Consider the following 144,179-nt stretch of genomic DNA (forward strand, 5'->3'; position numbering starts at 1 on the left):
CAATGTGTTTCACTATTCCCAAGCACTTTCAGATTGCATTTTTCTATTTCTGCAGCAATTTGGAAAACTCTCCCGGTCTCCCACATTGTAAGGTCATTCCATGTACCTGAATTAATAGTTGCTCTGGTTGTCAGAAGGGGCATCAGACTCGTGACTTCCGAAGGAACTCGGCTTTGAGCATGAGGCCTCACAACTCATTTAAATGAACTAATTTTTCCGGTTAGCGTTTGTTTAACGATTTGGTTTTCTACGGGATAGGGTCGCTAACCGCATACCCAACCCTTCGCTTTTATTTGAGCTTCAGGTCGACGGTAATCCCAGAGGAGCTCCAGGCGGGGTGAAAGATCTCTCCCTTCATCAATAATTATCCTCAGTCTCAGCGCCTTCTTGATCGACCCTTCCATTCACTCCCTAAATAACCAACCTACCCATCGAATCCACTCTTTTTCACTTGCCACTGTCGGACATGGTTCTTCTTTCCCCACCCCACCATCTCTCAACTGCTCTCCTATTAGTCCCATTGATAAAAAATCAAATGAACAACATTATTAAGAGGCCTGTCATGACTATTGTTTTGTCAAATATCACATGACAAGATCAGTCTAGAAGTGACTGTAAATATTAGAAGCCATAGCCAATAAACTAGCAATATCTTAAGTATAGTAAGTCGTATGACAGTATTCTACAGGTCAAGTTGAAACTATTAATAAAAAGAATATGAATATACATATTGTATAGTCATGTGGTGGCATTGGGCCCTAACCACACAATCCTTAAAGCTGAACACTAGACAAACGGGAAACTAGATACCGATCGTCGTCAGGGTTAAGGATAACCAATGGGTATTAATCGGTTGCACGTCATGGATTGGCCTATGAGACAGTGACTGCACTCTATTTCTTGTACCTTCTCTTGCTAATATATTTCTGCAATCACGTTTTTCGTGTTGTACAGTCATCAAAGTAACCACAGCACCTGGATACGACGAAAAGTTAATTCACATTGAGAATTAGCCGTAGGGTGTGACTTTTATGCAAGCTTGTTAGTCTCAACATTCCGGGCCAACTGGAGTGGTCCTCCAATCATCGATATGGATCACCTACGTTGGTGATTTAAGGACGTGTAACGACTCAAGCTGATTGGCCGAAAGGTGACCACAATCATCTACGCAAATGTCAGAACATTATAGCTCAAGTATTCATTCATTTCCTTATTTTGTATAGACATCATATTTCCTGTTATTTTGTGTTGAATGTTGAAAAGTTTTGTATCTAAAAACATAACCCCGTGCTCCACTACATATTGCCCCATGGTCTAAGTAGGGACTTATTCACTACGAGTCTGTATTCTTTTATCAATGAAACGAGGTATATCCACCGGCTTGAAAGAGTCATGCCACCAATTTTATGTTGGATTCGCTACATCGCTCAAGTGACCCGTTGCGTGCCAATTCTCACACTATGAATGAAGAGCTGAAAGTGGATAGAAATTATGATGGACAAAAGTAAAAAATAATAAAGGCATTGAAGGTACTAGCGTTTCAGAACACTTTAAACTCCCTTTTGTGATTTTGAGATTGAATGGACAGCCTTCCTGTTTCCTACTTCAGCTTTCATTTCATTATTCAAACCCATTCCATCTTAATACACTACACAACGGATTGTTCTTTGTTTCTGCAATTCCTTTGCGGATCTTTTAGCTGCAATTAGGTCTATTGATAGTACCTAACATAAAGCTTACATGCTAATTAAACATAAATTTGTTTGTTAAACTGCAAACATTCGAGCCTTGCTGAGGATGTACATCCACCTATCATTCTGCTAGTCTTTTTTGTTGTTTTCAGCATCACAATAGCATGCACCTATGAAGCTTTTATACTAAACTGATACCAAACCTATACGTTTGTCGAGGTTCTAGGTTATACCTTCTCGTAGTTACTCCAATACATTTATAAAATTACTAAACATTTATATATATTATGATATGATAGTTTAAACCACTTAATGTATAGTAGTTTAATCCTCGGTTTTCTATGACTAGGCAACAATGATCTGAACTCCCGGGGCTGACTTGCGTACGCTTTATGCCTCAGTATCGTAACTACTCTTCTGAGTATCGCGAGACTTTCTCTAAATAGTTATGTTCTGTTTTTAAGAAGGAACCCTAAATGACTGTGTTTATCAAATTTAGCCAGCAAGCACGATTTACAAAGAGGCAATAATAGGTCATAAGTAATCACACATCATTGTAAATGGAGGAAATAAAGTGTAGCGTAGGCTTTTTCAGCATCCGATTTGTAGTTGAATCAAATGTCAAGTGATGGTCTCAGACCACGATCTCTGTAAGGTTTTACTTCAGTCACTTCGGAGAAATTTGTAGATCACTAATGTAGGTGACCTATGCGGTTTATCGAGGTCTAATTGAGTTGGACAGTAGTGGTGTGATCTCTTAGCTTACGTCGAAGTCATGCTTTGCAGTTTGATAATGCTGTTTCTGCAACACCTTTTCACTCGGAGATTCCAAACTCGGTACGCCCGGAAGTCGAGAATGAAGGAGCTTGCAGGTATATTTCGTAGGTGGTCTATGTGTCGAGAAGTATATAAACTATTCTGGCTAGTTGTTGCAGGGGTGCTTAAAACGACGTACCCAATGGTGATCTTATCCGGATCCTTGACCAGTCTCTTTCAGCTACAAGGTGCCAAGCAAAAGCAAAAAGGTCGAAATCAATGCTAGGAATTACAGAAAAACTGGTGAGAAGTTATGAATGAACCAATCAGATATAAGATGACAAATCTTGGATATGACGCTAAATCCATTCATCCATTTAGCCTAATGCCGTTTTGGAATTTCAGATGATGTCAGTCCGTGGTGAAGACCCTTATTCTAGTTTTCAACTTTAACTATCAATTTTAAATCATAATTATAATTTCTTACATTGGTTTATAATTATCGTTTAGCCCTAGTAGGTAGATGGACATTCTCAAGGTCACTTTGGCGTCGCTCAAAGGTCGTCCGTAAATTATAGTCTCGCCGAAATATTTCTTTTGGGGACCTACTTTTCATTACAGTTTGCACCTTGGTATCTAAGTTTGAGTGGTGGCAGAGGATTCTTGGTTTTCACATAAACTAAACCTATGGAGGACAATGCATAAGTGAAAACAGAACCATAACATCTTTAGTAAATAAGAATATTATCTATTCATATTAGCAAACGTAGGACGAAGTGCCAATTTTTTGTTCTGTTGTCTCAACTTGTAGGTTGCACTGAAAAGGCGCCTGGTTCGACGTTCATGCTACTAGCGGGTGTGATAATGATATGAAGGCCCCCGAAGGTTTCCGGCTGCCTAACCCAATTGATTTCGAGACTCATCCTCCACCAGAGTTGCCAAAATACTTAAAGCATCAGGTTTACGATAAACCTGAGGTGTTTGCGAAAGTAGACAGTCATGCAACCCAGGTATATTTCCTTCTTACTACGCAGCCCAAATCGTATCCTAAGCTTCATATACTAGTCTGATATATTTTCTTTTTTTATTTTCTAGGTTGCAGAGTATCAACATCCCACATTCAGGGACCTGATGTGGGATTTGCTATATCGGTACAAATTAGATGAATTAGAAAGGGCTCGTGTAATATTCCGATGGATGACTGCGAAGGATATGCAGAATATCCACTTCGAAAATGTCCCTCCCAATTCTCCGGAAGACGTTCTCATGTCCTTCAGCACCAACCGCGGCACGTTTTCCAGGATGTACGAAGTAATGTGCAAGTAGGTCTTTCAATTTTCCATATTTTGTCAGTTATTCTGAAATTCACTGTGTCACCGTTAGTGGATATGCCAAAGGCGTTGATTACCTTCCTGGTGACAAATTTTGTGGTCTTCCTCCCAATCATTCATGGAATGTCATTTATATTCGAGGATCTTGGCAGCTTGTTGATGTTCATTGGGCGGCTCGTTACCTAAGTTCGGGAAAAAATGTACCTGAGAATGTTGTCTATGAGTATGACGATTTTTACTTCATGATGGAGCCTCAGCAGGTTTGTTTGATATGTTTCTATTAAGCTTTTCTGTGTTTGTTTTTTGGATACTGGTCATTTCTTTCATCGTTCTGATCTGTAGCACCCAATGACACCCGATTTGACTTTATTTCCTCGAATTTTTTTTTCTTTCAAACAAATACGCTGTTCTAGCTAGTTAGTTTTGTAGCACATCTAAGCTCAGTATTCATATCTCCGAGTCATTACTTTTTATGCAGTATTTTGTTAATGTTAAGCACCTGCCAATTCTGGTCGATAATGTGGATGACAGGTTTCATGTCCTTCATTTTGGGTTAAGCTGTCAGTTGAAACATTTAAATGTTTTCATCTATATCACTGATATCCAACATATGTTACGGAGTGTCATTTACCTTCACTCTAATTCCTCATTTATCGTTCCGAATACCCAAAATGACAATCAAACCATATAATAGATTGTATAACATAATGTTATTTAATAATATACTGAATCAAATTGTGGGGAAAAATGCAGTCGTAGAAAGCAAATATGAAGCTCATAAAATATTGAGATTAACCAGCTTAGATATTGTACTCGATTCACTCGGAAATCTCCCTGTTTATGTGTGGGTTAAGTACAATATTTCAACTAGCGATCACATTTTTTCGACAAATTTAAGCTATGCCCTCGAATGACCTCAACATCTAAAACCGTTTCAGTCAATTATAAAACAGCTACGGAAAATAAATGGTTTATTATAAAAGGGAATTTACTTAGCATATATCAATTTTACGTCTCTAATAAACTTGTCTTCCAAAAGATTTTCTGTGGTGAAATCGGCTGAGATTTAGTAACAATAGTGTGTATCCAGATTTAGTGTTATCTAAAAACCGTAATTAATAATAAGATTAGTATAAACTCGATCTAACCGATCAGTTATTAAAACTAATTATGTAAGTATAATGATAAAAATGAAAAATATAATTGTTATTTTGGCCTAAGCAGATGGCCAAAGCAAAAAATGGTGATACAGTCAGTTTAGTCTCAAAAATTTGATTCGTTGATGCTAATTTTTGGTTTTCGCTGTTAGGAGAATAGGTTCAATAGAGCTCGATAGACATCTTTAAAACCTACCTTTGCATGAACGCTGTGTTAGAATAAAACTTCGCTCCATTACTGTGTACCATGATATTTGGATTGTGGTTTAGTGCAGTTCAGTTCATTTTGTCCCAAATTACCCTCACAATTGTATATAATACACAATGAGGAATATCTTAATATACGTAAGGCTTTGGAATATACCATTGCTATTATTTTTTATTTATTTTAACACATAGTGGTACAAGGAGGCACCAAATACATATGCGCCATATAAATTTCATTTGATACCACTGCTATGTAAAAAAGGCATTACTTCTGCCTGCATTAAGCCTATACTTCTGTGACTGAGTCAGCCTAGTTTGCAGATATCAAGGTTAAATTTAAATAATGTGGTATGATTCATTATCTTCTTTTCATTGGTGAGCTTTATTTCAAAAGCTTATCATTTTTATTACATTATTTTGCTGGTACTATTGATAGCTGTTTCGTATCCTAAACCCCATTTAACCTTTCTCCAGGCTGTTTACAGCCATTTTCCAGAGGATCAGAGATGGCAGTTGTTACCTGTGCCCCTCACACTTTCTCAGTTCGAAAATTTACCACTTACAAAGTCTCAGTTTTTCAAATGTGCAATTGATTTCTTACAACAACATCACGGTGTTGTTCGAACCCAGGATGGTTGTCTGAGAATGACACTAGGGTTTTGGCGTCCTGGAGGTTTCACTTATAAATTACAGTATTTGGTTACCAGCTACAACAATCCTGACCTTGACTCACTTACTGCATATCCAAGCGAACTGACAGACCAAGTTCCTAATTTGAATGTTGATTTGAAGTGTTTCGTTTTACAAGAAACAACGAAAGATCGTTTAAACTTTTTCTTTCGACTCCCAGCTTCTGGAATCTACTACCTCACCATATATGCTCAGGTAAGTTCTAAATAGTCGTCTATGAACTGTCCGTATATATATATATATATATATATATATATTACAGATAAACTAAAAATGTAACTTTGAAGCATCTTTTTACCTCCTGTATAGTCAAATTTCTATTTTGTGAACCACTGCGAAACAGTTCTTTATCCCTTTGGATAAGGGATTAATAAGTACTTTAGTATCATCTTTTTGTATAGTTGTGGTTTAAAAATAATGGATCATTTCTGAAACCAGTGTAACGTCATGCCTTTACTTAGAATCGGATTTTTTCCCACTAGGTTCGTTAGCTGTTATGCTTGATTTGACAGTTTAAACAGAGCAGATTCTCTGCCGATGTTTTCGCATTAAAAGTTATCTGTATTAATTAACATTTTGACTCAAGAGTACCTCTATTTTTATACCATCCAGTTGATTACAAGGTGCTCTCTCGTTCACTACGAGTACCTATACTATTTAATCTTTTTCAATACTCATATCTCTTTCGACGTTCAGGACTTTCCTAGCAGTGGCTTTATACACGTGGCCATATGATAGCGTTTCGAGAGGAAGAACCGACTTTCCCCACTCTCAGCCATACCAGGGCATATATATACATATATATATATATATATATATATATATATATATATGGCACTAGGATAATTTACTGGGATTCTACTAGTAATTAATTCAATGTCATTTTTTTCTCGAAAATTATTACTAACCGTGTTTATTATCATCTGATGGTATTTCATAATATTGTAATCTGAAAACGAGTCTAAAATATAAATGCCACTTGTGAGTACATTTAAATGTATGTAACTTTGGTTAGTTGTGTTTCAAAATTTAAGGTTATACTAACCACTATAATTGGCAATCTGAATGAAAATAAATTTTGTGCTAACGAATAAAAACTAATTATTACACTTTAACAGTTAATTGTATGTGCTTTTTTTCACCATCTATTCTGAAATAAGTGAAGTATAGTACAAGTTGTTTCGTCCAATGCCTATAAAGGTTAAATGGTTGTAGTAGGCAAATCTCGATTAAAAGTAGAATAAAGTTTCTGGAATTAGAGTTAGATAAAACTTAATGCTAATAACTACTCATACATGATATACACAACTCACCAAAATCAGATAACACAAATGTTTAGACTTTTAGTTCATTTTTATAGTGAAATATTTTATTAGTAGTGCCATTGCTGGGTGGCGAATAAACTTAATTACTAACCAAAGTTAAGCATAATAAACAACGACAAATTATAGATGCATATAGTGAACCTTAGATCACATTTTCTGTTTAAGCTCTGGACGTATGTTCGACTATTTAAATTATGAAGCTGAGAGAATAAAATTGAAATATGAAACTTAGCGACTGTAAGCAAAGCGTCTAAATCATTTAACTGTGACTCTAATATGATATAACTCGTTATTTTTTTCAATGCGTTGTGTGAGCTTGTTTTCTTAGTCATTTGATTTGATGGTCAAAATCTTAATATACTGAAGACTAAGTAACCTTCAAAATCTACACTGCGTAATCGCTCATTTTAATATATTTCATTTATAAGAATGTTTTCTTATTAGGTTAAGAAATGCACTTTGTTGGGTAGTGATTTTGTCCTGACATCAGCTGATTTCGAAGCTTACATTTGTAAATCGGTCTCGTCAGTAGCCATCATTCGGCCACTTTGTATCATCGTATATCATATATCGGTCAGTATTAAATCAATCGACTTAATAACTTAAAAGCACTCATATACAATTCTCCTCCGTAATATCCCTACTTGTTCAGGGATTTATCTTCTGGTGGTTTCTTGCTTATTGTTATGTTCATCTTTTCCACACTAGTCGTTCAGTTCTTTGCTATGTTATCCCAATTACCGCTACATATGGGACTTCATGCATTAGTTCATTAGATACTTTTTCCTAAAAAATTAGGTGTATTTTCTGCTATAATTAACCAATTTATTGATATGTTCACTTCATATCTGGATATTATACATGCTTTTTGTGAATGCTTTTGTTCTAAAACAATCGACATTTGTGAAGTTTATTTTTCCATAACTTCAAAGGAACTATCAAGTCTGGCTGTTGGTCGCGAAAGTACTTTTCGAGCCGCTTGCGAATATAAAATTATATGTAGCTCACCAGCACGAGATGCCCAACCGTACCCAATTTGTCATGATGCTAATTGGGGACCAGCTTGGTCTCACGTACATCACTATGCTCTTGAACCAAGCCATACAGAGGGTGTAATCAGTATACCTAACGAATTAGATTCCTCAGTTAACTCCAACGGACATCATACACCACTACCAAAAACGGTTGATATACGGTTTCAAAAACACCGACCTGAGGTTAATTTACTAGCAAAACTTCATCGAAATGGAGTGTCGGACGACTTTCTTGATCAGTATCAACGTGTCACTGAGACAGTGCGTGAAACTTTATTTCATGTCACTCTACCTGAACCTGGTAAGTTTTATTAGCTACTTATGTAATTTGTTTATTATTTGAATTATTCATAAACCTCGCTAAACTAAAACTCGATTGCTCGCTTATATTGAAAATGAAGGTTCCGTATGTTCCAAATTTCAAGATGGTCGACTCATTGCATGTTAAAAATTGTCGGATACAATCGAAAAGTATGAACACAATTTTTGGTAAATTTTATTTCATTCTTGACCATAATATCAATCTATCTTGTTTTAAGTGAGTAGAAGAGAATTTACTGAAATTCACATTTATCGACAATCTTATTTTGACACTATCTCGGTTGTTAATAATCATGTATATTCCATTTGGCTTCTAGCTAATTTCCACTTGAACTGCTTAGCTCTTGTGACCAAGTTTACTTTATTTCGCAACTTACATGATGTTGATGTTTTCATACAAATTTAAGACTGAAACCATATTGCTACCTATCTTGGTTAGTGCTTAATTAGTTAACTTAATACAAGTTAGTAGACATTTGTGGTTTAGACCACTTGGTAATATGATATTGTTCATATACTAATGCTGTCAGTTACAATGTAGAAGAATAAACTCCGTACGTACCAAACAACTGTTTCAGTTTGGTTTGGGACTCTTCCTTAGAAGAAATCATGATCCCAAACAGGAACCGAAATTCCAACATTTCATGCTTCACCGACAGCATAGTACCTTCTCATAGCAATAAGTCAAAATTCAATATAAATTATAAATTATAAATTTGTGATATGGTTTGATCCTGATCTAATTATCACCAACGAGTTAATATTTTACTGTCGACTTAGTTGACTCTATGGATTATGGCAATTTAACTTACAAACTTACAGAAATCCATTTTGAAACTAGCCATTAGTGAGCCCACGATTGTGATGAGTAAACATTTTCTCGGTGTGCTCATTTGTTCTGAGTAGTTCCTCAGAGGTGGTCAAATCAAGACATGGCATTAATCCATAGTCATTGACTGTTGGACTGAGTCATATAGGTAGGTGTATAATTTACTTTGTCGAAGTCTGGGGAACTATCGTAATCCGTGTTTAAAGATTTTAGTTGATATAACTCGGAATTGGTTACAATGGAGCAGTTGCATTTATTATTCACCTTCCTTCAGATCTTAAGTTTTTAAACGGATTATAAAGCTTCGTTTTTATTAATTTACATTTCCTCGAAACGTATCTTAAATCCTCAGTCTTTTCTACCACACCAGTACAATCACTAAATTCACTACTCTTAGATTTCTCCTGACAGTTTCATCTCGTTGTACCAGTGGGGTTTAACAACCTGAATCGTTGTAAACAACTTAGGTGTTACGTTACATTTGACTTGCTGATTGACTGACTAACTGACTGAGCAAATGAATATGTTCACAATTACTAAATGTCACAATAATAATCATTAATTCTTAAGTTTCAAATTCACAACATTTGTCCGACTCTTAAACCGTTTTCAATGCCTTCCGATTGTATCCGTAATGTATACAGGTCTTTTAGATATTCTTGGTATGATTTTTACTGTAGGAGCTTGTGAAATCTTATTTTTCATATTGTACTGACTTCACTGTGTTCATAATTCCATGTCATATTTTGTCGAATGTTAACCTATCAGATAAATATCGTCCAAGTTATGTCTCTTTTTAATTGACTTGGGAAATGATCAGAAGTAAAAATAATGAACTTACCTGAAAATGTGATTTTTTCGAAAAATATAATCATAATATTATTTGAAATAGCTCAATACAAAATTGTTTTTGGGAAAGGATTATGTTTTATAGATACAGTGTCTGTATGTGTGTGGTCTTATCACTATATGAACTTTCGTTTATTCGTCACCGGTTGACTTTGTGTTTCTCGTCACATGCATCATGTATGGACGTTGGTAAGTATAATCACTAGAGTGAACATTCTGGATACACGTATTCATGCTCAATTCTAAATTATTATTTTAATACAGGTGAGTTTATGATGACAAGAATCATTCTATTACTTATTCTGTATCAGGTGCCTAAGTAAATTTCCTACAACAACCAATTAGTAATTTTTCTGTGACCTATTTCCCACTGATCGTTAATTGATAAGCTTTACATTTACAACTAGAGTAACTTTTCGTTGATCTGTTTAATGATTTAATTTCTTAATTTGTTGAGTTTGTAGAGGTTAATTCCTCTGTATCTGACTCCAATAAATATTGTCCCTCTTGACTAAGTATTTTACGCAGGCCAAATATCCTAATAGTATTATGAATCTACTCGAGATTATTCAAAAACCAGAACACCAGTTGTAGGGATAGTGTATTGTTAACAATTGGTAAAATCCTCAAGCAACGCAGAAAGCAAGCACAGAGCAAAGTGAGTGAGAGAACGTAGAGAACAAAGCGAGACGAACTAGAGAAGGCGTATAAGCCAACTCAATTTAATCAAGCGTTAATCGATATTCATAGTCAGACAAAAATAAGTTACATTAATGTGATGAGTAAGATAAGAAATGCACACACATACGCTTACATAAAACAGTCAATGTTGATAAGCGCATAATTAATCAAGAAGAATGAATAAGTCAGCCTATCTGGAAGCTAGAATAATCTATGCGTGCTCGACTTAGGGCCATCCACTACAACTGTGCATTTACAACCCCGAAGGTTCTAAGTTCTACAGATTCATAAATAAAAGTAGATTTTACATTTTCACTGTTTCTCTTTATTATCGTCATGTTAATTATGCTCATTTCAAGTCTAGTAAAGTATATGATTAAAATATAATCTGCAAATAAAACAAAACATCTACTTATATGGTAATCTGTCATTTTCCAATAAATACCTTAAGTCTTTTCATACTTCGCCCTTCATTTTCCTCTAACCAGTCACTGAGGCCTAAAGTGGTCACGTCAATAATGATGAGTACACATTCTCAGTGTATTTAATGTGAAAACTTAGTATGTACACTTGAGTAACTCTACATCTAATCCATTTCTAATTAGATACATTAGTTGACCATGTGACTTGTAGATGTGAATGCTTAGATCAATGACTTCATTGAGTTAATTATTCTATAACTGCACATGGATAGTTGTTTGTGCTTTTTTCTATTCATAGTTTATTCGGAATTGTTTATTCTAATTGTGAATATTGTGTTATCGTGATTAGAATTTGTGATTATTCGTTTGTTATATGTCGAAAGAAACAAGCGGGACAGCAACACTCAATCGTCATTTGCATATAGCAGGACAATTGTAGAAAAAAAAGAGAGAGTACTTTTAGTTGTGTACTGATTTTTTGGACACTGAATCGGAGTGAAGGGATGCTTTTATATATATATATATATATATATATATATATAAGTGTTTACGGTATATACAAATCCAACTATATTTTTCTTACTGTTTTCCTTCGAAAAACGATATTATTATATTGAAAAATACTATTCATAAGGATTTTGTCAAAAATTTGATATGTGAACCTAATCACTACCTTCTTCGACGGAGACAATGTTTATTGGGAAAAGAATAGGTTTGAATAAAGCTTTAGGTAGGCCAAACTGAGACATGGCATCAGTTCATAAAGTTATTGACTGTTCGATTGAGCCATGTTAGTGGTTGCAAGCTATCAGGTTAGCGTCTTTGTGATTATTTAAACTAGTGGTTGGAGACATTGGGTGACACGCCTCAAAAACATCGACAGTAGCGCAGACACATTCACTTCCTATCCTCCTCGCGATCTTGATTTCCACTATTCTTCCACATATGACTTTCCACTCTGTCTTTTTAAAGCCTCTTCTCAATAATTGGTCTTTCTCATTATTATTTTTATCACATTTCGCTACATACCTTGTTAATTTAGTTCACCGTGCTAATGTGGTATGACAACTTAGGGCAATACACATCTACTTAAGGCTGCGTATTGATGACGACCGACCGACTGACTGATTAAGAGCTTATCTCAGAGGACATGATATATCAGTGTAAAGTTGGCCTCAATACTTCTAAAACTAATTTCATAAACTCATTTTTTTATTGGTTGTTTAGATCTTCCCACTGACGTTTAAGACTGCAAGTGATCAGTCTCTTATTGGCATATTTACGTCCTGTACGAATTCCCTCGGTTTCGCCTTAAGTCATAAACATTATAAGCAGAGATGGATGGTGGCTAGCAGTGAAATCCAGGAGGCGCGTTTCGTCCTGTTTGGGACTCGTCAGCTGGATGTACGTGCATCCCAACCAATATAAAAAACGAATTAAACTTTACCTATTGCACAAACTAGCGGTTATATGGACTCAGTAGCTAAGTGAATAATGTGATGGCGTTTGAAGCGAACGGTACTGGGTCCCGGTGTGAATACTGACTCTGGTATGTGGATACACCAAACTGATGAGTCCTGGGTAGGACAAAATGCGCGTCTTGGATGCCGCGTCTAGCCACCATCTATTTCTGCTTATGATTTGATCAATATCCAAAAACTTTCGAAGCAATGAATCAATAATTAAGGTGTTCTACTTTTAGCCACTTAATCACAGGTTTGAATCACACTCCATCTACTTCTGTCTACGCAGCCTGATTGGTAGTATATGTCTTAGAGTATGGCTCGAATTCAATTAAGTGAATCTGTGCCTGTTAAAATTCAGTTACATTTAAATAGATAGTAAACTTGTTGATTTCTTGTTCAATCCAATCCTGAAACTACTAACAATGAAAAATCTGAAATCATACTTTCGTTAAATAAAATGTTTTCATCATAATTCTACTGATGTCTAGTGGATTGTACTTATATCTTTAAAAATGTTGAAGGTTCAGTTTAATTCTAAATATGAACAATAACGATATCATTCAATTGAATGTAGGTACATTCGATTCGATTCACGCTTCCTAATTCCAAGATGAAATATACATCCTGGGTTTCTTCGCACATTCTTCATCAAATCACAGCTGGTTTTATTTCACTTCCAAATAAACTAAGATATTCCAAGTAGAAGTATTTTATTTTTCTCTTCCTACCAAGTTCTACATTCACTTACTCATATGTACATATTAAACTATTGAAGTTTTCATTCTCTTTACACTTTCTATCATCTATATGACAACAACAAAGAATTAAATTTTTATGCGTCTATCTTCCCTAATCTGTATACTTTCTCTTACTAGCACTTGTTTTTTTTCTTTTCTGCTTCTGACACGATCTATGTATATCTTCTAATTTCACTTCTAGCATTCTATCCATGACTCATCGATTAACCAGTCTACTGTAAGCAGTCAATTAACTGTTGTAAAAAATTCCGGGTGGGGTTAACCCCTATTGGTAGAATAGTTAATTTTCTTTCAACTATACTTCAGATATTGGGATTCACCACTTACTGGCTTTTACCATAATAATAATAATAATAATAATAATAATAATAATAATAATAATAATAATAATAATAGTCTGTACCAATCAATTTCATTGTTACATAATAATAACCATTTGTCCTCTTCTTTTCTTTCCCTAAAAAAAAACTCACATTTCTTTCTTCGGTTTTCAAATTCTTTCTTTTTTATTGCTTCCATCCTACTACTATGTGTACAAGGTGACTGTTGTTTGCACTCCAAGCTATGTCGAACTTTACATAATTCGATCAATAATAATAACGGTAAAAACAATCCATCTGCTGTTTTACCATCTACGACATCGATCTTATTTATTTTTCATTTTTATCTCTCACTGTGGATTGTATAGTTTGTGTATAAAATGTGTGTAGTTCACTTGTCTCATATGTTGTATTTTTTCAGTAACTATGTGTTCGTCGCTTAGTCATATGAGGGAGTGACTAATTTCAGTTCGTCTAGTTGTGAATTTTCTCATTAATTTAATATTACATATATTTGAAATTTTTTTTCTAAAAAAAAGGTTGTGTATGAATTGAAAATGTGTACACAATTCATTCTATTATGACCTTAGGTTATTTAGATTGTGACCTTCAACAACACAAAATCAACCAATCAATCACTGGAATAAGTTCACTGATATTGTTATTATTAAATTGTAATCAACAAGTTTCGATAATGCTTAGTGTGACCTCAATTTGATATAGAAAAAAAAAGATGGATTTTTTTTAACAGTATTTTGTTATTTAATTTCAGCTGATACACGATAGCTTTGCATTATATTATTGTTTTGTATCTAAGCTTAGAACCTTTCAGGAACACTCAATTTTCAACTATCCGTTTGTAGTTCCAAACTCCGCTTCTCTTAGTTTGGTTTAAACAGTTGTTCAGTATCACATAAATAGTGTGACATGAAGCCCCAAATTCATGGATTTGTACTTGACAAATAAGATACTTTCAGTAGATGTACGCAACTCCTTAAATCAGATATTAAATTTCGCATTCTTGTGGTATGACATTGATGGCTGCCTGTGATATAATGAATGATTTAAAGTTTTTTTCCACTTTGCTGTATACTACGCCAGTACAATAATATGATACTAAGACTGGTCTGGGTGACCGAGTTTATAGTATCGTTAGGTTGAATACTCAAACGATATACTATGCACTTTATATCAGACACACGATACTGTATAGCATTAACTGATTCAGGGGGTAAATCTTTAGATTTTTTAGAGCGACCAAAAAAAATTGCGCTAAGTAGACAGATATTGAATATGCTTCTTTAGTTTAAGTTGCTAAATGACCACCACTGAAAACCAGGAATCAATTAAATTCTCTTTCCCCTTATTATGAAATTGTTCATCGGTGCGCATCCATAACCCCATCGGGATCGAACCCAGGAACTTCATTTCTTGCAGCGAGAGCTTCATACTCAGACCGTTATGCCGACGTCCATTGATTTTCATTACTAACTTCAGTCGATTTACAATGTTGTAAAACTATCATCCAACTCCATCGCCGAGTAACTCCCTCACTCCCGACATGGTTGAACTCTATTGGTCATGGTTACTCATTCGAATTCCTGGTATTATATCTTGAAAGTATTCACTAGAGACGGAGTTGCAGAGAATGTTTAATTTCTTAGTTTTCATCACAGATTAACCTTGAAGAGTGGAGCAGGATTACCAAATTATTAAAAATGTAACAAACCAATAAGAAATTTTTTTGTCACTACGAAAATAAAGTGCTCTTTGTGTGTGCAATTTCCGCATGTGCAAGTGGAAACTAAATTACTACAAAGAAATATCATGTGATAAAGACGTTTTTCTTTTGCATTTAGTCATCTTAAACAATTTATTAATTTCAAAGACTCTACCATCTAATCGATTCTGTGATACGAAATACACAATTTTTTTGTTATAGTATACTGATATATCGGTTTACTAGGAGTTTAATTAAATTACACTTTGATTATTTCTCTTCGTTTGTACTTTTATGATTACTTACTACATCCACTACATTGTAATAATTTTTATATATAATTTAGGTGAATATGGACTTGAAGTATATGCAAATGAACCATCTGAAGGTGATACGTATACACATATGTGCCAATATTTAATACATTATGAATATCCATCAAACTGGAGTAATAATTGTATACCACGATTAACAACTGCTGGTGCAGATGCCGGTCCATCCCCTGTTGCTCATCAATTTTGGCATTCTAATGAAAGAACTAATAATAACACACGTAACGGAAATTTACCGAAATACTTATCTGCAACTTTTAATGAACCATCATTGAATAGTAGTGGTTCATTAAGAGAAATGTACAATTATGAATTAGATGCACCGCCAATCGGAAATTTGCCTAAATTATATGCACACTCACAATACGAAAATGCAAATCAGGTAATCAAAGAAATACCTATTATATATATAACCCTAAATTCTACTGAGTAACCAATACAAAGATTAGACATAGGGTACCAGGTAAAGATGATAAATCGATTGACGGGGCAGTAGCTCTTCATCAACTGATATGATTAGGACGTATGCTCAACAACCACTTATCGTGACTGGCAACTTCGTCTAGTATAGGAGTAATATTGTAATAAAGCTAAGGACAGCCAAACCAAAACATGACACCAACCTTTGAAGTCATTGATGTGCTAAGAAATGAATACAAAACAGCTATCTAATGTCATCTAGAGTTCAACAGTTCTCTAGAAGATATCAATCTATGATATGTAACGGACAACCCCTATTGACTCTATGTCCTTACATTACCATTTATCATAAAATTCAAATGCCATTTGTACAAGAATGGTTATTCTGTCGATCTTTCATAAAACTACTAAGAAGTATCTCAGTTTTGGCTAGAATCTTTATTTTATGTATTTTTCGAAAAAAATCCTACTTAGCACTTGATATGAATAGCGCGTAAAAAAATGAATGGTCCATGAACATGTAAAAGTACATGGTACATGCATTTTTTTATCCGAAATTATTGTTATTATTAGTAGTATCAGTATTAGTATTGGGAATAATAATTTATTTCTTAGTATTCTGAATGTAAATTGCGTTTTCTAGTTTGACTGACCTGACATTTTATGCATCAAGTTATTTAATATTACTGTGATAATATTATTTATTGAACATTTCATATTTTTGTATGAATTAGTAAATGACAATATCTAATCTCCATAAAATCAATATATTTTATGAAGAATGTTGAACGATTTAAATGCTCTAAGGAACTTGAAGGTAATGAATTTTAAGCGGTGGTATGGTTGGCTTTCCCACTATTTAACTAATACCTTCATATCAACCTTAATGAACAATACTTTCTAGTATATCTAGTATCTCTAGGCCTTTCTGCTGACCACATCTTATCGATAAAGCTTGTGATATGGCCACTCACCCAAGTTATTCGATGTTTCGCTACATTTTACTTGGTATTAAATTGTCCAAAGCATTTGGTTGAACGCGATCAGAACTACTAACTTTAACATTTAACCTCACTTACTTCCTACTATCTGATTATTACATTCAGATTAGTCTTATGCGAGACCAGTTTTAATCTGAATATTTCAGGCGTAGCTATGTTAATGACTGATGCGCGTTTGAAAATCCGACGGAGCGTCATTTGCCCGAATCTTCGTAAATATGCCTTGCTGGTAAGTGCTAACTAGTAAAAAAGAAGACAAATTTACAGCTTCCTACTATTCAGTACAACGTAGTGTAATTTGGCAACATCTGCTTTAGCTATAAACCACTATGGTAATTACATTGTGATTTAAGGAACATGTAACATATATTTTGGTGAGTCTTTAATGTGATCTATTGTGTAATGTTCCATTATCCATTGAAAACCAGGCAGTGCTGGAAAGCCGTTTAGTTCCAGTATAGAACGCCTCAACAGAGCGCATCCATAAACCCCACTAGGGGATCGAATCCAAAAACTCTGTATCTTGTATCTTTTTATAGTTATCCATAAATAAGTAATCCACACTCTAAGTTTGATTGTTAACGATATATCTCGGTTGCCCAAATCAAAGTAGTTGGAGCGGGGTTTGATCCTGAAACGTAGTGGTCGAAAGTCAAATGCCTTAATCACTAAGCTACCGCTCCACTTGGTGATTGTCTGATTAAGATTAGATTATGTTATAAACTATAAAGTTCAACAATCTCCATAAACCTTTATACGCATTTCAACTTTAACAATATTTTACAACTTAATATTTTTCTGGTTTCCACTTCTCTTACTTCATTCCATAAATTTATATAATACTATGTAGTACAGGTTTGTTGTTGCTGTAAGACAATAGTTTTGACCTTTCCTTCTTTTTTTATTTTCTATATTTCTTACTAATCTAGTTCGATTTAATTATTGGTTTCGTGTACCATAATGCTTTATTTATGTTCTGTTATACGGATTACCTTAACATTTTTTTCAAATGTGATTCGGTTAACTTTGTTATTTTGACTGAAACAAGAAGTTGTAATTTTTTTCTATCATTAGTTCACCTCTCCCACTGCTTACTTCATGTATTTCAATATAATAAAATGTGTTGTTTTATGTAGGATAATGAATCAGTGGCTTTTTTGACATTTGTCTATTAATAATCATAAATCCATAAAGGTTTATTCATCCCGTTTCCTAACAATATGGTTTGAAGTGTAGTATATATATATATTAATGAACATCGAATCCTATGTGCATAGATATTAAGTTGTTTCTTAGGAAATATAAGGCAACTGAAGATTCATCAATTAATCAAAAAAAGCATAGATTTAACGTTCTTGGTTCGAGTCTAGTTGTGAACATCAACACTGAAATACTGGCACATCCGTTTGATGAGTTCTAAATAGAACGAAACATAGCTCTTGAATCCCACTGTTAACCTTGATATAAAATACACAATTAAAAATTATAACTACAGCTAATACTGAAATATCTACTCAAATTGTATATTTGTCAACACGGACTGATCGAAATTCCGTCCTGAGTGACAAATATGTGATAACAAAGCACTCATGCTACCGTCTGTAGTTAGTTTAAGTAGTTTAATGTATGTTAGGAAAGGTCATATGAAACACATTCATAGAATGTTCACTCTTCAAATTGCCTACCCACTTATCGTGAACGTCCAAATAATCATCATTATGAAAGCTTCCATGAAACATCAGTAAAGCAATATATTCTTGAGTAATTACGATTACTTACAATTTCATTTCTTTTATTATTATGAAGCATGTTTTGAGATATTCGGTCTACAAGTTAAACTGAAATATTTTTTCACTTCATTTATATGCAAATAGTGACTGCTTTTTGAAAAATTACTTGTTTAACGGTATGTCAAGAAACTTTGTAACCTTATTAACCATCGATATTCTTTTCAGTGTGTTGTTGTATAACGATCATTTGTGTGTCTGTTACTAAATCGTTAACGGTTATTGCTCTCGCATAAATCATCAAGTATACAACTTCAGCTGAGGTTTTTGTGACATCTATTAATAATCCGAAGATTTCATCTGTACTTCACAGATATTCCTTTATATACTACTGCTTGATTGTTGTAAAAACAACAAAACAATTGATGGTTGTAGTGAATCCCTGTCGATCGATGTGGTAAAAACTTGTACTACATGTAACCGACCACCACTTACCTCGACGCGGAATATTTGCTGATATGGTAGTAGGTAAGAAGATAGGTGTTATATCCTAGTGAAGGTTAAATTACAGGTAACTCCGGAGGACTATTAATGGACTAATATTCTATAAATATTCTTATTGTATTCAACAATTACATTATGTATATTTATATTCCTCTTATTATAAGCTTTATTTTGACCTATAATTTATTATTGTACGATTTACGGTTCTTAAGCTATGCTCAGTCTATTAATTACTGTCCCCCTCGTTCACAGCCACTTTTTGGCTTATTTGTGTACACATGTTATTTTCTATTTTTATGGTACGTTGTGATCTGTCTGATTGATATATAAACTGAGTATGTCTGAAATAAACGATTCGATCTTATTCGATTCATATTACGGAAGCTGGTATTGTGTTCTGGACTCAAGTGGAAGGGCTCGGAGGACATAGGACCAATAAGGACGCTAAACTGCCCACACCGGTTGAACGTCATTGGTTGGCCTAGTGTGAAGATTCGTATAAGTCGTATTCGGATTGGTAGATAAATCGTGTGATAGAAAAGTCAGACATCCAAGGTCATAACAATAGGAGCTTCCAGATCAGAACACGGCATCAGTTCATGAAGTTGGCTGTTTGGTTTAACCCAGATCATTAGATGCAGACTTCTGGGTTAGCGTCCTCGCTATTATCCTGATCAGTATTATAGGCATATTCATCTTATCTTCCCTTTGAATCTTGGGTTTTTGAACTATCTTACCCTGTTTTGTTCTACGAATTCACTTTTTCTCAACTCTTATTCTCTATCCCTTGTTGTTACTTCTACTAGTTTGGTATTTATGTTAACTTTTTCATCTGTCTTCTCTGCGATAGTGTGATGACTTGAACTGTTGCATGTACATCCTAGCTATACATTGTTTACGGCTAAATGACTGACTTTACTATGGTTCTCATTAATGTACTAACTTAAATTTGACACTGTAAAAGAATTGTTTCATCATTTAAAAAAGATTATCATATATGTAATTTTTACTTCTTTCTGTATGCTTAAAAAACACTCCAGCCTAATTTAAATCGTATAAACAATTACTCAATGAATAATAATGATAACCTATGCAAACCACCGTATGGATATGTACCTTCGAAAAGTAATCATCTTATGAATAATGATCCTACAGCTTCACCACCCATTGTACCGTCCTCCAATGATCGACTATCAAATTTAAACCAAAATTTCTCTAATATCAAACTTAAACAAGTATGTTATGCTTTATTTTTATGTTTATATATATATATATATATATATATATATATATATATATATATATATATATATATATTCATCATTTGTTACAATACAGTATTTAAGTACTAGTGTACATACTCAGTTTAAAGCTGAAAATCCTTGATTCCTGATTAAGTCTCAAATTCTTTGACAGCTAGGCTATCATTCAATTTCAGAACCATTCAAACTTCAAACACTAAACTATAGGTTTGAACTCTGTTTCTCTACTTAGCACAATTCTGTTAGCCAGGTGGTAGTATTTCCAGTCCTTATACATCATAAGAAGTTTGTCTACCGGCTAACATTAATGATGACAGCAGGGTTGTTTTTAGGTAAGAAGTGTAAATAAATTGAGGAATTTTTTCTCGTCTTAACATGACTGAATATATGTATTCTGTACATAACTGTTTTTACGTGTATATTAAATCTATGTGTTGGATTGGATGACTTTTAGAGTGGTCAAATAAAAATAGTGTATCAATATACCATACCATTACCTGTTAAGCTGAACTGTATAATCAACTGTAAGCTTGTTAATTAGGATCCTTATGATGCCATAAACGTATCCGTCACAAGTGTTTACACCCGCTGTTAATTATTCAGAAAAGTTTTATTGTTCAACTTATTATTTTGCATCTGTCCACTTTCGTTTATCTTTATACTATTCTATACTCTTTTTTCATAATTTTTATTCCCGTTTGCTTGTTATTCTGTATTTCAAAGTGTTAACATTTATTGAATTTCTTCAGTAAACTGATGCAGTCATCACGAAAACTCAAAGAATACTATGCAGTAATATATTTCCAATTAAATTTAAAAGTGTATTGGAAAATGACAAACACTATAATCGTAGAAATCAAACAAAATTTCCTAAGAACTTTACTTCCAGATACATCAATCCATCAATCAGCATGATATTGATACACCTAATCAACACTTTAAGGTCAAAAATTCAAGTTATTTTTATGATTTTCAACCAAAATAATTTAAATTCTATGAAAACATCTGGCTAATTTTAACTAATTAACTCAATAGCTGGGCACTGAGTATTTGGGAAACATTGCAAATTAAATTTTATTTGGACAATATGATATTATTTGTAAAATAGTGTACACCAACGGACTAGGCGACTTGAATTTTCTAGTCTTCATTTCGATCGAATTGGAGAAATCCGAATAGCTTGATATAAATTTACGACTGTGATACTGCGAAGCATGGTTTTGAATTGTTAAGTTAGCATCGATTTCCTCCTGACTTCAGATCTACCTTGCTGAATAGTATGAAGGTTTATCGCTTCCTATCGACCAACCATTTAACCACTCACTTATGAATAGAAAGATTCAAGACAACGTTAAAAAAGTAACTGGGAGATATTTCTCTATCTTATTCATTATTCGAAATTACTTTTCTCATCAGAATTTCTAACACCGTTCTGATATAAAATTTTGTATAACTAAAAGATCAGTTATAAACTAGTCAGAATGTGTATAAAATTATGCTGAGAATATTTTTGTACTGCACCATTTAAATATATATATCCTGCGAAGAATGTTACTATGTAGTTCGTCACTTTGAGATCTGTCGCAGAAGTTATGACCTATCATAATTTTCTTTTGATGTTGCTATCGATGTACAAGTTAAATAAGAAAATATTGATCCATTGGTTTCCTTTTCATGATGTGTTGTTGTTCCCAATCTTTTAAGAAAAAAGGACTGAGTAGTTTTGTTATTCTAAGTAGTAATGTACTGATGTGCCTATGCATGCCGACCACAAATCATACAAATGAATAGGTTTCATTTTATTTGAACCTGTGTTTATGTAGTCGCTTGTTTCGTTGTTGTTGGGTTTTTGGTTTTGAAGCATTTTATTTAAACGAATTTAGTGCCCCAATGTTTTTAATGTTTGAGCGTTCTCCGCGAGGCTTGGTCTTAGATTCGACTGCTGATGGAGCCGTGGGTGCTCACTGTTGAGTAGTCCCACACAGGGACAAAAACTCATCCTGTGCCCCCTAGCTTTTAACGGCATCCCATCTAAGATCAATTTTCTGGTGAATACGTCTTTCAACTAAGCCGAGAGATGCTTGCAACTTATATATCTATTAGGTGCATATTGGCATTCGTGGGATTCGAACATGAACGACTCAATTCCGCAGTCTGAGAATCCCCTTGCTCGCTCGATTCTTACACGTATTTTAATTTTAGTTTCGTAATTTGCTACTTTGAAATCCGAATTTATCTGATAAACAGAATACAGTCATTCCATTCTCTGAACTACAATTATATCTATAAACTACGTATTTAACTTAGATCAATCTGCCTTCTCGATGTACTCATGTTTATTCTTCTTCAAAACTCATCTTCATATAAAATTACAGATAACACTCAAATTCTTTTAGCAGTCTAAATGAACAAGTCTATAGTGCTAAGGAATGAATACAACTGTCCAACGTTCATTCAAGGTTTTGTGTGTCAGTCGATAGTATATATATACTGAAAGATGAAAATAAATTTCACCCTTGTGTGTGTGTGTATGAGTGGAAGGATATTATGTGTTTACTAATGTTTTTATCTACGTTGTTTTACTCAAATTTCTACTACAATGTAACTTTACAGCTGTGTAGCTATGCACAAAGTGATCAACTCTTACTAATTACCATTTTTGATAGTTGATTAGTTTTACTGTATTTCTGATCTATGTCATATCGATTATTTGTTTCGTATTATCATATAAAGTTGTCCATCCCAATTTATTAGTTAAGATAGAACGTTTGTGAAGTTGATCAGAAAGCTGTTGTAGACAATCATTTATCTTTTCTTTTGCACTCGAATTATTAAAAACAATGGCGATCAACATTTCCTCAGTTTAGCTTCTTTAAATCGTTTTCCCCTTGATCATTCTCATCGTTTATTTTCATATTACAATTCTATTATATTGTGTGATTCGTCTCTCCAAGTTAGTGCGAACCATTTATCAAGCACACATGTTCTTATACGCTGTTTTTAAGGCACATTCTTTGTGTAAAACATGATAATGATACTACTATTAGCCAGCCGTCCTAATTTGAATTATTAAAAATATATTTTAAGTCTGCAGTTTAAAATTTAGTCGTCGAGATTTTTAACCACTAGCTTGTTTTTTAAGACTAAAATAAAGCAACGTTCTTAAAGAAAAGAATCGAGAATTCTAATGGTCAGGTAATAATATTCGGATCTATAGTGCCGACTTTATCTTAACTAATATTTCTCAACAGAAACTAGTCTATTAGTATCCTTATTATTAACTAACTTTAGTGATTAAATTCGTCGATTCATGTCTAAATAAATAATTAGATGTTGGTGACAAGGATTGTTCTTTTTAATGCTCAGCTTCTGGTCGACTCAATCACATAGTTATTTGTCTAATAAACAACTTCAACCACAACTTTAATTCCATTGACATTTACAAAGTATTCATCTAACTTGAAGAATTGTATGTACATACGATTATATGAAATAATCCATCTAACTTTGTGTGTACTTTTATCCAAATAAATAAATAAATCACTAATATTATTCGCAATTACATGAATTTTGGCATGATAAGCGTAAAAATAATAATTTTTTATAATTATTTTAGAATCAATGAATTGAGTTTTGATCCGGATTTAAGTGTAGATATGTGAGATATCTACAAGAAAAGGTATTATTTCTTAATCTAAGTATAAATACGATTGTGCTGAGAATTCTATAATAAGTTACTTTCAAAAAGTGTCAATATATTTTGTCCTTTATCACAATATAAATGACAAAAAATTCCCTTTATTTCCCTCTGATATAATTGACGAGTAAAAATTTTAACTCATTTAAAATGATATAATTTCAAAAATAGAAAAATACTTTGTTGGTTTCAATATAAACACATTTATATATTGATTGTTACTTACACCATGAATTATGACAGTCAGTTAGCTATACACAACGTAGAATCTGAAAAATGTATGCGTCGTTAGATAAAAATTATCAAGACAAATCTCAGAACAATAGAAGTGCTAATAGTATCAACATAGACGAATAGCTCGAGTGTAGAAAAAAAGATATAAAAAGTTATAGGAAGATTTCAGCACTCAGAAACTGAGGGAAGATAAAGAATAAATGCAACTGCACTATTGTAACCAATGCTGAGCCATATGAACACAGTGAAGTCTGTACAATATGAAAAATAAGATTTCACAAGCTCCTACAGTAAAAATCATACCAAGAATATCTAAAAGACCTGTATACATTACGGATACAATCGGAAGGCATTGAAAACGGTTTAAGAGTCGGACAAATGTTGTGAATTTGAAACTTAAGAATTAATGATTATTATTGTGACATTTAGTAATTGTGAACATATTCATTTGCTCAGTCAGTTAGTCAGTCAATCAGCAAGTCAAATGTAACGTAACACCTAAGTTGTTTACAACGATTCAGGTTGTTAAACCCCACTGGTACAACGAGATGAAACTGTCAGGAGAAATCTAAGAGTAGTGAATTTAGTGATTGTACTGGTGTGGTAGAAAAGACTGAGGATTTAAGATACGTTTCGAGGAAATGTAAATTAATAAAAACGAAGCTTTATAATCCGTTTAAAAACTTAAGATCTGAAGGAAGGTGAATAATAAATGCAACTGCTCCATTGTAACCAATTCCGAGTTATATCAACTAAAATCTTTAAACACGGATTACGATAGTTCCCCAGACTTCGACAAAGTAAATTATACACCTACCTATATGACTCAGTCCAACAGTCAATGACTATGGATTAATGCCATGTCTTGATTTGACCACCTCTGAGGAACTACTCAGAACAAATGAGCCATAATCCATAGTGTCAACTAAGTCGATAGTAAAGTATTACCTCATTGGTGATAATTAGATCAGGATCAAACCATATCACAAATTTATAAAAGTTGATAGTGTAGTCTATATTGAATTTTGACTTATTGCTATGAGAAGGTACTATGCTGTTGGTGAAGCATGAAATGTTGGAATTTCGGTTCCTGTTTGGGATCATGATTTCTTCTAAGGAAGAGTCCCAAACCTAACTTAAACATTTTTACAGTTTATAGTTAGCTTCAATAGTTATCTAGCCGATTTCAATTTTCAGTGTAAATTTATTTTTCACGTTATTCAAAATCAATCACTCGATTGTTCATGATATCCCTACTATACAAGTCGTGGGAATGTTTGTCAAGAGTTAATTGTTATCTTTGAATTATCAAATGGGTTATTTCTGTATCCCAATCAATATTATGTGAGTTAATTGTTTTCAGTCAATCGATAAAGCACGAAATCAGTACTTCCTACGTTTGATAGTAATATAATGTTTTTGATGGAGTTTTGTTTTCTAAGCTGGATGGTTTAGTCATGGAGCTTTCATCGTTCTTCTGAACAAGATCATGATGATGAAAGCTCCACGATCAAACCATCCAGCTCAGAGAAAAAAACTCCATCAAAATCATCCACCTGAGCTACAAATCTTCCTCACACTCCTAATCTTTATTTGTAGTAGATCAAGACAATCAGATTTTTACTCTTACAGTGCATCCTAAAATGTGCTTAAACCGAAATACAATGTTGATTTCATTGAATATGTAAAGAAAGATTATACGAGTAGTTTTTCATTCATCTCAAGCACCTAGACATTCATTCACATAGATATTGGTACAAGGAGGCACCAAATACATATGCCCCACACAAATCTCATTCGATATGTGTGAGGGCTATGATACTGCCCGGGTGCACGAACCGAAGCAGGTGGTCTTCTTAGAGAGCCACTCCCCGAGCCTTCGACCTAAAGGTCTGATCCACAAGGCAGTGGAGCATCGTAAGGAGATGCAGTCCCATGGAAGCCGGTGACCAACAATTGGTTCATACGCCATTTGTTCCTTTAGGATACCGGAGCCCATGTGCACCATTGGTTTGGAATCCGGTTAAAGCGCCGGACATTCGCTTTTCGTCCTCTCATTTTCGTAAACAACACCCCCGCCACGAGAAGGCAGTGAATAGGGCTTCACTGGTAGAGGCTATATACGCGTGGCCATGTGAGAGCATTTCGAGAGGGAGAGCGGACTCACCCCACTCTTGGCCGTAACAGGGCATTCGGGGGCTACTTTTACTACTTCTGTCTTGTCTCCTCACAAAATTTGGCAAAAGTCAAGATCGTTTGGGCCTTCTTTCCCTCTTATTCTACTATTTTGGAACATCATTCTCCTGCTTATACCGTACATGATAATAATTATCGTGTCTTTTCCTGCGATTTGAGTTTCAGTCTCCTATTGAGCGTGTTTTTAGATGTCGCCAGGGAAGAAACCATTATGAACTGATTAATTCATCTTGGTAATTATGGCACGTGGCTCTGTTCTTTCACCATGACACTCCTTTATCTCATAAGGGATATGGGGGGGGTTCTGAAACGTCACACTGTGTCAAGAAGCAGGCTCATGGCAACCTCAAAGTTTCTAGTTAGCGTGAGGCTCTGTATGTGGCATTCATAACGCTATCGAGTTATCCAAGACTGGAACGATAAGCCTCATTAACCGCTCTGCCTCTTATGAAATGGAGTTTTCGGATATGCTTTAGTAGCTGGGATCTTTTTCTAATTTCAGAGCGTTCTGGGATTATACAAACTATTGAAAAGAACAATCCTACATAATTATTTAGTTGCTACAAATCACATGTATTACTCAATGTATTTGTGGGTTAAATGCAAATTTATTCTGGGCGTTAGGCTTTGTTTCATCGATTAATTTATCATCTACTTGACTTTATTTTCAACACCCACGCCTGTTGAATCATCAGTTAAGATTCATATATTGTCTGATAATATATTACTTATCTGTATTGAATGTGTGGGCTGGCACGCTGTTCAATACTCAAGATTGTTAAATGATGAACCCAGTTGTAGATAATCATAGAAATACGATATTCATTTATCTGCAGTTTCACTAGACAGTCGGATTAGTAAACCATTATCGGAAAATGATACTGAAACGAGTAAGAGAATGTTTTTTTAAGAACAACTCAATTGACGTTCAGTGGTAACATACAACTCGAGTAAAACGTTTTTATTGTAAGTAGTTTTTATTCCTTTTAATATTCTCCTTTCTGTTAATATTGCATAGTTTTCTGTCTTCTATTTCCTTAAAACTTTGTTATCTCTTGTCTTCTGTAACATTTTTAAATAGATTGTATCAAACTTTTTTTAAATAAATAAATGCTAAATGTAGCTCATTTACCACGTACATGTTTATATACTCAGTTTTGTGCCATATGGTTTGTATATAGACTAGCGATTACCATTCAGCTGGCCCAAATTGCGATAAGTGGATCGGTGTTTAAGCTTGAGTCCAGATAGTTATAAGTTGAAGGTTCAACCATTAAGTCACCACCACTCTACATTATGTTGGTAAAGAAATAGAATTTCATTGGACCTGTTTATATAAATCAATCAGCTCCTATAGCGTTTCCACAAAGTCACAAATCCTTGATCTTTTCGTTGCACCACTTTAAAAAATTACGCGTAAAATTTGATTCATATATATTGATGAACATGTATCAGTCTTACCATTAAAAAGTAGTGAACTATATCATCAGTTACGTTCTAACCTCTTTTTTTCTGTGTATTTGTACACACATTTATCACATATCTACAGACAGAAATACGCATATTATAATGTGCGCTGGTTAGTTTTGTCCCATTTTTCAACTTCGTATACAATATAGGGTAACCTAATTTGTAGCCTCTTATGTCTATAATACACACAAATGTGTATTCAACTTTGTTCTCATTTATTTTCGACATTATAACTGGCCTATGTTCATTCCAAAAAACGCATGATCATGTGATTCTTATGTATAAGACCTATACTGTTTAAACGAGTGTTTTTTTTAATCGTATGGACTAACTATTTTCAGTGTCCATCGCGTATCACATTACCTTGAATTCATAATTCATTGGATTTCCAAAAACTCACGGTCAGAAAGAGAAAAAAACAATGATCGAATTTTTCCTAGCTGTTGTTTTTACAATTCTGAGTTTTGTTTTATTCGGCAAGGCATAAAAAAATAACACAGCAGCAACAACAATAACAAAATTTTCCAATAAATTGCCAAGACAACAAATGAAATTAAAAATAATCTCATCGTTAAACCCTGTTTCAGCAAAACCAAAGCCAAAGTGTAGCCAGAAAAAAACTGATTGTGTAGTTAATAGCAAAAAAAAACAACAGTTAATCGTAATTTTGTTTATTTACGTGTGGGTGTACATGGTTTGGAACACGCCTTCATTTACTTGTCTGTTTTTTTTGTATTATAGTCGGTTAACCTGAGTGAAAGAAAAGATGTGCTGTTATATTGCATAAATGTTGCTTAAGAATCGCTTTATTCAGATGGAGTTTTGTTCTCTGAGTTGAATGATTTGCTTAGATTCCACCCGAATTATCCACCTGAGCTACAAACCTTCACCATCTCAGGATAGCTTCATTTTCTGTCTCACCGTTTTTCATATCGTTTCCTTTTTTTTTAATTCAGTAACTTAATTATACTTTCTGATATTCTGTTTCTTTTTTTAAATAGTTTGCATCATTTATTGATATCATGTTGACAACCATTGAATAGTAGGAGGCACTAAATATTTATTTCGTCCTAGTATATGACCTCTTAACAATGCTGAACAACAATCTCACCTAGGAAATACAGGTCTCACAGTGAACACTTAATCTTCAGACCATGGAACCAGTGTCTAATGATTTACATGTTTTACACAAATCAGTTCACGTTACTGTATAACCACCTTTCAATACCATCGGTGTAGGGTCACGGGTGTGCACTTCTGATGGGTGTCATACTGACATAATTTGTTCAATGCTTCTTAGTTTTCAATGTTTTTTACACTAAGATCAGTCTATGATGTAACATATGGAATCCATGGATCTCCATAAACCCTCCAAAGTAACAAAAATATTATATTTTTTAAAAGCCAATAGCAACAGTTTGATTTATCATGTAATATTTAGTTCTGTTGCGTGTACCAAAACCTTAAATAAATACAAAGTATCAAATTCCATTCTCGAAGTTGACATTATCTTACTAATTATATATATATATATATATATATATATATATATATATATAATCCTGTCACATTCCTATGAATAAATATATAATGCGATTTAACGATTTTTATAATATGAATGACTTCATATTGTTAGACATTTTCTCTACATTGGACCAAGTTCTTATGGTATCTGACATTTATTCATTAAAATGACGTCTGGAAAATTTCCAGTTCTGGCTAAAAATTTGTTCGAATAAAAGTTATGTTGTTAATATATAGGTTTATGTATTCATTAGTAGTGAAGATTAGCAAAATTCATCTTAAGCTATAGTGTGAATGTACCATGCATACGGTACGCATGTATTAATTATGAGAAAATGCATTGCAATTAATATTATCGGGTAATCATTTTGAAAAGGAGTTTTGTCATAAACTGACATTAGTTGGGGTAACTTTGAACGCGAGGAGGCAGTGAACTAGACAGATAATATGTCTCACTTTAAAACTCTTTCATTGGGTACGCATACATGAGATATAATCCGAAACCTTCAGTAGTTGATAGATACTAGTAGCTATTGCATAGACAGCTAGTGGAACTCAATGCCCAAAGTACAAAAATGTGTGCCTAATAGTTATTAAATTGTTGCAAGAATATTATAATTTATAACAGATTTTTGTAAATTAACATTATCATTTTTTCGTTTCGTTTTTTTTTTGTTTTATTAATCAAATAAAAAGGATTCGTCATTAAAGCATTCTCCTCGTGTTGATGCTACTTCGGGTGGATTATATGGTTACAATCCGATTACTTCAGGTAAAAAAAGTTCTACATTTATAGCTTATTATTATGAAATTATCCTTGTTCCCATACTCCCATACGGGAAATGTATCAGTTTTTATATGATATTCTATTGTGTTCTTTCCCTTTCCTTTTCAAAAGTAACTATATTCTTATATTGTTTTCCTAATACTTGCGTAGAATAACATGGTCTAATAGTTAGAACATCCAACTTTTAACTGTGTTTTTAGATTTCAGGCTTTACGGAACAAAAGATGTCAAGCGTTAAATTGAGTACATCAATCTGCTGTTAATTGGTTTTGTACTTTCGTGATCGAGCTTTGTGTTCGAATATAAGTTTCAAGTGAAACACCAATGCATACTATATCTTGGTTGCATTTGTCAAGCAAGGTAAAGCGCACATCGTAGACTGTATTGCAAAGTAGTGGTACTAAATGTGAAAATTTCTTAAACATCCATCTCGAGTTGATTGGTCATTTCTTAATCATACATTAACCTGGTCTTGAGGTCATTCCATGATTTCATTGAATATTGAGTTCAGCAATGTTGGTGGGCGAAGACTAATTAGTTGAAGCCCACTTAATCGTAACTAATGAGCAGATAATTTGAGTGACGTGCTTTAAAATCATCCGCAATAGCTCAGATGCATTCACCCTCTGTTTCCCTTTAGTTCCTAAATCTCAAGATCTCCTTATCATTTGTGTTTCTTTCGACATCTGGTGTTTTCCACTTCTAGTGACACTTACCGAACTACTATAAGATTTGTCTTGGTAATTTTATCTCATGATGCTAAAGTAGTATGGCGACTTGAACCAACTCACATATTTCTCATTTTCCATGTTACATACAATTGACAGTAACCTAGTTGAGGTTTAGTATTCCCATAACTAAATGAAAACAAGGTAAATTCCATTCAAAGGAGTGATACGAATTTTAGCTCCAAATTTACACTAAATATCGAATGTAATTACGTTAGTTAATTTTTAATTGACTCGTTACTATACGTAGTATTGAGTGAGATTTACATTCAAAGTCCATACAAAGACCTCTGAATTGTTTGTGCACCGAGATTTCACCCAGTACTTTCTTTATAAATGAAATGTTAAAAATGCATTTGATCATGTTTACTGTAAATAAATCTTACAATATGAGTGGTTATATATATACTGGACAATAGATAGTGATATCAGTTTATTCATTTATTGCCGTTAATAAGAGCCCACCACGCATTACAGTAAATGATTAAACTACAATTACAGATACTCCTGCTTCTGTCTTTTGATTTTGTGACTGAATTTCTTCACGTTCGATTGCCGATAGCCGTATACTGTATTAGCTGTAGTCAAGCAGAGGATATAACACTGCATATGAAGGAAAATATCTTGAGTTTTTTGGAAGAATGAAATTTCTGTAAGGTTCGTGTTCGACCGTTTTGTTAGACGTATTGTGACCTTGGTGGCATCAAGTTTAGCGATGTCGACGTTAAGTTAAGCTTCATAGTTCTTGAACAATGTTTTGAATGTGATACCTGCCGAAACGTCGATGGAACATCAACTCTGAGATGCAGGCACATTCAACTGACCTGTTCAGATTAAAACGAAACGCGCGTCTTGGGTTCCACTGCTAACCGCCATCAGTCAGTCAGTCAGCTACAACGTAGGACCAAGCACATATATGCATCGGTTCAAGTTGCCATACCTCATTAACACAACAAGATGAACACCGAATTCATAGAAGTAGTTAATTCAGTGATGGTAATATATAAAAGAAAGATTGCATATGAGGACGTAGTACAGCAAGAAAGAATTAGTTCGTAGAAAGAAAGATATGAAGCGATTTTAATCTCATAGTATAAGGGAAGACAGAGTGTGTATACACCTACGCCATTGTGATCGATTCTGAGCTATGTCACCCAGAGTCTCCAACGATTGGTTACGATAGTCACGCGGACCCCAACCAAGTAGTCTGCACCTACCAATATGGCTAAGACTAGATGTTTGTGACTTCAATGACTTATGCAACGTTTTGGTTTGGCGGCCCCCAACTTTCTTCCAGCCATTTCAACACTAGTCAGCATTGCGCGTCGTGGTAATCGGTGTTCAGGCATACGCAGCACATGGCTCAACCATCTCTTTCGATGGAGATTCAGAACCTCATCAACTGATTTGCCATCATTTCCTAATACCCTGAGTCTAACCTCACTATAACTTACCCGGTGATTCCAGCATATGCGAGCAATATTTCTAAGGCATCTGTGGTCAAATACTTGTAGCTTACGAATATGTTCTACTCTTAATGGCCACGTTTCTCAGCCGTAAAGTAAAACAGAACGAACTGCCGCGCAGTATACTCGTCCCTTAATTGATAGACGGATATCTCGCCTTCGCCATAGGTGACGTAAGTTGGCAAAAACCAAACGAGCTTTTCGAATCCGTGCTGAGATTTCGTCAGGCACCAACCCATTAAGGTTGGTCAGACTTCCAAGATAAGTGAAGTTGTCAACGCTTTCGGCGACTACTTCACTCCCTATCTTTAGTTCAGGTGTTGACGCAGGCTAATCCTGAAACAACAAGTTGCATTTAGAGGGGGAGTAGCGCATCCTAAACTGTCTGGCATTGTTGCTCAGAGCTACCAAAAGACTGCATTTTATCAGCGTCTTCACTAAATAGGACTATATCATCTGCGTATTCCAAGTCGATAAATTGACCTCGTGGTAAGAGATCAACGTCCGGAAATTCAGTCAACGAGAGCGTCATTTCCAGCAGTAGGTCTATGATGTAGTCAAACGAAAATGGAGAAAGTGGACAGCCTTGACGGACACCGCTTGATGTTGCGAAAGCAGATGGCAGTTCGCCATAAGCTCTGATTTGACTAGTAGTGTTCGAGTAAAGAGCCTGCACAAGGTTTATGTCCTTCTGAGGTACGCCTTTCAATGACAGACACTGCCACAGAATCTCGCGGTCTACGGAGTCAAATGCTGCTTTTAAGTCAATCTTTATATGTGTAGCCAGAATTTAACACCAATACAAAGCATATTTACTTTTTAATAAGTAAACTATATCGTCTAACACATTGTAGAGTTTAGACGTATAATATTTTCGAGAGCAACAACTCAGTCATCCCCTACTCATTTACAGTAATGGAATGAAGATTGTTATTTTGTGGAAGATCTTTTATTGAATCCATAAACGTCAATCTATGGTACAACTCATCTCTTTATATAGTTTGTTTTTGATATTAGAGAAAGTGCACCAAAATAAAAATTTGTATTTAGTAATCATGAAACTTATTGTTTATAGTGCTCAAAAAATTCTGCATACTTACTTGTTTTGGATAACTATCATAGAACGTCAGAATGATTGATAAACCCCATAAGATTCGGAAGTAAACAATGTTGCATGTCTCAATAATAATATAACACAAGTGGGATTATCTCATTATTTCATACAAATTTCTTGTATGTGAACCATGTGAGAATCATAATATGTATATACTTTAATAAAGTATTTAATCAATTAACTAATACTGGTATTCCTTTCTTATATTCTCTGACTATAATTTGATGTTTGGTTTCGTAATAGTTTGCCTTTTTCTTTGATAGGCATTTCTATCTAGTCCTATTCGATCGATATTCTTGTTATGTTAGTAGTGTGTTTTTATTATTGAATAGTGATGTCTTGACATACTGTCTGTCTATCAGGTTAACAACATACTAACCGTTCAAATAATATTTTTATGTGTTTTCTTTTCCGAATCATCAATATTTAATGTAAATTAGTTGCTTGGCTGATCTTTCAACATTCCTCTATCACAATAATCTAAATTAACTAGTTTAACCAATGTAATGACCAACGAAAAGAACTATTAAACAATAAATGTAATCATTTTCATTTTAAAACTAATCATCGTGCTATTGTTTTGCGTTCTCTGATTACGACCCAGCTACTCTTATTGTTTATTAGTCTAGGTCACTACTTCAAACGACAAGTCCTTAAATCAGAACACAGGTGAACAGAAACGTGATTATGTTCCAGATAACAAGGTTGAATAGAAGTAAGAATCACAATAAGGAAAACGTTACCATATTTATAATTTTTACATCAAAATATTCTGATAGGTTAAGGAATGGCCAATTAGCGTGCCCCAACATAGTTCTACACAGAACATGCTTTAATCAAATCTATATCCCGCTAACAACTGTTAACAATTCATTTAGGGTAAATGTAGACAAATTAATACAGAAAAATAACACCTCGTTCAATAATGCAGCAGTTCATATTCTTGTACACGTGCAAGAAGCATAAAATAGCGAGATCAACGTTATCATCTTTATTTTCTAATTTATGTTTTATAGATCTTAACCAGGTAGATCATATTTGTAAACAGGACCCAAATCAACTGTCACTTATTTTCTAGTTAGTTGTCATATCTCAATACGGCTTACTGATAAATCTTTTTGAACTTATATAATTATAACTAACAGCACATATCAAGTATAGACCATAACTTTGCATAGCAGAATCGCATAACCGAGTCACCTTAATCAGTTTAAGTGCTTAGAAGTATCATCTATTTGACATCCTCTTTTGATTGTAACAGTAAGACATAAGTTGTCAGTATTTTGCCGATTGGCCAGTTTGTATTTTTTTCCGTTATATAACTATATAACAATGGAATAGTTTATATGCTCAAATTTGTCACGTATGCCTTGTGTAATTGCTATAACTTTTAACTATGTATTTGGTATTTCCTGATTACGAACAATTGAAGGATTCTTTTAATATGAAATGGGATCTATGTTAAATCGATGGATCGGACAATGAATACAAAACGTTTCTAAAAGACTGAAATCTTCTAAGATAAATGTATTAGACAAGACCGGGGAAGAAGCAATTCATACTCCAGTTTATTCAAGTTATATGACGATCATTCACTGACCATTTTGTCAAATTAAATAGTTGTCAGCAAACGCAGATCACAGTGAGTTAACTAATCAACATGGTAAAGACAAATGAAAAAGAACTAACTGCATAATAAATAAATCGATACCGATAAGAATACAATGAACAAAGTCCACTTCAAATCAACATGTGAATGCTAAAATTGATTTCTTCATAAATATAGTATTTGGTGATTTAGCATCACCATCAATCATACTACCCGGAATAGGTAGATTAGAATCGGAATGTGCTACCCGGTCTGTGAATGATAGTTCCTTCAATTATTAAACTATGTTTGTTTTCCACATTATAAACGTATATATTATGGCTTTTAAGTTTTTCTTAGGAGAGGGCACTAACTCGAAACTGTGTGTATATATGATGAATTCGCCGTCTATGATTATTGATCTAGAACTAATAAACTTGTTACCTTTTATATTTGATATTTTATTTGCATTAATTCACAGTGGTTATTATTAACCTATAAAGAAACCACATTCAAAATTTGCTGGGGTTCACATTCTCTTAAATTCGCCGTGATTTTGAATTTCTTCTAATTACTAACTTTGCGGCTCATAAGAGAATTTTTAATTGTAGCCAATTAACGCAAATGCTACAAACTTTGTAATATTTCTTTGGAGGTACACAAAATGCCCCATTTGCTTAAAACCTGTTCTTACCCGATAATTGATTCATTGGAACAGTGCATTACACACGTTTTCCCCCCAGTAATTCGCAGAATCGAACTTTTCTCATACTAATTCATCTAACTGTATAGTATCAAACAATTCATACAAGCAGTATGTCTAGAATCTATGTACTTAAAACTGTGGTTGGGTAGATTAGCAAGTTACACCATTATTTAGATATTCAATGTTGCTAACTTAATTTTGATTAGATATCAATAGTAATCTTAATATTCATATGACTAGTAGTTTTTGTTTGTTTATTTTATAAGCGCTTATCATAAATCAAAACTTCTTTTTAATGATTATATTTATCTTTGACAAAATCACCATTCGTAATCACCAACTATAACACTCAGTTTTTGTAGACAATCTTTAAATTTCCAGATTATCATACTATACTTTTAGTAAATCGTTATTTTGCTTTAAGTGCAGAAAACATGGAATATTTATTTCATATTTTGTACCATCCTACTATCCATCAATTTAAGTAGCACAATTTTGTGTCAAAAAAATAACCTGGTGTCTAATCATCCACACCATCTTCTGTATACCATGAAGTTATTATATGTTAAACTGTATCCATATAAAATTAAAATTATTATTCACTAAAGAAATTAAATCATTCAAAGGATGATATTTCCTTTATCGAATTACATCTCTTTAGTCTCTTTTCCTATTTCGGAATATTCACAGCATCCGAATTCCTTCTTATTAAATAGAGTAATCATCAAAATTCTGCTTTATCCCATAATTCATGTTTATCAAACAAATGTTTGAAGAAAAAACTCTGTCATCATTTAAGCATCCTTCTAAATGGAAAAATGTGATTGAAATATTACATACTGCTCTACAATTGATTGGGTATTTATCTGTCCATACAGAAATCGTTTATTTTCAGTAAAGGTTCGCTTTATATTTCTTTTTCAGTTTGGTTCAGGTAGTCGCAATCTCTAGGTGAAAATGATGAGTTAACTAATCTCGTATAAATCATAGGAATGGAAATTAATTTCGTCCATATTATTTAACTCTGAATCTTGAACATGCTCAGTCATACTTAACGTGTAACCTAGCATTGTGAATATGTCTAAATCTGATTTGCCCCCGGTGTTATATCATACATTTCTTTCGTTCCTTTTAAATGATAATTTTTTTATATGTTGCGCAAGAATTTGATTCATTTGAGTGTGGGTGAATTACAAATGTGACTTTTCCTAATTTTTTATGGCATGTAATTACATGTTAAGGAGTAATTATATAACTTAAGAAATAAGTTATTACTGCCAATTATGGGCATCCATTTTAATTCTTTGATAATAATTATGTTATATTAACCCGACCAAATTATTCCTTAATTAATTTTTACCGTATTTATGCACTTAATCAACTTCTGACTTACAAATAGACATTGTACCTAATGAGTTGCTTATCTGATATTAATCAAATTATTTCAACATTTACCTACATTTTATCCCATTTACCTAGTGCTGATCGTTTATTAAGTGAGTATAAATTTTTTTACACATACCCGAGATTATAGGTATTTTAGCTAACACAGTTATGACCTTTCTGTTCGTAGCAGATCTACTCCCTCATCATCAACTTGGATCACTATTACCTTCTATTTGGATTTCTTCACATAATTCGTTCTTCAGTACACTTTAACTTATAGCATATTTTCTCTATGTCTTGGTCTGCTTAGATTCACACGTTTTTTCAGGCAGATTATATTTTTCTCGTCATTACTACGATCAATTACTCTAATGAATTAAGTTTTAGTGTTCTTGAAGCAACTGACTTGATGATTTCATGTTAAACAGAATAAATTCTGAAGCGCTCAATTGTGCTATGGATCTAGCTGAAAACTTTTAAAAATTACTGCTTCCACTCCTTTTCACCACAACCATTACACAATTCAAATCAGATCACATGCAATACCGAAGTTCATCCATACAATGTGCTTTTATATTGACAGAGGTTGACAGACTTTGTTTCCAATAATTACATTCTTTCATAAATGTGTTCTTGTCTAGGAATTCCTATTTTATTTCTGGTTTTGATTTGGAAAAAGCTTCAATATTTTTGGTAACTTTTTCTTCCCAACTAAGTCCTACCTATTATTTTTACATTGAGTAAAATACAATCCTCGGATTTTTCCCATCTTGTATGATTAGGACAATTTTCTGTTTTAATTAGCAACATTACTACTAAACATGACTTTGTGAAATATAGGCCGTATAACTTTACTACTGTATATCAAAACCGAATAGGTTAATAATAAGAATCTTAGTGATTCTTATTATTCACATCTGTTTGTGCTACCTTATCATTTTTTCAGACTATTTTTCTTCCACAAAAATATATTAAATTAACTGCTATCTATCTTTTCGGTTGACGATATCATTTCATGTAATCACAATGAATTATTGACTAGCTTATCTACAACTAGACACATGTATTCATTGGTCTTATATCAAACTTCAATATACATATTTACAATTGATTGATCACTGAATGGATGATATAACATCGACTTATCTACATTGTTCAGGATTATATATTACAACATTTTCGGTGACCTTTGTGTTGTGTTTTCCGAATTGATTTTACCATACAAATGTCCAATATTAGGTTAAATTCTATGACAGTTGTAGTATTATAAACGTGCATGTTTATTACTTTGATCATATGATGCTGTCTCGTGATTTTGTAAGATCAGCCGCTAAATGGTATCAAAAATTTGTTTCTTTAGGGATTATTGTGTTTAATACCGATATTTAATAACACTAAAGAAAATTTTCACTTGAAAATTTTTTGAATGTACTTCAAAGTTCTTTTAGCTCAGAATCCTAATATTTTTCATTGTAAATAGCCGTGACCCAATATTATAACCATGACGAATACTTTTGTCATGTTTTAGCGACCCTTTAACTTATATGTTTTACGTCTCATAAAATGATTCTCTTTGGGGGTGGGTCCGAGTAGCCTATGATACTTGAAAAATAAGGAACTATCTGGCTATTCTAATATTAACATTTCTTGTGTGAACTCGATAACGGCATCTGACACACAACACTTCAATAATTAGTCGCTAACATAAGAAGACTAAGTGTGAAACAAACTTGATAATCAGGTAGAATAACTTAAAATCGTACTACTCACTAAATATAGTAGTGTAAATATCACCTTCAAACAGACAGGGAACTAAAAGTAGTGGCAACCATTCAAAAAATGCCAAGCGTCATTAGGACAAATTAAATTGCCAAAAAATCATTCTCAGCTACTATTACCGGTAAGACCTTAACATCCTTAACAATACTGGGTAATTCCGTTTTCGCCTTACCAGAAAAATAGACACCTTTACCTTATTTCCGTAGCTATATGAGCGTTACTTCGTTGGTCTACCGTTCTATGTAGTATATAATCTTTCCTCTGTGTTTCATCCATCATATTTGATGCTTATCTTATCAATATCTTTATTCCACTTTAAATAACTGCATACGTACCGTTTTTGAAGGTTCATATCGTGAAACGTTCTAGTGATTAACTAAACTGTGTATCCCCAATATCGTACTCTATTCAAATGTACTTATTTTCTATTGGAATGATACAAATTTCATCGAAGTATTTTGCACCTTTATGGTTGTGGCGTTTGATTTTCGACTACTGAGTCCCATATAGGAACCCCGTTTCACATACTTCGGTTAGGACCAACGGGTAGTACCATTAGACCTTACACTTAGTCTGGCTCATATCCAAGTACCGGGTAAATGACGCTATTATTTTTATTAGCCTAGCTGTACTGAATTATTATCTTTGAAACTCACAATGCTTCAAAGCCGGCTTTTAAATGTATTCTTATTTTGTGCACTAAATCTGTTCACTAGTTTGTTTATGTCAAAGTGTAGTAACATTCTCATCCGTTGTAAGTATTCATTATATTTACATTGCTTACGTCAGTGAATCAAACGATTCTACAGAAGCTTAATCATTAGTTTAAAGAAATAATTATTTTAAGTCTTAGGCTTATTTGGTGGATGTACATTCATCCCACTTCAGTATTCCCGTAATCCTTTTTTGGTGTCATCAATCAAAATACTCAGGAGTCAGGATTGACGACCCGTGTTTTCTTACCATGATGTTTCGATTTCGATTAGATCACTGTACATAATTTAGCCCACTCAGCACAGTAAACAGATGTGAGTGTTGGCTGGAATATCCTGAGTACGTATACGTCCGACAAGCTGGTTTCGTGGATTGTGGCTTAAGTATTTGTATAAGCTTATATTCTCGTCATAACTAAATAATAGTAGCAAATTATTACTTTTTAAACAAGAACTCTAGGTAGTAAGGATAATCATATTTGTAGAATACCTTGAGACTAAGTTAATGTTTCTGTGAACTTTATCTTTTCGGTCTCTACCTACAAACACAAAACCTGAGCAATGATATCAAGAACATTGTATTTTAATGACATACTGCTTTCAATATATGATTTATGAGCCAAAGAGTTATTCAGATGATCTTTATAAGCCAATCAGCATACTAAGCATTTGTAAAGGTTCGTTTTTGTTTTGAATTATTATAATTGACCCGCGTGTCTCACATGAAATAATGTCTCAAAAAAAACTCTCACATTATTTAATTACTAGCTAACAATTTGGGTATTTTGACTTATTTGTTTACTTTCCCTTGATTACCACATCGCGCACCACCTCATCCTTCAACAAATGCCTTTAAATTCATCGGACACATTACTATTGATTAAAGCAAACTGTTTGTTTTACTACTACGTATACGTTTGTAACTGAGTTACTTACATTTATTTTGTAATTCGTTATATTTAATTTTTAACACTAACTCCTAAATAAATATATGAATATCCTAACGCTTTGTGTATGTATAGAGAGGATCATTTGTTCAGTCTCTAGAAATGCATTTGGAAGCAACTTTTAGGGTGAAGACCGTAACTGTAATACATTCAGAAAAATATCCCATCCCCGTCGCCAATTGTTGTAACTCGTGACTGCAGATTAGATGCGCAGCGTATTTATCGATCGGATCAATGACGCGTAAAACACGTAAGAACGACCTAGAGTCCTGATTTGCCCTGCTACCCTGTCTAGCCCAGCCAGTTGAGTCCAGAACGCAAGTCCCAGCCTCTGAGATATGAATCATTATATTTCAGACATAGTCTGTTTATATACCAATCAAACAGACCACATCGTACCATAAAATACAGAACAACATTTGTACAATATTTGACAAGTGAAATAAACATTGACCAATAGGAAATGCCCATTTAAAGTCCAAGGACACCACTAGACTTAACAGGATAATTATTGGTATATTTTTACCGAATATCCCAACACATTCATTTGCTTCATTTTTGTCTCAAAATTAATTCTTCAATAAAACAAGAATATCCATTCAATCGTTGTGTATGATCCTAAATTCAAAAAATCTACTCGTTGTAGGATATTTATAACTGTTACTTGATTGGCCAAAATATATAACCTAACTAAATTCGGCTAACCAATAAAAAATCACACACCAAGGTTATTTTACCAAAATTAGATTTCAAGCGTCTTTGGATTTTCCCATTTTGGTGACTGTGATATTATCAAAAGGAAGGATCACTTTCTTTTACCTAAGTGATATTGTTGTGATCATAAGATGAGCAAGCAATTTAATTTTAATAACATTGAAGAAGCGTTTGGAAATGTACTGTATTTGTCTAATGACAAACCGACTACTATACAAAATCATTCCCAATGTAAGTCCACTATTTCCTTACTTCCCTAGATGTGAACTTTCATTTCCCCGTTATTTTCACTTTTTGATTTATTAATGTTTTTGCAATAACTTAGTTTCTAAAGTTTTAAAACACATGTTACTACATCTAAGTGACTTAATTTATTACCATTCTTGATGAAAAAATTCCTCACGATGGCCTTACAAATGTACAAATTAAGACGAAACATCTCTCTATGATGTATGTTTGTGTTTTTAAGATTTAATATTTTAACTGGAGAATTTCAGATAACCGATTTATTCAGTTAAAATTAAATAAAACTAATTCGCTAAAAAATTGGGATGAATGTAGAGATAACTTAATTCGTTTAGTCTTAACGATTCGTTATAATATTTCTATTAGGACATTAAGAAAACACAAGTTGATCGAAGAAATATTTCTTTTCAATTAATTCTTTATCAAAACTATATTTACACTAATATACAGGATTCATAAAACCAAATGCCCTGGCACAGCTGAGGGTGGGGAGAGTCAGCTCCCCTTCTCGAAACACTCTCACATGGCCATGCGTATACAGCCACTGTCAGGGAAGTCCTACTCACTGATGTTGTTTACGAAACTGAGAGGACGAAAAGCGTATGCCCGGTTCTTTAACCGGGTTGATTGATATGAAGAATGCAACTGGGGAAGTTAGAAATCCCTGATTCCAAACCAATGGTGCACATAGACTCCAGAATCCTGAGGGAACAAAAAGTGTATGAGCCTATTATTGGTCACCAGCTACCATGAGACTGCATCTCTTTATGTTACTGCACTACCTTGGGGATTAGACATTTTGGGCCAAAGGCCTGGGGTGTGTCGCCTTAAGAAAACTACCTACTTCGATCTGGGCACCCGGGTAGTATTGCAGCCCTCATACAAATCAATGATAACTACCACTGGTCTCATTGTTATTATGGGATGCATATGTATTTGGTGCCTCTTTGTACCAAATAAATAAATATAAAATCAGTACCAAATAAATGATATTTATTTACTCAACAATATGTCTCAAATTTCTTAAAAAAATAGCAATCGATTTGATACTCATCAAATGGAAAATTAGATTTAAAAAGGTGATTACATAATTGGTTATTTATAGCAACTATTTACAAAAGAATAAGAATTATGTTAGTTTGGAGTTAAACAGTCGAACATGAATGTGTGGTTTTATTTGTCAAATTAATAAAAAGGATGCAAATACAATTAGGTAACCAGGATTATTAAGATAGATTATCCAGAATGAAGCTATCAATGAAAGTTAAATAGAAGTAAAAATTGTTTTTTTTTGTTGATAAACTTAATAGTATCTAAAAATTAGGCGACGGTGAACTGAGAAGCTGCATAAAATTTTTCTGTACACGGAAATTGGGTTTATTAATGTGTATACGTACGGCTTTTACTTTACGTAAAGATGAAGTCTATAAATAAAAAGCGAGTTCGTTGGAATTTTATAACTTTGAAAGCTAAGATTATATCGATATGATGACCAGTATCTACTAAATCAGCCGAAACAGACGCTCTTATAGTTTCATTTTATCCTCTGATTAATCAAGAGGAATGGTGTTCGAAAATGCAACGGTTTATTTGCTTGATTGTACACCCAATATAAAGGGCTTTACAAGTGTAGCTGAACTGGTAAATACACATACATGGGTTGAAATTTGGCAGTTTTTCTTTATTTCACGAACTCACTCTTGGTTCTCTGAAGAAAGAAAAATATGCAACGGTGACACTCAAAAATCAAATATGAAATGTAGCTCGAAGATTCTATTTCATAAATTGAACTTATACAAACTATGAACAAAAGGAATAGAATAAACTTAGAGATTGGATGTACGCCAAGTTTGAGTACAAATCCTCAAAGTGAACAGATGCAGACATACTAACAAGCACATAAATAAACGGGAAGTGTAATAAAACGAATGATCATAATTAATTATATAAACGAATGTGTACAATAAGATCGATAAGATTATAATGATATATACAAGTGTCATTCATATAAACATTCCCTTTTGTATCAGTTCACACAAGAGCGGGCTTATATCAGTCTGGTGCGTCTATTAATCATATAATATGCAAATATAAATAAGTATTTATTTTAATCCAAGTGTATAACAGAAATTGATATTCCATCTTCATTTATTTTTAACCTTTGTTAGATATTCTCTCTCAATTAAACTATGGATTGATTGACAGACTTTTCAGTATTTAGTATACACAAACTTATAATTGTATTATAACATTCGGACGTATTTTCTGTATTGAGCGTAGGTACACACTACTCTGTTTCAAATGGTTATTTTTAGTGATAAGATTTAAGAAACATTTTCAACTATTGTCGCCTTAACCATTGATCTTTCTTCTATATGTCATTGATGACGATTTCATTTTGAAATATTTAAAAGAACAAAGTTGGAAATTCTCGATCTCTTTTCTTTTTGTCTTTTCCACTAAACTTTCATAGTAGAATTTGTTCACTAGAAAAAATAGTTTTATGTTATTATTAATCTATGACATTCTAGTTTGTCAAATTCAACACATCATTTTTAGTGTATTATAAAGATATGATTATATTTTGGTGTTCTTTACGTTTCTAAGATCGATGATATAACTGAAAAGCTTTCGTTGTTGTTCTGAACGACAACAACAATTACATAATTATATACTTCACGTATAGATGAGCTTCTTGGTTATGTCAAGCGTCCTAAATCATTTTGTCTTTATGACATTGATTGGGACTGGTCATATCCTTAGATTTTGTTCTCATTTATTCAAAATGACAATGAAAGCTACACAATCAAACCACTCAGCTCAAAAACCACTGAAAGATTTTATAAACTACAACAACATGTTATTTAATTGAGGTCATGAACCTATGTAAGCTTGCCGACCATTGGAAACCTAAAAGCTCTTGACGGCCGTTTTGTCCTAGGGTTGGACTTTATGTCAGTTCTCATTTGGGACCACACAACCGGGAATCGAAAACAAGATCTTCGGTCAGTGTTTCTTAGATCGAAGTAATAATAGCTAGTCCTTTGTGCAGTCGGTTGCTGCACTAACCGGAAAATCTTTCTTATTATACTAAATTACTAAACAATATGAGTATACCATACTGCAGTGTCATTGTTTATTTGTTTAAAAAAACTATATATTACTAATAGACAGTAAAGAAAATTAGTTTAATAAAACACTGTTTAATTAATGAAGGATAACAGTGTTCTCTACCTAAATTTTTCAATCTGAAAATGAAATGAAATTCCTTGGTGAAAATTGGCGCAACACTACTTATTATTAACGATGTTGATGATCATAGGCTGTTTTTAAAAGAAAATTTATTTCATTTTTCTGTGTGTGTGCATTTTTTATGATGTGTTAAATATTCTCCGGTTGACAGTTATATTCTAACGATGTGCTAACGTGTGAATGTATTTACTTCAAACTCCTGTCACAAATATAACGCATCGGTATCACTTAGAATACGGTTTGTTAGATAGATACCTTTTTAGAAAGTGTAAACCGCAAATAAATTTTTGCGTTTTACAGTTTATATCATGGACTGACGTACTGATACTAACCACATCATATTAGACTCGGTCCATCAACCTATTTGAAACAAGTTATTTAACAACCTTGTAAACGTTCAGGGGAAAATCTGATCAACTCCCTCAATCACCTACCTCAGTGCGATGTTATTTGGTGTAGGATTAAATTGTTAAAAGGTTAAAGGCAGTCAAACCAAGTCCTGGAATCAGTCCGTGATCTCATTAACTTTTGGACTGAGTCTTGTATGCAGGGGTAGATTACCTAGCCCGACCGTAGCTGCTACCTTGACGCGGTGATCGGGCTTGCCTACCGTGATGAACCAACCGAGCTATATTGACTGGAACTTATGTTCCTGTAGGTTCTACCATGCCAGGCAGTTCGATTGGAGAACGGTAAGACTAAAAGCAGCAACTCGAGTTCTGAGGGCGAAGTCGTACTGCTGACTGTAGAGAGGTGTGACAGCAGTAAGGTGTTTCCCTCGGACAACCAGCATCTGCAGCGATGCTGCCTTCCCACAAGGAGGGGTGGGGTTAGAAAAGGTCGATCCTAAAAATGTCACACCTCACCTTACCTCACGGATTTCCGTCTCCGGCGGTAAGGCCCTTTGAAGAACGGAGCTAACACATTAAAAACCTTCCACGAAAAGGCCGTGAGCGACCGGCCTCAAGCAGTTGTCCATTGGGCTCTTCGGTCACGCTCCCAGGTCGTTAAGACCAACACTAATCCAATTTCCTTTTCAGGTTCCTCAAGAAATACCCTTCCACAGTGTGGGCAGCCGGGAAGTGATATCAGCCCTCATACCCGTAACAGCACATGAGACCAAGCTGGTCACATTCAAATCCTTCCTACACCTCCTAATATCTCTCTTATCTCCACGATTAACCTTCTCACATCCCTTTATCGTCTCGCACCGCTAGGGCAAACGATTCGTGTGCGCGGAACGTTATTCCTGGTCTCCTGAAACCACTCTCTAAACTACACGTAGGAGCTTTTAACGTCCGAACACTGTGCCAAATAGGACAACAGGCTTCCTCAGCTAGGACTTTAGAATCCCGCGCCATCGATGTGTGCTACCTCTCCGAAACGCACATACAGGATCCTAATAGCGTCATTCATCTGACCTCACCATGTCAAAATAACGAACCAACTCGATTTACGCTTCGTGTATCTGGAAGCCTTAATGCTGCTTCCCGTGGCTCCGCTGGCGTAGGTACAGCATTGAGTCTTAGGGCAGAACTAACTGTCTTAAACTGGATCCCTGTAGACAGTCGTTTATGCGCTCTCCGACTAAACAGAACAGTTAGGACTCGGAAAGGTAGGGACACTAGTTGTTGCCTCTTCGTCGTCTCTGCCTGTTCTCCCACTGACTGCAACTCAGATGATGTAAAAGATGAGTTTTACAGAAAAGCTAGGTGCTCTGATCTAGTAATAGTGGCTGGTGACTTTAATGCGCTCAAGTAGGTAAACCAAGCGAAAAGGAAAGACACCTGGGTGGATCTTATGGTGTCGTGGCTCAAAGAACCGTCTGTTACAGCTATGTTCAGATAACCACCTATTTCTTGCAAATACTAACTTTAGGCATAAGCAAAAACATCTTTTGACATGGCGACCCTCGAATTCGTCACAACGTTGAACCCAAATAGATCACATCGTTCTCAGCCAACGATGAAGGGGCTCGATAGAAGACTGTCGCTTAATCTGGAGCACATGCTTAGATTCAGATCATGCTCTAGTGCGAGCGTGTATTTGTCTACGTCTTACTGGATGTGGGAAAGACGCTGCAAGGAAACCTCTTGGGGCCCTACTTAATGATAGTCAAGCTCAAAGTATATTTGAAGAACAACTAGAAAAACAGTTAGGCAGCTATGTAAATGATGCCCACCCCGATGCAGCATGGAATTATATCCGAAAAGCTGTGGAAACAGCAGTGATATCTGCTAGTACGGTAAACCACAAGGTTAGGGAGAAACACTGAATCTCAGCAGCATCTACCGGATAAAGTGATTCAGAATCGTTCGCAATGATATAAATGCGTTTATTTGTAGTGGCTGGTACTATGCCAAGCCGATATAAGTTATTATAGCTTCTGGACATACTGATTTATTCATTCTTTCAAAGTCACATTTTGAGCTTGTTAATTATTCACATATTAACCTTCACTATTTTTGAATGAGCATATGTGTGTGCACTGCTTGTTATCTATTACATCGAACGAAGCTGCACGGAGAGTGTCGTTGGGAAAATAAAAATTGAAGAATCAAAGCGAAGCGGAGAACGCGAGTGAGCCAACTCCACCTTGTTTCCCTGATTTTTTTTCCAGATAAACGAGTGTACGAAATATATGTATTCAAAATTCATTCTCGTATTTGACTTATTTTATTCCGTTATTATCTAACACGAATTATGTCTAGATGTGTATTTTGGTAACAACCGACCTAATTCAAATCAGATAAGGGCCTACAGAATATTTCTCATCTTCTGAATCCCGAAATATCTTTATGCTTTTCTTTGTCTGTTTTTCTATACCTAATCTTTTCTACCGTTAGTGACACTGTTACTAAATTATTCTGGGATTTATCTTGATAATTTTTTCACGGTTCTAATGACATGTGGCAACGTGAACCATCGCACATTTATGTCAGGTCAAACGTTGCATGGCTGACTAATATTTGACTATAATATAAGGATAACTGAAGTCATTGAAACCTATGCGGATAATCAATCGCAATCCAGGCCACAATGACTAACTGATATCAATATCGTAAAATAATCAAGAAGCTCACTTCTACATAAATTAAGACCTGATAATGGTGTCTAGAACGATAATGAAAGCTCTACAGTTTAACTATCTGGCTCGAGGAACCCAATACTGCCAAAAACATCGACCCAAGTTGCAAGTTTTCTCCATTATACGACCATATATTGATTGATATTGAAATCATTATAGTATCATATCAAGTCTCAATGTAATATTTTGTTAGTTTGAATGATGTAAAGCGTAGTAGTTTATTTTATTTTGCATTACTAGCTGAAATCGTTTACCAGGTACAGATTATATATTTTGTTTCAAGTCACTCTTATGTGTAAGGGTTAGTAGCGCTTCACGATTTCATAAACTAAAGTATGTTGAACAAATCTGTAAATGTCTCAAAGTTGAACGCTCTAATAATTCCACTACTTAAAATCATTTATATTCTATCCTAACCTGTAATCTAACATTAAATTGATTAATAAGAGTACTATGCATCGTTTAGACTCTTAGTAACCTAAATAGCACAGCGTCAAACTTTATTATTATTGATGGCTTTATTCAATGTTATATTTTTGATACAATATAGAATTCTCAGCACAAAGTATTTCAACAAGTTTCCTTTTTTATTTCTTGGTCGATACTTACGATAAATATTGAGTGATCGCCAGTTAGAAGTTAGTAGTTCGAGAATAAACATCTGAATAAGGTTCATTCTTTTTAATGTATATTGCCAGCCACTACGATGCTGCTGAATATATTTTTTTATACCTTGCACGGCGAAAGGTTGTAAACTTTTCGTAAACGCTCCTGAATAGGTTATGCAATTATTAGACATAATGATTTGTTAAAGCAAATAAAAACAGATAATTTGTTGAGATATCTAGATGGCAGAGACAGGTAGCCCAGATATCCAGACAGGCCACCAACTACTCATATACCAAATTTTAATCAACAAATATTAAATAAGCTCATGTTGATAAATCTACAATGGTACTTATGTGATAGTGTGATTTTTATAAAATGTAAACGCATTAAATAGCCTATTTAATATAAATGCTAAACTACGATTCCCAGTTTAACTCTGTAATATTCACCATTGTGGCATTGTATGTCTATGTGAGAAGTCGCTTACATTTAATAAAAATCGACATCCTATTTTCATGATGTATTGTGGCCTGGTATATCTGAATAAAAACCACATCTGCTTAAAACAAATTTGGTTAAGACTGTTTACCACTTTTTTAACTCAAGGCTTGCGTATGATGGTTCAATAGGAACTGTTGGCTCGAGGTAAGTAGTGCTGGTCGATCGTTTTGTTGGTCGATTCGGGAACGTTAGGCTATCATGGAAATAGTAGATGCGGTACAGACCTAATTAGAATTAGGATTCTTATTGGTGACTTGGCACGTGACACTGGTCAGCGTGTTTCAAGGCATAACAATATTCAAATTTAAAATCGTTACGTTGATTCTACAAATATTCAGCAATTATTAAGTTGATATGCTTATAGAGATCGTTTTTTTCATTTTGTTAATTTATTAAATTATTTACCAGATGGAACTTAGCGACTGGAAGTCAAACGTCTTAATTACACTCAGTCACCTATGCTTAAAGATTATCTAGTTTTAGGATAGTTTAAAACATAAACTGATCCTTAGTTAGACAACTGCTGAAACACCTGTTTCAATGTATCTTAGCTTCCAATGATTCTCTAGAATAAATCAATTTATGTCTTTGTGTTAGATAATTGGTTCATTGTTTGATTGCATAATCCTAGCCTATCGCATGCTGTAGTTATTATTATTACTACTAAAAAAAACAACAAAATAATTCAACACCTGTCTTGGTAATTTGTATCCATAACCAATAATAATTATTGTTCTGTATATCCTTTATATTTCTCCAAATCCAATCGATTAAATCATAGCTAATTATATATTACAATAGAGCGGCACAAAGTGATATAACTGACTGTGTAATCTGATTACTGGAACCAAATTACAGAACTGCATAGAAATATTTAAAAGATAATGATACAATGTAAATGATCTGATGAATATGAGCCTTATGATAGGACTGCTACCAAAACGCTTATTGCTGACTTCTTAACCGCTCCTCATAACTACAAACTACTAATACACTTTAACTCGAATATTAGAGAAAAGATGCGGAATATGCGTAAGAGCTTTAACTTAAGGCTAATCATTTACAGAAAATTGAGTGTATTTACAGTTTCATGTGACCTCAATCTTCTAGAACCTTTCGGAAATATGCTGAATATAGTGACGACCTAAGTAATTATCCAATCAAAACGTGACATGTAATCTTTCATTTTTCAATATGTCTCTGAAAACTTTCCATTTAATGCTGAGTGAACGAAACATTTCTTGGCGTTTTCTGGTCTTCTCGAGACTTTGAAAATAAGTGTTTATGGACTCTCAAACACGTGGGTCAATCATTTAACGAACCCCAAAATGACTTTTTTTCAGTTTTTTGTTTCAGTTTTATCACTTTTAAGAATAAAACAATAGGGATATTTACAGCCATACATCTCACATATTCTCGACTGTAATCTGTATTAGTTTAGACTATCTATCATGTAATTTATTTGTTGTATGCATATCTCAGAGAGCTCTTCATATCTGTTTCGTCCTAGTTTGGGACTTCTCAACAACAGTCAATTAATGTCAACATTATTTTATCATGACTGTTTTCTTGATCATTGAACTATTGTTTTCATTTCTATGTAGAAATAAAAACATCGCAATAACTTTATCTCTGTTTTAGACTCACCAGCTCTAAATTCAATGAATCATGGTACTAATCAAACTGTCTATTCGCCTTCATCATCTCTTGTTGGACAAAATCATACTGGCAATGGAATACAACAAAAGTATACATCTGTAAGTTTGCAAATAATAACATTTTAGTAAAATGCAGTTTTTTTTTACATTCCTGACTATTTTTGTTTTCATGGATATAAATAGATAAATTTGTATGATGTAGTGGTGTGGTAAAACTACACACAATTTTTTTCCTTCTATATGCACATTTCATCTAGTCAAATGAAAAATAGTTATTTTTATAACTAAACGATCATACTTTCAGTGATGATGATAATGATGATGTCTTATTACTGTGTTACAAAAATACGTGTATTCAAGTGTATGTGTAAATGTCTGCATGTGTGCGCGTTCTTTTCCATTGTTTGTCTGACTGTTTACACTTAAATTTACTACTGGCTATTTTTATTTACTCCAGTGTCACTCTACCATCAACGAATAAGTCTTGCTAAGCTAAACAATGAATACTCTTTTATGAATGATCATAAATGATATAAAGTCAAACGTAATTTGTCGAAATCTTTTATTGTCTGCTTAAACTTTTTTACTATCTATATGATAGGATTACTGGACTGTAGTGTCGCTTTATGCTTAATAAGTTTGATAACATGAGATCAACCAGCTGAATAATCTTTTATTTTCAATCTTCATGATTTGGAAACTCACATGATACTATTAGTCACTTAAGACGACAACGTACCACAGATAGGAAATCATTTGTACATAACCAGGTAGTTTATGATACCGAACTGAGTAATAGGTGTATAATTATTCAACGGTAATCTATAAATCGTTAACTACGTCTATCAACAATTATTAATCTAAATGAAAACTTAGAAACGTGGCAATCTAAAGATACCGTAATCTAAATATGTAATAAATACACACTAAAAATGTACATAGTAACTCCCCTTAGAATAGTTCTATAAGTCCCATCTTTTCCGATTACTTGCCTATATCTAGCAAAGGGGAACTGGGATGAGGGTAAGTATGTTTAAAATGGTAATAGTCAAATAAATATGGGATAACCATAATGTATAATTAATTTGGAGAATAAATTGCTATTATTGAGTTTAATATGATAAAGAATGGATTTATCTACAGAACTGTGATCGATTTCAAACTGAATCATCTAATTTTTCAAACATTACTCAATACTTATTATTGTCTTATAGTTCAAACTAAACGTCAGTGGCTCCGAGGACTACTAATATGTCTTCATTAAGATAGTCTACACGTTTTGTTGTCTTTACTTCATGCGGTAAAGAGTTCCATCTCCATATTTCCATTCCAGCTATATGATTTTTATTTATTTATTGTCGTTTTCTGGACTAAAGTTACCATACAAACAGTCTCTATGCGAATTATTCATAATTAAATTGTTGTTTTTGTTATAAAGAAATAATCTAATCAAATGAACTAGTTCATCGGACTTATTGAAGATGGCTTTTACAAAAGTTCAGAGGAAACTTATGTCATGCCCAGTTATCAACTTGAAAGTACATGATAAACAATTACAGCGTTTATGGTCATTTATTATTGAAATAACTACAAATACAAAATTTGGTAATAAATTAATAGTTATAGCACTAACAAATATTATCATTGTCATTTTAAACTATTATGAAGCTTTCAATAACATAATATACATATTCATCACGTCCATCCTGGCTTTTTTTACATTCAAATCGGTCTTGTTCAATCACGGAGAAATAATTGATACTAAATGAAAGATTCCTGATTGTATTAAACAATCGTTAATGATATTAGTATACCATCTGTATTAACAACTATTTCGTGTCGTGTTTTATTTCGTTTTATGCTAATCTACTATCAAAAATCTTCACTGATTATCATTATGTGTAACGCTTACTTACTAGTGCTATTTAGTAGTATAAAATGTGTTTATCATAAAGTAATATTCAGTTGAATTTAATGTCATTAATATTAAAGATGCAGAAATAAGTTAACTCTTAAGAAATGTTATATAGTTTAAGTCACAAATTGATTTTATTAGGATTGTCACTAAAATCATGAAAGCATTGGGCAGAGCTACCATGAAACTTCGGAGCAATAGAAATCCATGACTCCTCATCCAGAAATCAAACCCAAGACCTTCGGTATCATGCTCGAACGCTTAATCTCTAAACCATTGAGTCGGTATTAAATGGTCTTAATATCTTACATTAATCAATTCACGATATTGCTTAACCCTGGGTTTGGTTCTCGTACCGGTGGTCGTCGAAGTGAACTGTTGAGGAGTCACATTCACTTGAAAAAACGGCCTTCTAATGCTTTTTCAAATGATAGTTTAACTAAAGTGGGTTTTTTTAAATACTATAAAAATTCCATAATCTCTGCAAATCCCCTTTTATCATGTTAGATTTAGAAAGTTTTATGCTAAATATCATAATACCGCAAAATATTGAAGTAGGTATAAATTTTAAAAAATTAAAAAAAAACTGATTTCAGTGTAGTTATGGCCTATTTTTATATTCTCATAGTGTAAACAATCAAAAGTGACATTCATTCTGTTTGAACCTTGAACATTTTTATTAAACTTTTTCCATATATATATATATATATATATATATATATATATCACTTTCATGATCCATAGACTACATGAATCCAATATTTATCTAAAGAGACAATAGCTTTTCTATACATGTTCATCTCGTCTTTTTAAATCTTCAAATGAACAATTATATTTCATACCTAACTGTCTCTCTTTCTTCTATATATGCTTATTGCGTTTTATCGCCCTATTATTATTGTTATTACCCCTCAATCATTATATAACTTATGTTCGACACTGGGAAGATTTGCGATTAATTCTTAGTGATCTTGGTAATGACCCAATAACTTTCGATTTATTACATTGAAATCATAAGTCGATTAATGTTAGACCACGATTTAAAACCTGGAAGCACTCGATGACCATCTCATTCTAGTGTTGGACTCTTGGAGAGTGCCCATCCCTAACACTGCATGCGAAATTCGAATCCAGGACTTTCAATCTTCCGCGCAAACTCCTGATCTTCGTACCACTGAGCCGATATGAAACAGTGTTAATGTCTAACTTCAACCAATCCACGATAACGTGCAACTATCTTTTTATTTGACTGTAGACTACCATATGTTTATTATAATCTATAAATACGATTGTCTACTACTTTAGGAAATAACATCGTAATGAATTATGCTTTGCTTAAATAGTAACATATAAAACACGTGCAATCAAAATGTTAAATAGAAAATATTTCCTTATTATTTATTAGTGTACGAAAGGTTTTAAAAACAGTACTGTTTTCTTAAAGAGGAAGAATATATATTTGTAAAATCTCGCCTGGCAAACGTTGGATTTACTTAAAATTCATTCGCTGAGATTTTACAAATATATATTCTTCCTCTTTAATGACTTACATTAACCCGGCGCCCAAATATTGTGAAACTATTCGTTCAAATTTAGACGAAAGTTCTTATTTAGTACTGTTTTCTCATGTTTAAGATGGTTAATCATAAACAGACTTGCTCATTAAATCATTTTTTTCTAGCCATTTTACTTCATCTAGTGTTTATGTTTCGAGGACCTATTACTCACTTATTAGTTTACTATGCCATTAGTTAGTTATTGTATTACATAACCATTTCCTGCTGTTTTTATTTACTGACCGAATTACGTGATGTATTATTAGAAGGAAATTAATATCGATTAAAATTTCACACTTTGTTTCAATTCACAAATCCGTTTAATAAAATAATTCAAAGCATACAGATAAATGGACCAGTTTATTTATTTATTTTATTGCCACTGTGTATGTATGTTTGAAAATCTTACCCTTTTAATCAGTTGCATGTAGGTCACATGGTAGTAGTGTTCAGTAATTCAATCTGTGTTTAAGCAGTAAAAATATTTTTCAGAAACAAATAATCCTGATAAATGGAAAATCAGTTTTCATGGTAACAACAATAATAATTACCGTTAATCTTACATTTAGAAATAATTAAGGTTGTTTTTTTTAAATTTTTGTGGATGTTTCCTTTTCGTTAATTTATATAAATAGATGGATTATGAACTTTTGTTTTTAAAAAAAAGGAAAACCAGTTACTGAACTATAAGAAATCAACATGTGACTATCTTTAAGAAGTTTTGAGTCGTTGTTATTATTAAACGCACGTCAAGTTATCGATGCACACTGAGCATAACATCAATGACTTCTTACATATTTAAACGTAGATTAAAAATCAGTCACTCTTCATTAGTTTCCATGTTACTATCGGTTTTAAAGCACTGGATTATTATATTCCAAATATGTTTAGATTTTAAAAAAATATTTTCTTTAGTAATAATCGTTAGTTTTAAACTTAAAAATTCTTATTATTACAATGAACATCTGTTCAATTTATCGGTGTTTGTTCATGCTGTATTGTTGTATACTACACGGTGTATCAGTTATTTTCCGGTTAGATAATTGATTGTCAATGAATGAATTTTATTTCTTATCCTGGTATAGATGAGGATGTGGAGAGTCAGCTCTCCCACTCGAAGCGCTCTCACATGGTCATCTAATGACATTATAATCTTGTAATGCTAATTTTCCGATATTTCACTAATAGTTCATGAGAGCGATTTTGTGAGATATGTTAAATTGTTTATGAAGCAATAAACAAACTATATCATATCCACTCCAATGGATAAATTTCTTTTGTTGTATAACGTGAAATTGTCTAGTTACAAATCGTGGAAAATCCTGAAACCATAAGAAGAAAGTACTGTATCCATTAACGTTTCAATAACTTTTTTTAGCAAAAGACCCTATATTTAGCCCGACACTCCTTGTCACGTAATAATGTCAAGCTCATTTCAACGTCCTTCATGGTGGAGCTTTACCGAATATTAAATATTATATATATATATATATATATATATATATATATATATATCAGAAGAGGTTTTATAGAGATTATAGTAATCTCAATAGTTGAAATTATAAGTCAGTTGAAGCTAGACCACCATAGAAAACCTGGAAGCACTGGACGGCCATTTCATCCTATTGTGGGACTGCTTAATTCTTATGTTTTTTGCTCTCATATAGACTAATTAGCTCCATAGTTTATTTCATTTGAAAATGATGTTTTTGTAATTTCTATGATGTGCCTATTTGCTTACTTGTAAATTAGTTGGTTTACTGGGAAAAAAATAACACACGTGATACTCTATGGAAGAGGAGGATGTTAGCTTTTAGTTTGTGAAGTGCAAATAATTTTTTTTTACACGTGACGTGACCCCTTTGTTGTTTATTACCAGTTACCTACCTTTCATTTATCACTTGGTTATGATTTAGTGAATAGTTGTTTACCATCATTGGAAAAAAGTTCCTGTTTTTCTAATTGTTACTATTCTTTTCACAAGGTAAATAATATTTACTGATATCAATATTTCGTATAGATATCAATTTGTTTAATAAATCTATACTTGAAACACAGTCCTTTTTTAATAATCACTATAATATGAACAGCGAAATAGTTTTATCCATTTTAACAAACAATCTCTCAGTCAATTAACAGATAACTAAAATTTAACTCACTCACCAGGTATGAACCATACTACGCGTCTTAGGGCTAATGATACTACCCTGTTGTCTTAACCGAAGTTAGTTAAATAACGTTCGAACCTGGGGTTTTGTGGTTGAGAGTTGAACTCACTAACTACTAAGCCGCTTCACCCCTGTCATTTGTAATATACCATTATGATCATTATTTTTACTATACTTGAAAGCTTTTTCAATACAAAAAATAGTAATTCTGTGGCAACAATGTCTTCGCTTACTTTTTCAATGACTTTGTAGAAAATAAGTAATTTATGCTCATTTACTTTTTGATGCTAATTGAATCCTATGGAGCAAATTCAAGTATGCTCAGTAGTTTTAGTGACTTGATATCTCATGGATTATGTTTTGACCATGGATGTTTGTAATAGATCACAAGGAAGCCCTTATATCTAATTCCTATCGTTGTGGACACTTGCTAGCTAGGTGTATCTGCAATCTTTAAGGAACCGATGCTCCCTATGCGATATAACCCACCATCTTATACCACAGTCAGGGATTGTATGAGTTTAAATCTGATACGAAACACCAGTAGTCATCTAAGGACTATAGATACTCATTTCTGATATGCACTTCCTAGCACATAACACATATTCCAAGCTTAGTAATACTTTCCTCAAACTTCCATACATATTACGTTTGTTTCAAACACACTAATGTTTACGATGTACAGAATACACCTACTTCTTTTCTATACTTACCAACAAAGCAATAAAACTTTAGTTTCATGTCTTTACTTTTGATTACCTAAGAACACCGTTTTTTTTTTTAAAAAAGCACATCAATTTGATTCTGTAATGTGTGATTTTTTTAAAAAAAATATTCTACAATAGATATTTCAATAAAATTGAAGTACTTTATTTTGTTCCCAAATTCATTTTTAACTACAAATTTGAAAAATACCAATGCAATACATGTAAACATAATTGATTATTCTATTGTTTTTATATTTTGTTGTTGATGATGTTTACACCTTGCAGAGAATAGGCTTTATTTCAGCTAGTTTTAATAAGTTTCAAATTAATTTTATTTAGTTTTCGGTCTAATTGATTGCTCATATTACAATATTGTATTGTAAGTTCTGAAAAGCAGTTTATCATCACGTAACTTAACTCAAAACAGTTCATTGTATTTTGGAGCGGTAATATGAGAATGGATCAAACATGACTCGTCATATCTAGAGCAACCAATACATAACAATAACACTTGACTAGTGACAACCGCATGTTAGTAATAATAGAGGAATTTGAAATTTATAAGAGAAAATTTTGTTTCAAGAAAAACTAGTAAAGTGAGTAATTATCTGTATGCAGGTATTGTAATTATTCTTACGATTTCGAGAAAAAAGTAATCAGTAAAATCAAGGTCAATCACATTCGTCGCTTGATGATTATCTCAATTGACGAAAGGATAGAAAAATGATCAAGATAAATAATAACAAATAAATCGTAAATTTAATTTCGTTTTGATATAATCCCCCAACGAATATCAATGGCAATGAATAGTGGTTATGCAATTGATTGATTAAAGTTAAAAATATAAACTATTGAATGTTCACTCATTAATGGTTAGAATGTTGAGCGATCGCTCCGAGGTTTGAAGTTTCTAAGTTTGATCATCCTGGTCTAATTCTTTCTAATTTTCCATGATATTGGACTACAAAACTACATTTTAATCAGTAGATCCGATTAACTTAACTCGTAGGAGACAAATCTGTACGAAATATCTGATTGTAAGTTTCTGTGTACTCTTTTATTCATCCACTCTGTCATTATTATGCTTGTGTATAATTTTCATTATGCTTTTTAGAGTACTAGTCCGCCAATAAAATATCAAAATTCTGTTCGCTTCGAACCTGGATCCTCTAGTTATGTTGGCAGTAATGGAAGTAATAATAGTGAGCAGTTTTAATAAACTTTTTTGTAGTTTTTCTTTTTTTCCCTATTGTTTCTTTTATTCATCATGTACGTCATCGCCAAATGAAGTGTTACTTTTTTACGGAACCTGAACATTCCTATATTCCGAATTGATTTAATTCGGACATAACCATTAGATGCCGCCTCAATGTTCTAAAGGTTAAGGCCTCATCGAGAGGTCTGACGATCCTGTGCTCGATCTTTGGTAAACTGGGTGTGCACTATCGAGAAGTCCCGTAGTAGGACGAAATAACTTTCCATAACTTGTAGTTTTCAATGGCTGTCTAACTAAGATCAGTCAGCGATGTAAACCATCGCATTCGACCATTTCCATAATGCCGTTTGAAGATCTCGTCAATACTTTTCCAATATCCACCCAGATAATTATTACATTTTCTTATAAGTATTTGCTATTATTTTAAGTTTGGCCTCATCCAATTGCTAAATACATCTTAAATGTTAATCAATTGTAGGCATATCTTGTCAGTATCTAAATGAATATTCTCTCCAGCCAACAACTGGTCCCTGTATATACTTTTGATGATGCCTTATTAGTACTTAAGATATGCCTACTTCAAACAAACTCAATTTGGATAGCCATGTTGAGTATCTCAACACAAACAATGTGATCCAGATCTGATTGGATAAACCTGTACTTGACAAATGGGTTATATTATCATTATTGTTATTACTCCAATTACTGCATTCAATTTTATGCTTACCAACTCAGTTTAGGTATAACTACGTATTCAAGCGATTATAGTTACAATAGTAATTCATTGTGTACTACATTTTAAGTATATTGTATTAGTACACCTATATTGTACACGTTCAGTCCAATGAATACTAATAAATACGAATTTATCACTGTAAGGGACAATTACCTTCAATCATCTTTTTAAACGGAGTAATTCTCCTATTGTTTTTATGTTATTGTAATCCATACATTGTTTAATACAATAATAAAATTGCAAGCTTACTAATTGTTATGTCCTTTGGTCTGTCTACCCACTTTTGGTGCTGAGGATACTTATTTAATCCAGATTAAGACCTTGGTGCGATGAGCTGACCGACCTAACCTGACAAGCACGCGAATGAGAGAAGACAAGGCAACTGGAACACTACTCAATCTATTCCCGATATCCTGATTTTCCTGATTTCAGTTCAGTTCGGATTAGTGTAAAAAGGCACATGAATAAATAAGTGAATAACCCGACCACAAGGTACGATAATTAGGAAAAATACAATTATGTCCAAAGCTGGGAATTAGCGTAGAAAATAGGGTGCAAAATATTATGTTTAAATTACAATAGCTTCGGAACAAAAATAAAGGTCAGTGTTTTACAAGCTTTGAATAAAATGGAATAACGTCCCGAAAAATAGCTTTCGTAGTTTGTCAGGGCTTCTCGTTTTCCTGTTCACAAAACCTTCCCCCTTGACAAAAAAAGTTATAACTGCCGTTCAACTGAGTGCATAAATAAGTGAAACTGGTTGACATTGTGATCCTTGTAAAGCGTGACCAATTCGGTAAACTGGAATAAATAAGAAAAAGAAAAAATATTTAGTCACTAGGTACAAGTAATAGCTAAGATATCATCATTGACATCTCCCCTCAGAAACACATGCTCTTATCTTTGGGTCCACTTGCAGAATATCTGGTCTTCCACGTTCGCGTAATGATCTCCTAATAGGATTTTGTTAAGGTTGCATAGTCTTCTGAGTCGCTGAACTTTTTATATCGAAACTGTCCAAAAAGATTTCCCACATTGAGCCCAGTTTCTCGTTTTTCTGTGAAGTTCCAGCATTTTCCAGTATGTGGTTGACATTACATGTCCACTTTTGACCTTCAAATTCCATCACATTACATTACATTTCTTCGTCTCTTAAGTATGCGTCCACTGGTCCATTGCGGAGGTGAGTATCGGAAATCACGGACGTATACTTTTCGATTATTTTGGAAGATTCTACGTCTCGCCCCATGATGGCGATTAAATTGGATTTCCATCTTTCGGTTTCTTCTTCCTATGCCATTTTGCTCTGGTTTTATAGCATCGAGAGTAGTTTTAACTTTTCTACCAAACATAATTTCTTCTGGAGACATTTGATTTGGTGCTGATGGGTTTGGAGTTGTTCTGTAGATCAATAGAAAATCACCAAGAATTTCCTTTATCTTTCCCTCCCCTTTCGCCTCAAAAACGCTCTTTTGAAGGTATCCACAAACCCTTCGGCTTGATCATTCTATTTTGGATGGTATGGAAGCGAACGAATATGTTTGACTCCGAATCTGTTGTAGAAATCTGAGAAGATGGAATAAGTAAACTGAGTGCAGTTGTCCGACACAAGAACATCTGGTACTCCAAAACGGGAGAATAGCTGCCGTAACTTCATAATAATCTCTTGCTAAATGACTTGATGCATAGGGAGAATCTCCGGCCACTTTGAGTAAGCATCGACACAAACGAGGAAATATGTACCTTGGAATGGGTCGGCAAAATCAATATGTACACGTGACCAAGGTTCTTTTGGAGATGTCGTCGGCGTTTGGAAAGAAACAGAAGACTTTGGTGTAGACATAACACTAGAACAAAATACGTGAGATTCTGAAGTCTTACGAGAGCATACTTTGTTTGAGGCATTTGATTGAAAATCATTGTGAAGACATGTTACATCGGAGGAATTTGATTTGGGAATCTTATGAGAACATATTAAATCGGAGGTATTCGATTTAACATTATCATGAGAACACATTACATTGGAAGTATTTGATTCAGAAAGATTACGAGAACATGTTGCATCAGAAGCATTTATTTCATGAATATCAAGAGAACATGATGCATTTGAGGCATTCGATTCCGAATGAGGTATGTTCTCACAATGCTTCCTCTGAGTCTATCCAAATTCTGAAATATCATCCAGTTGCCTTAACTTCTCTCATTCGCGTGCTTGTCAGTCAATCAGGTGATAGGATAGTTTTCTTCTATCTATCCCATTTCGAACTCACGCGCACTAGCCTCAAGGTTAGGTCGGTCAGTCTATCGCACCAAGGTCTTAATCTGGATTAAATAAGTATCCTCAGCACCAAAAGTGGGTAGACAGACCAAGGACATAACAGGTATATATATATTTCATGGTTTATATATGTAATGAAAGTTACTCCGTAATTTTAACTGAAGACAAATTAACACAAGATTTGCTTTGTTTTCAGTATTGTTAATTCGTTGTATAATTTTCGACATCCCTTTTTTTCATTTTGTTATATTGTTCAAAGTGCAGTCTTCGCACTTACTGTCCTTTATCTGATCACTGTAACACAAAAATTAGTGTTTGTGCATTGATGATGTGTCATGTTTTTTTGCTTTTCAATTTTATATTGGTTTCGTTATACATATATATTTACGGACGAATGAATGAATTTATTATATTTCTTAATATTTTCATTTGTTACGTAAATATTGTGTATTACAATTGAAAAACCTCAGTTTACATATGCATGTCTTCCTATTATATATGATAGCTATGTAGTGAATTACTGAACAATCCAAGCCACAGTCCATGGCTGCGTGGATTAGGGATAGTCAAATGGATATTTTCTTCAATTAGGTATAAAGCCATGAGTTCCTTCCCAGTACTTATGTGATCACAACACCAAACTGTTGAAAGTAAATGACAAGTGATTTTTGTTCTTCAGCAATGCTTATTGCAATATCTCTATGGTGGATATTGTAAAACTGCTTAGTAGATTATCATAAGGTTCATTAAATTAGTAGTAATATGAAGAGTTTAATGTATGAAATCGATCATTAGTTAATCCATAATAAGTCACATCACTGTTTTTTGACAATGTAACATTTTCTACAGCATGTAAGATGCCGTATATTAGTACTGATATATATTGTTGGGACCTGTTAATTTTCTGGCTGAATACATTAATTTACATTATACATCTTTCATTTTCTTGTAATGCTTCTATTTATCGTATTGATTTCATCTCACTATACTGTCCTGCATAGTAGCCATTTTAGCAATATATACTATTTGTTTAAATTCTCTTTGAAGAATTAGTGATTTAGTGGTTAAAGTTATCTATTTCCAACTATTTGTTTCTTCATCTATTTTAGTTCAGATTACTAAATAGTAGGATTATTGTCCTTCACATAGAAACTATAGTTTCTATATATATTTGATAAATGAAACAAAATCCATACGTTTTGTATGGCTCTAATTAGCTGTTATTTTATTTATTTATTGATCGATATATTGCCTTCATTTCTCATAATAATATTTTACTGAGACGAAGATTAATGTTCTTCCATTTAGAAATTTGTTAAAATGTTGTAATCAAAATAAAGTCCATTGTAAAATAGAAGCATCGAATTATGAGCACGTAATAAAGTAAAATTAATCAATATTTTAATAGTTGAATTCATGAATCAATGTAAGCTATAGCACCATTGAAAATCTGAAAACGACCATCCTCTGCTCCAGGTTTTCAATGATGGTCTAGCTTAAATCAACTCATGAATTTAACTATTAAATTACTGCAATCTCCACAAACTCCCATTTGGATAAAATTCTATATGAAGAATAATTATTGAGTTACACTAATCAACATCATTCAAACCATAATTGTAATAATACAATTTAAATTAACCTCACAAAGTGATTCGAAACTCCAAATTTCAAATGAGGTTCTGTAATAATTAGGGGGTTATAGATAATTGTCCACTTGACAAGTATGAAGAAAAATAACAAATATAAATGTTATAATAACAGTCGAATTATATTGGTCAATTATTGTTAACGGGATGATAATAACTGGTTAAGATTTAAAATCACAAAATAATAAGAAAAACAAAGCAAAACCAAAAAAACACTGCAGAAGGGAATTAGTCTTAGGGAAGGATAATAAGTTGGGTGTATCGTTTTTGCACGCAGAGTTCAGGTTTGAATTGGTGAATCGCTAACCCCTCATCAGTGCATAAGTTTTTGATTCGATCTTCGTTAATCCATTCCCTTTGATTATTTATTTATTTATTTTAACACATAGATATTGGTACAAGGAGGCACCAAATACATATGTGCCACACAAATCTCATTTGATGTGTTTGAGGGCTGTGATACTGCTCGGGTGCCCAAACCGAAGCAGGTGGTTTTCTTAGGGGGCCACACCCGGAGCCTTCGACATGAAGGTCTGATCCACAAGGCAGTAGAGCAACGTCAGGAGATGCAATTCCATGGTAGCCGGTGACCAACGATTGGTTCATATGCCATTTGTTCCTTCAGGATACTAGAGCCCATGTGTACCATTGGTTTGGAATGAGGGTTTTCCAACTCCCCTAAGTGGACTCTCCATGTCCACCAACCCGGTTAAAGCGCTGAACATTCGCTTTTCGTCCTTTCACTTTCGTAAACAACAGTAATGCCACAAGAAGGCAGTAAGTAGGACTTCCCTGGCAGAGGCTATATACGCGTAGCCATGTGAGAGCATTTCGAGAGGGCGAGCGGACTCTCCCCAATTTCGGCCGTACCAGGGCATTTGGGGGTATTCCCCTTGATAATGAAATCTTGTCTGTCTTTCTATGAACTTATATATTTACCAAACAGCTATAAATTTGAATATAAGTAAATGATTTCACAAATATTATAGCTTTATTCTTGTCTGTATTTCCCTTTTGTCGTGACATTCTAACGAGAATATTGTGAAAGTATAACAAATACATGGAATTTCCCATACCAAAACCTGTTTACTGTTTCATTTATGCCTCCTATATGGTATTTATGTATATTCTATTAGTTTGTATACTAATCACAACTAAATCCTTGTTATTATAAATAATACAATCATCAATCTTGTTTCATTAAATCATTTCGCTTTAACTTTTTGTATTCTCCATAAATTCCATTATTTCACATGATTACCAGTTTTGTCCAAAATTATTACCTTAAATTAATCTAGAAATCACGTTTTTCCAGAAAGTTTAAATGGAAATTTATTATTATTATTTCGAAAATTTTATCAACTTGATCATATCTGTAAAATAGCGTCCATTCTGTACTTTTTTTTCGTGAATATACATTGTTTTCAAATGTAGCATGTAAAATGTATTCACAGTATCTTGAGTGCTCAAAATATTAAGACTATAGTCATCTTTATAAGCATTTAATTTTGGTTTCTCTAGCAAACATGTGCTTTGTATCACCTCCTGGTTCATCAAATTCCAGTAGTCTACCTTATTATAACAAACAACAATATGATCAAGTCACATCTACAACTGGAGGTCTTGGTCGAAGTAATCAACCAGCATCATCATCAACTAATCAGTTTTACAAATTTGATCAAAGTACGGCTAATTGGAGTTCTGGGCCGATACAACGAGTTCCTCCAAAAGAATTTGCTCCAAGTCCTTTATCAATGGATACATTGGAAGACAAACCAAAACCACAAGAAATTCCGACAACTACTGAAATGTCATCTACTCCTTATCAATCATTTGACGTAAGTTGGTGGTGCTTGACACTTTTATTACAAACTGAATATGTGGTGTGATTAAATATCTAAGTCTAAAATTTATTTATTTCTTCTAGTGATCTATTTAAATTAGCAATCATGTCCAGATACTTATATATTGGACTTGTGCGACACCTATTCTGCATGGTATAAATGTCGCAACTGTTTTGTTTCACACCCATAATGCTGTAGGATCTAGACACACTATCATGTTAGATGTTTCAACAAATGACTTTTGAAGACAATATGTTAGTATTGTTTGAATAACTTGTTAATACCCCTTACTTTTTCATTCGGTAATCTATTAGTTTTACTTTGTAAAATAGCTCAATACAGTTCAAAGCTTTATAAAAATGAAATGGTCATTGAAATCCTCTCATACTGAGTTCCTGTACACCATCGAAAAATCTCGTTAGGGTTTTATATTAATTTGTTAAACATATTTACATTTAGTAACCGAGATTTCATACATATGCTATAATGAGGTAACTTACGGTTATTCTGAACTACGAATAATTGTGATACTTTTCTGATAGGAAATAGAATATACTCAAACCAGCTGGATTGAATAACTAATATACCAAAATGCAGTCAAAACACGAACAAGTGAGAGAGAAGACGTGATTTCGAGGAAAGCTTTAATATTCCCAATAAAAGTTAAATTTGTGATACGATTCCCTTCATGTAGCAACAAGTATGACTTTGGGACTGCAAACCAAAAGCAAAAACATCCAACCAGATTGATAGCAAAGACTACTACAGTAGTATTGTGTTAGACGCTCCTCACAAGATTGCTGATAAGTAGTATACAGCGGAGCGTCGCATCGCAGTTGCTGTAGTCGATAACCAAAGACGGGAATCAGGAAGCCGAAAGCACGGCGAGTTCGGAATATTTGTGAGACCAGAAGAGAAGCTAGAGAAAGCAGTCTACAACCGGCTTGGATCGGGAAACACACAATAGATGCGAATGGAAGACTGAAGACTAAATGTGTATATTTCATAAGCGATTTTTGTTCCCTCTAAATAGTTATGTATGTATTCCATCTGGACTTGGCCTGTTCGTACATTACAATACAACTTGGAGTAAAGTTACCAAGGCTTCCAAACGAACACTATTGTTTATTGATAGAATTTTCCTAAAATGATGTATATAGTTTGAGATTAGCTTAGCAATATAATAATGGGTATATAGGTTCCTACTTAGTCCTACTTAGTGCAGATTGAATTCCGTCTATCAATTCGCAATGAAGCCACTAGTCTAGGTAATTCGACATCGTATGTACTATGTTGAGGCATAACGTGACGGTTGGAGGTAATCAACAGGACACCCTTTGACGTACGTTTTGTGCTATTTAACATTCGTCAGCAAGATATACCTGTAATCTTGGGTAGACTGATGCCCCCTGGCGGATCCCATCCCGTATCACCCAGTTTCACAATCAAATAGCACGAAATCTAGGTTCAGGGTTTCCTCTCGATTGTCTCGAACCACCATCTTACATCTCAACACAGTGCACGCGATGTTGAACCACCTAGACTAGTGGCTACATTGCAACTAGATCGATAGAACTCGATCTACACTAAGAAGGACCTGGCATACATGTAACTAGCCACTACCAAGTGACCAATCAATGGCATATACATCTCACCCTCACTGGAGCTAAATCGCGACCTGGATAGCTCAGTGGTAACATCTTTGATTGTGAAGATGGGTGAAACGGGTTTGAATCTGCCAGGGAGCATCAGTTCCCTCATGATTATAGCCATGCGTCAAATAGCACGAAACCCACGTCCAGGGTTTAATTTCGATTACCCCAGACCACCACCTTTAATCTTAATTTCCTACCATTCACTGTTACCACATGATACTGGCTGTTTAAAAATCTTTGTATTTAAAGCTTCTACTTTGACTTTATGCACCCATATCATTGCATCCAATCTCGACTTCTGGCAATATCAGTCATAAATTACAAACAATTCACGAGTTGGAATTAGACTTCCCGATATAACCCATACTAGCAGTTCAGAATCTTATTCCGATCACTTTTTGCCTTTTCTCAACTTGTCTGACTGGTGCTGTAAATCGTAGTAGAAGTTAGTTATATGACTGCGTATAACATGGTTTAGCTATCTTACTGGATGAAAGTGTTTCACCTCGGTAATCGAGTTATCATTCTTACCTAGTACTCCTCTTCCAACATCACCATTATATACTTGATATCTCCAATATGTGTGAACGTTATCTTAAACGCATTTCCGGTCAAATACCTGTCACGCAAAACTTTCTTCTACAATGACAATTTATCACCTATTTAATTGGTAAGTAAGTATATCACCTTCAACACAGATGGCGTACACTGACCCATGCCGAAATTTCGCCATATATTTACCGAAGTAACTAAGGTAAGTAAAAATTGTTTAACACACCTAACTTCTTCACTACCTCTTGTAAAATTAATATTGACTTAAATCAGTTCTGAGGCAAATTTCGCGTTTGATAGAGTTGAGGAACTCATAAGAAAACACTTCTATTGCCATTCAAGGTATTTTAAAGACTACAGTTTCCCAAGATCTTCAATAAAAACCAAACTATATGTTTTCTATACTCTAATATTGATCAGAAATTTTCATGATAAAAGACTAATCTTTAGAAGATTAAACGAAGAAAACGTTTATCCATACCAAAATAAAAATTTACCATATGTTATTGTTAAGCGCATAACTTAGTTAAGCGCTTGTGTTTCTTACACTTTTATCATTCAATATCTAACAGATCTTTCGAAGAATTGATGAACATGCTGTCTCTGTATCACAACAACAACAAGATAATTTTAATCAGTTAATTTGGCAATTAATCTATGCACGTAATATTACTGATGAATTGGAAAAAGTCCGTGTTATCTTCTTATGGTTGTGCACTAAAGATCTACATAAAATGAATTTTGACCATGTGAAACCAGATAGTCCAGAAGAAATCTTGATGGGTATACGTACTGGTAAATCGACATATGCACAAATATTTTATACATTATGTCGGTAAGTCATCTTTTTTATATGTTTAAATATGTTAATCATCTGAAAGCTCTTAAACACGCGTATATTTTATGTACGCGTCTTGGCATTGATTGATACAATGTGGAGTTTTAGTCTACATCTGATTTTAGAGATTTGTTGTTGCATTGAACAGTACTAGTACATCCACCAATGTAGTCATACTGCTGACAATAATGAAGATGATGATTGTTTGAAATGCATGAAGAATGGGTTTAAGACTTATAACAGGGATGAATATCGGAAAATCTGAACTTTCGAAGCCATCCGACTTGAGGTCGTTATGTTTGTTCTTTAATTATTCAATACTTAGATTGTATTCTCCTGCTTCCATACAGCGTTGTTGTGCATTGTATCTTTCGTAAACTATCGTTAATTTATTACTGACTTATTACTTAGTTCTCTCCCATTTATGGCGTACTTATACCGTTATTGTGACTTCTTAATTATATTAATATATATGGTTAAGATTTGACTCTGTATTACTGTATGAGCTTCGAATCATTACACAATACCTACCTATAGTATTTCAAATCTGAAATAATCTGCACAAAAGTATACTTTCCTTACAAATAGCATTATTATTATTGCAAATGCCATTAGGTGATATTGACTTCGCCTTTAGCTAGATAGTTTAATTGTGGAGCTTTCATCGTCATTATGGACAATATCTTCATCATGTAATACATGTAGAAGTGAGATTTTTAATTATTCCTGAAAGTTTTATATCACTTCACTCCGATTACCTTGTCTGTGATTGATTGTCTTCGTAGGGTTTGTTGTCTCCGTTTCCCTTTGTATTTATTACGTATGTCTTTGTTTGTTGACCTCTGACCTTTTAATTGGTTGATCTCTCCTATATGGATTAATCAATTAAGTCTTTATCGATGTATTTGTTTATTCTGGTACGCTGAATCAATTTGTTTTGTTATGCAAAATCTCACAGTGCTTTTGTAAAATATCAAGATCGTACGTTAAATACGTCATTTGCACATTTTCCTTGAGTTGTCCTTTACATACCCTATTACTCTTTTAATTCCGTCGTTATTCTTATTGCTTTCTGTTTTCCATTCTCTTCTCTTCATTTAAATCTTCTGCTGGTAAGCGTTCCATTTCCGATTCCCGTTACATACTAATATATGTCCATATAAGTAGCGCGCACCACACCACACGAACTCCTCTGGAAGACTTGTAATTTCCACGAGATAAAATTTCAACGTTACTCCAACCAAGCTACAAATATCCCCACTATATATATATATATTATTGCATACCTAATAATGATTACGAAGCTGGAATTTTTAGTGTTACAATGTTATGAACTAACTGAATTATATCTATTTTCTGTACATTTTCAACCAATTTCTTTTGCTTCATCTCTAATCAATACCTTTCTACATCTGTTAATCTTTTTACGTTTTCTATATTCTTCACTTTAAACTAAATTACAACTAACTATTGTTTTGGTGTATATGTATACACATGAAATTTCTTACTTATCCTGGCATAATTTCAAACCTGTTTTGTTTTCTGTATCAATTCGCTAAAATATTATAATTGTTACCGTTGCTGTGAATATTTATGGTGATGATTATGATCAGGTTTTGAATAATTTATTTTACCCCTGAAATTTTCTTGCATAGTTCTTTCGTTTTTGTAACTAACATTTCGGGGAAAGGAAACTTGTCATCAACAGATATTTTTTACATACAATTAATTGACCACTTAGTCGTAACCAATGCTATATTCGTGTAGTCCTTTAAGACTGACTGAATTCTGTCGATCAGCAAGTTGCTATGTGATCACAAGTCTAAGCGACTCGACGTCGTGTACACTATTCAGGGATGTAAGGTGGTCGTTGATGTTTGCTGACAGTAAACCCTCCTCGACCTAATTTCCGTGTTGTTTGACACTCGTCAACAAGGCGTACCTATTCTCTGGGCGATAGCTCTAAATTATGGAATCCGACTTATCTTATATGAGAATCATCAGTTGCATATTTTCAACGACGATTAAAAAGAGTATCTTCATGTAAACGTTCACAAGTAGACATCAGCTGGCGAACCATTGAACAAATATATTTTATTTAAACTACTTTCGACAACACAAGATGCTTATTTGTTAATCAAAACTGATTGGAACTCAGTTCTGAATATCAACAACCGGACAACTCATACATTTACTGATTACTCTACAGACATAATATCCGTCAAATATGTTAATGGCTATCTTAACTCAGTAGTTTACTAGTGAATACGTTAGGGGTTTGAAGTAAACGTTACTTGACTCAACTGAACATCACCACCGGGAGATAGATGTCTCCAGCTGTCGAGTCCTAACTAGACGTTAACGTACGTTTCGAATTATACTTCTTATCACAACCCATCTATTGTAAATAACTTTTATGTAAGTTCTGAAACTCCGCAAGAATCCATACACACATGGAGTCGAACTCCAAAAGTTTTTCAGACTTTAATACTTTTTTAATGTTCGTTTTTTCTCTCCTTAAACAGTTATGCTGGTTTACATTGTAAACTGTTAATTGGTTATGCCAAAGGTGCTGAATATGCCCCTGGTATGCATTTTTCCGGTCGCCAAGGTCAACATTCATGGAATGCTGTGCTTATTGATAAGTGTTGGCGTTTGATTGATTGTCACTGGGCTGCACGTCGTTTAATTGGTAAACGTCCTAGTCCAGACAACGTACGCTATGGATTGGATATGTTTTATTTCCTAGCTAGTCCAAGTCAGTTGATTTATACCCATTTCCCACATGACCCCGACTGGCAGTTATTACGTCATCCAGTCTCACTAAAAGTAGGTTGTTGGTCTGTTGATGACTGATGTTCAGTATTTTTCTAAGTGTACTAAAATATGACAAAATCTTTGCATTTTCTATTTCATGTATGCTATTTATCGAACGGGTTTCGGTATATTGTTCAAAACAGAGATGACTTACCATTTCTGACAAAAATTTGATCAATTTAATCATATACTGTTGCATATTTTGCATCACGTCCTTACATAGAGATAAAGAATGAGATTCGAAGTAGTTTTCAAGTAGATTATGTGACTTCTCTATAATATTTGATCGTTGATTTTGGTTGATGGTCTTATTAACTGTCAAATTAGATGTTTTTTTCTCGGAAATTCTTGCATCTCCAAATTCAGGAAATCCCTAATTATATTTGTTCTCTCATACCTACATTCATTCCATCATTCAATTCTATAATTTCATCATTAAACCGAAAGTTATTTTGACTCGCTATTGTATCACCGGTGGTATACCACAGATTTACATTTTTATTCTACTAATATCTATAACTAAGCCACTGTCAGTGAAATGATACGTTATATTATCACTAATATCAATACACGTATATAACAAAGGATATGAATTCTAGTGTGTAAGTGTCGAAAAAAATTTAAGAATGTCAGATCTATCAACCTGCTTGAAAAAGGCCAATTAAGCACATGATCAAGCGTTAACGGAACACTACAGTCAATTTGAATTGAATATGGCAAATGAAGATAGTTACATCTATGAAGACAGCTAATCACATACATGGCCAGCAGAACAAATTGATTAAATGCTTGTGGAAGAACTAAGACGCTCACTTCTTCATGATGTAAGCACTAATATTATTGCTGCTAACTAGAACACCAATCAAAACTCCATAATTAAACCATCCAACTTATTGGACTCAACAACACCGAAAATATTTTAATCTTCTTATAGTTTCATTCTTTTCGTAATCTTGAATCCTCTCAAATCATAGAAATAAAATCTAGTCATACTCCTCTGTGTATATTTCTACACTCCTCGTCTGTACTCATTTCACTTTGTAATTGCAACTCGGCAGCTAAAGAGTTATAAAATCAGTTATATATATACTATTTAAAGTTTAAATTTTTTACTGTCTCATTCAGATTATCTCTCCATGTTTGTTTTTAAAAAAAATTAAATATATGATATACAATACTTACTTTTATGGTATTGTGATGAGACCATGATTCATGGATGATCTTTGAGCGGCTCTAAAGTGACCTTGAGACAACTCACTGGAGTCCAAAACGGTCAGAAACTAGTATGAGAAATCAAGATTAGGATTTAGAGTTATAAGTTAGGTTTAAGGATTAGAGTAAAGGGTTTATCCCGAACTGATATTAGCTATAATGTCAAAATATTATTTAACCATTATTATGAATGTATTTCTTGCCAAAATCCTAAACTTGCTATCTTTAAATTTCATTGGTTCGTCCATAAATTATAGTCTTACCGATATTTTATATTCTTATAAACAAATAACTTTTACTGTTGTTACTGTCTAATTTAACAGACTAGAATAGTTTGCTATACATGTTTATTTGTTCTTGAAATTATATGGTCAGAACATGTAAAGTTCTTGGTATATATATATATATATATATATATATATATATATATATATGAAAATAGTAGTTTCTTAGTCGTAAATTATATCTGGTCAACTTGTGTGTTTTAAAAACAAAATCAATACACTGTTGCAATCATACACATTTATCTGCCTCTGTAAAACTTACACCATACGAGAACTCATGGGGGAAACCTATTTATTGTTTAATGCAATATAACAGAGTGCCCTCGTAAATTATGAGAACCATACATTATTTGCAAATCTTCCTCCAATTGTCCTTTACATGCTGCATGATTCCTTCAATTCTGTTGTCATCGCAATCGCTCTCTGTTTCTCTTTCTGTTCTCATCAATTCAATCTTATCAATTTTGTGCTGGCAGGCATTCCACTTTCCATTCGTGCTGCATACTACTTATATGTGTCCACATAAGTAGCAAGCACCACTCTATTATTTTTTGTATATTTTTCTCTGATAAATTACTTTAGTATTCATAAAATAGCTCACTAACATTTGCATATAATGATACACTATATGTACACTAAATTCAATATATTTCTTCTCATCAATCTACAATTTTGTCGGACAGTTTAAGTTTTTATTTAACCCTGCTTTTAATATTTACTAATTAGCATCATTCGCTAACCAAATTAGTGTTCTAAGTTTGTAACTCATGTGTGTCAAGTAAACACCGCTTCATCAAGACTGTAATATGTTATCTCGATTGACAATTCCTAATTACTTAAACAATTTTAGGTGAAATGTTTTTCTGTCAATATTTTAATAGCTTAATGCAAATTATTTTCAAAATTTTGTGTTGTATTACCTTTTATACTTTCAAAATTTAACCTCTAGGAATTTGAAAATTTAGCTCCAGTCAAATCTGCTTTTTTCAAATACAATTTGGATCTAGTTACACATCGTAATTCTGTGATTGTATGCTCAGATCCAGAAGTTCGTATTGTCATAGCTTTTCCATCGGATTCTAAAAATGATTTATCATTTACGTTTGGTTTATCATTTGATAATCAAGAAGGAAGTGAGGAGTTTCGTGGAATTCCTTTGACGTAAGCATTTGTTCTTACTGTTTCGTTTATTATCTAGACCTGGATTTATTTCGTATCCTCTTCTAGTTGAGCCATTTTATATTTATTGTTCTATTTTCTTTCGGTATTTTTAAGCGAGTTGCTTTTGACAAACCCTAAACTATAAGCACGAGTCTAAGCCAATCAGAGAACTACAAATATGACTGAATTGTTTAATAATGCTGGGACTAGAGTTTAGAGTCAGGATTCAGAGTTGGTGTGTGTTTTTATCACGAACTGATATCAGCTATGATTCAAGAATATTTTATACTCATATCGATGTTGGGGTTGCTAGATCCCCAAAACTCACTTGGTAAATACCTTATTTTTGTAATTCTATTTTGAAAGTTTGAATTTCTTGTTTTCGCGCCAAAAGCGCTCATTTTCACCTTCATGTCGTCTTTCCCACTTGGGAGTGTCCTAAACGCTATTGGTTCGTTGTATCTTTTAGTGTGCTGTTTTGTAAAGCTTCACAAGGACATTTTTATGTTGTATATATACGCCTGATTTGTGCTTGTTGTTGTTGTTCGTGCTTCTGGCTGCTTGTGGAATATATTTCCCTCTTCCGAGCGTGGACTTCTTCATCTAGTTAGCGGGGCTGGGACTCATCGGAATAGCTAGCTAAATCGGATTGCTTTGGTGTAACCCTAAATCCTTAACCATAATACTAACTATTTGTTATTAGACCCGTCAAAATTACATTATTATTTAACTTCCTCAGGATTGTTATGTACGGTTTATCCTTTGAAATAAATCTTTCTAACTAAAAGCGAAAAATCATTGTAAAAATGGAGTTAATCGACACAGCAACAAAGATTGAATAATAGTTTATACAATTCGGATTGAAAAGCATGAATTAAATCCATCAATCACAGTTGTAATATTCGAAAACCAGGCAAAGTGGTTGGTCAGTGGTTAAAGTACTGATCTTTCGATTAAACGGATCACAGGTTCACACTCCACTTCAATTGAGCCTGCACAAGTCAGTAGTGTATCTTCCTTGCACATGAAATTTGTAAATCAAAACCAAATAAATAAACCCGAACTTATTGTGAAATCATATTATGTGTTTTATTTAACGATTTCTATTAAATTAATGAATAGTTGCAATATTTCTGTCTAACCATTAAAATATTTCCTACTACACTAGTTACACCTTTAGGATCTGACTTATATAACCTATGAATTTGTAAGATCATCAATGATAGTACAAAAAATTAGGGATGGACAATATGGTTTTATAAGAATGAATCCGCAGATTAGAAAAATATAAGATGATTTTAAAACTCAAGATCTAAGAGACGGCAAAGAATGAATGCATCTGTATCACTGTGATCAATTATGAACCATATCACTCAATGTCTCCAACCAGTGGTTACAAAAATCTTCTAGACTCCAACTTGGCAGTCTGCACATACCAACACGATTCAGTCCAACAGTCAGTGACTTCATAACTTGATGCTATATCTTCAATAGACGGCCTTCTGTTTTTCCCAACGTGCTCCTACACCACCAAACATTAAAAATTCACTTTATTAGTGCTCATTGTTAAAGAAAACGAAATAGTCGCCCTCTTTCTAAAATATCCATACATATAATATTTTCAACTAAGGTTTGATTTTTTTTACTTTTTAATTTCAGTCGATTCGGTAGACAAGAAACATTGATACGAGAGCATACATCAGTTTTCTACATTAGACCACCAAGACCTGGAGCATATAAATTACTTATCTATGCTAAACAACATCAACCACATCAAAATGGACAAAAAGAAGGTCTCGGTATAGTCAGTATGATCCCTGATGACTTAAGTTCTGAAAATTTGTTTGGTGCTGTTTGTGAGTATCGGTTAGTAGCGAATTTTGGTTCAAACTGTTCATTGCCGCCGTTTCCACCATGCCAATCATCAAGCTACGGACCGAATGAGGTATGGCAATGAAGTGGAAGATTTTAATTCAATATGATTGAGAGATTATTTTACATATATATCTCGAACTGATTATAGCTAGACTGATATTGAAAACCTGGAAGCACTCAACGCCCCTTTGGTCCTGCTATGGGAAGCATCAACAGTGCACACTTATGACCCTGCACGCTGAAATCAAACCCAAGGTCTCCGGTTTCTAGTGCGAACGCCTGAAATTTGCACCCTTGATTCGGATCCAACAGTGTTGACGTCTAACCAATCCACCTTCATCCAGGTAGAAAAGGCCATCCAGTGCCTCCAGGTTTTCATTGATGGTTCGTGATTTAAACTAAAAATTTTACAATCTCCACAAATCCTATATATATATATGAAATGATTGAGTATAAGATTTGGAAAATTTTATTTCCTGGATTTGTTGATGTTGATGGTTTGATTAATTTAAAATATAATTTTTCATTAATGCACATACACTTGGATTGCATCACTATTAATCATCATCACTAAAAATATAACTAACCATGTTCGTTTCATAAATTATCCCCTCACTTTTAATGTTTGTTTTCATTTTTCATAGACCTGTAAAACTTGAGTAATATTTGTACAACAAAGATCATAGATACCTAGATATTCATGTCCCACATCTTAAACTCAGAAAGCTATTGTAAGTAGTTTCGTCTGTACAAGTAAACTACGATTACAAACGATAAGTCTTAAGTTGAATAATGCTCTAAAGCAGCATTTAATCCATTTTTGAAATACCTGCACAGATGCATGGTGTACCATTTGACTTTTTGATAACAGTTATGGGGGTTGTTCAGGTTAACAATTGCCACGGAGAGTCCACCTAGGGGAGGTAGGAACCCCTGATTCCAAACCATTGGTGCATATGGCTCCAGTATCCTGAAGGAACAAATAGCGTATGGACCTATTGTTGGTCACCGGCTACCATGGGAATGCGTCTCCTTACGATTCTCCACTGCCTTGTGGATCAGATCTTAAAGTCGAAGGCTCGGGGTATGGGGTCCACTAAGAAAACCACCCGCTTCGGTTTGGGCAGCCGGACAGTATCCCAGCCCTCACACAAATCGAATGATTTATATAGCGCATATCTATTTGGTACTTCCTGGTACCAATGTTTATGTGTTTAAATAAATAAATGGTGTTAGAACACTTGGATTTTCTAAATCTTGGAGTTCTACCTCTACATTCTGAAAAGTTTGTTAACAGACGATTTCGATTAATCTAATTCATCGATATATGGTATATTTATTCACTTTATCATATTCCATTATAATCGCTTTGGATTCTATAGCTTTTCAAGATTTGAGCAGTTGGGTTTTTTTAATAAGATTAGTATTTTTCATTGGTAAATAAGTTCTCATAGAAAATGTTTGACTATTATCTAATGTTTTTGCCAGATATTGGAATAGTTTTTTCTACTTTTTACATTAAAAATTTTAAACGTACCCAGGCACAAAATTTCAAATATCCAAAGATACGGATTAAACATGTGAAGTATTAACTTGTAAACACTGAATATGTTTTGTCATTGGCTCGTATAGCTCGCCGGTACTCTTGGTAAAGAAACTGAATGGAAAGTATAGATTTTGTGTCGACTTCAGAGAACTGAATAATATGACAGACCTGAAACCATGTGCAATGCCAACAGTGGTGGAAACATTAGATCGGCTACAGAATGCTACGGTGTTTGCAGTGCTGGATTTACGGTCAGGTTATGACAACTGCCTATAAAAGATAGAGACCGAAGCAAGACAGCATTTACTGTACGTGATAAACAGTATCAATTTAAACGAATGCCGTTCGGGTTGGCGGGTGCACCGTGTACGTTCAGAAGATTAATGACGCTACTGCTCAAAGATCTAGACAACGTCGAGGTATATGGCGACGATGTAGTTATATACAGTCAGACAGAAACAGATCACGTCAAACATGTGGAAGCAGTCTTAAAGCGAATTGACGAATTTGGACTTCGAATTAATAAGGATAAGTCGCAGATAGCGAAAACTAGCGTCACGTTGTTGGAACATAAAGTAGGGAATGAAGAAATAAAACCATTGCCGAAGAAAATTCTTACTATAAGGAATATTTCAGTACCTAATTCGAAGAGGAAGTTGAGACAGTTTCTGTGAACGGCGGTGTTTTACAGTCGGTTTGTCAATAATTTCAACGAAATAGCAGCATCCCTATATAAGTTGTTGAGCAATACTAAGTTTACGTGGACTGAAACTGCCGAACAAACGCTCAGACAGCCTGAACCCGAGAAACCGTTTACAGTGGTCACAGACACAAGTGATCATGGTATAGGTGCTGTCTTGATTCAGTCTGACAGAGTGGTGGAATACGCGAGTCGCGTTCTCACACTTGCCGAACAGAAGTATTCAACGATCGAAAAGGAGTGTTTAGCAATCGTGTGGGCAGTAGGCAAATGGAGACCGTACCTTTTAGGTAGATGATTTCACATTGAGACTGACCATAAACCCCTGCAGTGGTTGAAAACAGCAAGAGGCCTCCGAGGGAAGTTGGCGCGATGGATGATACGTCTTCAAGAGTACGACTTCTGTATCGGCCATATTCCAAGAAAGGAAAACGTAATGGCGGATCACTTGTCAAGACCAGACATGGAAGCCGAACTTCAATTGGCAGCATACGCGGTGAATATTTTATAGGGAGACCCAGTAGAACTCGTCCGGCAGCAGAAAGCTGACCCTAACCTTCGAGAGGTAATCAGAGTGATAAGAGAAGGAGCAGACGTCGACAATTGAACAATGGACAAGGAGGTAATAATGCTGCTTCGGCAGAAGGAACGACTGAGAGTGAATGCATATGGAGTCTTGACCCGGCAGGACGATAACGAGAATTGGGTTGCTGTGATCCCGAAAGACTGGCAGCGTAAGATGATACACGAGTGTCACCGAGTAGCACATACAGGCATCGCAAGAACGACAGACTTACTACGACAATGTGCATACTGGCCAGGCATGAGAAACGATGTGGCTCAATACGTGTTAACTTGCCAGCAGTGTTAACTAATAAAAAGCGATCGATGCGCACAACCGCCATTACAGTCAATCCCAGCAACCGCAGTCGGTGATCTATGGTCGGCGGATGTGATGGGACCGTTTCCACAGACGGCGAGCGGTAACTATTACCTACTAGTGGTGACGGAACGTGCTACATGTTGGGTAGATGCCGTATCCATTGCAGACCAACGGGCAAAAACAGTGACCGAAGTGATAATCAGGCATATTGTAGCGTGTCACGGAAGACCGAAGATGATACTAACTGACAAGGGTCCTTGTTTTGAAAGTGACGGGTTTAAAGCCCGTCTAAAGCAGTTTGTCATCAAGAGGATACAAACTACACCGTATCATCCTCAGACAAACGGGCTTACAGAAAGAAACAATCAGACGTTAAAGGAATGGTTAGCATCAAAAGGAGGAAATTGGGAGAAAGAGTTACCATTGATTTTGCTGGCGCATCGTTCCTCCATACAAGGAACAACCAAGAAGTCACCTTTCTTGCTCATGTTTGGCAGACAGCCACGACTTCCAATGCATAACAAGACCTGGTCACAACAACAGAAGTGGACGACAACAAGGTTAAGAAAAGAGAGGAGGGAGGCAGTAAGGAACGTGGAGAAGAAACAAATATCAGACATAAAGAAGGCGGAACAACAGAGGAGAACGTAGAAACCTTTTGCAGTGGGGGACCTAGTAAAGTGTAGGGAACGAAAAAGTAACATAGCAGGGGGAGCAGTGTCGGGAAAGCTGATCCCAAAGTGGGAAGGACAGTACGTTATCACGGAGAGACGTGGCTCGGTTTACACGATCCGGGGAGAAGACAAGCAGAAGCGCGTCAATGCCAGTCAATTGCAGAGATGCTTTCAAGATCATTATGAGTGTGACTCACAAACAGCACCAAAGAAGACAGCTGTACGGCAATCAGAAAGACTACGAAGACATCTTATTAAAAGGAGGGACGGGTCTGGTGCGTACTACTTATATTGATATAAGTAGTATATGACGCGAGTCAGGAATGTAATATCTGGCAGCAGAAGATTGGGAAGATCACGAAAGGAAGAACGAGAATAGAAAGCATTTAGTATAGAAATGCAAGAACAATGAAATCCGTGACAATTATTTGACATTTTGCAAATTAGGTATTATAGTATGGTTTTTCTATTTTACCTGGTAACTAATTTTGTGCTAAATATAATTCGGTTGTCTTCACCTGTGTTCTTCACGACACCATGTTATTACCAGTATGCATCAAATATTATGCAAAACAATTGATATAAGTGAACGAATAGTGCGGAAGTTTAACTCATAGGACTATCATAAGAAGGATTACTTTTTGTGATTTTTTTTATTATAGACTTAGACTTGTGTTTTTGCGTTCTTAACCATAAATCTTTGTCACATGTATCACTTATGACTAAGTGACATACATATTGTAATTTCTTAATTGTGTTGCTGTTATCAAACATTTCAAGTATTTTGTTGTATGAGTTTTCAACCATAGTTGAGTTGAATACGTTAGGGCACTGATATATTTACCATCTTCATCTTCTGATCGGCTGCTGGGTTAGATGAAGCTCAACGTCCTGCTTGTTATGGATTGGTCGATATATGAATTAGTAAACGAGTTACCTTTTTTACCAGTGACATAAGCGAACTAATCAAACTACAGAGAGAGACAGAAATAGGTCATACAAAACTGCTTTTTTATTACAACGGTCCGATTACACGGGATCTAATACAAGCCAATCAAGCAATCTGTTTTCTTCCGGACATAACATAAATGGCAATGCTTCCACCTCCTTGTTTGTTTTTCTTTTCGAGCTTTTTATTTATTTAAAATAAATTGAAAATGACAATATTATTGGCAGAATATAGTGATTTCATATTGATGTTTGGTTTATTTCTCTTCGACTACAAATATAAGTTGTTAAGTTTAATTATCTAATCTTAAATTGCTAGCATAACTTGGGATTTGAAGAAACCTAGTTGTTCACCAATAAATGATAAGTTGTTTGAAATATAAATGCAGTGTAGAATTAAAGTTTTAACATGGTCTCCTTTTTGTTCATAAACGCATATCAGTTTTAGAATATTTGAAATAATTTTTTTCTAACACACGTCATGTAATAAATAATTGAGAGATTTAGAATCAAAATAGGCGTTAAGCTTAATAAACCGTGATTATAGAACTCAAATGAGAAAAATAGTCAACATGTTCGGTTTTACTTCTATTTCTAAAGTTGATGAAGGTTAATTACTAATTTTTTTCAACACAATGATCTCAGGTCTTCTCTTATTACGAATGATTTCTAACTATTTGAAATAAGGCAGAGTAAGATTATTTATAGATCATTTTGGGTGAATTCATTGTATCTTTCATCTAACAAGTGGCTTACGATCGAATTATAAAGACTATTTTGTCTTCAAATGCTTAGACTCTTGATAATATGCTCCAAATAAATGATTCTTTATTGATGGGAAATTTATCTGTTAGAATGATTCCAAATAATTGAACTTATGAACTTGTATATGGTTGAAGAAAAAGCATCAGAATACATTAAATTCGTATCTTAATCTTTATTGACATTTATAAACGGAATCAATTGTATTAAATGTTTTTCTCTTTACATTTCACTTCGTCTACTTTGTAATACTGATAGTTGGCTAAAAATTATCGAATAACAGCTCAACGTGTTGATTGTACATTACGTGCTATACGTGGTACTTTGGAAATACGTTTTGGTTTAGGCTCATTACCAGGTTGTCCACCGCCACGTTTAATGGCTAAACTCAAATGTACATTAGTTGCTGAAAATGCTCTTTCAAAAAGTTTACTACAACGAAGTGTAAATGGGAATTCAGAAGCTGTATTTGCTATTTTCTTACCAGAAGCTGGAGAATATGGTCTAGAAGTGTACGCTAATGATCCTGTGAAAGATGGAAATTCTTTCTTTGTGGTATGTTTAAAAATTGTGTTATGTGTGTATGTATTTTCCTAACATCTTTATAGTAACATAGACATTAAAGAGTGCTGTTAGTGATATGAGAACAGTTGCCACTTTCCTGTCACCCATATCGTAGAAAGAAACTGCTTCTTAAGATACTTGAAAAGGATGTCATAAATGTATTGTCTCTTTATCTCACTCTACATCCTTAGCAATACTATTCTTTCCCGCTTACTTTTTTCATTATTTTTTGCACTATATTCTCAATGTTCAGTCTTTCACATTACCATCACTGTCACATTATTTCTGTCTCTTTGCTATTACTTAATTTCTTACTTACGCCTGTTACCCCTCGTGGAGTATAGGCCCCCCTACTAAGATTTTCCTAGGATATCCTTTGCTGTCCGTCTTGTTAATTTCATCTCACTATGCTAATTTGGTTTGATAAATTGGACCAATGCGCAATTATACCAGAATCTACATCGATTATGTTTGACTGATATTAAACGTTGTAAAACTTGTCTGCTCGTTTTAAGAAATAGATATAACCCAATATCAAAGGAATATATAAGCTAACTGGTTATTGTTGTTATCTTGCATGTTAGAATTATATCGCCAACGTAAAATTTAAAAGATTATTTTAGTAAATCTTAGAGTAAATTCGATACACCGCAATTTTATATAAATGCTTCCCAAGGTTTTCAATTCGAGATAGTATCATATTTTTCCAAAGCCTTACCAACAAATAAGATATCATTTTTATATCTTCCAAAAAAGCAAAAAAAGGATTCTGATAAGAGAATCTAATTTAAAAGGTAGTGTGCAATAATGTCAAATGCCTCTCTCAGTCCCACTCAAAATCTTTCAAGAAGTATGACTTTTTTGTGTTATTCAACAAGCCTTAATGGACAAAATCTTATTTGCCTATAATTCGTACTATGTACAGTGTGTGGATAATATATCTATATGGAATTGTTTTCTAATGGTATACACTAACAGTTTTTTGTAGTAGATAAACAACATATAAATGAATGGAAGATACACTACCTTTAATTTGGTTCCGTTTCACTCCGCTGAATCAAGGTTCATGATGCCATATATGTTGTTCAGTTAAAAAGTTTATAAATAACCGTCCTTAAATGAAATATACACTGGTACTTCAATTCAATTAATCATTATGTCGACGAAACGCCTTTCCAGTGCTTCAAGGTTTTTAATGGTTATCTAACTTGGATCAGTTTGTAATTTCAATGAAATTCAACAATCTCTACAATTCCGTACTGATAATAGAATAGATTGTTTTATTTTCTATTGGTGTAAATGAACATTGAAAAGCCTTTGAAAAAAATCCTTATTAGCAAGTCAGTATATTCCAATTTCTTGTCAAAATATATTTCCTCAATACTCCAATGACTAAATGTTATATACTACTGTGATACTTCGTTCTGTGTGGAAAAGTAGCAAATGATCGTTTAACTTATATCTTTATGTGTATGAAATTGAACATATTAGTCTTAGAAATTAAACCTATATATAAATCTGATGATTTCATCCCTAATCTTCATGATTCTAGACTGGATTTCTCTAAAAGAGTTGTACATTCTTACTGTTAAGATGAACTTGTAATGAAACTAATATTCTTTCTGGGTTTTTTTTGGAATGTCATAACAATTTCACATCACTTTCTACTGGATTCATGACTTATTAATCTACTCAGTTAACTCTCAAATATCTTCTTAACTCCACTCTATATATTGGTGGATTGTGTGGCATTATTTTCTTTTAACCCTCTTACACAATATATGTAACTCAAAACCTAATATTTGAGTCTATAGTTGGCTACTGGGTTGTACATAATATAAATTCTTTTATTCAATGAAAATATTCGATAAAGTGTACACTACTCAATTATAAATGTATGAGATTCTCTCAGTTTCCATACATTCTTATTTAATTTTTCAAGGTATGGCAATATATTATTATATCAGATTGTGATTCTCCAGTTCGTGGTCTACCAACTATTCCGCCAACCTATTTAGGTCCAGTTTCACGCTTTGATTCAATGGGTTTAAAAGCTTTAAGTCATACAGATCCATTTATTCAAGCTAATACTGGTGAATTGTGTATTCAATTTGCTCGGCATCCTGATAAACCTTTACGAATTATGGCACAATTAATACACTGTAGTCATGATGTATCGGAAGATTGTTCACAGCAAGTATGTCCTATCTCATGCTTTCTTATTTAAAATCAAATATTTGCTTGTACATAATTGAGTCATTGTATTTGGCCCAGTCTTCAAGTTTACGTTGTGCTTTTTTTCTTTATTTAGCTAGAAACGTTCTAAACATCTTATCAGAACTTTTTCGTTCATCCAAGTTTTCTGTATGACTGAATAGATCATCAGTGTGTTTCTTAGACGGATGTCTCGATAGTTCCCTTCTGTCTTTTAACGACAGTATTTACTATTGACCATCAGTAGAGATCAACAAAGGCGTTTCGTCTTATGCGCGACTCATCAACTCATGCTTCTGCTTACTGATGTCTCATTTGATGATCAAACTCAAATTTGACCATGATCCTGGCTAATGAAATTCAGTCAATTACTCATAAACAACATTAGACCCAGGCTATATTTGTACCAGTTCAAGTCGCCACACCTTATTAGCGTGATAAACGTGTTAAGGCACATCTCATTAGTAACAATATTAGCGGCAATAGGATATATTACGCATAGAATATACGAAGTTGTGGACTAACGAAATGAAAGAAAATTGATAAAGTAATTTAGAAACTTAGGGCCTAAAGGAAAACAAAGAAGGAATTTACCTGGGCTATTGCGATCGATTCTTAACCAGCCATTTCACCCAAAGTTTCCAATCATTGTTTACGATAATCATACCGACCCTAACCATTTAGTTTTCACCTACCTGCATGGCTCAATTCAACAGTCAGTGACTCTATGGGTTGGTTCCAAGTCCCAAGTGCTGGTTCAGTTACATCTAGCTTTCTTTCAATCTACTATTACACTAACACCGTCATCACAGCCACTGAAATTACTGTTTTTTGTTTGTTAAAAATTAAACAGATTCCCCAAAAAGTATTTTACTAAGCAAATAATGGATGATATTTGTCAGTTTAAAGCTAAAACTATCTTCGAATTGATTAAATCTCCACAAATAAACTACAGAACTTATAAGCTTGTTCTCTTCAGTGATTACTTTTCTAATGAGCTTTTAAAGTGTCCAGCAAGATTTGCAACGGGTGAAGTTCAATTATTTCGAGATTATGACAGTTATTAACTAAAGCGTCTGATGATCATCACGCTATATCTCGATTAATAAATGTTGAACAATTGGGTCTCAATTCAATCACAGAATGATAATGCGCTTCCCGAGAATCCTCTGATGGTAAATGATTACTGAGGTCCACCACCATACGGAGTTCTGAAGTTGGACGAAACAGTTGTTCAATTATCTCTGGCTTTCAATTGCTCTTCCTTTACTATCATGACCTGTAACCAAAAATCATCTTCAATCTAAACTTGAATCTCGACTAGCCATCAAATCAACAATATATGTTTGCTGCGAGAAGTTTTCAAAACCTAATTCTGTCATTTATTTAACTCTCTTTACGCAAACATACTCAGTAATCTAACTTTCGGCTTCTTTAAGTTTTGTTCTCTCCTTTTCTCCTCATTTCAGATTCTTCAACAAACACGTGACTTCCAAATCTACTTTGTTATACGTTTCCCTCATCCAGGATTTTTCAAATTTCAAATATATGCTCTTCCTTATACGGAACCAGGTGAATCACTTCCTAGTGTTTATAATTATCTATTGGAAGCAACTCAGGTTAATCGTGGAAGAAATGGTCATGTAATGTGTTTTCCACAACAATTCGCCCAATGGAAAGAAGGTTGTTATCTTCATACACCAATGGATGGTATATTATATCCTAGTGGATCAAATCAACCAACTGCTGATACTGTACCGTTTCGTGTCACCATACCAACTGCACATGCAGTTGCTGTTGTTGTCGGTGAAGATTGGACACATTTAAGTAAAGTTAATGATTGTTGGATTGGTCAAGTTTGTCTAAAACCGTATTGGGGCATAGAAAACCAATTAGCATTATGTGCTAAGTATAATGTTGACGATGGAAACTATGGCACTCTATTAGAATACCGATTAGCTAAACGGTAAACAAAAATAAATGGAAAGATAAAGGGACTAGATTTTACTAAAAAAAGCCTTATGATATATATATATAGATATAGTTTCACGTGGTGTACAACTCATTCCACTCAGCAAACACAAAGTACACACGTACACAGTTTTCTTGAACAGTAAGATCATTTCTTTGTTTTAATATAGTTATTATAATTTTCATAAAGAAATCTTGTGCCTTATTTAATAATGGTAATAATTATTACTATTATTAGTATTATCAATGTTGTTTACACCACTATTATATCTGTTATGTTATGAATACTCGACTACTATAATTTATAATTACTTTTTATTTATCTATTCAATAAATAAATCATTTTAAGTACACAAACATGTCGTAAAATCTATCACTACCCCCTCCTCATACACACCTAGAAGTTTAGTAAATAGATGAGACCATTAATAAGTTTGCTGAATGAACCGTGATGATTGTTAGTTGCGATAATGTAATATTTTGTTCTGTGTTTATTTCTATTTTGTTGTTGTTCTTGTTATCGGCAATTTTAATGATCTCATCATGTTTAATCAATCAATCAATCCATGTATTGTGTATTTATGTGCGTGTTTGTGTGGTTACTTTCAGACATAAATAATTAATTATCTTTTAGTTTTTAATTTTTACACCTAACGTTCACTTATTTGTCTTCCATGTAAAATTGTAATTTATTTTTTGTACGTTTATTTTGCTTAAAAATACACTTGGGTTAATCATGATGAGTTAGCTAATAACTAATTAATTTATTGAATTTCATCTCCACCCTGTATTTGTTTAGCACCATTATTTCCTTCTCTACTCTACTCCATTTATGTTGTATTTTCACTAATGAATTCTATGTATGTATGTCTTTAATATAAACATTTTCTCTTAATAACTGCTGTATTTGTATGGGGGCTAATTGGAATGTAAGGTAAAACTAAACAAAAGCCTTCATTAAATGTAAAATTTAATAGCTATTATCAGTGTAGAGTTGTGGAGATTGTTTAGTTTTTGATTGAGATCATGAATCGATGAATGTTAGACCACCATTGAAAGCTTGGAAACACTGGACGGCCGTTCCGTCCTCAGCAGTACGCATCCACGATCCCGTACACGGGATCCGGACCCAGGACCTTCGTCTGGCGCACGAACGCTTATATCATGAAGTTTGATAGGGTGATTATCTTCATTTAATCATTGGAATTCTTTATTTAACAAAAAGTTATATTCAGGATGGATATAATACAACAAAGGTTGCTCGATTACTGTCCTCTTCGGAGTTATTTCAAACTAACCTACATATAAAAATGCATTTAAGTTTAACATTTTATCAACTCCATGTATTACAGTCAATCTAGAAAAAGAAAGGTAAAGAAGAATTTTCCCCCCAAAATCTAGCATCTAACACCATTTGGAATTAAAATGATTGTTTGTTGTGAAACGTCGACTTAAGTATTGATAAAATTAACTTATAGTATTTACAAGGTAAATGCTACTAATTTTAGCATATTTTAACCTAAATAAACATGAAGTTTACCTGTCGAACGGTGTAAAATCGTATTCAATCTACATACATTTTATTCTTCTGGAAAAAAAAGCAAGGTTCACTACTGCGTCAGAAGTTAATAACTGTTTGGTGTTATAATAATCTCCTGCTCTTTTACAAACATAAACAACATTTATGTATACATTATTTGTAAAAATGTCGCATGTCACTTTGATGAACATGATACCTGAAATATGTAGGTCAGTGAATAGTTTTAGTCCTCATTTAAAGTTTTAAATTTACCCGTGTTAGTCATTTACTCAAAAACTTAAATGATTAGCTTTAATCGGAATATAGCACTCTATATCTTTCCTTTTTAATCATTACTTGGTGTTGTACGATAAAAACAATTCATGAGCAAATCCAGAGTATTGATTATATATCATCTTATTCCATTAAAGCTACAATCTAGCTAATATTTCATTCAATATATTTCCGATGCCTATCAAATGAATAAGTAAATAATTCGTGATTATTATGATTTTTCCTTTTCTTAACTGTAATTTTAATGTAAGACGTCAGTACTCATCAGCAGTGCTTTTTTTATAATATTGTGTCAACTATTCAGAAATATATGTTTAAGACTAAGTTTTAGTCGCATTCAACCTTCTAACACCGAAAAAATATCTACCGTAGTTTCAGGCCTTCTAGACTAGTGGTCACATAGGAGCTAGATCTATTTATACCAATAAAATCATAACATCATACTGATCAATACTACTTAACCACTTAGTATGTGATGGGTGATATTTAGAAATTCACGAATAGAACTGTATGACTTTACACGATCATCAAAACTCCTAAATGTCCATAGAGATATATGAATTATACAGCCTCGATTTCTACTAATTAGGCTGATATTATTTTAGTTAGAATAAAAGCATTCTAAGACACCTAGATTGAATAATTAGAATAAATATTGATATTGTAAAACAAATAAACCCCTATGATACTGTCTGTATTTATGGATCACTAACTACGCTATATATATAGCGTATAAAAAAATGTAACCATCATTTACTTTAAATAAACAAATAGTTGTGGCTCTTCAAATCTACATGTCCATTGATTTCCATAGTGTATTTTAATCTAACAAAAAATCACTGAAAAATTTAAATAAGATATGGCTGTAATCATTTGAAAAGTAAATAGCGTCTCAAACAGTAATAACAAACTGCAAGAAAAATTGTGTTGAGTAAATAGAGAGAATTTGTAACAAAAAATAAATTTATTCAAAATAACTAACTGGTTTCGAGAGGCGATTTCGTGAGTTCTAATGTAAAACAGCGACCAGTGGAGTTCAACTACGTTGGATTTAAGTCAGCTGCCCATTAATAACTTGGAAGATTGATAATTAATAGGAGTTCAACACTGTATACAGGCTCAGTGGTCTACAGTTTAAGGTCTAGTCGCAAGATCTTAACGTCCTGAGTTCAATTTCGGGGTGGGGGTCCGGGTCATCGATGTGCATTAACGAAAAGTCCTATACTAGGATGTAACAGCTATCCACTTCCTAGTTTCAATAGTTATTTTATGTGACGGGGAAAACTCGTCAAAAAGAATGATGAATAAAATGTTCAGTCATAGAAAATGAGGTGGATTACCTCAGTTTTTCCTTGCTACTTCGGTATATAAACTGAATGTGCCACTGTGACTAATTATTATATCTCTCAGATATTCTATCAAATATTACGTAATGTATCAAACGACGAAGCGTAGTAATAATCTTTATCTAAATCCATTAGTAAAGAAAACCTATACTCAATACCTCTTCTCGATCACACTCCAATCACCCAATGTCTCAAAATTACAAGTTCGCGTTGCTGACAAGTGTCAATTAGCACAAAATTCAAGGTTTCCTGTCCACTGTTTAATGAAGATAACATAAGGAAAGAATGAATAAAAATGGTAGAAGGATGAATGACTGGTAAAATTGTTTTGAAAGTCTTCTTCAGTTAAAAACCGAATCGCGTTATCAAAAATATTTTTTAGAAGACAAAACTTGGATCTCTGTAACTTTTATAAGAATGTAATCAATGAATACGAACGAAATAGATAGAAAAAAATTCAGGTGGAGAACTAAATACTACCTTCAATTATTTATATCTATTTACCAGTTGGCTACTATTGATTAGATGTGATTTAAGGGAATTGTGTATTGACTTTGTCTGACCTTTTCCGAACCATAAAGAAAGATGCTCCTTAACTTACCAACCACGTTCCATCAATATAGTTATCTCAACAGAAGAAAGTGAACAAGTAATTAGGACTGCAACACAAATTAAATTATCCTACGTTTGAGCAAATACTACTAACGGACTTAGATTTATTGTATGTAACAGGTCCGTTTGCAGCTCTGGCCAGAACGTTGATTTAGTACTATAGGAGAAGGGATCTTGTTACTGAGGGATTTCCTATTCGAATAATCATATGTACCAAAATTACAAATCACCATCTGGAAATAATTACAGAATGGATTCCAGTTTAAAGTCATGACAGGTTGATACAGTAAGCGATGCTACATGTAAAGTACGGAGATATAAGATTAAATTGTTTGAAAATATGTGGTTTACAAATTGTTTTGAGGGACATTGGTCACAAGGGGGCAGCATTTGGAAAGCAGTAATTCTTCAAAAGACTAGGACATTTTGTTGGTGAGTGAATGGTCTATCGAGAAATACTTCCAGTCCCGTTACAGATTAATTGTAATCATCTACAACTAGAAAAAAAAAGTACAGAACAACAGCAGCGAAAACTACTGCAATAAATCTGCTGTTATAAGTATTCTAGACTGTCCTATGACTTAGTGATTTGGATAGATATTATTCAAACCAATCAGCTTAACCAGAGACAGCATGTTTGTAAAACGACTTCAGTAACCGAAGTTTATTAAGTGAACTCAATTATAACAATAAATAAACATTTAATCTCTCTATAACTTCACTAGTAGAGTAGGATATAGTCATAGACGTATGAGAGCATTTTTAAGACATTATCAGAGAGGGAATGATCATCGATGAACCGACTAAATAATAGTAATGAATTTCATTTCACAAACATATTGTGACAAACTAATCTAGAGTTATAAAAATTCATTTATTAAGTAGTCTTTTTACAGATAAGTTTTAGAACGAGACAGTTTCACTTTTAATGAAGAGTTAAGCATACTATAACTAGGTGTTACTGTATATTGAGTGTGATTAATAGACATCAAGGATTATCTATCAAGTATTTTGAGAAAAATTATTAAATTTAGTTCACTACTTTTCTTCCATAAATGACCGAGTCAAAGCTTAATATATACAGATTTTTAGTTTAAGGTAAGTGCAAATCTAATTTTCACACTTAATAATATGATTATCACTACTAATTTCTAGCGGGTTTTTGTTTTTTACATCAACGTGTCATTCCTAGTCCCCTAGCTTACTATTAACCATTCTGTATAATAATTACTGCGTGAAACCATTTCTTCTCTATCTCCTTTAAACAGTGAATAAACGAGAAAAACAAGTAACAAAGAAAATAAATGATTTTGTTTATATTATCACCACCACCACTTTAAGTATCGGTATTATTAATTGATTACAAATATTACCCTTATAAGATAATTTTATGATTTGTTGCATAGATTAGGTCAAGTGAATTCTTATTGGTTGAGAACACAATATTTGATTTTGTCAGTTAATTTTAATAGTGTTGACCTTGAAAAGGGAGTTGGACGCACGTACACAAACATATACATGAAGTGCATGTAATAACTACTTTGGTAAACTATGAAAATCTAACAAACAGTCAGCGTTACGATGCTTTCACAATATAATTCAGCTGTGTATTTATCATATCTGTTTACTTTCCTATTATCATTTGTTCATGATAATATTTCACATAATTTTCTAAATACTTTTAATTTTTATTAATGAAATAAACAAGTATTTTCAACAGTTTTATGGTTCACAATAGATTAACCTTATCTAGACAAATATTTGAAACTAAGAAGTTGTTGATGTTCCGGATAGCTCAGTGGTAACGTCTCTGTCTGTGAAGCTGGGTGACATGGGATAGAATCCGTCAGGGAGAACCAGTTCCCTCAAGATTACAGGTACACCTTGCTGACGAGTGCCAAGTAGCACGAAACCCTGATCCAGGGTTTCCTGTCGACTACCTCCAGCCACCATCTAATCTCAATATATAGTGCACTCAGTGTCTAGTCACTTAGACTGGTGGCCACATTGCAACATGGTCGATAGCATTCGATCTGCACTAATAAGGACTTGACACAAATGACATTGGTCACCACCCAGTGATCAGTCAATTGTGATTCATCATATCTGTTTACTTTCCCATTATCATTTGTTCATGATAATATTTCACATAATTTTCTAAATACTTTTAATTTTCATTAATGAAATAAACAAGTATTCTCAACAGTTTTATGGTTCACAATAGATTAACCTTATCTAGATAAATATTTGAAACTAAGAAGTTCTGGATGACTTTTCCGTCCTAGTATGGATGTAATTTATACAATATGACATTCTCTACAAACCCTTCGGATTTTAAATCAGCTTATTATAATATACACCGCTAGTTTTATACCTCTTCTTAAGTAACTCATAACCTGTGGACGTTACACAACCTTTATTGTTATCGTTTTCACATATGATTTGGTATTACAATCACTCCATGTTATGGATTGACTAAAGTTGGAAATGTGAAGTAACTCAGCGATTTAATAATCAAGCTTTCACCACAACATCTGTATACCTTCTGTTCTGTCGTTACGTGTAAATGATAAGTGTTCATAGTTAAGAAGTCTCAAACTAGAACAAACCAACTATTTATTTCTTTTTACCTCGATATCAATTTGTAACATAAGCTAACTCAAAGTTCAATAAATTTCTCGACAACAAATCAGTTTAGTCTATTGGAGACAAAAAAACACAATAAATTGAGCGTTAACTGTCAATACAGTTTTTATTTAAAAATAATTCTCAGGTATATTAAAATGAAAAGTTATGAGTCTAAATTATTCGGTTTAGATGTGCTTTATCTCACTATCTCTGCATAACTATTCTAGTATTTAAGAGTTCTGAAATCTAATAAAAAACCTGACTACATACATATTATTCAGAATGAGACATTAAACCGAAGACAGCTTTTCTTATGTCCTCTACTTGATTAAGGCTAATACGGCTATCGGCACTCGAACGCATAGAAAACCCACAGTCTCAAATCAAAAAAGAAAGAAGGCATGAGAACCGTTACTGAGTAAATGTCAAGAATGTACAGAAAAACAGAAATATTTATAGTTGATGGTATAAGTTATAACATCATTATAATCCAGTCAATCCGCAAGTAGAAAATTATACAATTGTCCGATTGTAGCAAGTGACGTTGATATTCTTGAAATTTCTCTCAGGTTCTTATCAGATGGGATCTTTTCGGGTCCTCTAAAGCCTCTGAAGGCTTCACTGCGCTTTCTGGGGGCCGTCCCATGGCTTTGACTTTAGATTTCTGGTTAGCTAACCAGAAAAATTAATTCAATTGAAACTTGACTGTTAGGTTTAATTTTTGCTCTTCATATGAAATTGAACTAGTGATTTTTTTCATGAGACAGAATCTCAAATCATCAATCGAATAGGTCTGAGAAGTCAATGATAACTCATTGACTGTAATATTGAGTAACACAGGAAAGAGGCCAGTTCATTTAGAATTACAAATACGACTTGTTAAATAGTTCCTACTAACATACAATCTAAAATCAATTAGCATTACAAAGGTTCAATACAGCCTTCGTTCGAGATACTAACAAACTCAACGAATTCAAGATAACTCTCAACAATAGGTTGCAAGCCTTACAGGATCTACTGAAAAAAGAAGAAACTGCTATGGAGGAAACCTGGGAAGGTATCAAAGAAGCATTAACTCCAAAGTGTTAGGAGGTTCTGGGCCGCAAGAAGCATCATCATAAGCAATGGATCTCTATAGAAACACTGGACAAGATCAAAAAAAGGAAGAACAAGAAGACAGCAATTAACAACAGCCAAACACGAGCAGAGAAAGTCCAAGCACAAGCTGAATACATAGAAGCGAACAAGCAAGTGAAGAAGAGCATTAGAACCGACAAGAAGAAGTACGTGGAAGAACTAACAACGACAGCCGAAAAAGCTGCAAGAGAAGGAAGTATGAAACAGCTTTATGATACAACGAAGAAACGAGCAGAGAGATATAGTAAACCAGAGAGACCGATCAAGGACAAAGAAGGAAGGCCAATCACTGAAATTCAACAACAGCGGAACAGATGGGTAGAATAATTCGAGGAACTCTTAAATAGACCAGCTCCGTTGAATCCACCGGACATCGAAGCAGCACACAGAGATCTTCCCATAGACGTCAACTCACCAACGAAGGAAGAAATCAGAATGGCCGTCAGACAAATCAAGAACGGGAAAGCAACGGGACCCGACAACATACAAGCTGAAGCACTGAAGTCAGACATCGAAGTAACTACAAACATGCTTCACCTTCTATTCCAAAAGATTTGGAAGGAGGAACAAGTGCAGATGGACTGGAAAGAAGGACACCTCATCAAGATTTCAAAGAAAGGAGATCTGAGCAAATGTGAAAACTACAGAGGCATCACACTACTGTCAGTATTAGGGAGAGTCCTCAACAGTGTTGCTGAACTGGATGAAAGACGCAGTAGACGCCCAGCTTCAAGATCAACAAGCTGGGTTCCGTAGGGATCGGTTGTGCACAGACCAAATTGCGACTTTACGGATCATCGTCAAACAATCAGTTGAGTGGAACTCATCACTATACATCAACTTGATTGATTATGAAAAGGCATTTGACAGTGTAAATAGGAGGACATTATGGAAACTTCTTCGACACTATGGAGTTGCTGAGAAGATTGTCAATATTATCCGGAACTCATACGACGAACTACAATGCAAAGTCGTGCATGGAGGACAGCTGACAGATGCATTCCAAGTAAGGACCACAGTCAGAGAAGGCTGTCTACTCTCTCCTTTCCTCTTTCTTCTGGTGGTCGACTGGATTATGAAGACCTCGACATCTGAGGGAAAACAAGGCATACAATGGACAGCTCAGAATCAATTAGACGATTTGGACTTCGCAGATGACCTGGCCCTCCTATCGCATACACACGAACAAACACAAATAAAGAAAGCCAGTGTAGCAGCAGTCTCTGTATCAGTAGGCCTCAACATACACAAGGGAAAACCAAGATCCTCAAATACAACACGGAGAACAGCAATCCAATCACTCTTGTTGGAGAAACTCTGTAAGATGTAGAATCCTTCACATACTTGGGATGCATCATCGATGAACAAGAAGGATCAGATGAGGACGTAAATGTGAGGATCGGCAAAGCAAGGGTCGCATTCCTACAATTGAAAAACATATGGAACTCAAAATAACTTTCAACCAATGTCAACGTCACAATCTTCAATACGAACGTCAAGGGAGTTCTACTGTACGGAGCTGAAACTTCGAGGACTGCTACAAACATCATCAAGAAGGTACAATTATTTATAAATATCTTTCTACACAAGATACTCAACATCCATTGGTCGGATACCATCAGCAACGGCCGTTTGTGGGAGAGAACAAACCAGCTTCGAGCTAAAGAGGAAATTAGGAAACAACGTTGGAAGTGAGTAGGACAAACATTACGCAGACCAGTAAGTTGCATCACGAGACAAGCCCTAACTTGGAATCCTGAAGGGAAGCAGAAAAGAGGAAGGCCAAAGAACACATTACGTCGGGAAATAGAATCAGATATGAAAAGGATGAATAACAACTGGAAAGGATTGCCCAGGACAGGCTTGGATGAAGAATGCCGGTGAGCGGCCTATGCTCCTTCACGAGGAGTAACAGGCGTAAGCAAGTAAGCAATTGAGTAACCTATAAAGTGATTTCCCCTAATCACTGATGTCATTTTATCATCTTGTTTTTCGTCTTAATATTTTATATATTAACCGCATAATTTTATTCCATAAATAACCTATTCATCTAAATTCACTTGGTATTGTTTACTTGAATCTTCCCATTGATATTTAAGACTGCGATTAATCAGTCTCATATTGGCATATGTACATCCTGTACGTATTGACTCGATATTAATTCTTCTGATTAATCATTTTGTTTTCAATACTAATACATTCCAATAGGCTTATATCATTTGGTCATATTACATTATTGTATATTATTAATTCATTAGAATTTGATTCATTCATTTGAACAATCGAAAAGTTATTTTATTATTATTATTAATAAAATACTAATCAATAAAATGTAATTATCTTTAATTATTTCTAGTTATTTATCAATAAATGAAATCATATTAACAATTAATAAATTACATTAATTGAAAAGTTATTAATGATCCCTCTGAAACTATCAATATAATAATAATAATAATAACGATAATAATAATAATAATAATAATAATAATAGTAATAATAATAATAATAATAATAATAATAATGTGTCAGTTAATCAAATACATACAAATAATAACTCTAAATAAACATTCTCCTTATTTAATTGATAAACATATTTCATCTTAATTATGTTCAATCAAATGTTTGTTGTTGTTTCGAAGTAGAAGAATAATAAGTACAACGAAACAATGAAAACAAAACCAACAAAAATAATAATAATAAATATTCACTCTTCTCTCTTTTCCTTTTTAAATGTTTCTATATTGTCATTGTTTATTCATTTAGGGACTTTTTGTTTGTTTGTTTGTTTGTTTGTTTGTTTCAATTTCTACTTTGTAATACTTTAACGTTTATTATTTTCATTAATTTGTGCTAAACTTTTTAATCTTGCCATTGATTTTATATCAATTCCTGGATCTGCTAAACTAGCACGTTGAGATATTGACATTGAACTACGTTTTGATGCCAATGTTCTAGCGGAACTACAACGACTAGCTGTTACAGATTCCCAGCTTTCACCAGAACGTTGATGTGATGAAGCCATATTGGAATCGGCAATTCTTTCACGTTCAGTATTTAATTCATCTAAGAATTTAGCAGTTTTCTCATCATCTGAAGAATTTGATCTACCATTTAACCAATAAGTTAATATTGTACCACCATCCTTTTAATAAATAATAAGAAAAATTGTTCTTAGCAATAATCATTGTCTTGTATGAATGTTACAGTCCTATAAATATAAATTATATATATAAACCTGGAAGCACTGAACGGCCGTTTCGTCCTAGTATGAAACTTCATATTAGTGAGCATCCGGTAGGTCTTGGGCTTGAGTCACGCTTGCGAGATCAATGGCGTGCACTACTGAGGAGCCTCATACTAGGACGAAACGGCTGTTCAGTGCTTCCAGGTTTTCAATGGTGGCTTAGCTTAGATTGACTACTGAAGTCATCATTTAATATTTTTTTATTTTCAATGGTTGTCCAACTTAGATATGTTAGTGACCTCAATAAAATATAAACATCTCCGAATTCCCATACTGAAGTTAATATACTCGAGTAAATCTTGGTGTTTATCTGATCCGATTATAAAGGAAGTTAATATACGAATAGTAAACTAGAAAATGAAATTTTCACTTTGAATAATATTTCCCAATAGTTTAAGTGATTCCTTCTACAAGAAAAAACACTGTTATTAATGTAACAATTAAAAATGAACAAAAAATCGGATGATTCAATTGACTGATCAATTACTGATATGAACGAATAATTTACCGGAAAACATTATATTCCAAATTATTTACGAATAAAATTTGTCAGATGGAAACACTGGTTAAGTGAGTGTATCAATGCAAATATGTTAGGTTATCAAAGCTATTACTTACAAATAAGATTTTCAATCAAGATGTTTCAAGTGAAATATTTATCAGATAATCATGGATAGAAATTAAGTTCACAACGTAAATCAGCAGTTCTGTGCTTATGCTTACCTCGAATGGAATATTTTATTTTACATAATTTATTAGTGAACAGTATTTATAAGCTGAGATGATGGTATCTAGCAATGGAATTCAGGAAGCGCGTTTCGTCCCATTTGGGACTCGTCAGTTTGATGTGCCTGCATTCCAGAGTTGGTGTTCACTCTTGGACGAGTCTCGAAAAGGACGAAACGCGCGTCCTGAATTCCATTGCTAGCCACCATCATCTCAGCTTATAATGATTATGACTTGAGGCAATACCGATACAATTCGCTCAGCATGCACGTATGCCAATAAGAAACTGATCGATTGCAGTCCTAAACATCAATAGGAAGATTGAAGCAACCAATACAAAATGAACTGAATAGTATTTGGTTCAAAAAACCTATTAAATACAGTGTTCATCATGTGATTAGTAGCTTTTAACTGGTTTTTACTTTATTCCTTTTATTTCAAAACTGATTTAGGTTCTTCATAGTTATTAACTTAACTAATCACTGATTAATTATCCAAAATTTGTTTCTGCTTTTATATAATTGCAAAGAAAACAGTAGCATATTAACCGAACGGTTAAAATGCTTGTATGAACTGATTGAACAATTTATTTCATATGATTATTATTATTATTATCAGCTTTATTCAATATTATATTTTTGGTACAATATAGATTTCTCAGCGTAAGGTATTTCAACAAGTTTCCGTTTCTTTCTTCTTGGTCGATCCTGACGATAAATATTGAGTGATCGCCAGTTAGATGTTAGCAGTTCAGTAAATGAACATCTGAATAATGTGCATTCTTTTCGCTGTATATTGCCAGCAACCACATTGGCTCTTATTGAGTTTTTTGTAACTTTGACAACGAAAGGTTGTACACTTTTCAGAAAGGCAGCATTTGCGAAGAATCGTATATTCTTGGCTGTCGATATTCAGAGTTGAAATTTGATCAATCTCTGTTGTACAGATTTCTTGGTAATGATTATTCTTAGAAATCAAGTATATTCTGAAGAGTAATAAGCAGTGAACTCCATCACGTTCATCTTGTTTAAAGTGTTACTTGTCATCTAGATGTAACTGTATCCCAATGCTGACGTTCACATTGAAAATGAGACCCAATATTGACATGGTAAGACAACCAGAAGTAACCAAATGAGAATGTCAATTGACGGCAATCAGAAGTGATCTGAAGGACAAGTGCGTTTCATTGGCTAAGACGTGAATTGATTCCCTTAGGAGTAGAGTTGTACCTATATAAATCAGTATTTTTGCATTTTATTTAGTAGCTCAATATACTTTCTCGTCCACTCTTTTGTTCTCGCTCAAGTAGTCATTTGGGGAGTTAGCGTGTGACACTTTATGTATCAGTATCAGAATTCGTACACCACTCGTCATAATAAATACCTATGACTTTAAAAGCCAGCGTGGTAATACCCCTAGGTATTAAGTCATGGTTGTCGCGCATTTGTTCAACTGGAACGAAACGTGTTGTGATTGTTTAATCAAGAATAAATTAATTAGAAGCATTTTGGATGCAATTGTTTGAATAGAATATCATCTTTCTAAATAAAGAAATAGATTTTCTCATGAATATACACAAAATAATATTCAGACGTAATGTGTTAGTTGGATTTAGTCAAAAAGGAACCTAGCTTGACTTATGTTTCGTGCTATTGGACATCAGTTAACAAGGTGTACCTATAACTTTGAAGGAATCGATACTCTCCGGCTGACTCCATTGTGCATTACTCAGGTTCTCAGTCAGGGACGTTACTACTGAACCATCCAGGCCTTAACTGACATGTGGGACTGAGATGTATTTAAAAATGATTGATCACTGAGAAATGAAAAATGTCATATATGTCATGTCCTTTTCAGCTCTGATAGAATTCTGTTGATCAAGGTTCAGGAGTTCCGGTCTACTTCCTCCAGCTACCACCAGACATTTCAACATAGTACATGTGAAATCAAGTCACTTAAACTAGTGGTCGTATTACAACGGGATCGGTGGAAATCGATCAATACCAAAATGGACTTGACTTAGATTATATGGGTCACCACTTAGCGAGCAATCAAATGCTAGAAAGTTGTCTTAATTTCAGTATAAACGATTTTAACAAAATCAAAAACGAAACAAAAATGAAATTTTACTCACTTTTAATTCAACTCTTCCCTTCTCAGTTAAATCATAAACACCGTATTTTAAAAGATTTTCATATGCTTTCACACTGACTTGTATTCTTTGAGGCTAAACATAAATAGTTGAAGAAACTCTTGATGATTTATAAAAGTATGAACTAAGCTAATAAAACAATTAGCCAAGAAAATTATTCTATTCTGTAAGTTACTGCTGTCGATTTGTATTTGATAATTGGTCGGTGTTGAAGATGTAAACCAGTAGATTCTGACAGTGTCATACTCACCACCAACACTAAGGTCCTTATTTATTATCACTTCTGTAGTTGTGTTGTATTGTACAGAACCCCTCTGATCTATTGATGTGCGCCACAAGTCAAACTCTCTGTGGTCACATAAAACTGTGCCGATCAAGTGTAGGTGTCATTTTGACTACTTTAGTTACTTTGATTTAACATTAGACATTAAATTAGTTGCGTACTTTTCTATTTGAACATAAATGTGTGTCTAATGTCTATCTTTATTTACAGTCTATTTAGTTATCTATTTACCCATTTATACTTCATACATTTTTTGCCTCATTTATGTGATTTTAATCGCACCTAATAGGATCACATTGTCACCATACCGTTTATGATTTCACTCATTACTACTGTTTGTCTATTGCCGTGTCAGTGTTTGGAATATATTGATGTTCAGTAAATGTCGTATTCGACTTTTTATATCATCATAGCTTAACTGAGTTAGTCGATAAATTGTGTACAAAATTAAATAGAGGAATGCATTAAATGGAGTTAACCTAAGGGAATTATAATGTATACCGATAACGAGTACCAATGTATTTAATACTACAATTATTTCCTCTTTAATATCTATAACAAACGGCAAACTTTATTGAACATGTCTAGACAATACAGGTTATCATGATGTTCATAATCAATAGAATAAAGAAAGTAGAATGAACTAATTAACTAATTAAATTTATTCAGATTGATGTATTAAAATATGATGTAGGTGAATATCTTCCAATTGATTATATTTATTCTTGTACAAAATATTATCTTATAATTCACTTGGCATTATTTGGCTTATATCTCCCCATTGAAGTTTAAGACTGTAATTGATCAGTGAATTTAAATTCATCCCATTACACAGGCAAGTGGCTATCAGGACTCAGTAGCTAAGTGGATAACGAGATGGCGTTTGAAGCGAATGGTACTGGGTTCGAGTCTCCGAGTGAAAATCAATTCTGAGATGCAGGTACATCCAGCTGACGAGTCCCAAATAAGACGAAACGAGCGTCCTGGATTCCACTGCTAGCCACTATCCATCATCGCTTACAAGATATTATCTTAGAAGTTTGAATAAAAATGATGACTGTACTATATTTTTCTTATTTTGTATGCTGAGTGAAATACAATCCATTCAACTATATGATTACATATAATTGAAATGATATGAAAAATTAAAAAAATATATTTAAGAATGTAAACATTGAATTTAGATAAAGTAGTTGAAAAGTAACTTCTACACAGTACAACTTAAAAATCATGGGCCTGACTCCGTGTATGATCATTGGTAAGTAGTCTGAATGAGTTCAAACCCAGACGAAACAATGTGAACATTATTCTTTTGGTATTCAACAAATTTGTAGCTGATGTCAACTTATCAAAAAAATGATGTATAGGTTGAAGAGTTACTCAATTTTTCTGATAACAACGATGGCTCAATCATCATATGTAAAAACTACATGATTTACAAGAAAAATGGAAATAACCGGAAAGAATTTAAGGATTCTAAACAGTTTCAGTAATCACTCATCACATTTATAAGGTTAGAAACATAATGTTTATGAGAACTATATTTGATATTAATGTTTCAAGTTAACTGGTTTATCGTCAGGCTTCACATTTGTGCTTTGTTTTTCGCTACGTACTCTGTTTATTCATAAATCACTAATCCACTTTATAAGCGCCTATTGATCACCTGCATTGTTTTCGTATATTTATTCGCTTGTGGGGCGTTGTCATAAGGTTTCTTCTCTCATATGAACAGTAGTAGTATAGTTATTTCCTATAATTCTAGTTGACTGTTGAATGTTTTACACTTATTATTGCGTATTTAAAGTTCTACCGCGACACAACAGTTTTCTTTTCACCCTTTTTTTATGAAATAGATAAATTTAGTCTAGCACAAGATGAAACATTTATCAACTACAATCTGATTTGAAATGATATTTATTGCTGTTATGTATTGTTTACGATAATGGAATGTAATTGATTGAAATACCATTAGTGTCATAACATCCAAATCAAGTTGTTTTTTACCTCCTTATTCCGTTAAACAAGAGAAAGAAATAGGATGTGGCAGTTATCAGTGGAAAAAAAGCCACCAAACATTAATCATGATGAATTTATTCTTCTTTTCTAAAAATACACCAATTCTTGTTCTTACATCAAAAAGTGAAATTATCTACGTAAGTATGCATTTACAAATGTACAATATAGCAGTTCAAAGTTTCTGCATTTTACAGATTTAGTGCACTACGCACTATTGGATCGCAAACCCTTTTGTTTCTAGTATTTACAGTCTATTACAATCTAAGAACTTTGAATCTCAAAGACTGAATGATACCTAAATCAGAATCTATCTTATGTAAACTTTTAATATTGAAAAAAAAAACATACTATTCCTTTTGCCTTTTATACTTATTTATTAGTAACAATAAGCAAACACTGTAAGTTATACTGAGTTTTAACATCTTGAATAATGTGCATTACAAAACTGTAAATAGAAAGTTGAAAGAATATTTTCAAACTATCTACAAAACTGATACTATGATAATAATTCAAGGTAAAGTGAAAAGCTAAGCTTGAACTTGAATATGAACGAGTGATCTTCAGACTGCCGACCTTAGCAATCCTTCACCATAACCTTATAACCCAGGTTTTGACAAGGTCTCATTATTGTTTCGGTGGTTTAATGTTGTGTTCAACTGCCTTGTGAATAAAATTCCTCTAATATATCAGCTCATGTTGAAATTTTTTTGCTTTGCACTTAGCATATCAACACTTAATTTAACAGTCGTAATTGAAGTCAGTAAATCGTAAACTATGTGCGTACATACATGCATACAAGTGCATATACTTTTATCTCTTTACTCATTTTGTGCAAGAAAATATAATAACTTACTGAACTAGTTTGTTCCATTAGTTCCGATGTTGTAACTGTACTACCGAATAAACAATAACGTGGCATTTTTACACCTACAACACCAGCAACGGCTGGACCTGAATGTACACCTAAATACATAAATAGATGAATATTTTTTTAAATAAAAACAATACCAGAAGGGGTTTTGTGGAGAATTTTAGAAATTTCAATGGTTGAAATCATAAGTCAATTAAAGATAGACCACCATGGAAAACCTGGAAGCACTCTAAGACCTTTTCGTCCTATTGTGAGACTCCTCAGCAGCGCGCATCCACGATCCCGACCCCACGAGATTCAAACCCAGGACCTATCAGTCATTTCCTGGAGTTCTAGTGAGAAGCCGTTACTAGTGGACTTCAATCAGGTCTGTTGTGAGATATCAACTATCTGAAGACAATGGTGTATGGTGGCGCAACTTCGTAGATTGGTTGAAGTTAGACATTAACATCGTTGGATAGCGGTCGGCTCAGTGGTCTAGTGGTTAAGTGATCACGCGCGAGACTGATCGTTCTTGGATTCTAATCTCGCGAGGGTCGGGATCGTGGATGCGCGCTGCTGAGGAGTCTCACAATAGGACGAAAAGGTCTTAGAGTGCTTCCAGGTTTTCCATGGTGGTCTAGCCTCACTGGACTCATGATTTCAACTATTGAAAAGCAATACCATTGGAAAAACATGAAATATATAAATCGTTCTCCACTTTATTAACTGATGAATTTTTAAAATGGTAAATGAATGTTGCCTTATCAAAAGTTAACTGTTCTTTTTTGTTTTTGTTATTTTGTATTCAAATTAATCAACGTCCTATTGTATGTCAATACAAGCATGAGTGCTGTGTCAAGGTACCAAAAAGGAATGAATTATCCATTGAGCTTATAACCATTACCGACTAGGGTATAATTAAGGTTAGTTTAACTACATGATGATATATATATATATATATATATATATATATATATATATATATATATATATATATATCTTGGTCCTATGTTCCTCTTCGTCCCATGGTAAATAGGACTAACTCTTCATACCATGCAATTACAAAATGGTTGGTAGAAATTCTGTAACCCTTCAGAAACCATATCAACAGACACAGCACATCTATATCCTTTGATTAAGTGAATCCAGTGACTTACATCAAACGATCTAGAGAGAAATTGATAATTTACATAGCAGAACGACTTCAGCAGCACCTAAGGAGTTCCATATTAGAGAAAAAACAATTGTTGATTGATCATTATCTTCCATTGATGATCTAAACAATCATCGAATAAATGTTCAAGCAAACTTTATGTTCTTCAATTTTTGGAGATTGATCAAATAGAATAAACATAATTTAATAATTGAATTGATTTGTATATCACATCATACTATGATGCCTAACATTGTTAGTTTGAACAGAATAGTATAACATAGAAATTACAGATCATATAACACTTTAACAATGTTGAAAACTTAAAATCGTGAAGTATGACATCATTGAATTTCATTTAAATGCATGATCATGCATATTGGAATAAAGATCTTTGTAGAAACGAAACTTTAAGCAAGATTGAAGATTGTATGAAATCTATTTTTCTCAATAAATGAAGTGAAACAAATAAAGCAAAGAAAATACACGTCAATGTTTCCCATATAATTTAGATTTTAATAACACTATACAACAACCAGAGTGAAATCTTCGATATTCTATGACTGCTAAAAATCTTGATGACGATATTGTTACTTATGCAATGACAATTAATTGTCAGAGCGAAATATTTAGGTTCCTTTCTAGGACCGATGAGATTTTCAATTCCCGTTGAATTCAGATTTTTACATTCATATCTTAAATCCTGGCAAATATGACCCTGAAGGAAGTTCCTGTTAAATCACAATTAAAGATCAAAGACTAGTTGGTATGGAACACTGGATTCAAATGACAATGTTTTATTATAGAATGTAATCAAAATGATATGCTTACTGTCATTATCTTTATGTAGTTCATTCTTTATTTGAAGCAAGAAAATTATTTAGAAATCGATCTTATTCATGTCATATAACACCTACATATTGTCGAATCTGTATTGAAAATAATACGAAACAATCGTATATACATGGAGGTTTGGCAAATCTCTGAAGTCTATCCAATATGATGAGAATTGGTTGGTAAAATCTATGCTATCTTCAAAAGATTTTTTTAATTTTACTAGATATTGTACAGTATGGATCATTTGCATTAAAACACAATTAATATGAATGAAGAATGGTCTTTCCAATGAATTTCTCATCAGGTTCTACAATTACAAATCCAAATTAATAATCCATAAAATTGGCCAGATTTAAGGCAAAATACATCATTTAAAATTGTAATATATGAATCAAGAATTGTTGTTTGTCATATCAAATCAAACCCATTATGTAATTATGATTTTTAAATATCACAGGTTGTAAGCAGCTGACGAGAACCTACGAAATAAAATGAATTCATGCTATTCTGCTAGAATCTTTGTTCTTGCTCTTTTCAAAATGACAAAGGCAACTATGTGTATGAAACAAGTCGTTCATCTTGGGGCTGATTAATATGAAGTGTTAACTTGAATCAGTTTATATGGTCAACATGGTGTGAGAGAGAAAATAATGGAATAGAAATCAGAAATTACGTAATATGTAGAATAATATGAATTAGGTCAGATATAATAGATAAGGGTTGGATGCTGAATAAATATCTCAAAACGGTTATCACGTGTAATAGTAATAAGAATGATAAAGACAATAATAATAATAATAATAATAATAATAATAATGGTAAGATAAGTTTGGGACATTAAAATGAACATTGATTATTAACTAGTTGGCCAGGGTAAAAAGGAGCGGCTGAACATATTTCTTTTGGATGCAAAGCTCTGACTTTTTTATCCGAATAGCAATTGCTTCGGCCGTCTATAGGATTCTTAGTCTGACTGAATTAGGTAGACTGCTGTTAACACAATATATTATTGTGAAAGATTGCTCCATGTTGGTTGTATATCCCATCTGAATTAAATGGATCCAAATGGAGCTGTTAACCGTTTTGACTACACCTCTGCTTAACCACATTGGGAGGTGCTCACGAGCCAAAATGTATAAATTCCTAGAAAATCTGCCAATATATCCTACATATTACGTAATTTCTGATTTCTATTCCATTATTCTCTCTCTCACGGCATGTTGATCATACTTATTCCCATCATTTATCTCACAATTTCATTTAGCTTGTAAACTGATTGAAGTCAACAACTTCATACTAGTTAGCCCCAACATTAACGATTTGATTTGATCTGATATGACAAACAACAATTCTTGATTCATATATTACAATTTCCGAATGATGTAGTCTGCCTTAAATCTGTCCAATTTTATGGATTATTAATTTGGATTTGTAATTGTAGAACCTGATGAGAAATTATTGAAAAGAATTTTCTTCGTTCATTTGCATTAATTAATTTTACAACAGAAGCTGTTAAGCAAACACAGATTATGATTACGTTTTGTAACACTTAGGGCTCATCAACTGGGCATACATAAATGTTCAGATTATGATTTGAACTCATTATATTTTAATTGCAACATTCAACTCAGTATCCATTGAGCTTTTAATTTCAGATACCCATTAACTTACTTAACTGGTATAGTTTCTATATCAATATTAATAAGAATTTTTTAATGATCCACTAATGATATTTAGGACGAAATCTTAACCACTGTTTAATATTGTTGTATAATCACACTTCGTAAACTAATAAGCTCGTAGAACTAACTTACCTAGATTCAAATGAACAGAAAGCTTATTCAATTTAAAAAGTCTACATGGAATATGTATTTGTAAATGGAAAGAGGTAAAAGAATAAAATGTATAATTTTAAGTTTCAATTTAATGAAACTACCCTGGTAATCAGTGAAAAAAACCAAATTAATTAGTGAAACACACACACACACAAAAGCTTATTTTTATAGTTTCCTTGTTGTTCCTACGTTCTTTCTTTCTTGTTATTGTTTATGCAGTTGTTGCTCATTCCATTTATTTTGTTAAATATCTTTCAAATTGTATATTATGTTATTTATTCTTTCATTCATTAAGTGATCATAAAGAAATTCAGTACCATTTAGTATTCATATTATTTTATCCTAACAATCTACTTTTTTAAAAAGTGAATACAGTAATTTATAGAGATTTCTTTTTTATTGTAATGATGTCGTTTAGTTATTTAAGTGTACCAATGATCACTACATACTATCAAAAACTGATAATTGTCAGTAAGACATAAAAGTTGTTGAACTTCATCGAAATAATGAACTGATTTAAGTTAGAACAATAGTGTGCTTACTAGTGACTAGATTTGAGAGGAAAGTTCCATAGTTATAGTAAGAAGCTGTGGCCAGGGAAATCAATCCGTGTTGGGAGTGAAGCGGTTACCTACCAACGACAATGAAAGATGGTTGCGCAATGTCGTGGGATTGATTGAAGCTAGACACTAACATCATTAGATACCAACTCATTACCATGGAGATTAAGTGTTTGAGCGCAAAACTGAAGGTCCTGTGTTTGATTCTCCCGTACGGAGTCATGGATGTCCACTGCTGAGGAACCCCATATATGGACGAAACGGCTGTCCAGTGATTTTTGATTTCCATTGTCAGTCTTACTTAGATCAGATCATGATTACAATAGAAAATCGATAAGTCAAATTAAATAATAATTTCGGCCAATTATTTAATAATATTGTATTATATGCTGGTTATATTTCCTATTTTATTTAAGAAATTCAAAACAAATAGAATGAACTATTTGATGTTATTATTAACATTTGAATTATGAAAAGTATATTTATTATGAATTTATTTCAGTGATTCTATTATAACTGCATTGACGAAAGATTTTGATCAACATTACTAACTAAACAATGCGGAATTGTTTACTACTAAGCAATCAATTAGTAAGTATGTCTTATCTACACAAGATACTAAAAACTAGCCGAATGGTACAGTGATAAAATCACTGAATTGAACATTAAAGGGAATGAACTTGATGCTAATAGACACATTATTTCTGACGGATTTCAACTAGTAATAGATATATGAAATATAATACCTTCTATGAAATTCCTCCAACCGTATAATAAATAAGTCTGTTAATTCAATGGTAAATACTGTTACATTTTTGCATTCTAGGATACAAATGGTACAATGGTTACATTTTTGTATCGATCATTGTAACAATAAATCTGAACGGTAAAACAAACGGAACCATCATTAATAAAAATTGATTTTCTTTCACTAATTAAAAATCAAATTGTTTGAGAAAAAACGCTACAAAGACAATCTAGTTATTTGACTTACCAACACGTATTCGTAAACTTTCTGGTGGTTCCTTAGATTCATCTTTAACTGTTTGAACTGATTCAACCATATCGAGTGCCATCTCAGCAATAAATGGAGCATGATAATCTGTACGTGATGGGCATCCTGATGCAATCATGTAAGCGTCACCAATCGTTTCAACCTAATTTTAAGAAATGATCATTCACTTAATAAATAATATCAAGACAGATGGTTTTTTTAATACATTTGTATGTGAATCACGAGCTGATGTTTGCTACTCCCAGTAAAAATCATATGTCACGAGGATTTCTCAGACCTCTTGTTGGAAGCTAAGATCTATGAAGTAAGACAGTAACTTATTAAAATATTTCTTGACAATCAATCTATATTAAAAATTAGTTAAGATTCAGAATGTAGATCACTCTTTCCATTTCATTGAATCGATAATATAATAGTGACTGGGGGAACTGACATTTCTCTTTACTGAAACAAATATTTAACATTACCATAGATTGTTAAACTAGTATTGAATGTTTATTTTACCAATCACCTTCTCTAAATACTTACAAAGTAGATTTCAGTCCAGAACCAAAATGTTTTTCAGGTGAAGTCTAACAAATAATTTGAATATGTTAATAGAAATTATAACTAAAAACATATTTATCCCTCTTACTACAAAACCATCATCAACTGACTTTTCCTATATTCCTATAAAATAGTTCAATGTTTAAATGATATCGCCTTCACAGACTAACTGAAAATCAATCAGCTGTTTAAATTCTTATCGTGACACTTATTCAAAGGTGAACATCGATAATAAACATTTCACTAATAAACTAATTGTTATCTTCAAGAAGAACATTACAAGAAATAACTACATAAGTATCAAAGAACATCATACTTTCTAGTTCAAATTTTATTAATTAAATAAGTAATTAATTATCAGAAGGGGTTTTGTGGAGATTTTAGAAATTTCACTGGTTGAAATCCTAAGTCAATTAAAGCTAGACCACCATGAAAAACCTGGAAGCACTGGACGGCCGTCTCGTTCCAATATGAGACGCCTCAGCAGTGCTAGTGAGAAGCCATGACCACTGGAGTTCAACCAGGTCTGTTGTGAGATATCAACTCTCTGAAGACAATGGTGTACGGTGCCGTAACTTCGTAGATTGGTTGAAGTTAGACATTAACATCGTTGGATGCCGGTCGGTTCAGTGGTCTAATGGTTAATTGATCCTGAATTCGAATCTCGCGCGGGGGGGGCGAGATCGTGGATGCGCACTTCTGTGGAGTCCCGTACTAGGACGAAACGGCCTTAGAGTGCTTCCAGGTTTTCCATGGTGGTCTAGCTTCGATTGACTCATGATTTCAACCAGTAAGCAATTAATTGTTCATAAATACTTTCAATTATCATAAATGTATATAAATAAATAAATATATATATATTGACTTTAGTTTGTAGTCAACAGAAAGGAAATAAACAATATCACCCAATCTATGCTAATCATTATATTCTGATAGAAAATCACGTGAAGGATATTGAAAAGTATATTCAACGTAGACAATATAAGTCATTCACTAAAATATGTATATTTTCATATACACTAGTCATAAATGTCAATTTCTATTGAAATCATCTAATAACAACTGATGAACACTAAAAAAGAGAAAAAAGATGCCTTTCAAAATATAAAGTAGTTTTAATAGTTTTCGTAAAGAAGAGAAAAAATAATTCACTTTCTATACTTTACATCTCTCAATGTTAAAATAATAATTAACAGATTGTATATTTCATATAATTTGACTGATTTTTGTAGGTTTGATTTGATAATTTCGATTAAACTGAGTATTGGATAGATTGTTATGGATTAATTAGTATATTTATAATATCCTAATGAGTAGAAAAATTAGATTTTCTGACGTTTCGTGACTCGATGTAAGTCACTTCTTCAGAGAATAAACAACTAAGTCAAAATTAATCCAAGTTTAAGTAGTACAACGAAACAACAAGAATATTATGCGAGTAGGACTTCCCTAGCCTCTTCCGGGGAAGTTCTACTCACTGCATTCTCGTGGCGGGGGTGTTGTTTGCGAAATTGAGAGGACGAAAAGCGAATGTCCGGTGCTTCATCCGGGTTGGTGAACATGGAGAGTCCACTTAGGGGAGTTGGAAAACCCTCATTCCAAACCAATGGTTCACATGGGCTCCAGTATCCTAAAGGAATAAATGCGTATGAACCAATCGTTGGTCACTGGCTACCATGAGAATGCATCTCCTTACGTTCCTCTACTGCCTTGTGGATCAGACCTTCATGTCGAAGGCTCCGGGTGTGACCCCCATAAGGAAACCACCTGTTTCGGTTTTGGCACCCGAGCAGTATCACAGCCCTCAAACATATCAAATGAGATTTGTGTGGCGCATATGTGTTTGGTGCCTCCTTGTACCAATATCTATGTGTTAAAATAAATAAAATAATACAACATTACCCGTATTATGTAACATTGTTTTCTTAACAAACAAATAACTCACTGGTGACAATGGTGGATGTGTCGCTCAATTTCGTGAATTAGTTGAAGTTAGACATTAACACCATTGGATGCCGGTCGGTTCAGTGGTCTAGTGGTCAAGCACTCACGCGCGAGGCCGATAGGTCCTGTGTCCGAATCTCATGCGTGGTGGGATCGTGGATGCGCACTGCTGAGGAGTCCCACAATAGGACGAAACGGCCGTGCAGTGCTTCCTGGTTTTCCATGATGGTCTATCTTCAATTGACACATCCACCATTGTCACCAGTGAGTTATTTGTTTGTTAAGAAAACAATGTTACATAATACGGGTAATGTTGTATTATTTTATTTATTTTAACACATAGATATTGGTACAAGGAGGCACCAAACACATATGCGCCACACAAATCTCATTTGATATGTTTGAGGGCTGTGATACTGCTCGGGTGCCAAAACCGAAACAGGTGGTTTCCTTATGGGGGTCACACCCGGAGCCTTCGACATGAAGGTCTGATCCACAAGGCAGTAGAGGAACGTAAGGAGATGCATTCTCATGGTAGCCAGTGACCAACGATTGGTTCATACGCATTTATTCCTTTAGGATACTGGAGCCCATGTGAACCATTGGTTTGGAATGAGGGTTTTCCAACTCCCTAAGTGGACTCTCCATGTTCACCAACCCGGATGAAGCACCGGACATTCACTTTTCGTCCTCTCAATTTCGCAAACAACACCCCCGCCACGAGAATGCAGTGAGTAGAACATCCCGGGAAGAGGCTATATACGCGTGGCCATGTGAGAGCATTTCGAGAGCGCGAGCGGACTCTCCCCACTCTCGGCCGTACCAGGGCATTTGAGGGCGCGTTGTTGTAATTGTAATGTTGTAATTCCTAATAGTGACTATGATGAAAAAAATCACTCCGTATTTGTAGTGAAAATGTTACCAATAAAACGGGTTTATAATAGATGAAAATAAGCTAGAAACAAAATCAAGTCACTAACTGAACATCAATAAATTTATGGTTGAAATAAAACTTTAAGTGATTTCAATTATTATCCTCATGATAAAAAAAGAATGGTTTTTCTCATTTCTCTTCCGCATACATAGATCTAGTCGGCAATTTTCGTTATAGTTTGTTATTCCCTATGTAAAATGAAGTAAAATTGGCAATAGCTGCTTGTCAATTATTTTAAATCTTTTACAGATGTTCGTATTCTGTCTATTAATCATCTATCAAGTGCCTGGTGATTTTATGTTTGAAAAATTTACTACCCTTCCAACAAACATTCCTATGTTTGTTTGTTTTTTAACGGAATTCTTACAAAATATCTTTTTAGTAATATTTCCTTATTCTGATGTTGCTTTCTCTTATATCTGATAAAAATAGTATGAGGATATAAGCTTTTCTACTGATAGACGAACAGTGCTACATTTTATAAGACAAAATTCACTCTAAAAAATACACTAAATGGATAATTAAAAAACTTAAAGTGTACAAGACATAAGATAGTGGCGTTAGGTGGCTGACAGTAGTTAAGAGAGAAACCAGCCTAATTTAGTTTTCCTGTTATTTGGCACTAATCAACAGGACGTACCCATAATCTTGAAAGAACTAATTCTCACTGTGAGATCTGAATCCTCGTCACCCAACTTCACAGTCAAAGATGTTACTCCTGAGCTATCTGGACATTGATCGATCTTTTGTAAAACTGAGATTTATCTACAATTGACCGATCACTGAACGGAGATGTCATGTTCATTTATTTCTCTAAGTAGTGAATCATAGTTTTCTAGTATGAACAGTTCTCAAACGTCCCTTGAGTTCATCAATTCATAAAACATTTAAAAGATAATTAATTCAAGTTTCCTGTTTATCTTTATTTCATCTTTTTAGATAATTAATACCAAATAATTTTCATTTTATTATATGATTTCTCAATTTGGATACATTTACCAATAAACTTGAGGTTTCACAATGATTTTACTTGACCATTATACTGGATTATTTTAGGTCTGAAAGTTCTTTTATTTTCAGTTAACCTAAGGTGATTTATTGTTATCATCCCTTAATATTCCATTAATTGCAGAAACGGATAGTTTTTTAGCTGTATAGCTTATCATAAGTTTAGATACTAACATTTAGTAAGAACTAATTTCACATTAATTCATTGATGAAAACCACAGGATAACATTAGTGCATTCAAAATATAAAAATACTCATCTATAAAACTCCATGGCTCTTTAATTTAAATGAGTTCGATTGGTTTATATTACAAAATATTCGTAAAATAAATACAGTTTCTAAGTACCACTTAACTTACTATAAATAATCCAATGATTTATCATAAGAACCTTTTTAAAATTTATTATTAATTACTACGTGTAAACATATCGATAAGTGAGTTACCATAGTTCCCTCATTGAACTCAAAAAACTAGTTATCAATAGATAGCTAAATGTTTTTTGTTATAGTTTGAGACGTTTTTCAAAAGTACGAGATTTAATCAAAGAATTTCAGTCAATTCATAATATGATTTGTTGTGATTAGTATGTAAGTAAAGCTGAAAATACCAAACTAGAAAAAATATATAACTGTTTAATGTTCTTGTTATGATTCGTTAGACTTGAATGCTATTACTGATGCGTCTTACTCGAACAGAACGAAGGATCAATGATTCAGCGACTCGATAGCTATTCTGGTTCGTTGTCCCCGGCTCTGCTAACCCGATCAAGAAGTCTGGGTAAGATGTAGAAAGTGTATTCTACAGACAAATAGCAGATAACAAGTCAGGTCAAGCACACAATCAAGCGTATTTATACAAATATTTACAATCGATATTGTCATGGCAAATTTTTAAACATTAATCAATGAGTTCATTAATTGACCGCTATTTAACATTTAATCGATAGGTTCATCAATTGACCTCAATACAAATATTTAAACATTTAATCGATAAGTTGATCGATTAGATAAAATAAAAAATATGAGTTTTGGGGATCTATCGTCCGCAACAGTTCTTTAGTTTTCAGTAGTTTACTGGGATAACAATAAGTTGTCTAGCTTCAATTGACTCATGATCTCAACTGTTAAAGTTACTACAATCTCCACAAAACCCCTTCTGATACTAATTAACATATGCTCACTAGTGACTCGCTTCAAGAGATATATCCTGGAGTTCTAGTGAGAAGCAGTGACCAGTGGAGTTCAACCGGGTCAGTTGTGAGGTAGTAACTCACTGATGACAATTATGGATGTGTCGCTCAATTTCGTGATTTAGTTGAAGTTAGACATTAACATCGTTGGATACCGGTCGGTTCAGTGGTCTAGTGGTCGTGGGCTCACACGCGAGACTAATTGGCCCTAAGTTCGAATCCCGTGGGGTGGGATCGTGGATGCGCACTGCTGAGGAGTCCCACAATAGGACGAAACGGCCGTGCAGTGCTTCCTGGTTATCCATGTTGGTCTATCTTCAAATGACTTATGATCTCAACTATTGAAATTACTACAATCTCCACAAAACCCCTTCTGATACTAATCTTTAGATACATATAATTTATTAATTACTTAAGTAAAAATTGCAATGAACATAAAATTTGACATTAATCTAATTAAAAGTGTCTATTTTAATGTTTATCCTGTTACATAAAGTACTAATACCTAATCGATTCCTTGTATTCTATTTGAACACTTATCAATAGGTGATCATAGGAATTAGATACCATAGTATTAGGTTGATGATTCAATTCAATGTCTAACTATAAATTTATTTATATGAATTTAAGTTATATTCATAATGTAAAGGTTATATTTACAACTCAGCTAGTTAAACCTACACTACACAACCCAAAAGTCAAATTTTAAAACGGTCAAAATATTTTAAAACTAAAGGTAAAAACCATCTGAACGTTTAACTCTGCAAGTCATGGCTCTTTTTACAACAATTCATGTATATTAGATGGTGGTTGTTGATAGTCGACAGGAAACCCTGGATCCGGGTTTCGTACTACTTGGCACTCGTCAGCAAGATGTACCTGTAATCTTGAGGGAACTGGTGCTCCCTGACGGATTCGATCTCGTGTCAACTAGCTTCACAGTCAGAGACGTTACCGCTGAGCTATCCGAGCAGCGATCAACCTCGTGTAGGACTGAGATGTAATCACAGTGGTAACGTCAGTGGTAACAAACATAGGACAACACCTTCTCCTAAAAGGATTAAATTACAATACAAGTGACGCTTCAAAACTGCCAGAATAAGTGAAGAAACTCAACAGGAAATAAAATAAAACCATAGTATTTCTTAATCAACGGAAGAAAGACAATATCCAACTGACTTCACAAGAACAAAAAGCATTAAAGAAACTCGAAACTATTGTTATAGTTCCAGCGCAAAAAAAATTAACTATTTCATTAGTCTTTATAAATCAAAACTATCTCCTAGAGCTATTATTTATAAAATAAAATAATTCTCATCTTACCTTATAAACTTTATGTTTTTCTGTAAGTCCATCGAATACTGAATAAAGTTTATTAAGTAGACTTACAACTTCCAATGGTGCAAGACCACTGCATATTGTTGTAAATCCTACTACATCACTTAATAACAGGGTGACATTATCGAATGTCTACATTACAAAGAAAAAAAAACAGACGAAATAATTAATAAAATAAACAATTCCAATGAAACATTTACTTATTTGGAGAAAAGAAGCAAACTTAAAACAATCCTAATTATTATTTATATTTTAGTTATATAAAATCAAAACATCAAGCTGTAAGTACTCCCGTAATTGTGAATAAAGTTTTATTCATGAACATTCAATTCAAGAGGGATATAGCTATTAAGATACTAAAGAACAGATTTCTGAGAAATATGTTTTATTCAGCAGTGCTCCAATTTGTTTTCTCCAGTAAATACCTTATTCAAGGAAGTATTATGAATTAACTAACATTTTGGACCCTCTCATTTTACATTTACAAATTCACTTGCTTTTATGAAACTGATACAAAGAATGCATTTAGTAAACAAATATTCGTACATTACTCTGAATCGAAATCTAATGGACAATAAATTAGACCATAATAAACGCATTATGATTTCAAAAGTCACATGATATCACAAAAATTCTCAGTGAAATCCTTTTCCCAGATTTAAGCAATTAAACCACATGCTATAAAAAGTATACCATGTGGTCTACCCAATCTGGATATTTTAATTTTTACATCTGTTCGGAATCGTTAAATAATCACCAATTAAATTTATTGCCTAAGATATATGAAGGGGTTTTGTGGAGATTCGTTAGAAATTTCAATAGTTGAGATCATAAGTCAATTGAAGATAGACCACCATGAAAAGCCTGGAAAAACTGCACGGCCGTTTCGTCCTATTGTGGTACTACCCAGCAGTGCACATTCACGATCCCACCCCCGCGAGATTCGAACCCAGGACCGATCAGTCTCGCGTGTGAGCGCTTGACCACTAGACCACTGAGCCGACCGGCATCCAATAGTGTTAATGTCTAACTTCAACTAATTCACGAAATTGAGCGACACATTCATCATTATCATCAGTGAGTTACAATCTTACAACTGACCCGGTTGAACTCCACTAGTCACTGCGCACTGTTGAGGAGTCCCTCAATAGGACGAAACGGCCGTCCAGTGCTTCCAGGTTTTCCATAGTGCTCTAGCTTCAACTGACTCATGATCTCAAACATCAAAACGTATTATCATGAAAGTACATCAATCTGGGAAGTCTTGAATAGAACAAAGATAATGTTTTCAATTTGGACACTAATAATTCGTACTGTTTGTAAGCATATGCTATGTAACAAATTATTATCTTATATTCCATTAAAATAGTTAAAAACCCTTATACTTTGTTACTACTCTTTATAATTTTGAAGTTATTATACACTATATATTTTTCATCTATCTTACTCTAAGTGACACTCATTTACAGATACTACTTAAATTATAAAGACTGATCACGTCTGATAAATTAATGCTAAATACTGAAATTAAATATGGAAAACGCTACAGAAGTGAATCTCTTACTTGTTTTCATTTGTCAACAAAGTATACGTAAAACCTTAAATAAGTATATATCTTTTTGAGGATTCGGACTACATAACACTCATTATTACAAACACGGTTATAATTTCTGGCTAGCCGTTTCAATTCATCTTGCCTAATATTTGTAACTATGTAACATTTGATATTTGTCAAAGTACAGACAAATTTATCGTCTATGGAATAGAAACCATGTTCATATGAATCAAGTTTTATTTCTTTATTCAAATAAAATCCGAAGTCATTGCACTGAGATGTCAAACTGTTTAGCTTCATAGATACATTGCAAATTTTACAGGTAGAATTGACTTGATATTTGAGTCATGATAACATGATATGATAAACTGATTACCAGGGAGTATTCGGTCGCTGTTTTTCTTAATTTGTGACTTTCAAGAAGTATAAGCTTACTACCTTACATGAAAGTGAACATGGAACCTTCAAGTATCTTGATAACAATTACACTATTAAGTTTAAAACTAATAGTGCTCATTTAATATTTCAATTAATTCGTAATATAGAGCTAACTTTCAATTTACAGCCAACAACTCAACTGTATAACCTACATCATGACGAATGAATATTCTGAGTTAGATCCATGTGTGTTGCTAAAATATTCCAACTTAGGAAGAAATAGCTATTCAGTACTCCTAGATTTTCAATAATTCAACAGATGATGTAAGTTTATGGTGAAAATTAACTCTGAACTCTATCGAATCAAGGAATAATAATTTCCAATGCTTAGAATGAAGTCATTTATTCACTGAAAACTGAAAATCAAGATAATTATTTTTAAAAATGCTTAAAATAAAATGTGTTATATTTGTAATTGAACAAAGGTCAAATAGTAAATGTATATCAAACAAATAGTGATCTCGTAGATACATAAGAGTGATTTAGAAAGAAGTTTTTTACCTATCTGTGATTATTGATAGTGTTTGAAATTCCAGGAAACGATAATAAATAATGTTTCCGTTTACTAAAAACTAGTTTCATCTTAGAAAATTGAACCTAAAAGCTTATGAGGTTTTAATTAGATCACCATCATTCAATGTTTTTCGACTTAAGAAGAGACAACGTTGAGTGAAGTGCTCTGGCGGGTCAGTGTTGGCTGTAGTAGTTGCCACCGACGGAACCAGTGGAATATGTGGCTCCTGGGCGGACATCGGATGTAGATAGCTAGATGGTTCACTGTAACGCAGGTGTTGAACGTCCCGGATGCCTGATGGAAATCAGATTTGAATGGCCTGGCAGGTAGACGGAGATACGAAAGCCAGCGCACTGGCGGACTAGATATTTTGACGAGAAGCGTGACACAGATTACGGGGAAGAAGAAAGAGGCACAGAGAGTACAACAACCATAGGAACGACTGTTTAAAGGGAGGACGAGTGTGGTGTATGCTATTTATGTTCGCAGATATGAGTAGTATGTAACACCTGTCGGAAGTGAAATGTCTGAGAGCAGAAGTTTGAGAAGATTGAAATGAAGAGAAGAGAGAAAAAACTGAAAGTAATCAAGATAACAACAAGAATGATGGAACAATGAAGCTTGTAAGAGACTATTCGAAGACATTTAAATGATATATTTAATGTGAGATCTTCAAATTTCATTAAACCACTGTGATTGTGCGCTAAAAAATAAATTGCTTTCTTCAATTATTGAAAGCAATATCTGGATCATTCCATTTGTATTTTTTCATAAACACTCAAAACCTAGATTGAGTATTCATCAAGACACAGCGTGAACTGCCGAAAGAACTTGTTATTATGTAAGACCGGCTATTTATTAATATAAATGCAAATCAGTTTCAGAACCACATACCTCACAAGTATCTACTGCAGCTTCACCAGCTCTAAGCCTTTCAGCTACAGAACGTGGTATCATCTGATATAATAATTCGTCAGTTCTTCTCATTTCTTCGTCTAATCTTCTTAAACTTTCTTCCAAACGTTTACTTTTTTCATTTTCCTATAAACAAAAAACAATTAAAGTGTTGTCCTTAAGTATCTGTATGGTATAAATCACACAAAACAAAGAATATGTATTATGTTTATTTGTTAAACACTCAATAGTAGGATATACTTAACACTTAAAAACTTTCAGATCTCCGTATCTTATTAGATTAAAAATAGTTAATTTTAATTTTTACTAATAATTGAAATCACAGAGTGAGATAGAAAGTAAACAGTCTATTAATAAATTTGGTATCTGGATACCAGTGGAAATCGGAAGGCACCTTTCTTCCTGTTCAGGACTCATCGTTTGAATGTAACTATATGCCAGTGTTAATATCCACATTGAGACTCGAACTCAGACTGTTCACTCCAAACACCCACCGATAATTACATATCAAATATTTTAAAACTCACAAGTAAATGATGAAGTCAAGCCAATCCGCTCAGACGAAACGTATGACATCAGAGACTGGTCGATTTCAACCATAAATATCAACAACGGGAAATTAAAAATCCTTGGTAACAGCAAAATAGTACTAGACTTTGATCTTATTCATAGCTGAAATATATGTCAGTAAGAACTATAGCAGTAGTTCTAATCAAACTTTTTCATTTTGATGTATAAAGAGCCTGATTTCGATAGTGAAGTATATGAAATATGAACATTCAGTAAAGTCACATGTCGTATGGTGAAAGCTGATTTGAACTTTTGTTAATGTTTCATAAAACAATTTATTAATACGAATGAGTTATATCATCAGATCTCCGATATATACTAATTTTTCAATTGATTGATGAAACGTATTCAACTTCTGTAATTAGAATTAAGATTACCATCCGTAATAAGACAGATAGATACAACACTAATTTGTTTAATTTTATTGATGACTTTCAAAGAGATTTGGCCTTTAGTTCAAATCATTCAGTTTACAGATTGTCATAACTTTGATGACTGATATTTTGGTAAAATATTGATAATGAATATGCTTTTATATATCACCACCATAATAATATAACTAATGGACATCGTATTAAAATGATTCATTTACTAAATACACATTTATGGTTACATGGTTACAGGTAACACTTTTCTGGGGTTAAAGCCAATGATACTATTCAGCTGACTAAAGTGAATCAAAGGAGTCGGGTTTCAAACTTGGGACTTGGCGGTTGAAAATTAAATACTTAACTACTGAACTACCAAAATAACCCAAACTACTAATAGTAAGGTTGCATAACAATTTAAAAAAAACAGAAATAAAATATTGTATTTCCGAATAATCAACATACATAATACTTTTAAAAATGTTACTGCCCCTTACAGTAAACAAATAAGTAGTATTTCTGATTTATGCAAATTACTAGGTAGATATAATGAGACCCATTTTATTGTTGGGCATTTCTGGTTTAACAGATATTTTCCCCTTTATTCAGACTAAGAGAAAATTATTCGGCTAACAGTAATAACAGTAACAGTAGTAGTGTAGTGAACGAGAACAAAGGCTGGGACAACCATATGCAACATTACAGAATGTTTTAGTAAAATCTGAGGACTGTACAACTAATACTTCATTTGCAAACTACCCATCAGTTGTGTTAGACTTTATTGTTCCTTCGTTTCCACACCAATCACACTTTGTTCTTGTTCTCTTCTCTTCGATTTGCTCAACCTTCTGCCTCTAGGCATTCCACTTTCGATTGGTGATCCATACTACTTATATCTGTCGACATCAGTAACACATATCACAGTAGTAGTAGTAGTAGTAGTAGTAGTAGTAGTAGTAGTAGTAGTAGTAGTAGTAGTAGTAGTAGTAGTAGTAGTAGTAGTAGTAGTAGTAGTAGTAGTAGTAGTAATTATATCTAGGCATTTATCAAAATGACATAATTTTAATTTACCTGTTCCAGTGCTAATTTCAGTTCAGCCGACTGTTGTTCACCAGCCAATACCATATCACGGCTAGAATCATGCATACTCAAATCATTTAAATATAAACCTAGTTCTAGCATTGAATCCACATCACGCATACTGTAAAACAGGAAAGGTGAAAGAAGAAGAGAATGATATTAACTTTAAAACAAACAAAGGAGTATATTTGTTTATTTTAAAAAAATTATAACAGTTGCAATGAACAAATCCAACTACTTCAAAATCAAAACATTTTATCTTATTTATGTAGTATTGAAAAGCTAAAACTTTCAAATGTAATATTTTCACTACACCAATAGAAATACCAAGTCATATAGTTCGCGAAGATTATTCAATTTAATGTGGTAGATAGGTAGATAGATAGATAGAACAGCTCATAACTGATAAACATCAAAAGACTGACTAATTCGTTATTCCCACAATACTAAGTCACAAACTGATTGTAGCTAGACCAGCATTGAAAACCTGAGAACCACTCATAGATCGTTTTGTTTTACTATGGAACTCCCCAGAAGTTCACATCCACGTCTTAGACTGCAGGATTCGAAGCCATGACCTTCGATCTAGCAAAAATTCTATATACTAATATTTTTATTCATTATTCTCTTCAACAACAACAAAAAAATAGAAAACATGTTCATACAATTAATTTCACCCAATTTGTGTTTTCAACCAAAAATGAATATTGTATGTAATTGAAAAGTGCACATAACATAAATCTTCTTCCCTGTTACACTTATAATGTACGTTTTGTTAATACTAAAACTTAACTAATCCACAACATCAGAAATATTAATTTTATGTACATACATATTGTGTGTATACTTGTTATATTCTATAAATAAAATCAGTAAATATTCATAATGTTAACTATGTTTATCATCAAAATTAAAACAATATAATGCCGAAGATGGATAGTGTTTAGCGGTGAAGTCCAGGACGTACGTTTCGTCCTATTTAGAACTCGTCAGCTAATAAAAGATTGATCCATTACAGTCCTAACCATCAATCAGAAGATTCAAGTTAACTATATCAAGTGAATATAATACTGAGTTTAATAGAGTAATCTAACAGGTATTCATGTGAAAAATCAAAAATACAATGAAAAACTGGGAAAAAAAGTGAAAAGAACGCACACACACACACAAGAAAAGAACAACGAAAATAAATAAATATGAAATTCAATTTCTATGGTTTAATTAACAACTAAATAATCTTTTTATTTACTTGTTTACTTTAACCTTTATCATTCCCAGTAAACATTTTTTTCTCCTCTTTTTCTAGCACATGACATTATCATAAATATGTAGTATGTTATGAAACATATAAATTTACTTTATATTAATTTAGAGTGTGAAATGAGTTGAATTTTGTATTTTATATAGAAGAGAAAAAGTATGTTGCGTAATATACTTACACTTAAAAAGAATCTAAGGTATATTGTTGAGACTATATAAGTTTGTTGCTAAGTGGATAATATAATGGCATTTGGAGCGAAAGTATGAGTTCTGGGGAGAACATCAACCCTGTGATGCATGTTCATCCAGCTAACAAGCCACTATCCATCTCTACCTATTATACTTATGAATTAATAGCGATATCGAGCCAATTTGTACAGGATATATAAGTGTCTAAAGAGACTGATCAATTGCAGACCTACATATCAATGAGAAGATCCGAACAATCAAAGCAAATGAAGCAAGGGAAATAGTTTTCTTTTAAAATAACTTAAAAATAGACAATATGACTTAATCATATTTTATTATTATGCAACATATAATAGATTCATGATATCTAGTCATGAATTTTCAACTTTGACAATATCGAATAAGACTAAGCTAGAATTTCCCTAAAGATCTATGCATATTTTATATAATTGCCATCTAAAGAAATTGAAATGAATATTGTTTTATGTTATTACATTTATCCTAATAAACGAATCATCTCTTTATGCCACATAAATCTTTTCTTCATTTATTTTTCAGAGTTTGTACTAACTCGTCAATAATATTTAAAATTGAACTTGGATTAGATTGAGTAGATTGTCTCACTATTGCCAGCTGGACAACATATAGTCTTATGAATAAATACGATAAACAAAACTGAACCAATGTATCTGTATATGTAATTAAACAGAGATATTGTTATCAAATATCCAAATAACCAAGGTGACTATCTTATCCAGGACAGGACTACTATGAATAGATATCGAGCAGAAAGTTTAATACATTAACGGCTAATCTGCTACTCCTAAAAAGCTAGTTATTAACACACCTATAGATCAAAAGGGGGGCTAATAGAACATTCGGTGACTACAATAAGACTGAAACCTGGAAAAGTTTTGAATTTATTTGCTTAACTGATGTGTTACTAGACCAGTCGTATACTGGATGCCAGTCAGAGTGCTCCTAAGATACAAGTTCTCTTCCAATTTCACTTACCACCCTTGCAACGATATTTATAATGAATAATCTGTCCAAATAATTAGAAACTAAATTTCAATCGTTATTGACTATGTAAACATTCATGTTAAATAATATTGATGCTCAAACAAATAGGACTTAACAAATGTTTATATTATGTTTCCTTGTGGAAATTGATAACCATGTCCTACTCTACTACTTTATCAAAACCAAAGTTAAGTTTTACGAACTATTAGAAAAACCAAAATCAGTAATCGTGGATATGTAATAAAATACTTATTAGCAAACTCTGGTAGTCTAATGGCATTGGCTTAGATAAAAATTTGTTTGACATTTATAAGCCCTGATATAAGGATGTGTAAATGTTTAGAATGAAAACAAACACTAGCCTACGAATATTGAAAGTAAGGTTGTAGTGAATAGAACACGGATGGGAACAATCGAATGTATTTGACACAAAATTACAGAACTTGTTAATAGAAGCTAACAATCAAATAGTAAATACGTAATTTGCAAAATGTCCACCAGTTGTCTCAAAATGACTCAGACTTCGTTGTTCTTCCATTTTCACACAAATTGCATTCTGTTTACATTCTTTACTGTTCGATCCTCTTGTCTCTCTTCTGCCAGACATTCAATTCACGACTAACATGATCTACTACTTATGTCAATATAAGTAGAACACACCATAGGGTAAAACATGCTAAAGACCAAATTCTTATTCAACAGTTTTACAATATAAGTATGTATTAAAATACCTAAAGATAATAAGTTTCGGTGTGAAATAAACTGAATGGACAAAAATGGAATTTCTGAAGAAAAACACTGATCGACCACCAAATATTTTATTTATTTAATTAGCCAATATTAGTTTAAGGCAAAACATTTTCCTCCCACTTAAATATGTCACAAGGGTACTAACACATTACAAACTCAATTTAACAGATATATAGATAGCCTGTCGTATGCCCTGATGGTGTTCTCGTAACTTTCGGGTTGCCTGATCTGCCAAGGGCGATGGGATAGTGCATGATGCTATTGTTGTGTGCTAGGTTCAAAGAGAATTGTATGCTATATGCATGCAAATCCGCCCCGTTATTGTTATTGTTCCTAACCCAATATCTTTGGCAGCCTGCTTGAACACCTGTTTCTACCCTCTAGATATTTCAACAAGTTATTTTTTTCGTGTTTTAACTTACCATTATGTGTATTAATCACATAAACTATTCAGGTGCGTTTGTAAAAAGCTTACGACCTTTCACTGTACAAGTTACAAAAACGCCCAATTAGAAACATGATGGTTGCTGGCATTATGCATCGAAAATAATATGCATTATTCATATGTTGATTCTTGAACTGCTAACTTCTAACTGACAACCACTCAACTGTTATCGTCAGGATCGATCAAGAAATAAGAAACGGAAAATTGTTGAAATACTTTTTGGTGAGGATTCTATATTGTACCAAAAGCTAATAATAATAAATAATAATCTTTGCAGACAGTTTTTATCGATATATGATATTTGATAAAGAATCATTCAACGATATGCAGCTCACAGTTTCACAGTTACTTCTTCCAAGTTTCAAGCACCTTAGCAGTGTATAGCCTACCTCCCATATGATATTCAACACAAGTCTTTCAGTGGTCTACTAGAAAATGTATTTTACTGGGAATACGTTGTGTAAGCGAAAAACAAAGTAATAATTTAAATAAATAATATATTTATAATATCCCAATGAGTAGAAAAATTAGATTTTCTGACGTTTCGTGACTTAGCGTAAGCCACTTCTTCAGAGAATAAATAAAAATTTAAATTTAAATGTTCCGATTACTATATGCCGATACCTGTTGATATGTGTAAATGGTACCAACCAAGTGCGATCAGTAACTAAGTATATTCTGATCTGATATGATCAATAATCTTAGTCATTGAAGTAAAATTTGATGTCAAGTAGTTCAAGAAAATTACCAAGAAGATTTGGATCAGGCTTCATCATAATTCATCACCTAATGTCACAGCCGAATATCTTACGACTAAGCTAGTTGTCTCTCAAACAATCACTTGTAGGAGTGAAGTCTTACACTAACATTGTATTTGTTTACTCATTACTAATTAAATTCTACCGAATTAATTGTAATGTAGTCAACAATCTTGACAACTCGTTAAGTGATAGTTTTTTTTTATGTTGATAGGATATGCCAGTCAGTAGGAATCCCTGATTAAACCGAGGTTTCATGTTCATTGAAACTTATCATTTAGGCTGAATTCTTCAAAGAATCTATCTTTCTCTTACAATTTAAAACTATATCACTAATCACTAACCAACATGATCAAGTTGTTTGAAATGGAATCTCTTTATTTAACAACTATGTGTATTCATGACAAGGTCTATGATTTTGTTTTAGTTGGTATGTATAGTTATTCAACACTAAAAAAAGTTACCAGTAATTGTTTATTTTGTATTAACTTATGATAAGAAATACATTGAAACTTCTTCCTAGTTTCAAGATTCATTTGACAAGCTAATATTTCATATAAACCTATTTTGTAATGTTGAACACACATGAAAAAAAAACCAGGTAACCTATTAATACAAGTAGTTTTTGACATAATAGTGAAAATACATGATAATTAATCTAAATATATTACTTAAATATTATATTATATTATTATATATTACTTAAATTTATAACACAAATACATTTTAAGTATAAGAAACTATGAATAATTATATAAGAAAGTACATAGTTGTTCAATGTTCCATTCAATAACATTTAACATGATCAATATTTAAAAACTAACATAACAAGATCATGGAAATGATCATTAAAAATGATCCATTCTACTTCTTTTATTGATTCTACACTTAAATATTGAACATACTTTAAAAAAATTGGTATAGAAATGATTTAGCGGTATCTATAAATAAATTAACTTTTCTATAATAAAACAAATTCTATGAGATAATGTAAAATTTAAAAGTGGCATTTAAAAATATGTAATGTGAACGTATTAATATATTGTTCACTAGTACTAAACAATAATCTTTTTCAAAAGTTGAGATCATAAGTCAATTGAAGATAGATCAACATGGAAAACCAGGAAACAATGCACGGCCGTTTCGTCCTATTGTGTAACTCCTCAACAGCGCGTATCCACGACTCCACCTCGTGGGATTCGAACTCAGGACCCATCAGTCTCGCGCCGGGCGCTTAACCAATGAGACCACTGAGCCGACCGGCATCCAACGGTGTTAATGTCGAACTTCAATTAATCCACGAAATTGAGCAACACATCTATAATTGTCATCAGTGAGTTAATACCTCACAACATACCTGGCTGAACTCCACTGGTCACTGCTTCTCACTAGAACTATAGGATATATCTCTTGAAGCCAGTCACTAGTGAGCATATATTGATTAGTATCAGAAGGGTTTTTGTGGTGATTGTAGTAATTTGAACAGTTGAAATCATGAGTCTTTTTATTGTTAAGTTAAAAATGATAAAAATTAAACCAAAGTAGTTAAGCTGTGACAAATAGTTAACGGTGAAACAATAATTTATGAATGATATTTGAACGACGCTCAAGTGACCTTAATATAACCCACCAACTTACTAAGGTTCAAAGAGGGTTATAAATTAGTATAAGAAATCAGGATTAAGATTAAGAGTTAAATTTGAAAGTTATAAAATATAGTAAAGTTTTTCATTATGAACTGATATTAGTTATAATGCTAAAATGCTATTTAACTAGATAGATGAATGAAGTTCACTTTAAAATACTTAACTTGTTATCTTTAGTTTCATTGGTTTGTTCATAAATTATAGTCTTGCCTATTTTATCAATATCAAGTCTATGAAATTAAAACCATTTCAACTTTAAGATCGAGTTATCAAAAAATAGGAATGTCGAAATTATTTCCAAAGTATCTTTTTTCGTACATAAAGTCTTCCATTAGCTTGTACAATGGGGTAAAATGGCTATCTTGACAGAGTAGCTAAGTGGATAACGTGATAGAGTTTGAAACGAATGATATTGGGTTCAAGTTCCGGGGTGAACATCAACTCTGGTATGTAAGTACATCAAACTAGCGGGTCCCAAATAGGACGAAACGCTTGTTCTGAATTTCATTGATACATTCTGCCCCACAAATAAAGTATTTGGAAACATAATCCGTATGATTCATCTTTCTCTTCCTCTGTCTAATAGTCATCAGCTATAGAATTAAGTTAGTTGAACATTCCATGTCTGCTTTAAGTAGATGAAGCATCTTTGTATTTATCGATCCTTCACACAGGATTCTTCAATTTAAAGATGATCAAACAACTCACTTAACTAATACAGCAGCTAATACAATTTAGTAGAATTGAAGACTGATTAACTGTTCTGATCGACTTTTATTTTCGTTTTTGTTTATTTATTTATCTACCTATAAGTTATACTATCCTTCTTTAAATAGAAACGATTATTTTAGAGTACTTATACTACCAGTCAGTTCTAGTTGGCCAATCAGCTGTTCCCTCTTCTAAAGTGATGGCCAAGTTGTTTAACTTTATTCATCAGATCATGGACTCAACCCATATCCATCTATTTTTTGTTCTGATATCCATGTATTATTACTTATCTCCATAGTAGTAAACACCATTGTTCTGATCCATTTCTTAATTACATTTGGTATTATGATTGAAAAATCGGGTAAGCAGGTGCTGCATTTATTTCACATACTCAGTTTTACAAGAGCATTTCACTTCTAACTTAAAAATTTCATATCGAACATTTGGACCAACCTAGACCCTATGCTGTAACTTAACCGACTTTGATGACATCAACAGACGTTCTAGAGAAAAATATAATATGTTAAGATACAAGTTGAATACTGTCTAAATGAAATAAAGTCAACTTACATTGGTGTTCCAAGAAATACGATAGCATCCCATTCACTCATATATTTCATTTGACCGCGAAGTTTTAATTTACCTCGATTTGTATCTGACTGATCTCCTACGTTGTTCTGTTCATCATTGGTATTAATTTCTTTAATGTAATAAAGTTAGATAGTGATAGAGATTTTTTTGATTGATTAACACACATTTAGTTGATATCTCAATAACTAAGCTTAACTTAATCAGAAAAACTATAACAACTGAGGAACTACTGTAATTCAAAGATAAGTTTGATAACTATGAGATTCTCTCTAAAAATTATTTAGTACTGCTTAATTAAATGCCATCTTGAATTTATGCAGAAATTGTTATCAACAAGTGAGAATAAAAGTGATGTTCTGTAAATCATAGAATCTTGATTCGATTGTTTAATATAGGAGCTGAAGTTTTATAGTTAACCACATACTTTGTCAAAAGTGTTGATTACTAAAAAGTATAAGATTAGTATTGATCAGGTCAGTTTGTGATTACTACCTACTTCCTATAAATGAAACTCATTTTATTTTGTTAAGAATATCAAACAAATTAGGCAAGAACGATAACATTTCCAGAATATATATTTCTTTCACCCTATCTGACCCATATTTATTCTGATCATGGATCTTGAATTTCACTTAACGTATATGCAGATTCATGTTAACATTCTATATGTGTCATATCAACATGAACAATTTTATTGTATTTTGATTAACAATCCGAAATTCAAATGCTTTAAACGATACACCTTACCCTTAACTAGGCCATTTTTCGGATTATTAATTTGGATATATACATTGTAGAACCTGAAGAGAATTTATGGAAAAGAATATCCTTCGTTCAAATATTAGTCTACGTTCTCTTAAGTTGTATACAAGCTAATTAGTTCAGTTATTTTAATTCATTAACATAATTTGAGATTTAGGATGAAATCATAATACCCAGATTGTGAATTTAGCTAAGAGGTAAAGTTTTAATAAGGTTTTTATAAGTAATTTCAATAGTTGAGATCATGAGTCAATTGAACTTAGATCACTATGGAAAACATGGAAATGTTTAGATTTACGAGTGAAATACATTTTTTCTTTCAAATACTAATCAGTGTTAATTTGAAATAACTGAACCAATTAGATTGTATGTAGTTGAAGAGAACTGGACGAAGCACAATGAATTCTTTGTATTCTGCAAATATGTGTCATTCTTGCTTTGTTCCAATTTGTAAAGGGGTCCAATTGCAGGTAATTAAATGAATTGAGAAGGTCCCTCGTTCCGACTATAAGTGATAAGCGTTTCCGACACAACAATCAGCGGTGACCAGATATAAAAAGTAGCGTTAAAAAAGCTAAGACAATCAGCATTCAATTGACAAGTTATAACATTTTTTTGTTCCCTTCGTTATAGTTTTTGTTGTGATGAAAATTCAATCTACACCTTAGTTAGTACAATGTATGTTAATTTTAGGTATTATTTAGACTAACTATGAAAATTGAATTTCTCAATCAGAATTTTTATTCGCTAATTTGTTTGTTTATTTAATGTATGGATTGGATGTAAGCTGAACAACTATTGAATAATTGTAAGTATTAGTTGATTAATTCGTCTCGAGATGACAATACCCTAAGCTCACAATATACACTAACTTGACATCTGCTCAGAGACTTTGAAGTCGAAATAGGCGTATACTTAAGTCAGAACATGAATTTGGAATAAAGTAATCATTTCAATACATAATTTATTTATTATTAAACACTATCAATGAATGTCTTTTACTACTCCTTATTAAGCTAACTATACAAGTTGAGAATTTCCTACTAACGATATCTTATGGTTATGGGTTCGATTTCTGATGGTGTTGTGGGCGTGCACTACTGATCTGTCTCAAGCAGAGAGAAAATACTGTTCAATTCTACTTGGTTTTCAATGGTTCTCCAGCCGATCATGATCAGTGATGTTAATCGTCTTAGAAATAATAGACTATTTTAGGTAATGATGTGTGCATAAATGGAAGATATTAATAAAAAGGACTGTAATATATGAATTAAATTCATAATTACCTTTGTTTATTTCATTACTTGTTAGTTCAAATATAATATTTGTATGTAGCATTATCTGAAATCAGACGAAAATTAAATACGTTTGTGTTATACTATCAACAAATAAATTAAGTAAGATTAATCGAAATGAGAAATTTATAAATAAGGCAGATATGATAGAAGAGAATAAAAGTGAGATCATGATATAATTTAGTGGATGATGTTCACTAGTTTAGTCTGCATTTTGTTCAGTATAACATGGGTCGGCTTCCGAGAATTACGACGGCATCTCTTGAGGCCCTAAAGGAGCCAAAGAGTTTCCATCCATTCAGAACGTGGTGGAGCTTTCTGGAATATCAACGTGGCATGCTACTAATGGACAGTAGTATAACTTGCCTCTTTAAGGATTGACTGAATTATAACAACGTTATAACAAGCGCTAATATCTATAAATACCCATGATTTTCTGTACATTTTGATTCTTACCCAACAAACACTTCTCCAGCTTTCTTCTGTCTTCTGATTTTGCAACTGTGGCGTTCTATACGTTCGAGTGCCGTAGTTGCATACTGTATTCTGTGTTAATCAAGTACCGAACATAACAATTCGCTCATATCAACTCAGTATAAATTTCATTTCATATTCTTACTATTTCATTTAAGTAAAGTATTCATTGATAAGTCATCAAATCCCAATAAAATTTATTTACAAATGAGCATATATCGTCAAAAAAACTTATCATGTTTTTTGGAGGATGAGTGAGATCTTAATCCGTTACCTAATTTTGTGTTCTTCCTCTTGTTATTCACTTATGAGTTTACACCTATTTAACGTTCAGTTTGCGCAGTTAGAACCCACAAATACAAGAAGCAAAGTATGTTCAAGTTAGCATAATCCTTGTAGAATATTCTCTAAGGTATACTTTCTTACTTCTAGATTTCCAACATTAACGTCAATAATTTGATCATGAAATCCAGCGACTTGATGCAGATTCCTGAATATTGTAGTTTAAGTCACACTTTATATAAAGCCTAGTGTTACTACTTGGCTGTTCAGATTAGATTAGATAAAGTAATTACTGAAAAATCTACTGTTTCTACTACTAAACCATAGTTTCTTGAACATGTAGAAAAATGAAGTATCTTTAGGAAACATTAGTTTTCACTTAGCAGTTTTGGTGACTTTCAAAAGTGACTCGATTGAAAATGAAAGATGAATTTTATTTTATTTCAATTCAGTTTAACTTAACGTTTTATTAATTCACATTACAAAAGTCTATGACTTAACTTGACAATATTTGTTAGTATCTAAGTTATCAATGACTAGTTTCGAAATGTACTTTTTCTGAGGTTCCAATAAACACTGATGATCTTAATAATAATAAACTAAGAGGAAAATGGAACCGATAACATTGTGTTAAAATCGTAAAAATATAATGAACTCGTAAATGATAACCATTGACTTCAAACTTACTGCTAAGTGACCTAAAGTTTCAAGCTTCAACTTCATTTATGATATGATGCAATGTCATATTGCTGTTTAAATATGATATTTAATCAATATGTTATCCTTTTCATTTTTAATTTAATGTTCAGATCATTTCGGTGTAAAATCCAATAATATTGCCGTTATTTTAGTTTAATATGTTACTAATTGATTAACTGTTGAATATGTTTACAAAAAAATGCATATTTGGTCACGAAAGTTGTCGTGTGTTCGTATTGTAGTGAATAAGATACGTTCATCTGCCATTAGTGTTTGCTTTGTTTCTTACATTTAGTAAATCTCAGTTTCATTATGTTACAATTTCAGTTTGTATAGTTACAAGAGAAATGACGCCTCAATGTCACTAGTTGTCATTCTTTCGTGACGGGTGCGAACTTCCTAAAGTTATTTAATTAGAGTTACTCGAATTCTTTTTTTTCTCCTTGATAAACATTTCGTTCTACATTTTTCAAATCTATTGTCAAGGTTAGTCTGGAGTTTTTTTTCTATATATGCATTAAGTATTAGCTGTAAAGTTATTGTCCATTTCGAACTTGGTTGTCATAGTAACCGCTATATCTTATATACTCTATTAAAATTCATAAATCACACACATACGCACAGGAATAATTATGCCATGTTTGACCACTTCACATTTATATATCCAAACAATATTTCGAACCGAAGTAAATTTGATATCACATTGTAAAATTTGCCTTCTTTTCAAAAAAAAAGATAATTACACTTATTTGTGTAACGATTGTTTAATGACAATTTAGTGGGCGTGGTCAAACTTTTGTTATCGAAATACATAGATTTCCATTATTTAAGAATTAATCTTTCTTACATCTCAAAGTAAATCTGTTTGTCCATCTCTCGCTCGCTCGCTCGCTAGCTGACGATCACACATCTACTCATCAAATAAATTACTATGAACATATACAGATTAGTTAGATGATAAATGATTAAGCAATTTTCTATCCTTACTAGTTTCATCAAGATAATCAGTCAGATAATAAAATTACTGGGAAGTATACATATATATTCTCAATTAATCTATTCAATGAAGTGATAGTTTAATGACTGAAGTTGTGAATGAATATTAGTTACAATTGTAAATAATACTATACTAATTGTAAATTTGCATCAAAAAATGAAATTCCAAGCACAAGGAATCAGATGGTGGTTGGAGGTAGTCGACAGGAAACCCTGGACCCGGGTTTCATGCTACTTGGCACTCGTCAGCAAGGTGTACCTGTAATCTTAAGGGAACTGGTGCTTCCTGACGGATTCTATCCCATGTCACCCAACTTCACATTCAGAGACGTTACCACTGAGCTATCCGAGCCGCGACTGACCTCCTGTAAGACTGAGATGTAATCACAATTGATTGATCACTGGGTGGCGATCAATGTCATGTGTGCCAAGTCCTTATTTAGTGCAGATCGAATGCTATCGACCATGTTGCAATGTGGCCACCAGTCTAGGTGACCCGACACTGTGGACTACCTCCAACCACCACCTGATCTCAATATATAGTGCCCGCCGTGTCGAGTCACCTAGACTGTTGGCCACATTGCAACATGATCGATAGCATTCGATCTGCACTAAATAAGGACTTGGCACACATGACATTGATCGCCACCCAGTGATCAGTCAATTGTAAGCACAAGGAATAAAATGTCGCATGAAATTCCTCTTTAATACCTATTTCGTATTACAATTATTTAAAATATTAATAGATGACACTTGATAATAATGATTAGTAAACATTTCATTCTAATAAAAAAGTATATATTTAATTATGGTCTGGAGGTTAAGTGTTCGCGCGCGAGACCAATAGGTACTGGGTTCGAATCCCGCGTGCGGGATCGTGGACGCTCATTGCTTAGAAATTCCATACTAGGACAAAACGGCTATCCAGTGCTCCCAGCTTTTCCATGGTGGTCGAGCTTCAATTGACTCATGATCTCAACCATTAAAATTACTATAATATCCATAAAACCCCTTTCTGATACGAATTATGAATATTTACAATTCAAACTTGTAGCAATTACCTCTTTTATTCTGTTATTATTTGCATATGAACCTTCACAAAAGGACCATATTAACAAATACCGAATTGTATGTACATTTCCAAGAAGTACTTGGAATGTCCTTACATTACAAGACTGTGTTTAGTCTACAAAAATGTGTCAATTACATTTAATTCACTTTCTTAGGTTAAGCATCTGAAATTTGATTCTGTTCCAATGTTTTTGTTATTAAATGGGTTTACTAATATAAACACAGCGAAACAGATAACTAAATGACTATGGTTCTACTTTTATGTAAGACAATAGTATACCATATTATGAAAAAGAGCGTTCAATTCCATTACCAACCAAAGTTGATTGACCTCATGTAGTTGTATTTTCTCTTTATTTCTTCTCCTTCTTTCCTATATGATCTGTAATTTTCTGCTAAAAACACTTTAGGTATGAAGACGATCGTACTACATGTATGTAAGTTTCTTCCTATTGTAATTGCTTTTAAATTAATGGACTATTAGTATTCATTAAATAATGGTCAATTTTGAATAGTTTTACCTTCAATCTCTTGATGATAAACTGTTAACTTTAAATTTAGACATGAAAAGAAACTGAACAGCCTACAGAGGTAACATAACTCCTGCATCATTACTGATTATTCCGTTCTATAAATTATATCAGGTATTAATATCATTATTATTAAAGGTTTGAGCTATTTTGTTATTGATATTCATAATGGAATTTTGATCAGTCTTGTTGGTATGTGTGCACCGTTCGCTGACTAACTCGATACATGGATTCGATCAACAAATGGATATCCCAAACATAATGCATATATACTAGAAGTAGTTCAATGGGCTGGACCAAAACCAGTAAAAAAGTGAGAGATTTCTCCTGAGAAAAAAAACCCGAAATATCTTAGTTTCTTTAAAATGTCTTATAACAGTTATATGGTGATTTTATAACTGCCTTCTATATTATTTTTGTGGTATGTGCTACTGACGGATATAAGTAGTATGTATCATCAATCAAAAGTGAAATGCCTGGAGGCAGAAGGTTAAGAAGATCGAAGAAAGGAGAACGAGAACATAGAACGCTTGCTGTGGAAACACAGGAACAATGAAGTCTGAGACGATTGATTGACATTTTTCAACTGAAGTATTGACTGTATGGTTCTTGAATTTCACTAAGAGATCCTGTAATTTTGTGTTCAACAACATTCGATTGTCCCCACTTGTGTTCACGTTCACTACAGTATTACCATATCTTACGTGTGCCTTCCATACAGAACCTCTCGTCTAAAAACATTTTTAGAAAACTCAAAAACCTAAACCAAACTGGTTTTAATTCTGGAGTTTAGTTTATTTCAACAAATTAAGATCTCCATCACATCAAATAATGTCATCACCTTCTTTTGATACCGAGTTAATATTAGATCTCCACAGTATTGCAAGGCTTAACTTATAAATAATTTGGCTTTCTACTCTTACTGTGAAATAATAGTGAAAACAGAAAACTAGCAAGATTTTGCTGTAACCCGTTTTCGATACTAGGAACTAATTTTGATCAGTCTTTGTTGGTATATATGCGTTTTGTGTCTAATGCTTCGATATAACCATTATGGCATAAGTTATGAAGAATATATCTATTGTAAACGGAATATATATACATTGTGGTTAGGATTTAGTGACCCATTAAATAACGCGCTAGCGTTTGAAACGAAAGGTAATGTGTTGGAGTTTAGGTGTGAACATCAATACTAGAATACAGGTGCAACCAGTTAACAAGTCCGATATGCGATGAAAAGAGTTTCCCGGATTCTATTATTAGCCACAAATCATCAATTCTAAATTATTATTTCAAGAAAAAAACGAGAAAAAAACAGCTAGAATAATGTACTAGAATATCAGTCACACTTACATCATCCCAAGTGAATGGTATAACGGGTCTACATAAAAGAAATATATCTGTCACATTTTTTCCAACTATGTTTGGTAGCGCATTGGCCATACTTCTACCGATATTCAATAACTTCATACCACGATTAAATACGAAATTGAAAGGAAATGCTTCGAAGAATACAATCGCTGGAACAGGTAGTTCTTCATCTATTTCAGTAAACGAATGATTATGAAAATGTAAACGTAGAATTGTTTCAACTTGTTTACCACGATCTTTTTGACCGACGATCTATAATGAAAAAGTGTTATAAAAAGTAAGAAAAAACCACTCATTTGGATAAATACAATGAAGGAGATTATGGAACGGGTAATTTTGACAATATGTTATATAATCATAGAGTAAGAACATATCGGTAAAACTTAGTTTCGTAATAGTTTTAACTTTTTTAGAGTCAGTGAAATATAACATTGAACGCTAGTTAGATTATCCATCTAGCTCCCTACTTTAGAAGACTGATCAATGGACGTTAAATAGCTGGTGATAAATTATCGAGGACAAGGAAAACGAGTATTGACATATTAAACTACCCCATGGAACAAACACTCAGGGCAGATTGGCTGCCTCTTATGTATAACCTTTCTTTAATCTGCTGAACAAATATATGTTGTCTCTTGTAAGTTTTCGTTTCTTCTCTTGAATTAAGAAAGCAGGGTATTCTAGTCATCATGTTGAAATGAGATAAACTAGTAAATCATTAAATGGTGTGACTTTGAAGTAAAATTACGTAAGTTAAGTAGCCACATCATTTCCATCCAACTCTAAATGATACAAACTATTAATTATATAATGTAAGTAAGAGCTGGAAAGGATTGCCCTGGACAGGGTTTGATGAAGAATGCTGGTGGGCGGCCTATGCTCCTCCACGAGGAGCAACAGGCGTAAGTAAGTAAACTCCAATAAATCAACTATAGTCAAAAATCCACATCCTTATCATATATTTTAATTTTGAGTTAAACGATGTGTCAGAGATTTTCAAAGGCGATTGTCACAACAAACTAATGTCAAATAAAGAACCATTGAAAACTAGAAAGGAAGGACAACAGACAATTGTTTCTTCTATGTTTCAGACAGTTCAACATCACACATCCGCAAGTTCAAACAACAGTGAAACTAGGATATTTAGATGTTTTAAAGAGCACGATATTTTAAACTCGATGTATTGGAACTCAGTGATCAACACTTTAATTCCATCAGTTTGCAATATGACACTATCATGTTAGGTGAATTACTGCTCATTTCATATGTCAAATCTTATCACTAAAAGTTCAGGAAACATATCATGGAGCTAATCACGAATAAACATACAACTATTGTTCATTTAAGTAGTTTCCTCGAAGAACTTTATTATAATGCAGTACATTTTTTTATTTCGTGATAACAATCAAAATGGAACATTTTTTTAAAATTTATCCAAAACAGAGTAGGCCATGGAGTGTTAAAATGCTGATGTTCACAAATGTACACATACACACACGAAGAGATCCCTTGTTTGATTTGCCACACTAAGAAAATAAGTAGATAATCACTTTTCTTATAATTACATGTTGGTTCTAATCATATAACAAATGCCTTAACATGCATTCACGATGTTTTCATTTCTTTAAAACCTGGTTCATTCTCATTGAACAGATTATGTTTTAAATAGATTAGGGAATTTCAGATAGACGTTTGTGCTGATGCCGTCGTTCAGAAGAACGATGAAAGCTCCACGACCAAACCATCCAGCTCGGAGAACAAAAATCCATCAAAATAATCCACCTGAGCTACAAATCTTCTCCATCATCTCGAATTTCTGTTGTATGCACATCAAGACCACTGTTTATTCTAATAATCCAACAATTTTTAGGCATTTCGTTTTACAATAGAAGTCAATTTGTACACTTATTTTTTGGTAATTGATGCTTACTATCATTTATAATATTTTTATAAATAAAGATGGGGTTAACAGTAAAATAAAAAAACATTAATTCACCAGTCAACTATGATAAAATTTAATAGTTGAATGCATGAGTCAATTAAAGCCAGACAACCATGGAAAACCTGCAAGCACTGGATGGTCGTTTTGTCCTAGTGTGGGACTCCTCAGCAATGCGTATCCACGATATCACACGCGGGATTCGAGCCCAGTACCTATCGGTCTTGCGTGTGAACACTTAACCTCTAGACCACTAAGCCGGCATCCAACGGTGTTAATGTCTAACTTCAACTAATCCACGAAATAATAACTCCGACTTAAAGAGAAGTAATTTTAATAGAATGTAATGAATCAACGATACTTTTCTGTTTAAGTTTCCTAAAAATTTATTCTAATTGCAATTTTTATGAATGTGAACATACTAATATTTCACTCAACGAGTTCAATCTTTTGATTTAACCTTCTCTCACGTTAATCGTTGATAAGTTAAACTTAACAAAAAACAAAAAAGAAGCCTACCTAATGTTCAGATTAGGATTATATGATTAGTGAAACCTATTAACTGATAGATGTTATTTGACTACTCAAATCTAACTATTACTGCAATAATTCATACTCTGAATGAACTAGACAGGATATGTCAAGTCATGATTTCATAACAAGTGAGAAGCAAGATTAGTTAAACTCTAATACATATTTAGATCATTTGTTTAAACATGATTACCGACCACAAATTCACCATCTTGACTATTATATCTTTCAGTACACATAAACTGTAAGTAACTATTCACCTTTATATTCAGTATCTTCCTTCTTCTTTTTCTTTTTCTAAATAGTTAAGTTGGCTAATTATAGATGTGCATATAGTCAGTTGAATTAAATCTAAAGTCATATAAATAATCTATTTCATTAGTAGTTTATATCAACGTAATTATTTAAAACTGATCAATTTATGAATCGTATTTTATACAACTAGTACAAATGAATGAAATGATCTAGTTCTAAATGTTAGTTAATCCTACTTGAAGTATAACGTATATTACGTATCATTAAATACAAGCAAATCGCATTTACTAATATAATCTTGATATACATAGCATGATTTATTTAATTTGGATTAGATGTAGTACTAGTAAATTAAATTAAACATTAAAAAGTGATGTATATTACACGTTTACATTAAGTTTAAATAGAATTAAGAGTTATCTAGTGTAAAACGATTATTTTATCTTATTCTGGTACACTTCGTATTTATTTTCATCACTAGTGTAATGAAAGTATAGAACAAGATTTGAACTAGTGAACTAAGCACTATTCAACAATCCGTTATAATTTGTGGCCTTGTGCCCTATTAATATATAACGTAATGATATCACCGTTTAGAGAACAGTGCTTTATCGACCGGATCAATGACACGTAAATCTGTAGGAGCAGTCTAGAGTCCTTATCGGACTTCAGAACACTAATCTCAGCCTCTACGATATGAATCTTGTATTTCGAACATACTGGGTTTATATACAAACCAAAAAGACCACATCGCACCACAACATAAAAAACAAAATTTGTATAATATCTAGGCAAAAGTGGTTACGAATGTGGAGGGGGCTGTAATTAATAAATCAAGAACGGTAAATCGTATAATAATAGTCTATGGGTCAAAATAAAGCTTATAACAAGAGGAACATGAGTATGTATAGTTTAAATACTTAACAATTATACAGTAAAAATATATGTATTGTATTGGTTCATAAATAGTTCTCAAAAGTTATCATTCATAATCCTCGTTGGAATATAACACAGTCGATAATAACTACTTTGTGTTTCCCATCTGGAATGTTTGGTTGCGCTACACTAACATGTTTACAGTAGATATTTTCGGATAAATCTAGAAGTCTGAAATGAAGTTGCTAATAAAAATTAATCTCCAATCTGTAGCATTTACTCATAAAATGAATGGAAAATAACCATAAGTTCCCGATAGAATTGGCTCGTTGAATAATGAAAGCGGTGAAGATAACTTCACTCTCCACCAGTCAACTAATAAGTAAGTTTTGCAGTGAATGTATTTATATATTACTTAAAACCTTCTAAATTGATGAGATGTTTACTTTTTGCCATTAATTGGCATAAATGAAATTATATCAACATAAATGAGAACCAAAAGCTCAAATTCGAAATGTTTTCCAATTATGAATGGTTCTTTAAAATCAAATCATATTACTAATGATGTACTGCATAATCACCAATGGTCTAGCGTAAATAAACTTAAACAGGATAGTCATATATCTGAATGTCATTCTATCAACCCTTAGGCTCATCTACTAACAAAAGTTATGATAACTATATTGATTAGCTAGCAGTTACTTTATAAAGAATCAAGGAAGATCTATATTCATCAGGAAGAGTATACATTATCGAAAACCTCTTTTATTATAAGATTTTTAAAAATCCGTTGTAAACCCTAGAATTTCATAATTTTTTGTGAAAAGAAAAACATTTTACTAACTCAAATTGAAAACAATTAGTCCCTTTGATAAATTCCGATAATGCGATGCGAAGACGAAGTTTATCAGAATTATGTGAATTCCAATGGTCCAATAAGATCACAGGATAGACAGACGTCATCCTCCATTGCGTTTTGATTAAGACTGGTCATAAAGTTGACATCTGCAGTGTTGTACAAAAGCCTTCAAGGACGTATACTAAGGTTTATTGAAGCCTTGGCTATACAAAAACTGAAACTCCCTTCATGTGTTCAAAAACAATTTCTTCTTACCCTTAGCTTACCCTGGTAATACTGATTTATTATCCAGAGTGGTTATCACACTGTTTTTTGTGTACTTTATTATTATTATTTTCTTTGTTACGGTTTACCTTTAACCTGTCTAGCTGACCTTTTAATTTTCATATGAAAATATCTTAATAAATATATGTGTGATCAGATCGTTCGAAATGTATTGCGCAAATATATCACGTAATTCTGATAAACTTCGTCTTCGCAATGCATTATCGAAACTTGAATTTGTTCGAATCTCGCGATACGGGATCGTGGATGCGCACTGCTGAGGAGTCCCACAATAGGACGAAACAACCGTCTACTGCTTCCAGGTTTTGCATGGTGGTCTAGCTTCATGATCTCAACTATTGAGATTACTATAATATTCACAAAAACCCCACCTGATATTGATTTAAATTAGTCATGCGATTATTGGCTAAGGAAAATAGTATAAAAATAACACTGTCATTTTAATGAAGCTATAGGTTAGCGGTATCATATAGTTTTACAATGTGTATAGTAACTTCATTCATATGAAATTTTATTTTAAAAAGTTATCGTTCGCATAATTCATCGTTGACATTATGTACGAGACTGAGAACTATTTTAGTTCTCTTAAAAACTAAGTCAATTACAAAGTTATTTCATAATAGACTTGTTTCTATATAACTCAACTTCATTCTCAATGGAAATCATTTAGTTGTTAACAGATTTAATGATGAAAATCAACTGAATAATTAAATGGGTAAATAAAATATTCATGTGACGACTGTTCATATAAAGTAAAATCAATAAAACAGCAAAATTCTACATCTTATCTTCATACTTCATAATTATACAATGAAGATGCCTGTAGACTATTCAGTAGTTAATGAATATGAGTTATAACTAATCATTCTTAAATTCTAGCAATTATGTTATATCCAGGTCAGTTATCTTAAAATAATAACCAACGCAGTACATCACAAATTTTTAACTGATTAAACAAAAGTCCCAAATTAATAACTATACTATCTAGTATGTCATTATTTCGATTTTGAAAGAAGCGTAAATCGAAATTTCAAATTATCTGCTTCTCGTCTACTGATCTAACATTCTAACAACTGATTTACTTGATCTAAAGACTGGTGATTTAAAACTGACTTCAAGCGAACTTATCTTTCATACCTCACCAATAGATAACTCAGATCAAAATATTTCAGTTTCAGTGTACAATCATTCACTTTAGTCACATAAATGTTCCGTTGATAAATAATTTATACATACAAATAACATTCTGAATAAGTACACTAAAAAATGAGCATGTTCTACAAAGCCTTAGAACAAAAGAACGAAAGACTCTAAATAGTGCAATTACCAAACATCTCTTGAATACAGGATATCAGGTCGATACCTTGCAATCTTTCAAGGTGATTATTCATAAGTCAAACTCGAGTCTTCTGAAGTTTGCCGAAGCCGTTGTTATCAGGCGTCGAAAACCTAACTTATATGTTCAAAAGGAGATGGTTATTAATTTTTCTTTGACTTGGTGACAAATATTCCTTCGTTGCATCTTAAAACATTATTTTAAACTCTTCCTTGCATTTATTACATTATTGAGTTTTTATTGCAACTGTCTTCCAGGTTAATAATCTTATTTTATTAACTGAGCATTACTCATTTTATTCTTATCAGCATTTACTCATTATGTAATCACTTGTTTCTGGCCGTTTGAACTGTTGTCACAATCAATGTTGTAGAATTTTCTTTTACATCAGGTATTTATTTACAATATCGAGTCTATTAAACTTATTCACACCTTTGCTATACTATACTAATATGCCTACAAAATAACTTCCAGCTAAACTCTTTCATGTAAGTGATTTAAACCAATTTCGTATTTATGTTTTAAATATCACAGGTCATAAGTAGCTGACGAGAACCAACGAAATAAAATGAATTCATGCTATTCTGCTAGAATCTTTGTTCTTTCTCTTTTAAAAATGCTACGACACAGTTTTATTGGTTCAAAAATAACTTTCATCACAGACTGACTTCGACTTGAACAATCATTAATGATATACATATTCGGTGGCTCTTACATTTCTAAAGCCTCCTACACAGTAATCTTTAAGTATCAAGATTTATGTGCGATCTGAATGTTCTTGATTTTGTTTCATATGAAATGGCAAAATTGGACGACCAAGCTGTCATGTTTATCATAATTTTCTATTTCTCTTCAGCTGATATAAATTTGTGGAGAAAACCATCTTCAAACTGCACAAATCTCTAAAAAAAAATGGACCCATACAACAACATGGAAAAATTATGAATTATTATCAACAAAAATTTCTTATTAAAAGGGGTTTTGTGAATATTATAGTAATTTCAATAGCTGTGGAACTCCTCAGCAGTGCGCATCCATGATCCGGCCTCGTGAGTTTCGAACACAGGACCTATTTTTGACCCATTTTTACACAATACATAAGCTGTGAATTGTTTTCTTTAACCATACTATAAATTTATCACATACATAGACATATAGATAGATAGAAAAAACTGACTCTATCTAACTCGCATTCAATGTTATATCTAAATCTATAAAAAGAGGTATACAAAATATTATTGCAAACAGAGAAATATTTTTATATTTCTAAGTTATCCCAACTGTTCAGTTTTTCAAGATCTTCCAACAAAAACTATTCGCAATATGTTCTATGAAATATTTATTGTTTACTTAACCCTGTTACCCATCTTGAAGAATAGGCCATTGAACAGGGAATAGGATATATAAAAAACTATATACATCTTTATTTAAAAACCAATCAGAGAAGCACAGTTTGTCAGGAGAAAATCAATAAAATTAACTAATTCATTTATTTAAATGAAAGTTACACCCAGTTTAAATGTCGTTCGATTGAATAAAATTGAAATTTATCCACATACAACAGTAATATTAGTATATCTCGATAAGAATAATTCTTGGGATCCATTTATGGACCAATACTATGCGGATATTTTTATCGCATAATTGTTATGTAACTAAACTGTTCATATTCATGTTGCTCTTATTATAAGCTTTAATTCGACCCATAGATTATTACTATACGACTTACCATTCTTGAGTTATGGCCTGTCTATTAATTACTATCTCCCTCAACCACAGCCACTTTTGGCCAAATACTGTACAAATGTTATTCTCTATTTTATGGTACGTTGTGGTCTGTTTGATTGGTATATAAACCGAGTATGTTTGAAATAAATGATTCATATTGCAGAGGCTGAGATTGGTGTTCTGGACTCAACTGGATGGGCTAGACAGGAAGCGAGACCAGCCAGGACTCTAGGCTGGTCGCACGTGTTTTATGCGTCCCTGGTTCGATCGATAATTCGCTACTCTCTGATTGGCGGTAATGTTGCGTTATACAATAACAAGGCACGCAGGTTCATAAGTTATAACAAATATAAAATGTTCTAACATAATTCATGACATTTATGGTAAATTATAGGTTTTAGCGACTGATACAGTTCAGATGTGTTGGGAGTAAAATATGCATTACTCATGATACTGAATAATATCCTCGCTATATGAAGAACTAGCTGGGATTGAAATATAAGATTTCAACCCGAAAGTCTAATATATATATATATATATATATATATATATATATATATATATATATCATATTTGCTATGTTCTTACCTATATGGTTATCGCGAAATACGTTTGCTAATTTAGATACGCTGACTTATACGACCAAACTAATGACACGATTAGCCTAGAGTCCCGACTGGTCCTTTTTCCACCTAGCCCTGCCTGTTGAGTTTAGAACGCCAATCTCAGCCTCCTCAATACCGATCCTATATTTCAAACAAGCTAAATCAGACCACACTACACCATAAAATAAAAAAATCTATAAAAGATCAAGCCAAAAAATGACTGGGACTGAGGAACTGTGGCTAATAAACTGAGAATAACTTGAGAACAGTAAGTCATATAACAATAACCAATAGGTCAAATAAGAGCTTATAATGAAAGGACTATGAATATACATGTAATATAGTCACCTAATAGTCATACAATA

General features: G+C 33.2%; 2 protein-coding genes across 3 annotated transcripts; one reads left to right on the forward strand and one right to left on the reverse strand.

Moving 5' to 3' along the window:
- Positions 1–2,999: 2,999 nt before the first annotated feature.
- MS3_00007887 (uncharacterized protein) lies at positions 3,000–86,829 on the forward strand. 2 transcript variants are annotated; one of them, XM_051216229.1, is made up of 19 exons: positions 3,000–3,213; positions 3,259–3,457; positions 3,543–3,769; positions 3,801–4,038; positions 5,617–6,027; positions 8,090–8,492; positions 15,904–16,271; positions 20,582–20,776; positions 30,621–30,696; positions 51,190–51,305; positions 58,667–58,754; positions 64,953–65,269; positions 68,055–68,317; positions 70,846–71,149; positions 73,583–73,794; positions 75,454–75,739; positions 81,441–81,737; positions 83,689–83,943; positions 85,430–86,829. In XM_051216229.1, the coding sequence occupies exons 2-19, from the start codon at positions 3,317–3,319 to the stop codon at positions 85,928–85,930; spliced, it is 4,698 nt and encodes a 1,565-aa protein (XP_051066798.1). In that variant the 5' UTR covers positions 3,000–3,213; positions 3,259–3,316; the 3' UTR covers positions 85,931–86,829. The 2 variants fall into 2 exon arrangements, with proteins under 2 accessions (XP_051066798.1, XP_051066799.1); XM_051216230.1 differs by lacking the exons at positions 3,000–3,213; positions 3,259–3,457; positions 3,543–3,769; ... (4 more) ...; positions 20,582–20,776; positions 30,621–30,696 and adding an exon at positions 41,910–42,083.
- A 9,177-nt stretch (positions 86,830–96,006) lies between these two features.
- On the reverse strand, positions 96,007–132,240 carry GYC88E_2 (Soluble guanylate cyclase 88E). Its single transcript, XM_051216231.1, has 10 exons — positions 131,421–132,240; positions 129,969–130,023; positions 127,900–128,029; positions 120,539–120,668; positions 118,509–118,655; positions 115,093–115,239; positions 108,127–108,289; positions 102,748–102,857; positions 99,575–99,667; positions 96,007–96,612 (listed from the first exon to the last, which is right to left on the reverse strand). Exons 1-10 carry the CDS (start codon positions 131,454–131,456, stop codon positions 96,292–96,294), a joined length of 1,332 nt encoding a protein of 443 aa, XP_051066800.1. The 5' UTR covers positions 131,457–132,240; the 3' UTR covers positions 96,007–96,291.
- Between the last annotated feature and the right edge of the window lie 11,939 nt (positions 132,241–144,179).

This window comes from Schistosoma haematobium, chromosome 4 (assembly GCF_000699445.3).
Source record: "Schistosoma haematobium chromosome 4, whole genome shotgun sequence".
Classification (NCBI taxonomy): Eukaryota; Metazoa; Platyhelminthes; class Trematoda; order Strigeidida; family Schistosomatidae; genus Schistosoma; species Schistosoma haematobium.

Excerpts from the sequence above, each read along its gene's own strand:
- MS3_00007887 (XM_051216229.1), top strand. The coding sequence starts at position 3,317 with ATGAAGGCCCCCGAAGGTTTCCGGCTGCCTAACCCAATTGATTTCGAG. Across the intron at positions 6,028-8,089 it reads ACCTCACCATATATGCTCAG|GAACTATCAAGTCTGGCTGT; the intron begins GTAAGTTCTAAA and ends ATAACTTCAAAG. Across the intron at positions 68,318-70,845 it reads ATATTTTATACATTATGTCG|TTATGCTGGTTTACATTGTA; the intron begins GTAAGTCATCTT and ends CTCCTTAAACAG.
- GYC88E_2 (XM_051216231.1), bottom strand. The coding sequence starts at position 131,456 with ATGAAGTTGAAGCTTGAAACTTTAGGTCACTTAGCA. Across the intron at positions 128,030-129,968 it reads AAGTAATGAAATAAACAAAG|AAATTAATACCAATGATGAA; the intron begins GTAATTATGAAT and ends ATTACATTAAAG. Across the intron at positions 96,613-99,574 it reads AGGGAAGAGTTGAATTAAAA|GATGGTGGTACAATATTAAC; the intron begins GTGAGTAAAATT and ends ATTTATTAAAAG.